This window comes from Telmatherina bonti (genome assembly GCF_933228915.1).
Source record: "Telmatherina bonti genome assembly, chromosome: 23".
Taxonomy (NCBI): Eukaryota; Metazoa; Chordata; class Actinopteri; order Atheriniformes; family Telmatherinidae; genus Telmatherina; species Telmatherina bonti.
Genome location: NC_136632.1, coordinates 13,505,437 through 13,649,615, shown reverse-complemented (window position 1 = coordinate 13,649,615; position 144,179 = coordinate 13,505,437). Strand labels below are relative to the sequence as shown.

Below are 144,179 nucleotides of genomic sequence, written 5' to 3'. Positions count from 1 at the left end.
AAATAAATATAGGAGTAAAGTAGAGCGTTTTTTACCAGTTCTAGCATTTTGGCACTTTTACAATAGTTTTCATCCATCCAGCATCACATTTATTTTTTAAACAGTTTATATAGTTTAGAAAGATAATGAGGAAGTAATGATTAATTGTTCATTAGTATGAGTTTAACTTTACTTAAGGGGCCACAAAGATGAATGACTGGTGAGATAATGACCAAGTACTGCAGAAATACTGTGCTCAAGATTTGTCTTTAAAGACACATTACCGAACTTTCTCGAGACTTGTTTGATGATAGTGACATCTATTATGTGCATTTCTGGAGCTGCCGCTGCCCGGTACAGCTTTTTCATCAGCTTTTTAATTCATCTGCTTGACACTGCAGCAGAGTTTCATTTCACACACTCCTAATCCTCCTAATCCAGGTCCTCAGGACCCCCCGCCCTGAATGTTTTATAGGTAACTCGACACCTGGATGAAATAAAGGACTCATTAACAGGCTGCAAAGAACTTGATAAGAAAGTTCAGTATTCCGACTTCGGTGTTTTGGAGGAAAAAAACATGTAGAGGGCAGGGGACCCCCAAGGACCTGGATTGGGAAACACTACACTAGAAATCAGATATACTAGCTGCTTCGAATGTTGATTCGAATGCTGATTCAGCAAAGAAATGCTCAAATAATAAAAGAGAAAAGGGGACAAAACAAGAGTCATTGTAAGACTGTCTTTTGTTGGCTGGAGAAAGCTCTCATTAGGATGCAGGACAGATGTTGAATTAGCCATCGATAGGTGTGCATCAATGAAGAAAATAGCAAAAGTTCTGAAGTGTATCTTTAAACAAACAATGAACTGAGTTGTTACGGATTTATTTTTGGGGGTTTTTTTGTTGCTGGTTAAAGAGGTAAGATACTCATGATTAAGGAATCATACAATAATAACATGTTATTATTAATAAGCAAGTACTCCCTGATTGGGTCTTCAACCATTTTCTCACTGACTGACCATTGAGTGTTTATTAGATGGTTTTTCCAATTCCACTGGAATGGGAAGGTTAGATAATCATTTTCCTCTCAATCATTCCATAGTAGTTGCTGAGGAACAAAGCAAATTTTGTGCCCGGTAATGTAAAATGTTACACTTTCGGTTTCATTCAGTGTAAAAATACAGCATGCAAATTATAACATTTGCATTGTAAGATGAGCAACAACTGTGATTGTGTTTTGCACTGTGAATAAATGTGTTCTACCCTTTGCAAATTGAAAAAAACCATATGCAATACATTTTAAAAATGAATGATTGCATTTCCTTTATTCTCTCTTTTTAGTACTTGCATCTGTGCCACACTGTGGATTGAGCTGAGCCTCTGTTCACTCATGCATCATGTCAAATTGCAGCCATAAACAATCTATTATGTGACCTATTTATCTGAGCCAATTTTGCTGGCTCACTCAGCCCAATTACTTTGCTGGTGGAACCTAGTTTGTACTGCTTCACATTCTTTTATGATTAAATCGATACCTCCACAGAAAGCCAATCCATGTGCTGGCACTCAGCAGCACTCCTTATGGCACCTTAAACATGTTACATAACTTGAAGACTTTGCAAAGCGAGGATGTATCAGTGCATCAGCTGCTATTCTCAATGGGAATGAAGAGAAATTCATTTTGTGTTCTGCTCTATTTTTTCCATACAGTTTAATGACATACGTTGAAGAGATATATTGCAATGGCTGCAAGACTGAACAGAATTTTATGAGTCGTAATAATAGTTATAATATGCACTTTTCTGAGCATAGCCTTTTAGACTACAGAATACTTCAAGATGTCAGTTCCATTAACTTATGAAGTTGTTCTAGTGCATTTTTTGCAAACGAGCTGTCAGCTGCTGTCAGTCAGGAGAAATTAACGAGAGTGCTGATTGAACTGCTAGTAATTACCGAGTGCAGCTGGAGCAGTGCTGTGTCAAGCCTGGGAGGTATTTCAAGCTTACGTCTGTCCTTTCTCCCAACAGGCAGGTCAAGAAATTCTTTACAGACAGTGGGAAAAAAAACAGTTCTAGTCAAAGTTAGTCACTACAGACAATATCTGTATGCAACAAGAATACTTTTACTTGCAGTAGTTCAAGACAGCATATCATTACATAACAGTGGAGCCACTGATGCAAATTCTGTATGCAATGTATCTGTCAGTGTCCTCGTCCAAAACACAGAAGTGCAACATGATTGCCTCCTATTACAATTACGATTGTGTGTGTGTGTGTGTGTGTGTGTGTGTGTGTGTGTGTGTGTGTGTGTGTGCATAGAAAGGGGAGGGTGAATGCTTGTAATGATGCATTGCTAATAACAGTGTGATATGGCTGTTATGCAGTTTATTGATCCCTAAACGTGGGAAATGGTCCATTTTTTGCCTAAATGTAAGCAACAGGATGCACATTGGCATATTTTTAATGCAAGACTTGCAGACCATGTTATTGATTATGTTGTCTTATAATACAGTGAATAGTCTCTGGAAAACAGTGTCAGATCAGAACATTTTATGTGGTGTGGCAAAGGAGGGCTAACAGACTTGGTACTGTTGTAGTCAAAATGATTCAACCCACACTGCATATTAAGTTTATTGACTAAATGTGCAAGCTAGCAGCTGTTTGCAATGAGCAAACCAAACAAAAAAACATTTAAATTGTTCATGAGCGGTTTCTCCAAATTCAACAGAAAATGCCCCTTTTGATGACCATTGCGGGCTCAAAATATTTAGAAGCTCCATAAGAGCACATGCAAATCAGATGTCATCTCAAGCACACCTGATACAACTAATCAAGGTTTGCATTAGTTACATCAGATGTGCTTGAGATGGAACTCCTGAAATACCTAGATTGTTGGCCGTAACCTTGGATTGCATATTAGAGATGGTTAAGTCAAGAGAATTGTCCAAAACATTCAGAGGAGAGATCATTACTTTGCGTACACAACAAAAAGGACAAAAAAAGATAGCCAAGACATTGAATGCTTCTAGAGTTCTGGTTGGAAGCATGTTTTGAAAGTTTTGAGTTCAAGGAAAAGTGGCTACACTACATGAGCATGGCAGAATGACGAAGTTATCAATGGTTGCTACTAGATTCCTGAGGAGGCAGGTGATCAGAAACCCTCAACTGCAGCAAGACTTGATGGCAACAAGTACAGAGGTTTCCTTTTTCACAGTAAGGTGCACACTACACGCATAAGGGACGCACGCATGCCTCCAAGACACACACCAGTACTGACACAAAAGCACAAGACAAGTCATCTCCAGTTTGCAACATTCTACATGAATAAGCCAAATAGGTTTTGGGGTGCTGTTCTAAATAACGATGACACAAAACTGGAACTTTTCAGGCCTATGGATCAGTGGTATGTCTGGAGGAGGAAGAATGAAGAACATGTTGAAAGGAACACCTTGCCTACAGTGAGGTGGATCGGTGATGCTCCCAGGCTGATTTGCTTCCTCTGGCACTGAAAACCTAAAGAATGTTGAAGGCCAGGTTGACTCAATCAAGTATCAGGAAATGCTGAGAGAAAACGTAATATTGTCTCTGAGGAAGCTGAAGCACTGGAACTTCCAACGGGACGATAATCCCAACATACCTCATCACAGTTGCAGGACTTGAACCCCATTGAAAATCTTTGGCTGCATTTGGTGGAATGAAAAGGGCAGTTCCAGCATGCATACCAAGAATGTTAGTGACCTGGAGACCCTTTCACATGAAAAAAAAGGATGTAGATTCCATAGGAAGCTGAAAGAAGCTGGTATCTGACTACGCATCATGTTTATAGCAGGTCATAAAACCAAAAGGGTTGTCATGAAGGAGTTGAATCATTTTGACCGTGCATTAATCACTGAAATGGCATTTTCTGTTGAATTTGGAGAAACCACCTATAACATATTAGTTGTGTTGAGTTGTTTTACATGGTTCCTGCTTGATTTGTTTATTGCAAACAACTTAGTTTGTACATTTTTCCAAGGAATCTAATTTGCAGTGGGGATTGAATAATTTTGACTGCTAAATTTACATCAAGAGTGTCCAGCTCTGGTGGTTGAGGAATACAGTCCTGTAGGTTTTAGATATCTCCACGCTCCAACACACCTGATTCAGATTGAAGGGCTCTATTCAACAGCTTTTCAAGTTTTGTCCAAACATGGTAACAGGTTACCATCAGGTGTGCTGCAGCAGAAAACATCCAAATGCTTCAGGACAGAAGTCTACAGGTATCAAATTAGGACACATCTGGTTTACATGGAGAGTTTTTGATCTGACTAAACCCTCAATTGGCATCAAATGCATCACATAAGCACCTCAGTTTATCCAATCGGCTTGAATTTTCACGCTTTCTGGGATTTATGTTTTTTCAGCTCATCCATGAGTCATGTGGGGGTTAGGTGACATGATGAGTTTTTGGGAAAGATTTGAAAAATGGCGACAGCAACACACTTCATCCTTCTTCCCCCAGTGTTGGCATCGCTGCTGTATGAATTTTCGGTGGTGGTTACACCGTGGTGGTTGTTGGTTGGATTTGCTGCCATGTTTCTCTCCATCTGCCCCAGGGCAGCTGTGACTACACACGTGGCGTACCATCAGAGTATAAATGCGGAGTGTGAATAATGGATTCACTGTTGAGCGCTTCGGGTGCCATTATCATCGCTTTTTTTATGTTATGGTATTGTATGGCATTAATGACTTTAGCACATGTTGGAATATAAAATTTAAAAAAGGGATGAAAGAAGGGCATATAGGAAAAAAATGACTGACGTTGGTTTCTGACTCTCAAAAGAATATTCATTTTCTAACACATAATCATTAAACTGGGGCAATCATGATATTTTCCTTTTCCAACCAAAGAAATAGTTATTTGAATGTTAACAATGTGAACACTCACAGACATCCAAGTCTTAAGTATTGTAAAACTGACTCACCTAATCCCTGATCCCAAACTGAGATTGTCCAATCGTATCACAGCAGCAGTAACTTTGCCCAGCAGGATTTTATCATCTCTCCACATGTTGAAGTGTTTTGTATGGAGTTCTAATAAGAATGACCACATGTCCTTGCAGTACACATGTATTAAAGCATGCATGTACAGTCACTTTTTGAGCTGACAGGTCATTTGAAAATTTAAAATGGCACATTTAAAGTATAAGAAAATAAACTTGTACCACAAAAATAAGCTTACTTTTCCAGTTTCAAGCAGCTAAAGAACTAACAGTAGACGAACCCATTAACTGCCTTTGAAAACAGCTGAATTAATGAAACCAGGCTGGTTTATTTGCTTTTTCTAGAAAAAAAAAGCACACACACTCAAAATGAGCTTTCAAAGATACTCCTGAAAGTACAACTAATGACTAAATAACATTCTATTTCCTGAGTTATGTGGACGGGAGTTGGGTGAAACCCTAATAATAGATACAAGATAGCATGTCTGAAAATTTTAGCCTGGACATCACGAAACTGTGAAAGGGAAAAAAATTTAAAAAAAAGAAAATGTGAAAGACACATTTGCAAGAATCCCAAAGCTTTCTTGTGAAAAATATAAATAAAGACACATCAATAGCTCGAGGCTACTGCTCCAGTTCAGTTAAAATCTTGCGTTACATAATTCTTTCATTATCCATTCTGCCTCACATGGGACATGCCAGGGTCATGCAGCTGTCTGTGGATGCATTTTGTGTTGAACTCGTGTGTGCTTAAGTACGTGTGTGTGCTTCTCTGACCAGCAAGGCTTCATAAGCTTTCCTAAGACATTGCTAACGTCAGAAGCAATGTCGCGGATTTGACAAGATAATCCCTACAACCTCACTATAACAGCAGAAGTGTCTTAGGAGTCTTCTTTGAACACAAAATAAAGATATCCTGTTCTTTTCCTTGTGTGCTGCTGTTAATTAATTTACCTCTGCCACTGCCGTGACTTCATTTGTATGGTTTCCCCATCGTCGCTTGGAAGAAATATTTTACAAAGCAAAGACATAATGCCTTGTCCTTTTCTTCCGCTGGTTTATTTGTAAGCACTTTTGCTTCAATCTATAAAAACATAATTTCACACGCATGGCTTACATAGATTTTTGCAGAGACTCTGCATTGATTGGAAATGCAATTTGCCAACCCCTGAAATTCTTCAGGGCAATTTCCATATACTTCTCACCCAAATGACGAACAACGAAGAGAGTGTGGGGTGCAATGAAATCTTCTCACGATGAGCAAGAGAAAGCAATGTCGAAAGGAAAAGGTGCCGCTTCTACACTTTAATGTATGCACAGCTGCTTTTGCAGCAGTGTTTGTACCGACTTTAAAATCAAATAATACAGAGCCACTGCAATTTGATATTGGAAAGCGCTGATCAGGAGTGAAGGTATACCTTATTAAATAATGTCAGGCTTCAGTGAATTATGCAAGCAGACCCAAGCTTATCACATAAGCCATTATCGAGCCTGAATAGCTGGAGTCCTTTGATGGCAAGTGTTTGCGTTGCTCAAAATGCTTTCATGGAGTGACATTTTCCCTCCAAGAGTCATCCATTTTCTGCAGAACAATAACACTGTCATGCATTTCTTTTTTCTTTTTTTTTCCTCTCATGTCTGGGAATTTGCTCATGTGCCAGGCGAAACGAACACAAAGAACATTCATAGCCAACAGCTGTTGACCCTTCATCCGACCTGGGAGACCTGTGTGTACCTCTGGCAATCGCAGGAATCAGCACGCACTCACGTACACATATAAGCATCCATGATTCTCACTTTATATCTGGGTGGGGAGAGATATCAACTTGACTGAACGTTACCGAGACCCAGAAGACTGAATGCACTCAGGCATGGACACACACACACACACACACACACACACACATATAGCTTGTTGAGTAGGACGCAACCTTGAAAAAGCTCTGTTCTCAGGGGAATTTCCCTGGATGGCCTGTTTGCAAAAGCAGAACAACAGCTCATTCACTCCATCTTTTCATCTGTCCTTCTATCATCCTATCCATCTAGGGAAGGAAAAAGTAGAACCTGGATTCATGAACCTGACTTCAACAGACAGATGTCTTCCTGGATCATTTATATGAAGTGCTAAGTCTAAATTTCCAGCCACAGGAAAAAAAAAAAAAAAGTACAGTAACTGTAATGACAGTTACTGTACTTTTTTTTTTTTTTTTTTTTTACTGTACAAAAGCATGGTCAGTCATTTATACCTGTATGTAGTAGGATCCAAAGTTCCATATCTATCCAGGCTCAAACCAGCTCATACAAATACCAAGATTACATCAAAGTTTTACTGAGAACGACAGAAAAACCGTGGCTATCATCATTGGCCAAAACCTAAGCTGCACTGAGCAAAACAACTCATCAGCCGTCCACTGTTATGTTCAAAGTATGCAGGTAAAAAGGAATTTCTTCAAGTTTTAACTATACACACAGCTGTGTATCATTTGTGTGATTTGTATTTAAGGGATGCATGATATATTTTTAAATTTAGGCCTGCCTGTTTATGTCGCATGGATTTTCATGACATGCTCATTTAATTTTTTTTAAAGATTTTATTGTGTGCTCTGATAAAAAGAAAGGGATTTCCATGAAAAATTAATTTTGGATTGTAAATTTCTTTATTTTTCTAATTTTTAGATTGTAGACACAGGCTCACTTAATGTTTTATACCATAGCAGAAAAACCAGTGGGGGGAGTAAATGTTTCTAAGACGAAGCAGATGCCCATCGTCATCAATATCATCTCTCAATTCATATTCCCAAGCTCCTTTGCAAAAAGGTTCGTCTGAGAAAGTCATGTAAGGTTATCTCCACCAAAGTACAATCCCAGTCATAATGAGGCTCAAGAACTGAGCAGAAAAATCAGGCTTAGAATATTAAACTCTGCCCTCAGTTGGCAACGGATCAGACCTCATGTCTATTGCAGTATTAAATGATGTCTTGCTTTAGCTTGTCTGACAATCCTTATATCTCGAAGACGTTGAGCTGAGATAAAAAGGGCTGCTGATTCGACACCTAAGCAGTAGCCATGTTAAAGCTTTAACATATAGTCATGATGCATACAGTGCTATTTGTTAAGAATTTAAAACAATAGTTTTGAATTTTCCTATATTAGCTTTGGCATGCCACCTTTTCTTCCAGTGCCTCTCAGATCTAGCAACACATTCATGGACGCTTCAGTTGTGTTGGCACATGGAACAAAGAGCAGAGCCTCACCTGAGCTGCGATGGCCTCATCTTATTCTCCTCTCTGTTGCTGGCTAGGTTCTGTCCTTGGCTCAACCTGCCCCCAAAACGAGTATACATTTGCATGCATTAGCGCTCTCCTGTGGTGTGCCTGCTTCCAACTGTGCTGTCGAGTCTGATTAATGATCTGAGTGTGCCACTTCTCCCAGCAGCTGAGAGGGCCGCCTGCCTGTGCTCACATCAGACATCAAAATATAGGCAAAAACAAAAAAAAGGGGTGATTTTATTTACCACAAAGAAAAAAAAAAACTTGGTATGTTGGTGGCAGAAACATGAAGATTGAGAGAACAGTACATCTCCCACAGCTCAAAGACACGCATGTTAGGTTAATTGGTTACTCTAAATTGTTCCTAAATTGTCCCCCGGAGTGTGAATGGGCCTGCAGCGGACTGGTGACACGTCCAGGGTGTACCCTGCCTGTCGCCCAATGATTGCTGGGATAGGCCCCAGCTTCCCCACAATGCTGAATTAGACAAAGTGATATAGAAAATTAATGAATACAAAAGATGAATATATGAATCTAATTCATCACCCATTGGAAAATTTCATTATCTCTTAAAAGGACACTAAAATAACTGTAAAGGATATTAAGATAATTTGCAATACATCAGTTACAGCTTCAGAAATTTAAGAGGCTATTAAAAGTCTTAAATCAACCAAATCTCCTGGTTCAGATAGCCTAACCTCTGAATTTTATGTTGTTCTCAGCAGAACTCACTCCACCTTTTTTTTTAATGGGTTTCCAATGAAAGCACAAACAACAAAAATCTTCCCTCATCACTTTCCCGAAGTTTTGACCCATCTCTTTACTTAAAAATGATCAAATTTCAGCAAAATCTTTCCCAAAAAAAAACTTTAAGTTTAAGAGATGGTGTTAACATTCTTATTTTCCAAGCTAACTTGAATGTACATGGCAGTAAATGTGCAACAGAAACCCATTTATATTCTGTTCACGGCTTTCGTCTGTAGTAATCTGAACTCTTTAAAACTTTGCACAAATTCTAAAGCTCTGAAATTCAAGGCATTTTGTGTGTGACAAAGTGTGCTCTTACACTTTGTCCTCAACCATGTTGATTGTTCTTGTACATCTTGCAAACTTTTAATGGCAAATAACTTTACTTTTACCTGTCACATGTTCAGTCACAGAGTCCCCCACCAGTGTTCTTTTTCTTCACTCTCATGTCGAGTCCTTCATATTTATCAGAGAGTCTGAAAATACCACCAGTATGTCATGGAGATGATCTGCACAATGCTGCACATTCAGGAGCACATTGCTGTGCTTTCTGTATTAACAAGATTAAAACAATGAATGAACACTTTTTGTATGAATGAACACACTCTGACTTGGATAAGCTTTTCAGGAGCAACTTGATTTAAAAAAAAAAAAAAAAAAATCACACACCTTTTTAATGTACATAGAGCTGTGATCCAATGCAATGTAACAGCTTATCTAACATCACACTTTTAGCAAAAGGACATGAAAGACCTATTTTTTTCTTTTTAAATGCCATTCATTTTTATTTGTTTGTTTATTTGGAGTTTCCTGCATCCTGTTACATACATGCATACATGAGCTATTATCCTGTAAAAGTGGAAGGCATTACAATGTTAATTGTAATGCAGTAGAACAGCTGAGCATATTCCACATTAAAAAGAGGTTTGTACAATAAAAACACATTGGATATAAAATCTCCCTGATCTGTCTTGGTACACAGAATGGCTGCAGCTGAAATGAGGGGGTGGCATCTGTGCACTGCATAGCTGTGCAATAACACTGTGTAACTGACTAAAGTGTCATTTAAAGGCAGATGTTATGTGACAGCCCAATAAAATGCATAAATTACCTTTTAGCATTGAAAACTTTCCTTGACACATACATTGTACAGTTCTCCAATATTACTGTTCATAATATTATTAAAGGGAGGGATATGTATTCATGTGAAGAGTATAATAAATAAAATGTGCATGTCTGTGTGCCCTCATGCATGTATGTTTGCATGGGTGAATCTTGACAAATTGACCAACTACTGTGGTCATTTGGAACAGCTGTGCATGTTGCAGTGTTTACTAACCATTTGACATTTATTCCAAAGCAGTGAAGACAAAAACCGGAGAGAAAACACAGAGCGGGAGGGAGCTCAGAAGGACTGACGGCAAGGAAGATTGGGGGTAGCCGTGGAAACCCTCCATGCTTCTACTCAAGCGTGAACTGTCATTGGTGGAGGAATCATCGTGTTCCTGCGAAGGAATGCAACACCTGGTGCATGGAAGGCACCTCTCATGTTTTTTTTTCCCTTCTTTCTCTCCTTCTCTCCCTCTCTCTCTCTTTCTCCTTTTCTCTCTGAGTCAAGCTGTCTCCCACAAGCAATGCAGAGGCTTGCATGTTCAAACGGAATCCCCCCCTCCCCTTGTTTTTTTTTTTTTTTTTTTCAGAAAATGAGGGCAGGATAAAAAAAGAGAACAAGAGAGGGAGGGCAGGAGACTGATGTGAAAACACAAGTCATATGAATACATTTAATATTTGACTCTGCCTGACCAGTCTGCTTCTGGGTTCTTTTGGCCAACTGTGGAAGTGAATGTATGTTTTCATTAGCATCACCAACAGAGTGGTCACATCTCATTTCCCTTGTGCCTATCTACAGTGTTCTCAGTCTTCAAAGCTCGCAGTCACACTCCCCAATCTCTCAGTGTTACAGATGCTGCCTCACAGGCTTGGACTGAATTGAACTTTTAGGGCTGACAGTGGAGATCTGTGTATTTTTATGCATGCGCTTGAATCTGGGGTAGCGACACAATGTACAAGTAGGACATTGCCTTCTTGTGTATGTGTGAAAAATATGTTTTCACAACATGAAGCATACTGTTGCATCCCACTTGAGGTGGTAAATGTTACAAAGTGTTGCCATGGAAATGGGCATAGGTACAGCAGCATACATTGGACAAAAACTGGTGTGTTACCATGGCAAATGCTTCATTCAGGCAAGCTTTTCAGTGATACTGTTGATGTCTTACTTTACTATATACTTATTCACTATGCAGAATCTGCAAAATATTAATGTAAATGATCAAGTACAAGTGATCCTTTCTGTCCATTTACTACGGTGGTATAAACCTGCTAATCTTCTGTGTTAGTTAGAATCAAAGGCATATAAATCAAAGGATAATTGGAAAGACATGTCACACAAGATTGTGTATTGTATCATTATCTGCTAATCAGGTAAGTTGAAATAGAAAAAAAAAAAGCCTTTGTAGCACATTGAATCAAAGACAATCTAAGGTCTGGAAAAGCTTTGAGACTCAACTTGCCAATCATCAAAGAAGACTGCAGGCTGTGTCAGATTTGCAACCACCTGCAGTTCCTCACCCAAGAAATGAATGTAGATGGGTTTGTGCCTGAATGTGTGTGCATCAGAGACAACAAGACTCCCCCTTCCCCAATGAAAGAGAAATAAAGAAGGATTTAAGGTAAGAAAGATAGGGAAGTGTTTGAAATCAAAGCATCTCTTCTCTAATGATTCAATGTAAAAGGGGTTGCCATGGCAACACAGCAGTCCGACTGTAAGCTGCTTTCACTCTTCGCCCCCTCTTGCTCTTCTCTCCGTCAAGGCACCCGCCGACAAGGCACCCGCCGATTCGGTGCGATTATGATATGTTCTCTCTGATGGAGTGTTGGCAAGCAGCCTCCAAAGCTTCCCATTCACTTCTCCAAGTTTGTCTTCATTCTGATGCAGCTTTTAATGTACTGCTCCCTTGTTGTATGCATCACAGAGGCCATCTTTTTTCTTCTGAAGTCAGTTATTTACCTAACCGGATGTCTGATGAGGTAGAAGGAAGAGTTTATGGATGGTTATGAGGAGCTGAAGTGTGACTGGGGCTGAGTTGCGTGTCTGTTTGTATTGTTTGCATGTCGGGAAGGGAGATGGAGTGTGTAGTGGCAGGAAAGAAAAGGAAGGGATGTCAGAGACAGAGAGGGGAGGAGAAGCAGTTATTCACATAAGCTGACAGCAGCAGGCTGAGGTGCTGCTTCCTTTCTCCTGCCACTCAAACTAAAATCAATTGCTCTAAAAAGCAACGAGGAAAACTGGACTTATAGGAAGCCTCTTTTTAACCACACTGCAGTGTGCACAAAAATAGACACAAATGCCAGTCTGTTTCACATTACACCCTTACCCTTTTCTGTTTTTTTAATTGTACAGTTATACACTAAGGCTTACCGTTAAGGCTGCCACATATACCCATTTACTAACATAAGCCCACAGCTACTGAACCATAACGTGGCATCTCCTTTCTGCTTGTTAGCTGAAAAAGAAAAGACGACAAGAAGCCACAGTGGTGTGAAAAAGGAGTCCTGAACCTAATACAAGACCAACATGCAGAAAGAGCAACATCTATGTGTAAAGTAACTTCCATCTCCACGCGATGCTCCTTAACGCTGGGGAAAGAAGTCGTCTTTAGTAGAATAAACATTTTACAAATTTTGTTTCCTTACATCAAGTTTTGTTTACAAGTTGGCATTGCTGGATGGCATTTGGAACATGCGTTACTTTGGTTACTGGAGAGTTACTCTGGGAAAAAATTCTGCCCATAATAGACACAAGTAGAAATCTTTCTTGTTGCAGTAGAAGTGAGGAGTCACATTAGAACTCATACAAAACGTGACAGAAATAAAAGTAAAAGACACAATAGTACATCCACATTATAATATCTGTACTAATACAGTGTCAGGTTTGGCTGCAAGCTCAGCTGTCAATCAAAGGCTGCGGTGAAAGGTTTTTTTTTATTTGCATTTATATTCATTCATATTCATTCTGATCATTTCTGTTAAATTATATGAATCATTTAATTGAAACGTGTGTAACTAATTTGGCTTTTTATTGACAAAGATCAAGTATTACTTTCACAAATATGAATTTTAGCATTTTCCAATCACAACTGCACCCAAATAAAAGTGTTTGCATAACTCTCCCTGAGCGTGGTGGAGGGGTTTGTGCGTCCCGAAGATCCTAGCAGCTATGTTGTCGGGGGCTTTATGCCCCTGGTAGGGTCACCCATGGCAAACAGGTGTCTAGGGGAGGGACCAGACCAAGCACGGCTCATAGACCCCTATGACGATGACAAACCTGGGCATAAATGTTCCCTTGCCCGGACGCGGGTTACCGGGACCCCCCTCTGGAGCCAGGCCTGGAGGCGGGGTACGAGAGCGAGCGTCTGGTGGCCGGGCCTTCGCCCATGGGGCCCGGTCGGGCTCAGCCCGAAAGGGTTACATGGGCCCCACCTCCCGTGGGCTCACCATCTGCGGGAGGAGCCGTAGGGGTCGGGTGCAATGTGAGCTGGGCGGCAGCAAGGGGCGGGGACCCTGGCGGTCCGATCCCCGGCTGCAGAAGCTGGCTCTAGGGACGTGGAACGTCACCTCTCTGGTGGGGAAGGAGCCTGAGCTTGTGCGCGAGGTTGAGCGGTTCCGACTAGATATAGTTGGACTCACCTCGACACATGGCCTGGGCTCTGGAACCAGTACCCTCGAGAGGGGCTGGACCTTCTTCCACTCTGGAGTTGCTCATGGTGGGAGGCGCCGAGCAGGTGTGGGCATTCTCATCAGCCCCCAGCTTGGTGCCTGCACGTTGGGGTTTACCCCGGTGGATGAAAGGGTAGTTTCCCTCCGCCTCCGGGTGGGGGGACGGGTCCTGACTGTTGTCTGTGCTTATGCGCCGAACAGCAGTTCAGAGTACCCACCCTTTCTGGGGTCCTTGGAGGGAGTGCTGGAGGGTGCTCCTCTGGGGACTCCATTGTTCTGCTGGGGGACTTCAATGCTCACGTGGGCAATGACAGTGAGACCTGGAGGGGAGTGATTGGGAGGCATGGTCCCCCCCCTCTGAACCCAAATGGTGTTTTGTTGTTGGACTTCTGTGCTTGTCATGGATTGTCTATAACGAACACCATGTTCCAGCATAAGAGTGTCCATATGTACACCTGGCATCAGGATTCCCTGGGCCGCAGTTCAATGATCGACTTTGTAGTCATATCGTCGGACCTGCGGCCACATGCCTTGGACACTCGGGTGAAGAGGGGGGCGGAGCTGTCAACTGATCACCACCTGGTGGTGAGTTGGCTCAGATGGTGGGGGAGGAAGCCGGTCAGAGCTGGCAGGCCCAAACGTGTTGTGAGGGTCTGCTGGGAACGTCTGGCTGAGTCCCCTGTCAGAGCGAGCTTCAACTCCCACCTTCAGCAGAGCTTCGAACATGTCCCGGGTGAGGCGGGGGACATTGAGTCCGAATGGGCTGTGTTCTGTGCCTCTATTGCTGAGGCGGCCAGCCGGAGCTGTGGCTGCAAGGTCGTTGGTGCCTGTCGTGGCGGTAATCCCAGGACTCGTTGGTGGACACCAGCAGTGAGGGATGCCGTCAAGCTGAAGAAGGAGTCCTATCGGGCCTTCTTGGCCTGTGGGACTCTGGAAGCAGCTGATGGGTACCGACGGGCTAAGCGGCATGCGGCTTCGGCCGTTGCCGAGGCAAAAACTCGGGCATGGGAGGAGTTCGGCGAGGCCATGGAGAAAGACTTCCGGACGGCTTCGAGGAGATTCTGGTCCACCATCCGGCGGCTCAGGGGGGGGGAAGCAGTGCTCCATCAATACTGTGTACAGTGGAGATGGGGAGCTGCTGACCTCAACTCGGGACGTTGTGGGTCGGTGGAGGGAATACTTCGAAGACCTCCTCAATCCTACCAACACGGCTTCCCATGAGGGAGCAGAGCTGGTGGACTCAGGGGTGGACTCTCCTATCTCTGGGGCTGAAGTCGCTGAGGTGGTCAAAAAGCTCCTTGGCGGCAAGGCCCCGGGGGTGGATGAGATCCGCCCGGAGTTCCTTAAGGCTCTGGATGCTGTGGGGCTGTCCTGGCTGACACGCCTCTGCAGCATCGCGTGGACATCGGGGGCAGTACCGCTGGATTGGCAGACTGGGGTGGTGGTCCCCCTTTTTAAGAAGGGGGACCGGAGGGTGTGTTCCAATTACAGGGGAATCACACTCCTCAGCCTCCCTGGTAAGGTCTATTCAGGGGTCCTGGAGAGGAGGGTCAGCCGGATAGTCGAATCCTGGATTGAGGAGGAGCAGTGTGGTTTTCGTCCTGGTCGCGGAACAGTGGACCAGCTCTATACCCTCTCTGGGGTCCTGGGGGGGGCATGGGAGTTTGCCCAACCAGTCTACATGTGCTTTGTGGACCTGGAGAAGGCATTCGACCGTGTCCCCCGGGGGCTCCTGTGGGGGGTACTCCGGGAGTATGGGGTACCGGACCCCCTTGTACGAGCTGTCCGGTCCCTGTACGACAGGTGTCAGAGCTTGGTCCGCATTGCCAGTAGTAAGTCGGATTCGTTTCCGGTGAGAGTTGGACTCCGCCAAGGCTGCCCTTTATCACCGATTCTGTTCATAATTTATATGGACAGAATTTCTAGGCGCAGCCGAGGGGTTGAGGGGATCCGACTTGGTGGCCTCAGGATTGGGTCCCTGCTTTTTGCGGATGACGTGGTGCTGTTGGCTTCATCTGGTCGTGATCTCCAGCTCTCGCTTGAGCGATTCGCTGCCGAGTGTGAAGCGGCCGGGATGGGAATCAGCACCTCCAAATCTGAGACCATGGTCCTCAGCCGGAATAGGGTGGATTGCCCTCTCCGGGTCGGGAGTCAGGTCCTGCCTCAAGTGGAGGAGTTTAAATATCTCGGGGTCTTGTTCACGAGTGAGGGAAGGATGGAGCGTGAGATCGACAGACGGATCGGTGCGGCGTCTGCAGTAATGCGGGCTCTGCGCCGGTCTGTCGTGGTGAAGAAGGAGCTGAGCCAGAAGGCGAAGCTCTCGATTTACCAGTCGATCTACGTTCCTACCCTCACCTATGGTCATGAGCTGTGGGTCGTGACCGAAAGAACGAGATCTCGTATACAGGCGGCTGAAATGAGTTTCCTCCGCAGGGTGGCCGGGCTCTCCCTTAGAGATAGGGTGAGGAGCTTAGTCATCCGGGAGGGGCTCAGAGTAGAGCCGCTGCTCCTTCGCATCGAGAGGAACCAGTTGAGGTGGCTCGGGCATCTGGTCAGGATGCCTCCTGGACGCCTCCCTGGTGAGGTGTTCCAGGCACGTCCCTCTGGGAGGAGACCCCGGGGAAGACCCAGGACACGCTGGAGGGATTACATCTCTCGGCTGGCCTGGGAACACCTCGGGATCCCCCCCGCAGAGTTGGCAAATGTGGCTGGGGAGAGGGAAGTCTGGGCTTCCCTGCTTAGGCTGCTGCCCCCGCGACCCGACCCCGGATAAGCGGCAGAAGATGGATGGATGGATGGATGGCATAACTTAGAATGAGTTATTTACAAAAACACAGGTGGAGGCACACCTAACAGAATGTTATATTGCTATCTTTGAATTGGGTTGCCAAGAGGGGTTAAACCTCTGTCAGAGATCTTGCCCATGATCAATAAGACATTTACTGACGTAACCTGGAGCATTTAAGGTTGTGAGATTGGTTCCAGGAGATTCCAGAAACAATATCAAAACGCTTAATCGAGAAGTAGAGAGCAGTCCCAAGAACCAGCTAAAATACAGTGAAGAACACTCAGCATCGACAAATGACCTAGCTTTGAGAGTGACTGTTTATGTCAGAGACGAGGAGCTTACGAGGTTTTATGCTGTCTGTCATTAAGTACATTCATCCCCTTGTCCTGTTCCACTGGTCTCAAATATTCAAATGATTTTTCATGATGACAAACATTTGTGAGTACAAACAACTTTCACTCTCCAGGGAATTTAATTTCATCTCAGATTGTTCCTGGGTAAGATATTTTGTAATTATATCCCACTTTGTGAGAGACACAGAGGGAGACAATTTTATAGTGAGGTTACCAGAGTTTGGCCTCAAGCAATTTAATGGAAGATTTTAAAAAACAGCTTAAATGGCTTTCATCGCAGGTGTTTTCATCCACTCTAATTGTGGACTGTGTGCAATCACTTTCACAAGGTTGAAACAGAAACTTCAACACAAACTATGATGACTTCTTAAAAGACTAGCGACAGAGAAATTGCCTTTTGAGGAATACAGTTCCGTGGAGAAACAGTAACTTTATTTTTTTTTTTATGTCACCCTGTAACATATTCCTGCAGAGTAAATGTAATTGGTACAATCTGTCTCCATGCACTCACTGATGAGGTAAGATATTCCCCTACAAAAATGTCCTCTTGTATTGCCTCTGGTGTTAAATACATTGTTACCTGCGCCCAAGCTATACACTCAGTATGTGGCAGTGTGTGTGTGTGTGTGTGTGTGTGTGTGTGTGTGTGTGTGCGCATCAAGCAAAACTGAACAATGTGAGTATGTGTGTGTTGTGTGACTGATCTCCCATTGGGAGTCCTGTGGAGAGAGCATTAATCAGACACAGGGGACCTGGGTTCAGACTTAGTATTCCACAAGATGTTCATGCTTGTGAATGTGTGTGATTCAGGGTTGGAGGTAATGTTCAAATGACTTTACTTGATATTAAAAGTATAAAACAGCAAAGGTTAGTGATAATAGGTAGATATTAAATGAATCAACTCCAAACAGCAATATAAAGAAGATAAAATGTATTGAAATTTTAGCTCTTTCCCATTTCATGCTTTGTTTCTATTATTTTATTATACTTCCAGCTGTTCCTCTGAGCGATTTAGACCTGAGCATGAGTTGTGTGTTCCCTCATCACACACTTTGAATGCATGAGGAAGAAGACAATGATGCGCTCTGAATGTGCATTCATTCACTCACTTTCTAGTTATTTAGCATTTGCGATATAGTGGACTGCAGTGGGCGGAGCTAAACCGCTCCACGTGCATTTTCAATTGTTTAGAAGTTGTGATTTATGTGTAGCTTTTTTCACCATTGTGTAAACAAATGGTCAAGTGTTCACAACGTATTACTGTCTTTTGCAAGCAAATATTTAAAAAGCAAGCTAAATTTGCAACCTCAGAATTTATTTATATTTCATTTATTTATTTTTTATTTATTTATTTTTTTTTTTTATTTATGTATTTATTTGTTTATTTATTTATTTTAATCACTATTTGAATTTATTTATTTTTATTGTATTCCCAGCATATCAAAATCAACAGTCTATTAAAGTAGTGTGAAAACTGAATTGTAATATGAGTATGCTACCTTACTCACAACAGTTTGAAGCATGATGATGTTAAACAGGTTTTATTCAACTCTTTAAACCATGACGGTAAAAAAAAAAATAATAAAAAAAACATGTTTGTTGCTGGTGTTTATCTGAAGTCTTTGTTTAGTCATTTAACAAAATACAAAAAAAAAGACAAAATATTTTTTATATTTATCATTTATCACTGTGTGATAAGTCAAAATGACTGTTGTTTAGTCTTCTGGCTCCAGGAACCTGCCACTGGGCAGAAGGCAAGAATCAGATTGTGTACAGCTAAGAATTGAACAGTTTTCACCAGAAAGTGATGCAAAGAAACTGTATGCATCACATATTACACAAATGGCATTATCAGCCTAAAGGTTTATTGGCATTGTCGAGCATGCCAAGCCAAGCGTGGCCAACTTTATTCATAAAACCCTTTTAAAAAGTAGGTACTGACCAAAGCACTCAGCAGTAAATATACATCAAACAAAGCATGATATGGTTCAAACATTTGATCAATGTCAATATATTTAAGTAAGGAGGACACAGATTTGCTGTCATGTCTAATATACTTGATGATTTTAAAGGATTTGATTCACATCAATCATAATTTCCATAATTCCAATGAAGTTATAAAGCTGTGCATATCATATGCGAGTGTGGAAGGGTTAAGAATGCACTACAAAACAGATTCAACATAGTCTGAGCAACACTTTCACAAGGTTATTAGACAACAACTTAAATGTTCCTATTACATCAGCAAGTATATATAAGTCAAACACGCTCCCTATACCCTTACACAAAATATAAAGACTTACAAACACCCGAAGAAGGATGATTTATGATAACAGAGTTGTTGAAATCGATTGGATTCAGGGTCACTTCATGCACAGCAACAAGGTGCTCGCCTTATCACTCTATTGGTCTTCTATTCCTTTTTCTTTTTATTAATCTCACTTCAATTGTTCACTGTCACGTATTTTCTTTCTAATTTTCTTTTTCTCTGTTATGCTGCTTTTGTGTCTTTAGCGATTATAACCAATTTTCCCTCTCTTGTTTGCACATGGCTTGCTGCTCATCATGTTTATACATTCTTGTCTTCCGTATCTCGCCTGCCCTCCGTATCCTCTTTTGTAATCCTTAGCACTCTGCTCCATCTCTGTCTTACTAATCCATAGTGTATTGTTAACCGCATATCATATCTTACGTGAAGTCAGGGATGTCCAGAATTGGTACTGCTGGTTTTGAATGTAACTCTGCTCCATCATACCTGGTTAACATGATATAGATGCAAGAACCAATGTAATTCTGCAAAATGATTTATTTAAGTCAGGTGTGTTGGAGCAGGAATACATTGAAAACCTCCAGTATGGTTGCCCTGTAGGACTGGAGCTGGACACCGTTGCATTAGGTATTATAGACTTTTCATGGCATGTCATGGGGGGGCATATCAGTTATATAGTTGAACAAAAGCTCTGAAATGAAGAAAAAACATCGAGAGAAACAAAGGTGACGAGTAAATGTCAATATTTCTGGCAAACATAATTTCAGGAAAAACAACTTGTCTGATCTGTTTCTTGTACTGATATGTTGTATTTTCCATTTTCCAGTCATGATTTCCACCAGTAGGATTTGGTTTTACATCACTTCCATATTCACTTTAGTCTCCAGTAACAATGTTGATTTTTTTTTTACGATCTTTGCTTAAACAGCACTGTGTGCTCTCTTTGGAAGGCTTCCAGAAAGTTGGCCAATCAGATGAGAGTGTTGACCTGGATTTGCGATGGTGGGCAGGTCCATGTCCAGAACCAAGGGAGTTGGATGGAAGGGTAAATATGTTTGACCATGTGAATGTGGGGGTCTGTGTGTGTGTGTGTGTGTGTGTGTGTGTGTGTGTTGGTGTGGTAGGGTGAGGGGGGTGGGAGGAGGTAGGGGTGTGTGTTTGGGGTGTGTGTGAGGGGTGTGGGTGGGGGGCTTAGGGGTGTATGTATTGGAGAATGTGGGGGTGCACTCCCCTATTTCTGGGGCTTTGCCTGGGGGGTTCAGGTGGGGGGAAAATTGCTGTCCTACAGGCCTGGATCTGGGCTGGCTTGGCTGAGTGGAGGTGCTGGGTCGGCTGCATTTGCAGAGTAGTGGTGGGACACTGGAATTGGTGATGGCCTTAAATGGGCCCCGGGAGCTTCTCACAAGAGGCATGTGGGAAGGAGAGATGAGGGCATGCGGTAGAGAGTGGAATAAGTTCAGAATTGAAGATGAGAGAGTGTGGGGGGAGGGAGGAGGGGAAATTGGAGTGAAAGAATTTAGGTAGGGGGTGAGTGTATGCGGTTGGGTGGGGTTGTGTATGTGGGGGGTTGGTTGGTGTGTGGGGGGGTGTGATAGGATGGGTGTGTGTATGATGGAGTGTGCTTGTGTATTGTGTATAAGGAGGACTGAATGTAGATGGAGGGGTGTGTGTGTTAGTGTAGAGTGGAGTGTGTGAATGGGGATGGGCTGGGGGGTGTGGAATGGTGTGTGTGTGTGTGTAAATAAAGGGGGGAGTATGTAAGTGGGGCGGGGTAGGGGGGTGTTTGATGGGGCGTGTGTGGGTATGTAGAAGTGGAGGAATGCGGTGGGAGGTGTGAGCACGTAAATGGGGCAGTGTATGAGTGGATATGCAAAGGTTGGTTGGGGTACATGTGTGTGGGGAGGGGTGGATGATTTTAAGGTGGGGTGGGGATGTGTGTCAATAAAGAAAAGAGGGTGTGAATGGGGGGTGAGTACAGGGGCACGTATTGAGGTGTGTAGAGAGGGAGCTTGTGAGGAGAGTTGTGTTATGGGGTATGTATCTGTGCGATGGGCCCTCTGCCTGTGGTGGGTGGGGGGTTGGTTTTGGACTCTTGGCGCCTTGAGGCCTGCGCTCTGTCTGCCCTGGGTGGCCAGTCCCCCTGACTGCGGGGGACTTTGGCTAGGGCCCCCTTCCGCCACCTTCTGGGCGGAGGCATGGCTGGCTCCAGCGTGGGGCAGTTGGGGTCTGTGCTCAGGGGTGGCAGCCGGTTTCCCGGGTCTTGAGGTTCTCGTGGCCTGCCTCTTCCTTTGTGTGGGTGGGGTCACATTGGCATGATCACTCTTCTCTGAACACGTTCCACTCTGTATGTTCTGCATATGACACAGTCACTGAGTCATCTGCAGGTTTATTCACTGACAGCAGCTAGTTTTCTTTCTAAGTTTGTGATTTAACTTGTTAGTTTCTGATGCTCCCGACAGTTGATGGCTTTGTCCTCCTGCAGAGGGACAATGAATCTATGGTTGGCTTGTATGTGTATATGTGTGTATGGATGTGTATATATAGGCGAGTGCGTATGTGTGTATATGCGTATGTATATGCACATTCATGTATGTTTTTCTCTTTATCGCTCTCTCTTTTTCTCTCTCTCTATGAGGTGTTCTCTCTGATTTTTTTTTTTTTTTTTTTTCGGTTCTCTCTCTGGCCCCTTTTCTAACGCCTCCGGTCTGGTCCAGCAGTACAAATTCTGTAATACGAACAATTATGCAAAATAATTAGAAAGATAAAATAAAAATTAAAAATATCAAGGGGATCATTATTTCTATAGAGCTCCCCTTGGCAAAGTAAATTTTCTCAGCAGAACACAGCATCCAGACCATTATTCTGCTTGCTTAAATGCTGGACAAGACATCATAAACAAAAAAAGATGAGATTGTTGATTGTTGATTTAAGTGTGGTATTTTATCTTTTTCACTCGTCACAAAGCACCAAGTAAATAAAAGTTACCTACTCTAGTTTACTGATGTCCACACAGCCACAAGACATATGAAACCAGCATTTTGGGCGTCAAAGAATGCTTTGTCAACCACGTCTCAAAGATGCCACTGCTTCCTTCCTGTGTTTACAACCCGTACACATCTTTCCTAAATCAATAACACCATTGTCCAATCCCTTCTGTAACCAATTTTAGCAAAGCAACACAACAGCTACAACAATGGTGGATTGCAGAGTTGCCAAATCTGTAAAACAACCAAAATCCCTCCTGTTTAGCTTGACTCTCTATCATCTGTCCCTCTATAAACGTTCATTTTTACCTTTAACCTCCGAAATCCTATGGTTTATTGTTAAAAAAAAGAGTTGGACCCATACAAATTGTGAAATAGATAGATAGATAGATAGATAGATAGATAGGTAGATAGATAGATAGATAGATAGATAGATAGATAGATAGATAGATAGACTGTACACCTACTTCTTCAAATAGCAGCAACTGGGGTGAAAAGGGAAATGTAGCATGTATGTAAGTCATCAGTAACATTTAGAAGTGCGGTGTGTACAGGATGTTAAATTGATGGAAGCTGCACAAGACAAGATCAGCTGCCAATTATACAGGAAAATTCTCATGGTGCAGACAGTATTTATTAGAATAGGTCAAGACCTCACAAAGTGCTGTGAGAAGGCCCTTAAATGATACTTTACTCAGTTACACAGTGTCATTGCACAGCTACGCAGTGCATAAATGCCACCCACTCATTCTAGCTGCAGCCATTCTGTATACAAAGCCAGAACAGAGAGATTTGATGTTCAGTGTATTTTTATGGTACAGAGATCTTTTCACTGTAAAATATGCTCATATCATATACATGATGTATATCTGACATACTCTACTGCATAACATTTGATACTGTGTACTGTACTTTAAGAAGATGATACCTATGCAATATGCATATTTATGAGTATGCAAATGAATGTAGCAAACCTCAAAAAAACAAATATCAAAAGTGGCTTGAAAAGGTAAAAATTGAGCTTTGCCATTCCCTTTTTTCCTTCAAGATGAGCTGCTACACAGCACAGGCTCAGAGCTGCATGTATGTAAAAAAGATATGTTATAGTCTTTTTTTAAACAAAGTTGCTTGTGGCAAGCTTATCCAGGTCAGTGTGTGTCCGTTCATACAAAAGTGTTCATTCTGAAATCCATTCATTGTTTTAATGTTAATGCAGAATGCAAAGGAATGCATGTGCTGTTTTCAGACACTTCTATCAATGTGAAGGACTTGTATACTTGAGACAAAATAAAAACAAGGCACCGACATCCAAAGACAGCCAAAAGCCGACCACTCTGACCACATTGGCAGATCCTGCAGTGGCAGTTGCAGTGGTTTGCCCCTGTAGGCTGGCTGTGGACTTTCACCACAGTACCACCCTCTAATGCAGGGGTGTCCAAGTCCTGTCCTCATAAATAACTATCTTTCAGCACCTAGATGCCAGCCTTCTCCTACACACCTGAATCAGATGAGTGGCTTGCTACCTGGCCTCTGCAAAGCTGACTGACATGCAGATGAGGGAAATCAGCTGATTGATTCAGGTTTGCTGGAAGAGAGATGTATGAAAGTTGCATGATAGTAGATCTTGAGGACTGGACTTAGGTACCCCTGCCCTAATGCATATGCAAATACCCAGTTACTCCCACAATACCTTGTGCAGTTTATAAACAATGTATTACGCGTATTTGTTCCCAAGGTTATACTTAAATTAGTTAAAAGTTTGGAACAAGTTTTCCATTGGATTTAAAAAGATTTTGATGAATAGAAGTGTCCCTACAGTTGACAGAACAATATACTAGTAATGTTATTCCAGGACATTATTCCTTTTTCGATTCGCATTTTCTTGTCTCTGTGTTGGTGCCATTGCTGCTTATTTAGGGTCCGAGCTATACGAAGTATAGATTGGGCCCTATTGTGGATTAAATGTTTATTATTTTTATATTTGGTATGCTTAGGGAAAGTAAAGTTCCGCTTTATTTTCAAGTGAAATAAAACCTAAAAACCATCTGGTTGCATACGTTGCATGTCGCATCCATGTATGTTTCCTCATTTTTACATTCTATTTGGTACTTCCTCCTCTTTGTTATTAAATCTTACATTCCTGGCTCCTTCATGCTTAAGCTAATTCCACCTTTTAGCATAAAGCCTAAAGATAGACAGGATGCCTTGTCTGTCAGTTGAATTACCCAAAATACCTACTCCAAATCATTGATTCTACAGGGGTGAAAGTCACACTTTTGTGTAAACATAAAGTACTTCAATAATTAAGTTATAGTCCTGGAGATGAGTATAATAAGTTTGTTTGAATTAAATAATCTGTATCAGCAATGTGAGAGAGTATGAGAGTGACTTAACTTTTCAAGTTTAAACAGGTTCTGGTTTGGTGTTTTCTCCAAAGGTTGTTGTTTCTTTGTATTTTATGCTTACTTGATCTTCCAACTTAATAACAGAGATTTGTGGAAATATGAACATGTTTTTTTTTGTTAGCTTGGGTTGGGCAGTGACCACAAGAGCACCAGCAGGAAGGTCATCCTAAGTTTCTGCCTCTTCTTCCTTCTGTCTTGTGTTTTGAGTGACATCCATTAACTCCTTAAAATTAAGGTGTATTATGTATATGTATATATATATATATATATATATATATATATATATATACACACACACATTATATGTGTGTGTGTGTGTGTGTGTGTGTGTGTGTGTGTATTTGATTTGAGTTTGATTTCTGTCTTTTGAGTTGGTATATCAATGCTGTGATTCAATTCTGCAAGAAATGCTTTTTCTAGTTGCGGATATGAAAAAGTAAAGTGTGTAGAATAAAATCTGTCAAAACAGACAAAAAACAAAAGTTGAAATGAACAAAAAGATCAAAGTTGACCTAAAGGAGTAAAAATTCCACCCTGCTCTTTGTATGACCTTTCACTTAAAAAGAATAGCAAAAAGTGAGAAAGCTCTCAGATGAAATCCATTTTTGTGAGCCTGGCAGCCAACAATATGTTTCTCCTTGATATGGTGCAATCCTAACTGCATGTATATAACCATGTAGGAGAGTGCACATGCACTTTCACACATGCATCCAAGTACACATTTTCTACGTTGTTCTGTGACATTTCGCACACCCATGCTCCCACCCACACACTCAGCGGCATCAATGTGGGCGTGAACACATGGAAATGAAGCTTCTCAAATACATGCACAGACGCACAAAACACTCACAATCTTACAGTAGGCTGGTGCAAAAGCATGACACAGTTTACCTTGGCTGCAGACTCACTGAATCACAGACAAATCTGTCCCTGCTGTCCAAAAGCCTTGGCCTCAAAATTCCTCTCTTCTTTAAGGGACAGGCAGCAACATCAGTAAACTGTGGTTCTTCCAGTTATCTTGTCATACAGCAAATAGTGACCTTATATAATATGGACTGTGACCTGGGAAATAGAAAAATGCTTTCATTTCTTGGTTGATTTTTGTTTTGCTTTTTTTTTGTTTTTGAGATCATGAAATATTAACTCTAATCAATTAATAATGTTGTCTTGATTTCACAGGTTTTGTATCAAGAATATGAGGAGTTACACCTGCTTTCAAGAGATGAAACAACAAGCAAGACAGCTTTGACAGCTCTTTCACATCTTGTTGATGTTTCAGAAGCATGAAGACTTTTGTAATTATGAGCTTAGTCTGGGTTATTTAACCCTTTTTTTCAGACCAACATCACATATGGAATGGAAAGGATCCAAATAAACAAAGTGAGAAAGAGAGTTGTTCTGACATTTAGGTCAGGCCAATGCTCTAAATGGCATTGACAATAGATTTACTGAGGGCTTTCATTAAGCCAACTACTTGTCTTCTGACTACCACATACTCAGAGTGCCCAGTCATCACTAAAGCTTTTCTTAACCCTTTTGCACTGTATGTTTCACCATCTTTATCCAATCACATAAATTATATAAATAGCTCTTTCACACGTTTAGTTTAATTTAATTAAACCCGCCATAAATTGACTTGACAGAAATTAATTAAATGTTAAAGTTTTGTTGTTCGGAGAATGACAATTCAGAATTGACATCTTGGCTTTTTAGCTTCCCTGATTTTCATTTGAAGAGTTCCCTTTGACACTTTGCCTCAGCAAAATGTCAAACTGTCAAACTTTAGGAAAAATAATACAACAGTCAGCGAAAGCCCAGCTAATTATGAAGTTATTCGATAAAGATGTGGCACAAAATCCTCATCAGTGTTGTATGGAGCTTGCTAAGCTTTTTAAAGGGGGCATGCAGAACTGAATGCTTATAGATATTTTTCTTAGAGTGTAAAAAGTAATCAAAAAGCACAGTTTGTCCATCAGTTTATTGTTATTGTCATTATTATCATGTTTATTATCCAGTAGGATTCCTGTAGTTTGTACTGGATTAAATAGCAACAATGGATTTTGTATCTTTATCTGGATAAAAAAAAAAAAAAAATATATATATATATATATATATATATATATATATATATATATATATATATATATATATATATATATATATATATATATATATATATATACTGAACTACTTTACTTGGATGACATTCCACAAACAGAAAAGTGCAACTTTGAGAACTGACTTCTTATTCTTTAATTCCATTGACAAAGAGTAAACAGTTACTTATCACAATACATGTTCAAAGTTCAGCCGTTAAACCTTGTCTATCATAATTGCCAAATTATGAACATTACTTTCAAAGGTAGTCCATCACAAATCACAGAAGAAAAACAAGAGGAGGTTGTGTGATCAGAGGTTTCTGTTGTTCTTTTGGATTTTTTTTTTTTCACCTCCATATATTTTTGCCTGCCTATTCATCTGTTTCTTAGCAACTTTATGCAAAAATTACTTGGTCTAATTTAGATTGATTTCATTCCATTATGGAAGTGATAAAATTCAACCCACCAGTTGCTGTCTAATTCAGCCTCTGTACTTAAGACCCAGTCTGCAGATTGCATCTACAGCCATGTTGTTATCCTGCCTGTAGCAGCAAGTACTGAAGTATCAGTTTTATATATTAATAATATCTGCTTTTTTTTGTGACATTCCTTTTTCAGAAGAACTTAATTTCCTGACAAAAACATCTTCTCCAAGCATGTGTTTGCGCTGCTGCATTCCTACAACTTTAGACTCAGGTTTTGTGGGTTTTTGTTGTTGTTGGTTACCGCTGATTCTTGGTTTCCCAAACAAACATTATTTCTTCCACCAGGCTGCTGTCTGCTACTTCCTGTTAGGGCTTCATCCAGCCCTAACAGGTGGACATCAATCTAATGATATACTGTCTTACAAATATGTCATCACCATTAATTAATTTGTAAGCACTGAAAATATTTTCAGAAAAACAAAAAACCCATAACATCTAAAGAAATTAAATAAAGAATAATAAAGTTCATATCCATGTTCTTGGTGTCTGAGGCTATCTAGAAATTGGACTGCCAGTAGATATGTGGTCTGTTATGCCTTGGTAAACGGCAAAAAAATAAACTTAAATTGTGAAATTAATCCTTTTCTAAAGGGTCAGTCAGTCATAAATTGACAAGCATAAACTTTTTTGTTTATTTGTTTACTTTTCAGAAAAACATGGATATCTGGCGCTTCAAATCGACAACAAAGAACATTTAGTGGCTGGTCGCTTGCTGGCAGAGAACAAAGAACTGGTTTTTCTGCCAAGTTCAGGAGGGAATGCCATGGGGACATTTTCTCAGGAATACACGTCTCTTTGTATGAGTGGATGAGTTGCAGTGAGGCACAAGTCACTATGATTCATTCTGTACTGCAAAAAAATGTTAATCTGAACAAACCACTTCACCCGACACTTGTGGCATTTTCCAACAAAACCAGGTCATTTAACTAAACTAAGAAAATAAACATCACCCCAACAGCATGAGGAATCCACTGTTGCTTTTCCAGAGTTTCATGTAGAACATTCACAGCATCAACCATAATATTTCTTCATCATCTGTGGGGTTCATTTTGTAACATATGGGAATCCTCACACAAATAGCATTTAATGTTGTCTAATTCCTTTTCATCCTATTTAGTAGTTCTCCCAAACTGTTCACCCTGTGCCATCACGTCGTCTATTTCCTTCTAAATTTCTTTTCATTACTCCATATTAAGAGCATAAACTGTGACTAATAGGAGGCTGATGCTAATACAGCAGTCCTTTTGTGTGATATATCTGCACCTCCACTTTTTCTGCTCATCTTCCTTCTCCATCTTTCCTCAGTCCACCTCGTCGTGATAACAAAAAAAAAACAAAATCACAGATGACAAACCAGGCTGTCATACTTTGTGTTACAAATGTGAGCAAATGAAGAATGACTTTTGTATCAGATACACTGTTTGGTATAGTATAACTGACATGTAAAATATGAGATATATGACTTTAAATGCTAAAGAGAGACATTTGAAATCTATTTCATAACAAATTCCACAATAGTTCTTCATGTACTGTATCTTAAAACCTTAAAATGAAAATGATGCATTTAGAATTTCCTAAATCCACTCATAAAAAAAATGTACAGTAACTGCAGCAGCTAAGTATTCATTAATTTTGATGACTTGCCTTTAACTTATTAACTTATCAATTATAAAACAAATTTATAGGCATCCCCTGTTAAGTGTTTTTTTTTTTTTTTTTTTCATGTTAAGTGTCCAGTTTGGACATGTATGATAAAAAAATAAAACTCAATAAAAAATAAAAAAAACTTTATAATATCTTACAACATGACTTTATGTGAAATGTAAAAAAAAAAAAAAAAAAAAGACATAAAAAAAAAATTTAAAACTATGACTCAGCTGTTGTAGATGTGTTTTTAATCATAACATCTAAGTACCGTTTGACAAAATACAGCACATTATTTTCCCGTCTAGATAAAATCTATTGTTAATTACAGATATGACTGGAAGCTCTGGGATTGTTGAAAGACAGTCACAACAGTAGCATGTTCCAGTGAGGCACGCGGCATTAATCAGGATAAAGATGGTTCCACAGTTTTAACCAATATGACACACTCTGGTGCTCCAGGGCCAGGTTAGACATTTCCCTGCTTCAACACACAGAACCTAACAACAAGTTGTATGAATGATTAAATTTGAATCAGGTATTTTGGTGCAGTGAGGACCACAGTTTGAGATTGCTGGTTTAGAACAGATAAAACGTGACCCTCTCTACTTGCTATTCCCACAATTTCAATAGCAATGATTATGTACATGCCTGCGCTCTATTATTTTTAGCATCTGAACAATTCTAGCTATGGATGCTTAACTGGGAGAGCCATGGATCAAACCACTGACCTGCCAAATTGTGGATGGACCATTTTTTGTTCATGAGTCACGACTGCCATGCAAAATCATTAAGAAGGAGCCTACAGTCTTATGCCAGCTGTCTCAGATGAATTAGTCAGTGTACAGAAATCACAAATGAATAGAGAGTGACTGCGTCCCCCACATGCATCAACTTTTAAAGACCAAGTAGCAATGGCAGAAAGCCTGGCTGTCTTAGTGATGCAAGAGCCTGCAGACATCTGGGAATGTCGACATGCTGAGAATAGACAGAGAAAGAGGCAAGGCTGAGGAAAGGGGTGGCAGGGACAGTCTATCGTTAGCCTCAGCATGAGCACTTAAGTCATATTTTGACTAAATTGTGATATCAGTCCACCTCTACTCTTCTGTTTTTGTTGACTGACTCAGGTTTATTGTCTATAAAACCTTAAAATATGAGATTTTGGTTTTAAACTAACAATATGAATTCAGTGATAAACTGAGAGAAAGCGGGGAGGGGGCTAGGATCTTAGGCGTTTGATACTGGTAAGACTGAAGGCTGAGGAAGCAGTGCACGAGAGGGCTGCAATGATGGACTGGAGAAAACAATAAATAAAAAAGTTGTTCTCAAAACAGAGGAGTGTGCAGACGATGCGGTCTGTCAGGTCTCCAATCTGTCGGTAGAGTGCCTCTGGTCCCCTCAGGCCGCTCAACACAGCACTGCCTTATTTTGTTCTTTCACTCACACTTCCTGTCCTCATACACCCTCTTGTCCCCGCCAGTGCACTTCACTGCAAAGTGATTTTGCCAATGGGAGACAATAGATTTGTTGTTTTGTTGCTCACGAGATTGTTTAAATTCTGCATCCAACAACTTGCGTTACAATCATGCTCATCATGAGCTCAGATGGGTCTTTAAGGATGTTGTGCAATTATTATATAGTATACATTTGTGTAATTTGTCTGTTTCTTTCAGTTTCAACTAAAATATCTTGGTTGCAAACTGAAAATATGATCTGTGAGATGTGGAGCTACACTGACATCTCCTGGAGAAACTGCAGCATTGCATCTGGTTGTTCAGAAAATCACTGCTCTATTTTTGTTTTGTTTTATTTTTTTCCTCCACTGCACATTTTGATTAAAAGTTTCCAACCATATTATGACAAGATGGATTCGTTTCTTTTCGTAAAATTTTAAATAACTTTGTGATGTTAGAGAATAAGTTAAATTGTTAAGACATGCTAAGTTATTTGGTTTACTTTTGTGTTTGGTTCCTGCTTTGTGTTTTGTTTGGGTTTTTTTTTTATACAAAGGATTTCCTGACAGCTAAATGGGAAAAAAAAAAGTGTGGTTGTAACGTCTTAATTCAGCTGTGTTAACTGAGGCTGCACTCAGAAGGAGTGTGGCATTTCCTACCTCACATGATATTGCATTCCTTATGATTATAGGTTGCCTCCTTGCTCTCTGATCCTCACATTCACACGTACACAGGAATTAATATAAACTCACACACACACACACACACACTAGACTTACTATGTTTATGGGATCACCTCCCCATTGATCCAAAGCATTTCTCAACCTATTAACCTACACTTAACCACCATAACTTTACTCCTAACCTCTATTTTGATTTGATCGTAACCAAATTCCCAAAACCAAGTATTAATTCCTACAAAAAAACCCCAGCGCTGCAGTCCTCACAAAACTGTGAGACCTCATAAGCATACTGGTTACCGAGACCCCACAAATATAATCCTGTATGCACTGTGTAATCTGAGAGGACGAAGGCAATGATGACACATGATGACAAGCTCTCATTTTAGTCCTGTATCACAAGGTTCAGGGTGTGATCCAGAGAGTCAGTTATCCACGTCTACCTCAGGGGCCCTCAGTAATCTTATGTAATAAGATTAATTAAAGGTTATCCTAGTTTGTTTTTCTCCATTTAAAAAAAAAATAAAGAGTCCAAATCAAGTTTTAACATGTGGATGCAAACAAAAAATAAATTAACTGGTGTTAATAATATGTAAGGATTTACCAACCAAAGCGACAGAATTACGCAGTGACAATGAACTCTTTTCTCCTCCTGCCATCTTCATTTGTATGAGTGCAGCATTCTCTTTCTGCCGCAAGCGGCATTGATTAATCTATAACCCTTACACGTCGTGATTTTGTCAGTAATACAGCAAGTAGCCTCACACCTCTGCGTAACCCAAGTTCGTTAAGATTCCTCCCAGGTTTCTCGGTTTCTTCTCATCACTGCAATGTTTTTTTGTCCACGCACACTGTAATGAATCTGCCAGCTTTGTACTGTGCCTCCTCAGAGCAGCGCCCCATGAATAGCAAGCCCTCCACTGTGCCAACACTGGCTTTTTGCCAGTTAGCTAAAAGTGCCAGCATCAAACCAGAGCCAGCTTACAAAAGGTCAACATACCCCAGACAGGATCAAGTAACTTCTACTGAACTGCAGTGTCACTCAAAATACTAACCAACAGCCTTACCAGAGCTCAAAGCTCTGTGGTGGTTCATTGCCTAAATGAAAACTACCACAATGTCTGCATAGTTGAGAAGTGCACGCATTGTAAAACACATTTCAAAGTGGTAAAAAGTTACAGTGTATTTATTAGCATCATGCATCATATGTACCATTCTTTAGGTTAGGCTACTGATTTGTGCACTTGTACATGCAAGACTCATACTCCTGTCCTTAGTTCATTCAGTAAGAGATAGAGTAGCATTGTGCAGGTTCTTCATGTTCCGCCAAAACTTTCCTGAATTGTTAAGGCATGGGGACAGCTTGTTCCAGCACAACCCACAGACCTTTGATAAGACTGAGGTCAAGGGACATCATAGATCTGGTTGACATTTTGATTATTTTGTCTTGTTTCTTAGTCTTACAAATGCAAAGGGATGCATCGTCCTGCAAGAGGGAGGCTGCAACCATTCAGGAATGTCATCACATTCACTTAAATGGCAGGACTCAAAGCGTTCCATCATTGTAATAAGGTGATCAAAGCTATTTGTCTCGACGGTGCTTGGAGATGGAGGCAAAAAAAAGGAGTACGTTATTGACTTAAAGAAATGCCTTCAAAAGACTTCAAGCTACAAGCTTGTCAAGAGTTAATAGACTTGACAGTATAACAGATAATGGAACAAATTTAGCTAAATTACACAGAATTTAAGAAAAGAATGATGATCAATTTGCATAATAAAACTTCATGTTCATGTAAAAGCAAAAAAATTTTTTTTTAAAAACGCCACTCTAAATTCTATGATCATGAATTTCTTTTATTAAAGAAAATCAAGAGAAGTCATCTGTTCCATTTGGTACATTGTGAAGTGGTTTTGGGCCCATAAAACACAGCAAATATACACACGAGACATCAGTGTTTCCTCAGAAATCATGTTAACTCACACATTCAACAGCAAGTGAATATTATTTGAAGGAATTTGAAATTAAATAAATGTAAAGTCCAAATTTTTATTCCCCTAATCCTCCATAATTCATTATTTTCCAACTTGCAGGTCAGGTACACCATCAACTATTAAAGGACCCACATAAGACCCTCCCTAGTTGAACTGGACAGATATTATTGTGTAAATTTAGCTTCACAGGTCACAAGCTAAGCAGAAATAGCTTGGTGATTATTGCACTGGTTCACATACTCAGTCAAATATAAAAACATATAACCACACACACTTCCAGAACAGTGCACACCACTTTGTCTAATTAGTTTAGTTATTCAAGCTTCCTGGGATCCCACCAGGTTGCACACAAAAAAAAAGAAATTTAATACTGATAATCTTTGAAAATGCCACACAATACAACTTCAGCAACGTTTCTCCAAATTTGAGCCTATCCCACCATCGTTTTGTCCGTCATCACATGGTCTGCCTTCCACTTTAACATCCACGCGCACAAGGAGATCATGTAGAGAGCACAGAATGTTGGGGAATCATAGAGGAAAACTGTGACAAAGAATCCACAAACCAAGAAGGTGCAGATTAAAAGTCTGGTGATGCGGGCGATGCCGTGTAATACAGCCCACCACAAAAGAGCTTCAGACTCTTTTGCTTTCTCTGAGGAGGAGCTCAGATGTTTGTGTGGAAGGCGGATCGATTGATGAACACTCTCTTTGTGAGTGGCTACATGGTCTTCCACTTGACCACTCGTCTCCTGGTGGGTGACCGATCTTTCTTTAATTTGACACAAGTTTTTCTGATCTTTTGGAAATCTGAGCGCTTGGCCTGATTCAGAAGATGACTGCCCACTATGAGCTGCTGAAGTGGCGGTGATATTTTGTCTGAGACGAGCACTTGGATCCAGATCAACATGTAATTCAGAAAGAATGGAAGCTTGCTCTGTTGAGGCGAGTGGTTGACATCTGTCTTTTGGAGAGCCCTCGTTGCTTTCAATCCCAAAAGTTTGCTCTGGGCCTTGACAGAGACTTAAGTTTGAACCTGTTTCTGATTCTGTCAGGGAAAATACACCTAAATCAAAAGTGTCACTCAAGTCTTTCTCCGATATTAGATGGCAGTCTTGTGTAGCGCCTGCCAGCCCGTTCCTCGTTTCATCTGCGGCATTTGTGTGTCTTCCGGAAGGCTGCACTCCTCTAACGAAAACCTCTTCCCAAATCCTCCTAACCAAATCGTCTCCAAATTTTCTTGCGAACTTCTGCTCCAATCTCGGCTCTGTCATTTCAAGTGACACCGTATTTTCCGCTCTAATAGGGTTTTTCGCTCTTTCTGATCGTTTTCTGTATTCCACGCACAGAGTGCTCTCAACTTCTGCTGACAGCTCTCTTTCTTTCATTGCATTCTCCTTCTCCCCGTTGGGGGTTTCCACATTACCCATCGACTCCCTCATTGCCTCTATTTTCAACTCTCCAATACTCACCCTCTCATCTACCTGACTCATATCTCCCTCTGTTCTTTCTGACGTCTCAGGTGGGTGTTCTGTTGAAGTGTCTCTCTTTGTGACATTCTCCTCTCCCATATCTTCTTCTCGGCTCATGTCGCTACTTACATCCTCTCTTTGACCCCTCAAGTCTTGCTGCGAGTGAGTTTGTTGCTGTTTGACCTCCTTAAAAAGGTTTGAATTGTATTTATCTGCTGAACAAGGTGTGACTTCCATTGCGAACACTGTAAGTCTTGTATGTGGTGAAGGGTTTATTTCCTGTGGTTCCATTGCGTTTTTACGGCAAGACAATCTCTTTCCCTTTCCAGTCTGATTTAACACTTTCTCATCTCTCTCATATTTCGGTTCAGAGCTTTGCTCTGTATGTGTCGATACTAAGTCATCCCCTTTCTGAGCGCAAAGCTCTTTTCCGACTGTGTCGCACAGTTCCAAATCTAATGATGGCCTTCCCATCTGTCCAGATGAAGCCAGTTGTAAACTGTCATCATTGTATTGCTCAGCTGGTGCTTTTATTCCATCGCTTGAGCCACTTGTCATCTTTTTTAATGCGTCCGTTTTTGGGTTACTTGAAGCTACCTTTTCATTCTCTTCAGCTGCATCTGTTCTGTTTTGCTCCAAACCTTTCCCACAAGTTTGATTTGGATCAAATCCACCTGCGTGTTCAAGTCTTACTTCACTTCCACCAGTCTTACTCAGCTGTAATGGATTCTTACGGTTTTGGGTCAGCCGGAATTTTTCACACTGTGATTCATCTGCATACCTTGGGGATATTTCGCACTCTTCACTCTGTGGCCTATATACCTCCTCTCCTGTGGACGCTTTCTTTTCCATATAGTTCATCGCGATCCCCTCCTCCACTTCTTGTCTGGAGTTAGAAAAGACACACATGTCCCTATCCTTTAACTCCTGCCTGATTGTCTCCCTAAATGCCAGCATGTCATCTATTGCATTGTGTGTGGTACATGTAACCTCCCTCTTCCCGATGGAAGAAAGACCCTCATCCTGCCTTGCTCCCTGTGAGATTTTATCAGCAGCGCTGGCATTCTGAGACTCTGGCATTGCTGTCATGTCTGTTGTCTCAGACTCCCCTGAGCTTGTTACCAAGTCAGCAGTGTGCAATATGAAAGGCTTGCCTCCTTCTATTCCTTCTGCTCTTCCTATTATTCCCTCACTTTCTCGCTCCCAGACTGCCTGCTTGTGAAACTCGGCAGGACTATCAACAGTGTCCTCGGACACAGGCGGTGCCCTCTTGAGGCTAAATTCCTGTGGAGTGTCTGTTACAGAGTTTGTCTGTGACCTTTGGAAAGCATCTTGTGCCGATGGGTTGTCATCTGTGGGGCTGCTGACACATGCCTCCGCCGCCTGATGATCTTCAGTGTTCAAGGCACCGGTAGCTGACGATGTTTCGCAAGCATCTGACAGCAGCTGACATGCAGCTAAGATGTGCGAATGTGAGGTGGTAGGTGTATCTTTGCCCACCTGAAGTTCTAGAAAGTCTTGACTTCTCGCTGCACATTGAATTTGGGGCAGCTTATCATTTGAAGGAGACACAGATGCCGCTGTCTGCAGCCATTCTGACTCTGGAACATTAGAGTGGTCCTTACAGCTGGGCCCATTAAGAAAAACCTGCCATGCATCGCTCACAGAGGTTTCTTTATTGTTGGCATCTGTTCTTTTCCGAAAAGTCTCCCACATATCATTAACACAAGGTATGTTTTCTTTCGACGCTTTTGACAAAGTCCTTTTAGTGCTTCCAGTCAAGATGTCACCCACACTGGCGGTGCCCCATTGCAGCGATGTATCGTTGTTCCAGTCCAGTGGAAGGAGAGGAATCTGATGGTAGGTGAGTACCGGCGGACTCTTGCTCAGTTGAGTCTTTTGGCATTTATAGAGAAAGCTGGCAGAGTCACCCCATGGAACTGGCGTGTGCTGAGGAACCTTCTGGCCACAGACTGAGTCAGGTGAATATGCCTTTGGAAGTTGCTGCCTCTTTTGGGAGAGGTAGTTCTGTATGTGTGCCAAACGAGTTGCTGTGCGTCTGATTTTTACACTTTCCACCTGTCAAGAAGGCCAGAAGTCAAAGGTAAGGGCAAGTGTTTGCTTCACTATAACTAGAGGCTAACTGCACAATGCGTTGTTAATCTTCTAATGTCATCAGGTTCGTGGAATTTTTGTGTCGGTATTCATTTATGCGTAACATGACTGTCATGATGCAATGCATTGCAACACTGCTGTGAAACCCCAGTTATGTTCACATCATAAATTTTGCTGCGTGTGCACAAGCAGGTTGCATTTATTCTTAGTGGTTTGCACATGAGTGATTTGAGATCTCTTCTCAAGTGTCAGGCTAGCTGGCCTTCTTCCTGAGTCTTGCTCAGCACTGCACATTATATGCCATGTATTTCTGCTTTAGCTTCCTTTCCACGTCTTTGCAGAAATAACAGGCTTTATGTACTCTCACAACAAACAGGGGAGTTTTATGGCCACACAACATGCAAGCAGCATTTTTTTTTAAGTCAAAACATCAATCTCACCCAAGGCTTGTGTTCTTCACAACGAAGCAGCAATTTCATCTCTGTGTTATCCACCATCTCTCTGCCAGCTCCTTCTATTTTGTGCACTTCTATGTCTAAAACAGTTTAAAAGAAAACAACAAAAGTAAAATGGATAAGAGTGGCTAAACACGTGTAGTACAGTTATGCACCCACATAAATGTCAAGTACTGTAAACACACCTGCAGAAACTGCATTTGTGTTAAGAGTGTCCTTGGTCTTTTCCTCTGTAGTTGCATTCCTGCAGTTCAAAATAACAATACACAATTACAGAATCTCACACAGAGTAAATTTACCTTACCTTTATTATTTATCTTCTTTAAATTCTGTTGCATTGAGTTTGTTTTATATTTTTTCTGAAAGTTATGCATATATTTTTCTTTAAATTACACACACACATATATATATATATATATATATATATATATATATATATATATATATATATATATTTAAAAAATTGTTATTGCTCAATTAAGTCTAAATATTTCTGCATACAGCATGTAATAACCATATGAATGATTAATGTTTAGTCAACTGCAATTCAAGTTTCCCCATAACAGTTCTGGGATTAAGCAGTAAATGTGCATCAGAACTGGGTCTAGTCCACATGTGCCTGCACGAAAGCCTTTGGAAGAAGTTTAATCTTGCAAATACTCATATATTAATGAGAAACCAACACTCATATTTAAGGATTTCTGTCTCTTCTTGCGACAGTGAGCTATCATAGAACCCTGCGCAGACATCTGACCATAAAAGGGCAATATGTGTCCAGCAGACAAACCGTCTTTATTGAGTAGTTACATGACAGCTTCTTATAAACACACAAAGGTCCAACTAGCAGGTTTTATTGCATTCAAATTCACCTCATGAGAAGAGCAGCACACTGTACATAGACCACTCACACTGTGTCAAATTACAGCTTGAGGCCTCTCCTGTTTCTGTTTGATTTTTTTTTTTTTTTTTTACCAGGAGCTCAAGAAAAGAAAGAATTAATGGATCTAAGACTCTGTTTTATAGTAATATTGATCACAGTGTTCTGCTGTTGGCTCACAGGCATGATGTGACTTTTGTCAGCACAGGCATGTTTGAAAAGGGGTTTGGCATCACATTGTCTCACCTGTTGGTTCTGAGGCAGCTCCTCTTGCTCTTATAGCTGCTGTTTTCCTCTTGAGTTGGAGGAACATGCTCCTTCACGTGTCCCTTTTGGTGGCAGAACAACACATAGTTCATTTCCTTGTTATTAGCCCAGAATGTGCCCACGGTAGTTTCATAACGGAGACAGAACTCCACTCTGGTGCCTTCTTTTTCAAAGGGAGGAATTAGAGTATACCTGAAGGTAAACCTATCTGTTTTTCTATCACTCGATCCGGGCACGTATTCGGCCAAAAGATCAAAGTAACTTCTCCATCGATCCATGGTTATCCGAGCATAGACACTTTTGGTGTAGCAGAGGTTGACCACCCTGATGGTGCCACGTATGGTGGTGGTTCCAGGTAGAAGCTCAATGCTCTCCAGCTCTACCATCTGTGTCTGCAGCCTCTGGTCCAGCTCCTCTGGGGATATGGGGGATGTAAACAGGCAAGACAGATAAAACTCCTCTGATGAATGGGTCGCTGGCCTTTCATTGGTCCAGCTGATCTCAGACTCTGTCACTTCAGCGTTGTCAAACTCTTTAACTGACACCAAGTCCAGGCCAAAGGCATCTGCAAATGAGACCTTCCTGCGAACAACTGGTGGGGGTTCTGGTTCTGAATCCTCATCATCTCCATCGTCTGTGGTGGAGCCCATAGGAGAAGAGGCCTCCATTCCTCCCTCATCCTGTTCCCCACTTTTTTCCTCTTCCTCCTCCTCAATCATCACCCCTGCCTCTTCTGCAGGCTGGATGTACAAAGCCTCCATAATGTGTGATGGTGTGGGAGGCAGCTGTTTGCCTGTCGTGCTGCCTGTCTGGCTTGGAGGGTGGCACAGACCAAAGTGCCCCTAGCCTGGCTGCACTGATACTGTAGAGGGGAGAGCAGGAAGAGGACGTGACTTGACAGATGGAGTTCGGTTACAGCTGATCACTGAATTTGAGCCACGGCTATTAATAGGACACAACTAGACCAAGCCTGACTGGTTATCCTTTCCGTTATCCTCTCACAATATTTGAGCCAACTGACTATTAAATAAATGAATAAAAAAAAAACAACAAAACACACACTTCGCTGGCAAATGTTTTGCCTGTTAATCATCCAAATCACACCACACATCAATACAAGGCCACATGCTTTATATTCCACGTTGACATCCTCTGTCACTGAGACAGCAAGTTGTCTGTCCTGCTGAAGTGTCCCCTCCTAAGAGTTAATCGACCTCCCCACTGCTGGGTAGCTGACACTGACCACTGACCCTCAAGTCAAGAGGAGGAAATGAGAGAACGACCATCAATTATATATTAAATCATTTTAGTTTCTTTGCCGTTTGTGAGGCTTCTGTCATGCTGCTCTGCAGAGGTTTTAGGATCACCACCAGAAGAGGAAGGTTTGCTTCATCTTGGAAAAGAAAATTATTTTCTTTCTCTTAACATACTAAACTTTGTATTTCTGCCCTTTAGTATGTGTGAGCGTGTGTGAATGTGTTTAAACAAAACCGCCTTGAACAGGAAGTTTAATTTAGGTCTACCCTGATAAGCAGTGTAACTATAACCCCCCCAAATTTAGCAGATCTTGTAAATTGACTTTAGAGTTAGTTATATAATCCTTCACAGGTAGGCGAGCGAGGCTTTGTCCTCAAAGAACCCTTTGTCCTTCATTTTAAAACCAAAGTACTTCTCTTTGGGGTTTTTAATTGCAGTTTGGCCTCCAAGTCACATAGTAACTGGTGTTGCAATGGCATCTTTTAATCATGAAACACAAAAGTTTGTGAATGAAAAAGAAATACTAGACCAGTGCTGTGATGTATAAATAAATACCTGAAATCTTGTGTGTCTACAGTACATCAGTAGATGGCACCATGTGATCAAAATAGAGCTAATGCTAGCTTTGTCAATAACCAGGTTTCATTCATGTATAATTTTGAATAACATTTTTGTCACAGTGACTTCCAAATGTTGAAATAAAGTCTGAGAGACTTTTTAAAAACTGAAAATAAATATGTAAACAGGAAAAACTTTACAAATATTTTCTTAAAGGCTTGTCTCCAGTTCCTTGAGCAAAGTTTTCAAAGATAACCAGTAGGTGGCAGCATAACCCCACCACAACTTCACAGTAGTTGTTTTTTTTTCCCTTTCCTGATAATGTATCTTTCCAGGTGCAGTTTTTCCCTGTTTGTTTGGCAGATTTAAAAAAAAAAGAAAAAAGAAAAAGAAAAGAAAAAGAAAAACACCATTAAAATTTTCCAATGCAAATAAAAACAGAAAATATGCCTAAGAAATTATAATTAATTTGGGATTGTCAGAATTTATTATGAGCATATTCTTCACTCTAATACAGACTCATGCTAAAAATAATTATAAATTAATAATCCAACATAAAATAAATTAATTCACATATTTTTCAAGTAGGTGGAACCAGTTGGATGACATTATGCATGTACTGTTTCAATATATACGTAATATTATCACTGTTAAGGAAGATTCTGTTTCTGTACATCACATTATTAATATTAACACAGACAACATGAATATGCTAAACATATCATCTTTATTGCACTTCTTTAAAACAATGTATTTTACATATATATTTAATAAAACTTTGGACATTTGTGAGAGACCATATCTTTAATGCTTTGGGGAAAAAAAGAGTTACAGTTGTAAATAATATAAATATAATGAACATTTAAAAATGTTGATAGAATTCTGAATCGGACCAGATCACTTAACTCTTTCTCACATTAAAAGAAGAAAAGAAAAAGATTAGATTAACCTCTCTACCTTCTAATCTGGTCATTTATTTCTTGACTGTTAAAGTCGCAGGGATTTTTCTCTCTTTTTTTTCACAGGAAAAGACAGACGACACACAGTAAAGTAAATCATTTTAATTGCTGTTCAATAAATACTTTGTCTCGGATTTACTGTATGACAGATAAACAGACCAACGTCACACTTACATGATCGTATGTGTAATAATAATAATAATGATTTGTTCAAATAATTATCTACTCTTTTATTTCAAACGAGAGCTATTTATTCACAAGTCATTGTTGGTGACTAAGTCGTTGTCTCATTTTTAATATATTTACACTAAAAGCTGCACATATGTATCAATTAAATATCAAAGTTAATGCATGCTTCATTGCAAGCTTTAAATTAAGTGAGATGCTCCTAAAATAATCTTGTTAAAATATAATTACGCAGTTAAACGCACTTTTTTTTTTCTTTCGGAGGTGCTGAAGTAAAATTTGATTTGATTTGAATTTGTGCGACCACTAAATTTAGGCACAACTTCGGAGTGATCATATTTTCTGTTTCTAAATGATACACCACATTATTTGTAAAGTCAGTTTTCGGAAGAGCAATAGACAGAAGAAGTGACAAATCTTCCACTTTCTCATGCAGAATTATCTGAATCAGTGGTTGCAACAGGGAGCTGTTGCAGTAAGTTGATGGTCTTGTTGAAATATAAAATTTCCGGAAGACACATTCATTTCCCACTTTTTCCTTTCTCTCCCACAAGCCTAATATGAGAAGATTTTGCGTGAAAAGCCACTAAATGAGGACTTTCTGCAAGTTTCTGAGATGCAGCAAAGCGCATGGTTTGGATATCTTCTGCTCGGATGGACCGTTCCGTTATTCCAAGTTGTCAGGCTCATTCCCCGGCAAGCAGCGCTGCTCCATCGCTGAGCTTTCCTGGAAGCTCCCAAGCTCATGACTTTTAAGTCAAACCGCGAAACGTTTGAAAAACAGAAACAAACTTTTGTTTTGTTTTTTTGTTTTACTTCTTTTTTTAAAAAAATTATTTACATAGCAGGTGGCCCTGACGTCACATGGGGTCGCAGTACGCCCAAAAATAATATACACACCTCCGCACACAAGCAAGTGCCTCCCCCGGGGGGGGGGGGGGGGGGGGGGGGGGGTTTCTAGTCCCAAATATACTTGCTTGCTGGGATACAGCTTGATGTGTGTTTGAATCGTAACGAGGAAAAAAAAAAAAGAAAAAAACAAGGCGCTTCTTCCTCGCATTGCGCGTCATTCAAACAGGACTCAGTGTACTGCTTTTCTCTCTGTTGCATTAGTAATAACAGCGGCGTTGACGAGAGACAGCAGGAGAGTGTGTGTGTCTCCGGCAGCGGTGCCCAGCGGAGGAATATTGAGCTTTTTATTTACTCTGCAGCTTGTTGTTCATTTTCTCAACGTTATGGTGAACTTGGACAGTCACGTGCGAAGATCTCCGCAAGTGTAGAGGACGACGACTTCTCACCTGGTGTGTCCCTTTGACTTCACCGTGAGTGGGGGAAAAAATATACCTGCCATTTTTTTGTGGTAAGTTTTTCCTGCCCAGGAGCTTATTTCTCTCCGCACCCGTTGACTTCTTTACCTTTCTGTCCCGCCGCACGTGAGTTTAGGAAGTGGACAGCCGGTCACAAGTTTCCCCACTGTTGTTACTTTGCTGCGTGACTTGCGACGTTTGCTTGTTATTTCCAAGACTTTTATGTGCTTTTTAATTACTGAGCATCTGTTGACAGGTTGTCCCCCCCACCCACCACCGCCCCCTCGGCTCTTTATCGTTAGGACCCTCAGAAAGTGCTTTTTTTCCCCCCAGTCTTAACGCCGAAATGCCAACAAATCGTTTTACTGTTTTAACCATAAATTACCAAATGAAATAAAAGCCACGAGACAATTTACACACATGCAGTGGCATTATCCACATACGTTTTATTTGTACATTAATTCAAAGAGCGTAATGTTCGATTTAAAAGCAGTTTTATTGAATTTATAGCTGTTTCAAAACTTTTGTTCAGCATTTATGTGAATTTTTTTAAGACAGCAGAAATGAAGGAAAAACAAGTAAAAAAGTGTTTTAATTTACAACCTGCTTTATGTGTATTGGATTTTAAATTAGCATTCCATACTTTATATATATATATATATATATATATACATATATATATATATATATATATATATATATATATATATATATGTGTGTGTGTGTGTGTGTGTGTGTAATTTTCCTGAAATTAATTTAATGCTGCTGCCTTGTTATCACTTATGACACAAAAAAGCAATTTCTATAATTGATAAATTAAACTTTAGCTGTACTCTAAAACAAAAACTAAAATGATAATACAATTTATGCATAAATTGTAATTTTTATGAATATCAGTGCTTTATATGCAGGACTGATAAATGCATTATCAATACATATGACTGCCAGGAGTCAACAGCTTACCGTGGTTGCACGCTCCATTTTTATATTCCATCTTTTTTCGCTGTCCCGTGACAAACATGGGTGCTGGTAGCATATTACGTTTCATCATGATGAACCTGCAATTAAAGCTCATTTATCTCAGGTCTAAAAGCTCCTTCCGAGATGCTCTGTTACACTCTGTGTCTTGTCATACCTTAATCACTATGGCCCAAAAAATCAATAGATGTATCTCTTTTTTTTTCCCTCCCCCTTGTAAAGAAATTCTAACGAGGCATTGGGAGTTGCAGAACTCTCCAGGCCTGTCTTCTGATCAGCTTTCACCCCAGGATTAGCTGGAGCCACCCTCCTTGTTCAAGCTGCAGGGTGCACAGGTGTTCCTTCCTCAGTTATGCAGGTGTGGGCCAAGTCCTTCCCCCCTCACTCAGCAGCTCTCACTCTTCAAAGGCCAGGCGGCAATAAATGCCCCTTGTGAAAATGTCAGCGACAGTGCACAATCAGTCTCTTTGTTGAAATGCCCCCATAATCATTTCTTACAGCACATTTTAAAATACTCCATGCACTCTTGTATATTTGTTGGGATGTGGCATGTATGAGTGTGAAGGGGTACTAGATTTTGTAAAACAGGATGTGTTTTCCTCCCTAAGGCAAACTGGAGAGAGACCTGCCATTAGTCTCCCTCCAAGAGTGACCGTTGTTGGGAGCAGTGCACTTATTACCCCGGCTCTCCCCTCTCTGCGTCCATTTTTTGATTGCTGCATTCATCATCGGGTGGTCGTGCTCTACATTATGGTAATAGGAAAATGAATGTCCTCCACAGGATTAATGTGTATACCCTGTCATATGTTTCAATCATTTATCAAAATTAAGATTCAGCTTTCAGCCCGGTGAACACTGGTTGCTGCAGGATTTTACCTTCAGATATGGAAATAGTTGCTTGCAGCCGAGGTGAAGCAGAGTGCTTTATCTGTGAATCTATGAAAACTCTGTGCGTTTCCTGTGCATGCATCACCTATTCATATTGACAGCAGTCAAACCATTCAGTTGCAATTTCAGACAGTTGCACAGATTGCATCAATCGTGCTTTGAGACGGTTCATTTTGTAAGCAATAAAACACTTACTTATGGATTAGCTTTTGAATTGCACCGTCACCCATCCCCCAACACTTCTGTAATTACTCAGTCCGTTGGCTCAAGCCCCTTGAGGTGTTGCTACATTTGGAGGGATGGGGGGGTGAAACAATCAAGAGAGAAGTAAACTGGCATCGCTGTCCTAAACATGTCCTGTAGCCCATCTACATAAGCTACCCGGTGTGTTGTCATCTCTGGCTAACTTTTTCTGAACTTAAAGGCCGATTTCATGTTATATGTTCATGTTTTCTCCGTTAACTTGATATAAACGTTTCCATGACAACCAAGTTAAAGTGACCTGAAGTGATCAAGCCTAATATATATTCTTTTGTCCTTATCTCCTATCTCCTTCTACCCCCTCCCCCTTGCTGCATGATTCCCTCCCCCAATAAGAATGGAATTTGTGTTGACAGTTTTGGCCTTTAATGGCACTTTTGTGCCGCGCAAAGGTATTTGTTTACCAGGATCATATGCTGCAAGCTGTCAGCCTCAGAGAGATTGACTTCTAAAGATAAAAGAGTGCATTACATGCTTAAGAGGCCACCCTTCTACACTGTAATTATCCACATCACGGTAATGATGTTTTGTGTGCCCCAGTAACTAAGAGTCTTGAGACAGCTCAGACTTTTTTAGTTACGCTCTGGGTCACTTCTTAAGCCCAACTAGACACTTTTGGCGAAGAGAAACACTGTGACTCCTTGGCTGGAGAAAGCTACACAGGGTAGGGTCAGGGGATGTGGATTATAAAGGAGACTGCAGGATCTGAGAAAAGTCAGTAGCTTAGTCGTTTACAGTTTGTTTTTTCTCGGCTCGATCTTTTACCGAGTCCTTTTTTTCTGGATGTGATGTTTGCTTTGTCAAGTTGGAAAGACTAAATGGTTAGATATTTACTTAAACGAAAGCGGCGAAGAACCAAAATATGCTCCATGGATTTTTTATTTTTTTTTGCAGATTTTAAAGGCCAAAAACGAATTAAATCTCCCCGACAATGAAGGGTAGTTTTTGGCTGGTGTGTATAATCTCACAGTGTGTTTGACTGTGAAATGGAAAGAGACATAAATGCAAAGTTAGAAAACAGACTTTGGGTTTGTGTAAACAATGTTTCCTAAATGTATGTAAAAATAATTCAGACTCTCCATAAAGCTCTCCTGGCACTGTAGCCTTGACCGTGACATCACCTCAGATGTAATTCTCTCTGTTTCAACTCACACTCAGAGCTGCCATACGAGGGACGCATCTCTCTGTTTATCCAGTAAACTATGTATTCGTTCGAATCACAGCGAACCGACATTTTTTCCTCTCCCTTTTTTGTTGAGTTAACAATTGCAACATGGTGTGAAGGCATTACAGCTTTTATTGAAGCCACGGTCAGGACAGTGTCCTCATGTGGAAAAAAATGTGTTGGTTTTGGGGTCTTGCCCTGAATAAAAGACAGAGGGTCAGTCATGGTAAAAGGCAAGGTCAGCATTGCTCATGCTGCATTCAGCCACCAGCCTGTCACTTGTAAACAGTCAAACATCATGTGAGGCATCACTGATGCTAAGAGTGGTAGCTAACACTTTTAACACTGTTTAAATGGCCTTTGTTAAAACATCTTTTGTATCCTTTATTTTAAATAAGTAGTGTGATATCTGTGCTGCGCATTCAACAGAGCAAACACTGAGACTGGAAGACAGAATCAGATGTTATTGTTTGTATTATGAATAATAGCTCACAATTAAAAGCTAGAGTAATGGATAATAATAAAATAATTAATGTAAGTTGTAAATCATAGCTTTAATATCTTTGTTTCAGTCATAGACTGGCTCATATTGACGAGCTGCATCCTGCTCAGAAAGAAAGAGTTACTATGTTCTCTTTGCTGTACATCTCCAAGGACCTTTTCTCTTTACCCAGACAAAGAGAAGGAGGGAAAAATGTTTATTTCTAACATGTTGTTGGTGGAAAAAAACATCGGGGGGGGGGATTGTGACAATAACAATTTTTGACAGGCACATTAGGCTGCAGAAAGAGCATCCAGCTCGGGGCTGAGGGCATATGGTGCTGCCTTCTGCTGGCATAGCTTTAGACCAAGTTACAACACTCACACAGGGTCACGACTGTCTCAGGTTTGTTCCTTCTGTCTCATCTAAATAAAAACAGTAAGAATAATGCAAGTGTGGGGGTTGGGCGGGGATGGGCAGTGATCTGGAGGCTGGGGTTGTCGCACACTAGCTGTGTCTTTTAGAAACGGACTATATGATTGCTCAAAGTCATGCCCCATTTGTGTCAGGACATAATATGGTCAAAATATGAAGAGGAGACATTTGACATTTTCAGAATTGCATCTGGATAACTTTGGATTTACTCACACTCATACTGTTTGCACCTCTGTGTTTTATTTCCTGGTTTGCAGTATAAACATGAATAAAATGAATGGAAGTTATTAAGTAAAAGAAAATATGGTGGAGTGATTTTATCTTCTTTCATCATCTAAAAACCCATCATATGCTTCTTGATGGCAATCCCTAATCCCACTCTAAACAGCAGCCATTTTTTTCAAACGACCGACTCTCTTCGGTTTTCTTCTTTGTAATGTGGATTGGATGGACTTAGATGATGTTTAGGATGACGCAGGGCTTTGGTTTGAAGGCTGCAGATCGGTGGGAGGGTAATTACAGCCTACTGTGCGGCTTCCTGGATTTTCCCTGGATCACAGCTACAGGCCGGCTTGAAGTGCAGCTTTGAGAATGAAATAAAATAGCCACAACATATGGACCCAACAAAACAATGGTTTGTTTTTTTTTCATATTTGATGAGTAGTTTTTAATTTAGATTGTCACTTCTGGCAAGCAGCAAGGCAGATGGTGCAGACTCGAGTGCCCATCAGAGCCTAAATACCTCTAGGCAGCTGTTGGTCATAAACTTTTTTTCCAGCATTTTTTTTTTTTCTGCAGTTTCTGTCTTTAACACGGCTTGGGTCAAGAGGAGTCAAACCTGTTACAACACCTGTTCCTGCATATGCAAATCTGTTGTTTTGTCATTTCATTAGGCAAGGCAAAAAGACAAGAGTCCCTTGTGGTTGCAAATGCGGCTGGCACTGGGCCCATTTGGCATGCTACTCAGCAAAAAGATGCTTGAGGCGGAGTTAGGGGTGGGACGAGAAGTTGGGATTCTTTAGAAAAGCGACTCAACCATTGGGTGCTTTCACATCGCAGCACAATTTGGATGGGTTCCCAAAAATCGAGTGAAAGATGTTGTGCCATTGAATGGGTGGTAACTCCCTCTCATTATATGTCTTTATCTTTCCTGGATCTGTAGGTGAATGACGGGGGACAAGCTTAAAGTCCAGTAACTGGCACACGCGTGCCTGCCACACGCCTCTTACCACACTCCCCCACTTTCACCCACCCACCCACTCCATGTCCTCTCCTCTGTTGCCCTCCTCTCCCTCCCCCCATCATCATCCCTTCATCATCTGGCGCCCTCCCGCAGCGCTCGCCTCTTAACCACATGTGCCAGCGCGGGGCCTGCTCTTGCTCGGGGCTAATTGTTCACTGGTAAACTGCACACTCGTTGGTGGGGGTCTCCCCTTCAACCAGACGTAGGGGCTGCGAAGCATCGAGGTGGTAGCAGCGGCAGTGATGGTGATGTTGGGGTTACAGATCACGATCTCTTCACGCAGTTTATTTTCCCCATATAAGTCTGGAGATTGTCTGTTGTAATCCGTCCTGCATGCTGAATGCAACAAATATACCATGAAATTAAAGGTTATTGCAGGAGCGTAATGCCTAAGACTAGCAGAGTTATGTGTAGTCCTGGGAAGAATGAGAAGGATGGCAGAGTATGTACCCCCCCATCCCTCTATTTCTGATCAAAGACATGGATAGATGCTGTTTGATTTCTTTTATTAACAGGATATTTCATTTGCTGACTTTGTTTCCTAGTTTTCCACTAAAACTAACCTGTGAACCATTTAATCTATTTCAAGTTGTTCTAATCATAAACTATGGAAGTTTTTATTAAGAGCTTTTTTCATTGACATAAAAAATGGATGGATGGATGGATGGAAAGACCCAGGAGTAGTCCCAATGTTGGGTTAATCTCATCTGATAACTCAGGCCTTCCACCTCCTCCTGTCTCTCATTTCTTTCTTCCCCCTCTTTGTCTTGCTCCTTCTCTTCTCTCCTCTGTCATGGCTTGGTGGGTTTGGCTCGCAGGTCTGCTCCTCTCTCACCACACACAAGGCATTAAAGCCAGGGCCCACAAGCCCCCTCTGATATGGGAGAGTTCATTAGAGATGTGCCTTTGATGGGCAGCCTTTTCATGTGACTACCGGTTTTTCAAATACCTTGATGTAGAAGCTTAAGAAGGCATTGTGCAGTAAGCCCCCCTTTTGATGCGACTTATTTAGATCTGCATAGTAAATCAGGGGGGAGTAAATAACCAGCCAGCAGATGGAAGCAAGAAGATAAGGCAGCAGCGAACAATCGCATTTGTATTTTGTTATGATGTTGACAGCAGCTAAAATTCACTAATCTAGAGCCACTGATCTGCATTTCAAAGAAATCTCATTTAGCAGCAGGCAGGATAAAGTTCCTCTCATTGTGTCTATTTTATTGCATTCTTCGCTAATTTATCTGCCCACAGATTTAACGTGCAGGGCTTGGTGGTAGGAGCTGGCATCCGTGCGTTGCATAGGGGGTCTTAAATACTGTGAAAGCGGTTACGTCTAGACTGTGAGCAGAGGGTAATTACACGTCTGACCATGAATAGAATGAGTTTGAAGACTCATCTTTCTTCGGTCGGGCCTGAATTGCTCGACTAATGCTGATAAGGAGCATTTGGTCCCCACAGAAATATTGCCAGTGACTTCCCATAACACCCCCCGTTTCCAAGACCAAGGATGGTATTTACTTTTAAGATAAAGTTATTGTGTACAGTAATCTGACTTGTTAGCATAATGTTTTCTTTCATGGCAGGACCTCCTTTTTCTGCAGTGTGGAGGTATTTCTGGTGAGGGTCTTAAATAGTTTATCTTGACTCAGTGTGTGGACGCTTTATGTAAATATCAGCCTATAGCATTATTAGACCTTCATGAATACTTGAAAGCATTTGCCATATATTCATAAGTTGATAGAATTTACTGATGATTTTACATTTGGCATTAAATCATGTATGGTATTTGTAAATCCTTGCGAATTGAATGGCGTCACAAAAACTAATAGCATGCCAAATGCTTTTCTGGTGAATAAAATATGACGTCTGCACAGCTCAAAGAAGGTGAAGTCTGCATAAGGGCAAATAATTTACAAAAAGTGGTATTACCTTGTATATTTAAAGGTTAGCCCACAGAAATAGCCTATTTTAATGATAATAAAAAGAAAAAAATGTGTGTTTATGAATTTTTTTTGCCCCCACCACCACCACCACCTCCTCAAACCTTGTTACCTTGCTCTTGGTAACTGTTGCAATCTGTGCAACATTCTCCTCAAACTCACAACAGTGAAAAATTATAGCAGTTGGCATGTTTTGTTTTCAGCTGTGCTTTTTGAGCTGAGGGCTTTTTGTACAGTTCAGAGAGCACATTCCTCGGGATTCAGCAGCCGCTGGTTGCCTGTAGGGGTCATTGGAATTCTGATAGGATAAGAGGGAGAAAAAACACACACACACACACACACACATCTCTGAGAGGAACATCCAGGCCATTTCATGCCCCTCATGCCCCCAGTAGCAGAAGTTAGCCTCCACCATGCTCCTAGAAGCACAGTTTGTATTATTTTATTTTTTTTAAAGTGATGCCTGTGCAGTAAAAATGTCTAAAGCCATCAGTAGCTGCAGTTGGGGTGTTCCACTCTTGCTGGAGTTGTGTGATTAACACAAAAAATCATCAATACTAATGGTCTTTAGCATGTGTGCAGCGACGCAGATGGCTGAATGGGGGTACATGAGAAATCAATTGTCAGGTTAACGGTGTGATTTACTCCGCGTTGAGAGCTTGAGCCTTCCAGGCACTGCACCTTTTAACTCACAATGAGCAGTTTTTGTGTATGTGTGTTTGAGGGGGAGGGGGTGGGGGCGGTGTTGTGCTTGTACTTAAATGTACATTGCCTGTCAGTGCATGCACTTATATACACACACACACGCTCTCAGGCTTCACAGCAAAATCCAGGTGCACTTTGTTGTTTCAGTTTCAAAGTTTATTGCTTTCACCTACACACCACACAGAAAATAGTTATGCAATGCGCCGTCTAGCCCACACTTGTCTAAAACAGCAGAGAATGCACCAAAAGGACAAAAATCATTGTGCGATAAAGTGTATTTAAACTAAGTGTATACTTTTTTTTTTTCTCTTACCTCAGCGAGCTGACATCGCTGGACTTCTACCCCCACTCTGTGACAAAACACAACAACTGCAAGTTCTCTCCCTTAGGGTAAGTAACTGAACATGGTTCCTTCATGTCCATCTGTCAAAGAGTTCTTAAAGATTAGAGGAACATCTAGCTGTGTGTTTTCAGCAGGTAGTATCAAGAAGTGTACCCCCTTGTGATAAAAGAATAGTTTATTAACTCACCGGCTCTGGTTGGCGGTGTTACAGTATTGTTAGTCTTTTGTGTTTGGGTGATTGCAGACCCTGGTGGGGGTCATAGGGTTCCCATTCCTTCTCAAATGTAACAAATCTTCATCTTGTCCACCTTGATAGAATTCCCTCTCCACTGGGCAACCTCTCAGTTGTGCCTGTTTGGTTTTCACACCCCAAGGATTTTCAATCTACTCTCACTTAGATGTTATGGTATGCACTGAGGCTGGCAAATGTGGTCAAGCTCAAAATTCATGTTTTGTATTTAGTTTGTTGATGTCTTGATTAAGATTTGTTGCAAAAGTGACAAGGATAAAGGGATAAGGGGACTTAACTTTATCCTTGGCAGCTTGCATGTATGACTGCAGCCTGATGATATATTTTTTTCTTCATCATTTACTATGCAACTTAAATTTCAAGTCAAAAATCTATTTTCATACTTTGCTTTTTAGGATGAAATATGCACACTTTGTATCTATAGAAGAAAGCAGAAGACACGTAGTGTGAAGTGCAAAGTGGTAAGTGAAAGCATTTTTAATTTTTTTTTTGCATGACTTTGTGTTGTCTCTGAGTCTAATGTGTCCCTTGTAATGAGCCATATCAGTCCTACCTGTTTATGGGATTTGGCTTTGGTAAATCAGAGTCCTGGGTGCTGAAATCAAATGCAACAGAGCAAAGTACAAGCAAAGTGGAGTTTGTGCTTAATCCCATGTAAATATTGATTTGGAAAATCTTGACTTTGTTAGAAATGCAGAAAAAAGGGGGAAAAAAAGCTTTAAATAATCTACCATCTCACACAGTAGAAGAAAGAAGTAATAAAAATGGAGTATTAAAAGATGTAGGTAAATTTAATTTAATGTAAATTTCACTAATTCATTTTATTAAGGGACATCATTGAAATTCTTGAATAATTTGCAACAAAAAACTTAAAAATGTTAAATTTATGGGTCTTGTAAACAGTACAACCTCTAAACGTTCAAGGTCAATTATGATTAAATTGCCTAACTGATCCAGCAGTCATGGACATAATTGAAGATGGCACAGTTTTTCCAAAGTTAATAATTTAAAATGGTGTTTGTCACCAGTTTATTAAAGAGTTTTGAGTCATGTGAAATGAGCTAGCAGCTATTCTTATTTCTACAACATGACCTGTTATGATCATTCTGTTAATTGCGTTTTGAAACATCCCATTCATAGTGTAGGAATTCAGGAACCTAAAAACTTGTTTCCAAGACTTATAGAACGTGAGAAGAAAGTTGAGTGTAAGAACTGATGATGCTGCTGACGATTCAAGCTTTTGGTCATCGGAATAATGTATGTGTGTAAACATACATGGGATGATTTGTTACATTTCACTGATCAGTCAGTACAGCGGCAACACTTTTTTCAGCAATGACGGTATTTATTAAAAAATAAGCCTGGATACCCCCCCCACTGGTGCACCACCCTTGTAATCTTACAGATCTAAGACAAGCACAAAGATGCTGAGAATTTGCTAAGCTTTAATACAGTAAATACTATATAACTCAACCTACTCAACAGTTCTTCTACCTTTTCCAGAGTGAAAAAGAGTCCAGATTTTGTATTTTTCCTCTTAAAAGAGATTTGAATATTAGTTTTTAATTTGTCTAGTACTCAGTTAAGTCTTCAGATGAAGTCTGACTGCATATCTGCTGGCCTAAAGAAGTCCTTGTAATAATTACAAAAAAGTTTAATTGCCCCAGTTGTGCAATTATATATATATATATATATATATATATATATATATATATATATATATATATATATGTAATATATGTGTGTGTGTGTGAATAAACTACAGCAATTAGGCATTTCTTCAGGTGCTTAAAAGAAGCTGTGCTTTGCCTGAAGAGCTTTCTGCTTATATTTCCTGTGTTTGAAATTGATTTCTTTACATAGATCAGAGAACTCTTGTCATTCCATTTTCAATCCCCAAATGGTTTCTCTGAGCTTGTGAACAGTCGTCCCTGTGAGTGGGCAAACAGGGAAAACCTCCATGGGTCTTTACCCTGGGCACCAGAAGCAGTCAAGGGAGTAGAGGCAAAAAAAAAATCAAAGGGATTTGGATCATTCCCTATTGGTAGCTTTCATTGTGTCGCTGATTTTGGATTGGAGGTGAAAACTGCACGATGAGATGTGGGGGTGGATGCAGATCAGGAAAAGCACCCCCCCCTCACCCTCCACCCTTCTCTTTTTTTTTTAATCTTTATCCACCATTAACCCCTGTGCCCCAGTGTGTGGCTGAGATCAGGGCCTTTGGTCAATCCCCCATTCACTGCCACCCAGAATATTTTAAAGTTAAGCCCCGTCGCTTAACAAAAAAAGTCTTACTCATCAAAGGTTTACTTTCCCTGCTTTTCCTCTCTGTCCCAAAGATCTGCTGCCGTTCTTCACATGTCCTTCTCGTTCTATGGTCCACTGTTTTGTCCACACTCTCAGGAAAAAAAGATGGGAAAAGTTGAAAAAAGTTTTGAAGTTCCAAAGTCTTCATTTTCAGCTTAATGAAGTTTGGTTTGGGTTCTCATAATCTTGTGCTGTGAGCAAACTGAGCAAAGTGATTGGACTGATGAGGACATACTTATTTCTACTGTGGAAGTTTTTCTTTCTATACCTTATATCTATAGTCCCCCCCAAACCCCCTTGGGCTTTGCTGATGAGAGTGACCCATGATAGAGTTGACCCACTTTGAAAATTTAACCATAACAAGACTGATTTCAATCCAGGTCTCCTACACAGTATAAACATTTCAGATTTTTTTCTCTTTTTTTTCCATGCCTTGTCCTGGCAACCGTCAGCTATTTGACTTTCACGTATCTGAAAGAAATATGATTGAAGGTCTGCTTAGAAAAACAAGCAAAGATGTGCTGGGTGTATCAGTAGGTTGGTCAGGAGTAAAGAAAAGAAATTGCATGGAGAGTGTTTTTCTAGAGTGCACAGTTGCCATGAGAATAAGGCAGAGATGGGGCTCAAAATGAGTATTGCCATCATTACTTAAGAGAAGATAAAGAGTCTCATTGAGTCTATTGATCCTCATGGCAGCCTCCTGGTTTTTTCTCTGTTTCACTCTTATCTTTCATCCAGCTGTTTTTGTAGAGCCGAATCTTCATTCTATTTTAAGGAAGATTTTTTTTAACAGAGGCATATAGGAATCAATTTGCCCCTCAGCATAGGTGGCCTCAGCACAATTCGGAGGCTTGCCAATGGTCCTGTATGTGTAACTCATATTAGGGATGACTGATTCTCTGAAAATGAGTGATTGCAAACACACTGCATGCACTAGCTTAATTTAAAAAATAAAAAAGGAGCAGGGTTCTAGTGTTTCACGTGTTATTCTTTCCCTTCAATTTAATTGGAGAAATGTTGGGTGCGGAAGCTGGGCTCGATGGCATCTCTCCAAGAGCCTGAGATTATTGTGAAACCTAACCTGAGGCAGTCATGACATCAGAGAGGCCTGACATTAGGTTGAACTCCTTCTTTCAGGTGGGAAGAATTACGAGTGGCTTACCTCGCAGGTGATCGTGTCCAGTGAATCAGTCGCACACAGTCGCGCATTCTTCTCCCAAGGTCTAAACGCTGATTGTCTTGACAGATTGAACTTGTGTGTTATCACCAAACTGTCACGGAGCCTCATTTTTCAGCCTGCACGCACAGTCCAAAGTTTATGTTAGCCCTTCACAGTACAGTGTTTTATAGGGATATCGTCATCATGACACAAACTAAATATACAGTAATTTAACCATCTGATGAATTCTGTTTATCTCGGGGTCTGGACACTGCATTAGTGTACAGATATACTTTGAGTTGCCAAGAAGTTGATGCAGAATTGTCAGGATTTAGGACATGTCTAAAATGCATGCATCTCATGCTATATGCTAGCCCCAGAAATGGGAGAAATGCATCTTTCTTTTGGTGCTATGCAGACAATGTGGCAATGATCTTTAGGTAAGACTTGGCATAATTTATACAGAACAAAGGTTTATGTGAATGTAAAGCATTCAAATAAGCAAATAAGCCCACCTTTTATATGTTCATGTTAAATATTAAGTGAATCAAAAGTATATGTCTTAAATACTTTAATCAAAAAAAAAAAAAATCAACATTTTTTATCATGATTGGAGTTCTCTTGTGATAATGTACATTTTTTCAACCTTTGCTCTCTCGTAAGTAAAAGTTTCAAATCAAACCATGCAGTCCCAGCTTCTTAATAAAAGCTTTTTCTCCGGAGGCAACATGCCAAGTCCTTTGTTCATAATGATCATTTGATCGCAGCTTGAAAAGGGATACCGGTGGCTGCGAAATCCTACAACATCTAGGAATCTGACTTCCTCACCACAAACCGCAAGCCTAGACAGTGCGAGGGTTGCTACCTGCTTGGAGGCAAAATGGGCAGAAGGTATTCATGTGTGTGCAAAACATTCTCTCCCAGCATGCTCGATTTGGGTCATAGAGCTGACAGACAGTGGAATGTGAATGTGTGTATGTTGACAAACTCCACTGCACTCTGAATGGGGTTTGTGATTACACCTCATCATGCGTGTTGCATCGGTCCTGTCCCTGGCCCCCGATTCCCCTTCCCCTCCTTTCTCTCTGCCCTTCGCTTCCCTTTCACTCACTCCCTTTCCCCATCTCTCCCTGGTGCCTCTTGGGCAATCATGTGGTCACACTACCTGACTCTTTGCTGCTCAAGAGTGCAGTTGACAAAAACAGCCCGAGGCCCGTCATGTGGAAAAGATTCAGTCGGCATACAGCATACATCCCACCCCCTCACTCTACAACTCCTTACTTTCTCTCACTAACTAACTGAAGCACCAAGGTGTTTCCGTTTTCTGCTCACCTGTGAAGGGAAAGGCCATTGCTCTTCTCCTGTCTGAGCACGTGAAAGTGAATAGTTGTGTGTTTGCAACTTTGTGGCCACAGTGCGTGGAGGCTGCTTTAAACATGCGAGTATGGGTGCTACTCACCGTCTCCCTCCCACACTCTGTGCAGGCAGTTTCTCTTTGTCAGTTGAGTTGCACTCCTCGTGTCATGTAACATAAAGCTGGCGGTCAGTGAGAGCTCTCAGCTGTCAGTCAGCTTGGTGGTCCTGGCCTGTCGGGCTGCTCACCTGTGTTTATTGGACAAGACCTGCTCCACATTATCCAGGGAGAACATCTTGTCTCCCTGCCTTTTCTTTTTCTTCTCTTCTCACCTTTGCTTTTTTTTCACTTTGTTTTTGTCTCTTTTTATCATCCCCTATGTCTGTCTTGCCCCTTCTCCTCTTATCTTAAAACAATATCACTTTTTATTAGCATCTCTCTAATTTTTTTTAAATCCAACACCACCTTTCCCCCACAGTTTTCTCCCTTATGTCCTAAACAGTTTATTTTTTCTGGCTTTCTGTCATTTTTTTTCTCCCTTTCTTCTATTCTTTTGTTTCCCCTCTCCCTCCTTCCTAGCTGTACATTTTTATTTTGGATTATTTTGGGACCTCTTTTTCAGACTTTTGGTTTAGCGCTGCACTCTCTCTTTGGCGACAGTGTTCATCTTTTTTCTGCACCTGGCTGAGCACACGCACGGGGTTTCATGCACAGCCGCCCGATGGCTGATTGAAACTTGTGTCTCAAAGTTGCTAATGTTCACTGAAGCATTATATTGTAGATAAAGTAAATAAACTGGGCTACCATGGGAGGAATCTCTGGGATAGACTGCTGCAACCTAACGCATGACACACACACACCTGTGCACATATATATGGCCTTACAGAGGCTTTCTCTCTTTCACTTACGCACACATCAAGACACACACATGCATCAAGTAAATGGCTGAAAACATGTCAGTGATGTTCGAGATGTGAGGAGAGCTGAGGTAGGGAGATCTTTTCTATGGCTCAGGAATTTCACAAGTTTAATGTTTTTTGAGGAGCTCTCTTGAAAAGTAACAGCTGGACTCAAAGATCTCCAGTCAAGTGGCCGCTTATATAAGCGGAATCTAATAAAATGTTCATACATATATATATTGTAATACAAAGGGCGTTTTCTCTTCAACCAGAAGTCATCTTCAGCTTCTTTCATTCACATTTGCTTTTTTCTGAACTTTGTAAGTGCGCTTTTCTTTTCAGAAGAAGTTTAGTCAAACTTTGCAGTTCCATTCAAATAAGTTTTTGGAAAGACTTATTAGTATGACTACTTAGCATGCTGGTTAAATCGAAGGGTGGAGTCTTTGTGGCTATAATGTTTAAAACCAATGTCAGCAAAATGATCCCTCAGGTAAATGTACAAGTGAGGCAGTGGAGTCACAGATTAAAGAACCCTGCCTTCATATTTCCATCTGGTATTATATAGAACTCCCTTGTATTCACTGTCGCTCCATTCTGTGCCGTAAAGTGGTATTGGTGACATGGTAATACATTTGCTTTGTGCCCAATGATAAATACTCTACCAGGTCTTACTCACTCCGTTGCCTTCGAATATGTCCGAACAGCGACTGTATTGTCAAAGGCACAGGGGTCATTCAAATCTCAGTCTCCCTTCCTTTTGCCTTTTGTCAAATATTTCTGCGCGGGTGATAGTTTTCTCATTTATTTAGTGAATAGTCCACGAGCAAAGAAGAAAGAGAGTTATGCATTATGGAAATGATGGAATGGGTTATAATCTCCCACATATTCATCATGGCAGACATTGGACCCTTGTGATACCGTCCTCCATTTGGGCATTGTTCCTGCTCTCTTTGCATACTGCTCCTTCAAATGGGCAAATCAGGCTTTAATCCTGTCTCTTTTGGAATGACAATGTTTACCAGCTATCATTCAATATGGAGCCAGAGGTACCACACACTTCTCTCTGTGTATATGAATGAGCTGGAGCCAACTGCAGAACGAAATGTTAGCCCTTTGAAGAGAAAGTGTTTGGACATTTTTGAGTGAGATTTGAAACCTCAGAAACGTTAACCTTTTACCCCTGACCCATGAAATAGTTGACAGAAAATTCAGCTTTTTTTAATATAAAGTCTTTAAATGTTCCTTAAAGAAAATGTAAATAAAGATGAGCAAAATATTTTGCATACAGTTCCAGTCAAAAGTTTGGACACACTTTCCCTAAACCCATTTGGACAGTGTTTTTAAAGTGTTGCAAGATCTGTTTATTCTTACGTAGTATGTCAGAATTATTGAAGTCCAAAAGGTATCCACCAGAGGTAAGAAGACAAATATCAGATTGTATAGGTTTTTTACATTTTTACCATAAAGAGATGCAATAGGTCTCAGAAACATAATGTAGTATCATACATTAGCTATTAAGTGGTTAACATTGTTTCTATGCTTTCTGTATCTATTGCTTAAAAAACCAACAAAAAACCCAATGCAAAGTACAATTGTGTCTATCTTCAATATTGACATGATTATGGTGGATGATTATTGCCTACAAAAGGGGGATTAAAGTTGGAAATGTTGCACAATATTGGAAAAAAAGACATTGCAGTTTTTTTTTTCTATTCCTATGATACATATTACGATATGACAAAATACAGATGACTTGAATAGCAGTTTAAGCTATGTTTCACTCCGGACATCTTGTAACCTGCACTGTCCTTACCTCTTTTTGTGAATGTTACAAGTATGGTTTTTGTCTGTATTTGAGTTTTATTCTTGTTATCTTTTATTATTTTCTTTTAGTGTGCTATGTCCTGAGGACAGTTTTCCTTCTATCATGTCCAAACTGAATTATATTATAGCACATTATTGGCATTGGCAATAAACAAACTTGTGTGTCAGATACTCTTGAAATTGATAAGAAAGTCAAGTTCCTACATTGCAGGACCTGTTATGTGACTATTACTCACATATACATTGTGATGGCAATGCTCAAGTGATGTATTGTGTAGCTCTAGTATAATGCAAGTTGGGTGTTGTATTATTATGTGTTTGATACACTTCTGAGTGGATCAAATGCATTCTTGCAAGAATGGCAGGGGTTTATCCATAAATACCCTTTGTGTCACTTGTCAGTGTTTGTTTTCACAGTTCACAGCCCCCATTTTTTTTTAACCAATGTGTTACTAATAAGAAACACATTGGGATAATGATGAGATTTGCAAATGGACACAAATAAGAATTAGTGGTAAACTAAGGTGTTATTAGCTCTATTTTCTTTACTCCCCATTTCCTTCCACCTGCCATGGTATTTTGCTGAAGTCTTGACAGTATTACAGATTCATGCCATAGCTGCGAACAATCATTACTGTGTTTTCACCATTGTGTCAGCAACCATTTTCTATCATCACCAACAACTCACAGCTATACCTCTGGCATGTGTCTCCTACGTTGGCATTGAGGAAGAAATGAAAAACAATCGCTTCGACCTGCGGCGACCCCTCCTGATGCACAGTCAGTTAAATGGTTTGTAAGACGTTTAATTACCAAATGGTATAATCATTATTCATCTCATCATTAGATGTATGATATTAAGTGAATCGCCTCCCCTGGGTCCCTGTGTTTCACAGATCAATAGATTTAGATGATGCTTGAAGGGACTGGGGGGCTGGGTGGGCAGCTAAATCACTTCGGAGGCCCTTCATATGAACACACGCATTGTCCCTGTGATGAACAGTGGTGACATCCACCCACGTATTTGTGCAATTAGCTTCTATATAGGTTTAATTATGCTAATTTCTGTGTCTGCACACCAGAGCGGCAGTATGTGACTTTTTAAAAGGGATTTACAGCTTCTGGGTTTATTTTGATGGTGAAAGGACATGAAACAATGGACAAGGTTATGGCACCACACACTCCTCATCCGCGCACTGCTTGCGTTTGCACTTTGGGACACTTTGTTGGTATGACGTATTGTTTGAAGGCAATGTGGAGATTGCTAATACAGCATGTACACCTCTGAGGCCCAGAAGCCTGCAGCTTGATATCGCCTGTATTCCCAGTGTGAATATGGCTGAGTGGTGATTGGGGAGTTGCTGCACCAGAAGCTGCTATTAACTGCAGCAAGCACTACTAGCTTGAGTTAATTGTCCATTATCTACTATTATCTAAGCAACCCACCCTCCACCCCCACCCTCCTCTCTTTCTCTTTTATTCTTTGTCACTCATGTCTGTAGCCTTCACTGCCAGTTTCACACAGTTATTATGATGTAGCCACTTCTTTTTTTTCAGCTTTTGCAGCCTTAAATCAATGCTGCAGTCAAGTCAACTTAAGACTTACTATTAGCAAATAGTAACAGATTTCTAAACATGAAGTCAGCAAGGCATCGTGTTTATTTCTCATCTTATCTTTTCCACTGGAGAGGGAAGTGCTTACGTGGTTGATATCCCCATCCAGAGAAGAGATTTCAATAATACGTCATTGGAAAAGTTTAGAATATATTTGAATGTCAACTAAAGAAAAAAAGAAATAATTGACAAGAAATAATATATATTTTGGACTAATAAATATTGTTCATCACAGTTAACCGAATGAGATCAACATCTTTGGTTTTAGCTTGATAAACTTTTTAGGTGTTTGAGGAATCCTCAGAAATTTCACTTGATGGCACTGTTTTCCTTTTTGCTCCTGCTGAAGCAACAGGGCATGTTTTATGCATGCCGGGCACAATGTGAAAAGCCTGGTTGTGCCACAGATCCGTGCATCTTTCTTTCTCTTCTTGTCCCTGAGCTCCACAGAGCAGGAAGAAATACTGACAATAAAATCATGCACTGCACTATTTAAAAAAAAAATAATCATGGCCTAGATAAAATGATCAAAATGCAAGTGCACATTGCAGCTCTGAAGTTTATTAACTTTTAAATAATTTGGAGTTTCTAATCATTGTTTTGTTTGATGTTTTATTGATTTTACCAAAGGGAAAAAGTTTAGTTTTAGTTTACTCAATAAAGTGAGTTAAATTTACTTTTTGTGTGTGAAATTGATTTGTTTAATGAATAAGACAAAATATACACACTATAGTGGAGTGCATACCATCTGTTTCTTTCAGTATGCACCTTTTTTTCTCAGTAGGCTCTTAATAAGCCTCTAACAGACTTACTAAAACACATGTTGAAGGTCTTTCCATTTTTTGGTCATGCTATAGTTCTGGGTAAATTGAAAGAAACAAATGACCACCATTTATCCATTAGTCTTTCTATGTTGTAAGAGAGAGATGGATCAAACTGACTTTAAATAGGAGTTGGATGGATGGATAGAAGACAGATGATTGGTTGGGGGCTGGGGAGATGTCAAGATCATGTTAAGTTAAAAAAAAATGCTTCAGCATTGGTAAGTGTAAGAGTGGTGGTCCATGCCTCGTGAGTACCCTGCAAGGAAGCCATACATCATAATAAAAAATAACTGGAGCTTGTATTTCAGCATCGTGCTCATCATAAATAAAGGTGCGCCACATATAATTGATGCTTGTGCATGAGGAACTCGACTGGAGATGAGAAATGGAAATCTGTGTACTGGTAAATAGATAATCACACAAAAGTAATTGAGGTTTTCAAACCCCAATCTAGTCTGCCAGCATGAGCTCGTTTGCATGTTAATCACGTCAGTGATTTCCCTTCATCACAGGGAAGTCCATGCACACTTCCATAACCAGCTTTTAATTGCATTTAAAATGTCACAGAGGTGGAACACATGTAATTTAGCCAGAACTGTGTCCAAATTAATGGGTACTACTGAGACGCTCCATTGGACGGGCTTGGAAATGAGAGAGGCTGTCCATTGTTTGGGTCTTTATTAGAGATACCTCAGTCCTCTCGTCTCTTCATGATAACATCTCTACAGCACCTTTTGAAGTGCATATCAAGGCTTCAGAATGAAATCTGACAAGCATTTTGTGAACAACTTAACTCTACAATAGATGCCAACTTCTTGCAAAATAAGCCAAATGGATGGACATTAAAAAGCTGGAAAAAAGAAACATCAAAGGAAGAGACCACAAAGTCAAAGTGTTTGGTTTTAAATGGAGAAAGGGATAAAGGAATAGTTTATTTTCTTTCATCACCGGGTGTTCTTTGGCATATAAATTACCGAGATGATGTTTCCATAACACAGCTTAGGGCACTCCAGAGAGTGGAAACCTGCAAAACAGACCTATTTAATTTTTCATAGAGCAGGACCATCAGGAGCAATAAGCCAATATTCCTCTTCCCCTTTTCCAGATGCCTTCTGCACCACTATATCTTACCAAAACCCAACCCAAGCTTTTTCTTTTTCGGGAAAAAAATAAATAAATAAATAAAAAACGTTCTGCCGAGACCTACATGAAAGGAAGGAACTGTTGAAATGTTAATTTTACCATCTGCTGTTGAGGTCTGCTACCTTTTTTTTGTGTGTGTGTGTGTGTTTTCTTTTTTCACTGCCTTCTTTAATTCCCAGTAGTTCTGTTCTGTTTCATGAATGTGCTGCTATTTTGGCCGTTTGAAGTCACAGGGTCTCTGTGAGCATGGCTTTGGCTGGCTGGAAAATACAATGCCACATGGTAGGCTGTGGAGACTGTCACGTTAGTTTCCTGTTTAGAGGCCTGTCCCTCCTGGTAACCCTGTTTCTTATACCAGTCCCAAGGTTCCAGTTACACATCTATGCCCACCTCCGGAACACAGTGCGTCAGGAAGGGGAAAGAGCAAGGGCAAGCCCAAGTCAGCAAGACAGCGCGTGCTCGCCTTTGGGGACCTATTTAGTCTGTTGATCTTAATGGTGAGGATTTTAATCACTTATTTACAAGACCCAAAGCACTGTTATCTAATAAAGTTTCTTTTCACTCTCAGAACATTATTATTGCTCGTTTTTCCTATAAGGTCAACAAACCTCAGTGAATCCGAGATCTAATTGAAATTCTTGGTAGCTGTACTTTCCCGTCTTTATTTGTCTGGCCTTCCCATCACAGAAGTTGACACTTTTAAAAGCAAAAGTATATTGCCAAGTTTGCTGTGAAGATTTTGCCAAATGGATAGATTCCATTGTGAGATTTGATAGTTGGCAATTAGGGTGAGACATCCTGTGTGCAGAGTTGCTTAGCATTTTCCTTGGCTGGGACCAGATTGTTTAGTCTGCTCTCATTGTGAGCTGTTTCTGAGCATTTGACGGTTGTTTGCAGAGCACTGGGGGAAAATGTGAGAGGGGCCAGTGCCTTTCTCTATTTATTTATTTTCCTCGTCCTTGGAGCAGGAATCTGATTTGTGTTCGTGTTTCTCTATTCTCTCTGAGCGTTTTTTAAGTGTGGCTGCTGAAATCTAGACTCTGTATGACCTCACTGCACGGCCTGTGTTTCATTAATGACCAGCCCTGTGGTTTGGGGAGAGGAATATTTTTCATATGACACCGCCTTGCATTAGCGCGGAGCGGCAGCTGCACAACCACAAAACCATCCAATTTTGTGGCTTTGAAAGGTGTGAAAAGTTCAGCTCCCTATAGCAAGTCTTGCATTTATAATTATGCTCAGTGTATGCAAGAGCGCGTGCATATGTGTCAAGGTGCGGAACTACCGAACGCTTGTAAAAAAAAAATAAAATAAATATAAATATAAAAAATGTACTAATGAAACATTTGTCTTTCATACTCATTGGCAGCTTGTAAAGTAAATAATGGAGATATATTTCAGAGTGAGAGGTTTACACACTTAAAGACTTGACATGCAATGCCTCTGAGAAGCCACTTAACATAACAAGAAATAACAGAAATTTAGAAAGGAGTAGGTAGCATTTTGACAGATTGATCCATCTATAGTAAATATTTTATTTCAACCTGGTTTTATTCTGTTTTTACCCTTTGTCCCCAATACAAGTAAAGCTTTTAAAGACTTCTTTTTTTTTTCCAAGTGCCACATCTGGCATAAGAAGTATTTCTTTGCAGATTGATTGATTTCCCAGGCTTTGTTGGAAGAGACTCATGCAAGCCACACAGCAATTGACTAAGAAGCACGCATCAATTCACAGACACACGTAGCAAGCCTCAGTACCCCCTCCCCTTTAAGAAAGCTCAGACACTAGACTACTGTAACTCCATTTGGTACATACCAGGATATTGTATATCGAAAAAGAAACCTCAGATTAGTTCCATCCCAAAACAAAGAGCACTTGTGCTACTACACTCCTCCACCCCTGTTAAAGTGACTGTAACACAACAAGTATAATTTAAATCTAAACATAAGATAGCATGAATATACTCTTTAGCCATTTTTGCGCACTATTCGCCTATATATATTTCAGCTTGCAGGCAGGAGGTGGAACAGGGAGAGATTGAGGTTAGTCACCTAGTCTCAGGGAAAGTGAACAAAGCAGAAGATTACCTAATAGTCCTGCTATGTATTTGAAGTGGAGCCTGCTGTTTGTTTGGAGATGGATGTGCTGGGAAATGTTTCACAAGCAGCTGATGGGTACTTTCAAGCTGTCAGAAATGCCCCCATTTGCCATTTGCCTTCTCAAACAGACTACAGAAGACTTGAACACGGGTAAAGGACAAAACAAAAAGAAAGTTATTGTTTTCTTAGTTCACAAAGTATTAAAAAAAAAAAAAAAAGAGTTGCCTCCAAGTATAATTGGGTGCCCTCGTGTAAATTGGATCTCATCGATGATGATGATAGGATGACAGGTGTAAACCACAGATGCATGCTTCACTCACTATTTTTATTGTCTGAAGTAATGAGATCTCAGCTGAATCTGCTCTCCTGTAAAGTATGTTTGTAAACATCAGTATTGTAGTTTGTCAGTAAGAGATTATGATCTATGTTACATTCATGCCAGAAAATGATACATAGCTGCATCAAAAACACCATGAAACATGGTGTAAACTGCTTAATTACATGCCAAGACTAGAGAAAACAAACTGAAGCAGGGGCATCTGTGTACAAGTAGAAGAAATTGTTTTAATTTGTTGCATCATTTTCTGAAATTAACAATTAAAATAAGCGCAGTAAAATGAAGATTTGGAAATGTTCAATCATTTGTGTTTATATGGAGTGGGATAGTGCTTGTATTATATTGAGGTTTTTAAGGCTGTTTTGTGGGAATTGACAACCAGATACAATATTCCCCAAATGTATGCTGTAAAGGAAGATAAACCGAATAATTTTATTTTTTCATACCCCAAACTCTTCTTCCTTCCTCCTTTGATATTTTTTAACAAACAGTTAGAAGCTTTGATTCTTAAAATCCTCTGCCAGTCGTTTCTGTTTTGCTAAATTGTACATCAAGTCCTATTTTCAAAGTCATCAGCGATTGCTTTTTTGCCACTCAGAGCACTGAACATGGACAGCTTTTAAAGGTAGTGAGTAGGTCTGATAAGTGGCTCATTCCTTGTACTAAAGCATTTTTACTGAAGGTTTAATAGCTACTGTATAATGAATTATAATGTATTCTCTCCAATTGCAAATTTCCTCTAATATAGCCCCTCTGCTGTAGTGAAAAAGTCCATCTGAATATAATTGTGACCAGTTTTTTAAGAGTACAAATCAATCGCATGATTTTAAGTAGTTAGAGTCATACTTTTGTTGTAAATTTCCCCCAGTGCCAAATAGGATGTTGCTTGTATAACTTGAATTGCAAACCAATTTCGAAGTAGTGACATTTTTCATCCCGAAAATGATTTGCTGTGTTTGCAGCACATCATGGTCAGTTCTAAGTAGCTGCGTGTGTTACAGTAGGATAAAATGCAAGTGTTCAGCTGCACATTTCTGCCTAGTTTGAACTCATTGAAAAGCAATAGGCTTATGAATCTTGCTGTTCCAATTTAATGGAACATACCTTTCAATGACAGTGTGCTGGCAGCACATCATCAAAGTGAAACTTCCAAAGTTCCGCTTAACTTGTTGCTGAAATAGTTTCTCGTTTTCAAGAAAATTGCAGTGCGCCAAGTCTCAAGAAGTGTATCAGGGAATCATCCCCTGAAGGAGAAATTGCCACTTGCATACTTGTCTTTGACCAAAGTGAAGCCCTCACCCACTCCAGGGGAACATGCGCTGTTTAGGAAGATATAAAGGAGTAATTTTATTACTCGGTACATCTCCCCTCAGAAGCCATTTCATTTCTCCTTTCAGCCTCCACAGAAGCCTTTATTTGATCTCATATTCCAGAGTATGACTGCCTCAAACCAGTTGGACTCCGTTTATTTTCATTTGGAAAACACATTTAGTGTTGAAGGAATGGCAAAAGATTTAAGTGAAGAGCAGGGGTCCTGGTGTAGAAGGGACTGAGGCAAGTTTCTCTACATGTCAGTGTCCTCCTGCAGGGATTGTTGGCAGTCAAACTTTGTTTTAATCTCTTTTTTTCTGGGACCTCTTATAGCATGGTGGAGAAAAAAAAATCTTTCAGGCATAACCTCTACTCTTGTTGTCCTTGTAAATAGCTGTTAGGTTTGCATCTATACTGCGAAACCGATCCAACCGGATACTCTTTACTCGGTGCTTTGAAACTGCAGATCATTGAAAAAGTGTGCCATTTATTAGGCAGCTCACTTAGGCAGCCCAGATGTAGCTGGTCACTTGAGAGGGAGACTTCCTCATAAAGTCTGAGCCTTTACAGCGGGCACAACCGTGGAGTCAAAATTAACCCGCAGCCTTCCTTCGTCTCTACATATTTGGTTATTTACTAAATCCTGACCCAGTGCAGCTGTCTGCAAAGCCTGCACCTTATCCAGAGTCCCACATTTCCTTAAAGTCTCACTCCCACTCTCATTTATCAGTGTTTCTGTCTGCCTCTCAGCCTGCGCCTGCAGCACCTATATCCTCTCCAGCCTGTGTCTGGTGACAGCACAATGAAAACATTTTTGTGGAAAGTGTCGTTTCAGTGCTCTGGAAGTCCCACTCACCTAAATAGTTCCTCCTCTATGTCTTGTCTGTCTTGCTCCTTTTTTTCTCTCTCTCTCTTTATTTTCTGTGGGAGCAGTTGGGGAGGTATCACAGCCTCACTGGGCTCAGTTCCACACATTCAATTACCTCCAGATGTAATTCCTATCCCCCCACCCTTCACCCTCAAATTAGTGGCTAGTAAAAATTAGGTTTGAATTAGCAGCGGTGTGGAGAATATGAGAGTTGAATTTTCCATATAATGAGTTTATTATTCTTTGCTAGAATGCCATTTTCCTGAATTAATTTTATCAAGTTTGTTTTGTTTTTTTCTCAGTGTAATTAGCATCTATTTGAATGGTGTTTTAGTCATGAATGGATGGCAACTATGTCAGCTGGGCGAGGTAATAAGAGGACTGCAAGATCCAGCAGTAGAAAAACCAAAGTTCCACATCTCAACCATTTTTGGAGACTATTCCCCAAACTTTCATTATTGTCTAATTCACGGTCAGTGTTAAATGTTTCATGCAGTGTGAAAGTATTTTTCATTGCTACTTGTAAATGCATCAATAGGATTCCTTGGATGTTAGGTAGTGGTTGTTGCATAGCATATACAGGTGTTGTGCTCCTTTGACTGCCAGTGGAGCTTGTCTTGCTGCCATTCAACTGTGTAGCTGTGGTTCTGGGAATGATAATCTCTTTGGCAGAGCCGGAGCTGTGGGATCCTCAGACACTACAGATCACTGTCATAAATGGGTTTCAGATTCATGCCTTACAGGAAATCTGAATGAATGAAACGACTATTGAATCTCACATTTTTTCAGCTGCCTTTTCATCTTGATGACATCTTAGAAGCCAGGAGCATAAAAAAAAAAAAAAAAAAAGAAGGAAAAAAAAACAACAACCAAGCAGCATGTACTTTTCTCTAAGTAGGAATTTAATTAAACCTCTGCTTTCTTTACCATTTGATAATATCTACTCCGGTGAAAAAAGAGAAGTTGTCCATGTTCAGCTCTTTCATGTAATTCCAATCAGCGATATAACAGGTAAACTGCTGTGAGCTGCACTTGCTTGTTTAAATTTATCCATCTCAGCTGAGCCTTTGATTTCAGCAACTCGTTTAATTCAAATACTTGTTTGAAGAAAAGATTTTTTTTTTTTTTTTTTAGAAGCGGTAGTGTTGGGGTGGGCATTGGAGGCAGCCGTGGTGGTGGAGGAAAATAAGAGGAGGCACAGGAGTGCCAATTTAACCTGGAGTGTCTGTCGCTGGTCTACCAGCTCCTTCGTTTCAAGAGGCTGGGCCAGCTTGAACTGCCTGACTTCTGTCATTTCGATCTCTTTTATTTTTCTGCTGTAATGTATACTTTAATTCCTGCCCGCCTGCCGTCTGTATATTGCAGGCGCGTCGGCAGAAGCAGCTGGTGGGGAGGCGCAGGTATCATTAAGCCTTGGAGAGGCACCAGCGGAACGCTGCTGAGTGCTATACGTGGCTCCTCACAGCGCGTGTTGATATTTCTGGGCACAGTGAATGTACAGCCTAGTTTATTTTCAATAGGAACCCGAGGCCTGGCTTGGCCGGAGTGTCTCCCCCCAACCCCCCTCCACCCCCAACCCCCAGCTGCTTGCTCGGGCTGTTGATATTGAGTCAAGCAAACACTCTCTCAGGGATGTCCTGTTGGGAACTCAGCCAAAGTCGCAAATGGAAGTCACATGTGGAGACTCCCAGAGGAAGACAGCGAGGCCTGAATTCACACCCTCATCTACAATAATCAAATGTACACGTTTTATTAAAGGCTTTATTAAAGATTATACACAAGATAGAAAATATTTCATGACTTGTTGATTTAAAAATGCTTTATTTGTATGAATTTAAAAAAGACTTGAAAGAACACACAGAACAAATTATTATACAGAATTTGCTATTGTGTTAGTATTAATATTTAGTATTGCAGTAATCAAGGATTCCTCTGCCTTCATTAACTGCCCTTGTGGTTTTATTTTTTTTTTAAGTAGCAAAATACATATGCAAATATATTTGGACACTGTCATTATCACCCACTTAATAGGCATTTCATTAGGGATTTCTGAATGCACTGTGCAAGGCAAGTTGCCATGGATACCTTGGTGCTTAAGTACAGTATATTAAATTGGTGCTGTCTTCCAACCACTTATATAATCACCGGTCCGTAATGGTCTCTGCCTTTGTGGCCATAAGCAACATATTGTGTGATCAACATTGGCCAGGACTTGAAAAAGAGCCCTACCCAGTCATTATGCCTTATTTGGTTTATTATTATGTGTAGGCTAGACCTGACCAGGAATTGTGCTTGCAGAACATTTAGGTGACAACTACTGAATGGTGCTGATGTGCGTTCCTTTTATTGCTCATTGGTTATCACGGTTGCAAGGGGTAGTAATGACGTCACGTCATCCTGTGAGGGTATAATATGAGAACAGAGGAGGAAGGTAAGGAAAGGTAATTTTCTAATGAAAAGTGTATTTCATTGATGCTCTTGGTGCCTAAGTTCAAGAAAATAAATCCTTATCAAATCCTCATAAGTATTTTCTCACAATACACATTTACCTAATTCCACTTTCTAATTTATAATGGGTCCTACAAGTTTCCTAAATGCACTAAATGTTTCCCTTTTTAAATGTAGTTTATTCAGCATAATGCTTATAAAGAGTAGGTCATGTAGCTGATAAACCTCCTAGCAGTGCATTTACTCTGATGTGGCATGGTGGTGCTTACGTATGGTGATTTCCCTCATCGTTGCTAAAAAGGAAATAAATAAGTAGTCGTCGTGTGTTTGTTCATAAGCAACAAATATATTGTGATGGGAAGAGAAGGGAAGCAACATTCATGTTGTTGTCACGGCACTGCACTGCATCTCATATCCACCGCTCCCCCTCTGCTGCTTTTGCTCTTGCCAGGGTTTGTAACCAGCTGCTGCCACTCTCACCCCTCCCCACTGTACCCACTACACATGTCTGTCTCTCTCTCCCCCATTTTCCGCTCCCACCATTCTGTTGCCACCTCATCAAGACGCTGGTGGGCCTGCTTGCCTCCGTTGACCTTGGCAGCACAAGGCACTGGAAGAAGAAACTTGGGGAATAAACACCTGAAGGGAGAAGACACTCAGATGTTGAGAAACGGGCGTAGCATTCTCTCTAAGCGAAGCAAATGTTTCGAGGACGAGGGGCCTCTTGTTTGTCTTTTCTAGTGAATAGTTTATTAAAAAGGGGCTGAAGGAGCAATTTCACCCTAAAGCTTTTAGCACTGAAAGAGAAATGGTACAAATTATCAGCATAACGCGGATGCTTTGTGCAATTAACAGCAGTTTTTTAATGTTGCCTCCTTTTGACTCTGTCGCTTTTTTTCCCTTTTCTGCTTTCTTTCGCACTTTTGTCATCTTCATCTCTCTTTTTTTATGTTTAACCAGCCTTTAACTCCTATCGTCTGTCTCTCTGCCATGATTGTTTAGTGTTTACCCCCCTCCCTTCCACCCCACCCACTCGCTGCACTGCTCAGACAGTTGACACTAATGAAAATGCTACATCTTTTGGCCTGTGTTGTCTCCTAATAATGATATCATACGGCTGAAATATGCTTGTGCAGAGCCGGGGAGATAATGTGCTATTCAGAGTCTGTTAAATCATACCAGCGCACTGCTCAGAGCTGTGAGTTCAAGTGGTCTTTACCTCACGTTAGGGGCTACGTCTTCTCCTAAATAAATCTGTCACAGTTGCCCTGGGTGCCTCCTCTTAAAACACACAAGTTCTTGTTCTCCTTATAAGCTTATGCAGTGGCTGCCAGCGCATATGGGTATCTATTAACTGTGAATTTAATTTGTTTGTAACTGTTTCTGTGTATATGATACCATTATGTAGGCAAATAAAGAAATGATCCCTCCTGTATTAGATCTCTCAGGCCCATGTGGCACGGCAAGCTGGTGGCAGATGGACTAGCCCTCCGCATCTGCTGCGTGCAGACTGGGGGCTTTGTACTCCTCTCTCATGGGGAAGACCAAGGCTTTCTTCTTGTCAGTAGATTCCTGTCTGTTGGAGCGACTAAGAAAAACATCTGTGGCATGCAAGAGAGAGGGGGAGAGAACGGGAGAGATGAGAGAATAAGAAATTGACAAAAGTATCCACAAACACCATCAGCGCTAAATGTTGCATCTCATTGCCTGTTGTGCATTGTTTACAGTAGGACAAATGTTTCAGTGCATCACACGTAACACATCTGAGCTTAGATGGGTTAAATCCAGCTTTTTTTTTTTAGCAGGTGGTTATAGTCAACAGTCTTTCTATCTCTAACTGGATTCTGACCGAAGTCATTTGGAGAGATTTTTATGTTGTTTTTTTTTAAGTTATGCTTTATATATATTTGCATAGATGTCGAGTGACAGTGAGAAAAACTTTTTTAATGTTCTGTTCTTTTTTTGTCATAAAAAATCTTTTTTAGTTCAGCATCTTGACAGTCTCAAAGTGTCACCTTTGCATTTATTTAAAAAACAAAAAAAAATCCTGCCAGTACTCTGCGTGTGGCGATCTCCCCATGCAGTTTTCACCCTTTGTAGTCTTCTTTGCCTCTCAGATTCCTCCAGAAAACCCCCTCCCTATTTCTTTGCCAACTCTCGCCACCCTCCGCCCCCTCTCCACAGCTCCCCACGACCAGCCCCCCTACCCCCCGATCAAGCCACTGGTTTTTGTGTACTATTGGTCCTCAGGCGTCAAAACAATCCAGCGGGGCTGCCTGACTTGTTTTAATTAGGCAGCGCTGAAACGGCAACTGTCTCTCAGACGTGACCAGGCAGAGGTGCTCTCCCCTTGCACTACTGTAAATACCGCTGTAAATACTTCTCTGCTGATGTCTTTGACAGTAACCGCCAGCTAGTTACTCTCTACCCTCTTTTTTTTTTTTTTTTTTTTACTTTTCATCTTCTGTTTTCTGCCAGTAGTCTTTTCCCCGGTCTCTTCATTTTTGTTTTTGACACAGAGTAGGTTAATGCTGTCAGGTTTCTGAGAATACTTCTTCAAATGCTTCTTACCGAGGAATGTGGATTTCTCACTGACCATTCAAAAGGTAGGTCATTTTGTCTCTTTTGCAGTCACGGGCTACTTATGGCTGTTTAGATGCAACGTTGTGGAAATGCAGCTGTGCTTTGTAACTTGGGTAATGCATGGATGTGATCTGGCTAATTGTTTTTAAGTGCCCTTTACACTCACTGCTGGAGCACGGCATAAGATACCGACTGCCGTTCAGCCCCTCACTAATCCTATTCAGACTCTTTATGTCTCTGCGCGCACACACGCACACAGACTTTGACATGCACACAATCAGAGCTGAAAAAGAAAAGCACTGAACTGCACGAGTATAAAGCCAGACACACATACCTTTGCGGCGAATGCACCTCTCTTAGCAGCGTCCTTTAGCCCTGCTTCTGTCTCTGTTTCCCTCTCGTCTCAGCGCGCCGACTACATAGAGCAAAGTAGGGAGCCAGTCCGGCAGGTTGTGTGTATGTGCGCGGGTGTGTGTGTGTGTGTGTGTGTGTGTGCGTGTGTGTGTGTGTGTGTGTGTGTGTGTGTGCGCACTTGTATGCATGAGAGAGAGAGAGGAACAGAGAGAGTTTTTAGCGAAGCAGATGTGTGATTAGAGCAGCGGAGCTCCCCGGTAAGCACGCAGGCGAGGTGCAAGCGGAGAGCCGGTGAGCATCCTATAACGAGTCACAGCAGTCCCCGTGTGAAGATCCTCACACACTCTAACATACACACACTCGCTCAATCTCACAAAGGACCCACCCACACGCTGAGAGGAACTTCACACACACTTGCACATTTGCACCCAAATGTACAGATTTAATAAACATTTCTTTATCCAAACCCATCAAAGAGTAACTAAGATGAGAAATAACATTTTTTTTACAACTAATTTCAGGAAGTTATAAAAGTAAAAATTCAACTGATAATTGCTGTCTTATGTCCATTTTAATAACACAGAGATTAAAAGGAGTTGGGTCTTTTTCGGTAAATGTGAGATTTCATCCGTGGCAGGTAAAAGAAATGATGCTTTAATTACGTCCAATGTGCAGAGAGAAATAGGGCCTCTGTCTCTGTCATAAATTTCCATTTTGTACACTACCCCCCACCTTTCACACACACTCCCTCTGCTGTCCCCTTTGCTTTTTTTTTTTTTTTTTCCTCCTTTCCCCTAACCCAAGCCTTCTCTTTCGGGCCTGCGTGTCCAACCTGCACAGGGGGCCCCAGTCAGTAATTGCCCTGGTGACAACTGGAAATGATAGAATAATTGTCAGGAGAGGTGTCTGGGCTTTCTTTCTTTCTTTCTCTATTTTTTCTTTCTTTTTTTTCCCTTTTTTTTAATGGGGCAAGGGTGATTTAAGTATGCATGAATGGCACAGTGGTGGTGAGGTGGTGAGAGCAGAGAGAGAGAGAGACAGAGAGAACAGGGGGAACTGGGGCGGGGGCTGGGATGCGGGTGGCGAGGAGTGGGGGGGGGGGGGGGGGCGGCTTGTTTATGATGCCATCCCCCATAAACACGGCTGAAGTGATGACACAGATAGTGTTGCCTCTTCACACAGTGACACCAGTCGACTTGTGGCCGTTGCTGTTAGACACCCTCGCCGGTGGCAGAGGCGAGTTCTCTGCTCTCTGGTCAAGATCTCTGGCACTCCTCACCTTCAGGTAAAAAAAAAAAAAAAAAAAAAGTCAGACACACTTCGTCCATCCCTCCATCAATCCATCCATCCATGCATTCATCGACCCATCAATCTTCTGTCACCCATAGTCGACTCCAGGCTCTTGGCTGTGTTTAATGGTTGTGTTTTATTGCCGGGCTGTGTCTCCTGCTTACCCCGTTGGTCGTCCCACTGTGTAACCGTTCAGCCTTGGTCTGCGGGCTCTGTTAATCTGCTGCTTAATTAGTGCTGATGAATGGCTCAGCATGTGTGACTGTGTGCACGCGTGCGTGCGTCCAAGCAAGTGTGTGCACTGACGTGGCTTTGTGATCGTGCATCTGCATGAGTGTGAACTTAGTGTGTGTTTTTTTTTTTTCTCTCTGCTCATGTACTTCCCGATCTGAGCTTCTCAGATGTTGCTCAGCTAATCATTGATCATTAAAATCAAGAGGACATAGAAACACAACTATGATTAAAGTAAATAAAAGGGCACAGTCACTGTTTAACCTCTTATGTTGTAACAATCAAATATTTATCAGCTGCAGAAATGTGCTTTTTGACTGTAAAAGCTTTTTACTGTAAGTTTGACTTATTTGTTTTTCGCCTACTTTTTAGACTAAAAAATTTTGATTAAAAATATCAAATACTCTTTGGAGCTGATGTTTAGTTTAAAAAGGCGAGAGGTCAGAAGACTGATAATTGGTGAAGCAGTAATTATCTTTATCAAAGGCGTGTGGGATCATTTGTTTACTTAAATATTGATGAGGGTGAGCAAGGCATGGTATTGGCCTATTGTGGGCATATTATTAACATTTCATAGGGCTTTGTGCAGGAATGCGAAAGGGACTCCTCTTCATAATTTAATACCCTAATGCATAATGAGCTATGTGATTAGCTCACATGGAGAATTGGCCAAACTCCATTTTGAAGGCAGATAATTTACATTGTTCTCCAGAGTCTGGCATATAATAGGTTCTTTAGGGCAATAAAATTAAATGCTACACATTTTATTTTTGAGCTTACAAATCCCTCTGGCAGTATTCAGTTTGAAGTCTTCTTTTCTCGCATTTGTATCATTTTGTTAAAAAAAAAAAAAAAAAAAAAAAAAAGGAGAGAGAAAAATATTTGGGGCTGAGGATGAATTTTAAAATGGTCTAACTAAAACACATGTTTACCTACATGTTTTATTTAGATTGCACACTGGCCAATTAACACTGTTCATTAACAGAGCTGCGTTATTTGTTTTGAAAGTTTAACCAACCACTTTGTTATGCTAATTGTGATGTAATTTAATTTGAGTTCCCGTAATGATGATGCCGCCATTATCCACATAAATGATGCAGTTAAGCAGCACGGCCTCATTTGCATGTGCTTGAAGGGAGAGAGGCTGAAAGGAGTCGGCTCCCGTATCACTTTAATTTTCCACCTCTGTTCACTCCTGCCCTACGGGTCCTCCTGGACTGTCGGTGACTATTGATGATCAGCAGGTTTTATCTGGATTTTTTTTTTTAAATGACCTAATAAGTGGCCTTTATTTGTCTGCTAAAGGAATCCCAGAACCTCAACATATAGGAAGAGATTGTTGATATTTGAGGTAAAAAGAAAAATCCAAATGACAATTTATTCACTCATCTGCTAAAAGAGTGAAAGATTCACGTGAGACACACACACACACACACACACATACACATACACCCCTATACACACACACGCGCACACACACACACACACACACACACACACACACACACAGACACACTTGTTCTCTAACATTAAATCTCTTTTTGATGTTTGAGATGCTGGTGGTGTGTAAGGGGTGCTTCTTAAATTTATTTCCAAATGAAAGTGTGTCTTTGTTGGTATTGCAAATGTATTATTAACATTATTATCATTATTATTATTATTATTATTATTAGTAGTAGTAGTAGTAGTATTATTAGTCTTGACTTGTACTTTTTTAGGATGTGGTATTGATGCCGTCATTATTATAGTGCTTTTTTAACAGATAGATGCAGTTAACCAATAACACTGAACTGAGTCTTTCTTCCAAATAATTTCAGAAGTCCGAACATTGTCTTGAAAACGTGTGACTAAGTCGAGGTTAAAGACAGCTCATTATGTGTTTTGTCGTGGGTTAGGCTTTTGTCATTTTCCCAGGAAAGATTTTTTTTTTCTCCTCACCATAACCCCCTCCTGCTTTTATGCTTCTAATTGGTTACATAAATCTTGTCTGGTATGAATGAGGAATGTTGCGGTGTTGTCAACTGCAATCTTCACCCTTATTTACCAATTCATTAAGATCTATCGATGCAGGACTGCTGAGAGGGAATGACAACATAAATCAGAGCTGGAGACATAATGGCCCTAATCAACCAGAAATAACTGGAAACGTCACAATGAGCTATGTCTCTGTAGCTGCGCCGGCCGCGGCTGGCTCCCGTGCCTGTCCGCTGGATCTGCCCCGCTGTGGAAAGGACCGCAGAGTCAGACCATCCAACTGTCATTAGCTCCTCTGATTTTTCTTCTGCTCTCTTCAACCCCACCTGTGTAAAGAATTTGTCCATTAGTTTGTTTTTGTTATCCATCTCTTGCTCCGTGTCAAAGCAGCTCAATCCTGATCACTCACGGAATCAGACCTCTTTTCTGAGTGGAAGACGTCCACGCATGAGGTCTATAAATACAGTTAGGTCGGAAGTACCCTGAATTCACAGCACACCTCCTCTTCTCCTGATAAAGATGATTGGATGAGACAATGAGGCCTCCCCTCTTTATAGGTCAATTAGCCCTGATTAGGTGGGCCGAGTTAATTAACAGAATTGGCAAATATGCAAATGAAAGCCGACTGATCGGCTTTCGTCACTGTCTTGCTCACCCACAGCGACGGGGCTGTCTACTGCCTCAGCAGAATGAGGCGTCTGATGGGCAAATGTAAATTATATGGGACGAGCCTAAATACTGGAGAAAACTAGTTTTTCTCCTCCTCTTTTTCTCTGTCTGTCAGCTTTTTGCAGCGACACAGTAATATATTTAAAAATGTATACACGTGATAAATTACATTTCTTTTTAATTTCATATTCAGAGTTTTGGTTTTCAGAACCTGCTTTTGTTCCTAACTCCAGAGTATTTTGCGGTTGTCAGTTTTCAGAGTTTGCTATATTCACATAACATTAATTTACACTAACGTAGTATCATGCACACTATTCACGATGATCTCTTGTATTTGATTCTAAAGAGACATTGTGCCGACTGTACAATAGAACATGCATTTCATACTCTTTCCACTGGCTTTCTTTGTCATTTTACCCCCTTTCTGTTCTCCTCGTACACTGATTCCGACACACACTCACACATCTATTCAGAGACACTTGCACACTGTGGCAAATAGTCTGTCTTTTATCTTATTCTACCTCATCTCCTTATTGTAAATAGAAGCGAATTAAGTTTTGAACATTCTTGACTGAATGTCTCCTATCACAGAACTACAATTTATTGTCAGCTCAAATGAAGAATTGAAATATGACTGAGGTTTTGTCAATGTAGGGCTCATTGGACAGGAGATAACCACATTTGATTCTGTTGCTTTGAATAATGTTAATCCGGCAAAAAAAAAAAAAAAAAAAAAACGCAAAGTCCATTATTCATATTCATCTCTTTCATTTGGCCCCACTCCTGATTTCGTAAATATGATTTCTTCAGCCCCCTTTTCTTCCCAAAGCAATCTTTATTCACCGGTGAAGTACTTTTGAAATTCCTCTATCTGTGAGCAGAAACCATTACCATACACAGGTTTATAAGAAGCAGTCATTAATGCTCTTTTATGGTGGTCCTTTAGTGCCAAAAAGGAAGCTTTTAATTCTGAGGCACGGCAGCTTGGCTTGCCTTATTTAATCCCGGAGACTGGGTTTTGTCGAACGTCGCTTTCCAAGTGGTCGTTTTTCCATTTCCAACTCTAAACTCCCCTGCATGAAGCAGTGGGCTGCAATGAATTGCTTGTGGTGTCCTTGTGCTGTGACAGCTCACAGAAAGCTCACAAGGAAAAAAACTAAATTAAATCTGTTCACACCAAAGTACAAACAAATAATCATAATCAAAGATTTTTTGTTGGCATGAAGATATGCAAGACATCTGATTAAGTTATTAAACTTTTTTTTTTCCAAAGGATTATTAGATTTTGGGGGTTAAATTTATCACTCCAAATGCCATGCTTTCTTTCAGCACATACATTTTGATTTATTAAGCAATCTTAACTACTGAATATGTGAGCTCTTGCCCTTGCAGTTACTTCTTTATTTGGTATGCATTGTAACTTATAGCAATGATGAATTAATTTCAGTCAAGCACAGAATCTGTGATTATTTTAAATGGTAACCATATTTCCACCTGATCAGAGAGCTGTGAGAAGTCAGCAGACTGTGAAATGTAATTTCTATTATTATATTTTTATTTTGATTTCACAAAGCCAAAGGATTTCCAGCCAGCCACCTGAAATGTGAAATGATAATGAATGGACGTCTGGGATCACAGGTTTATGCCCCCCCCCCCCTTTTTTTTTTTTTTTGTTCTATCGTAATTTTTTTTTTTTTTTTTTTTTTTTTTTTTTTTTGCAACTCATGCATAGAAAATGAATGAATCAGTGTTTTATACAGAGACACAGTGTAAACATCATCTCACTGGAAATGAATAACCCAGAGCTGAGGACAGCATCAGGCCAGTAGCGTGTTAACAGTGGATGTGTGAGTGTATGCGTTTAAATTCCTCTGTGTTCCTGAAACATTGTTGGAGCACAGCAGACAGCTGTGTATTCCCTGTAGATGGATGGCCAGTGTCATAGTGTGTGTTTACTGCACATGATAGAGCGGGAGACAGGCCAGGTAATGAGGCTACATTAAGGGCTTTTAGAGCTCGCAAACAAAGATGGAGGGCTGCTTCTTTCCCCTTTAATGATAGGTGTGTGTATGTGTGTGTGCAAGAGTGTATGAGTGTATGAAGCAATGAAAGGCTCAATTTTCCTTATACCTTTTGTTGTGTCACTTCTCAGGGGAAAAGGGAAAAATTTTCATGGAGTCTGGGCCAAATGCCTCACCAGGACACTTTTTTTCTCTGACTGATAGAAAACAGATAGATTTGCAGGATTCAAGAGTAAATATTTGTTGTATAGTTACACAAGTACAAGAGATAGTAGCTTGTGGAAGTGTGATTTTTTTTTTCTGAATCTCTTCTTTAATAGAAATGTGGAAGCCGTCAGAAATCTTTGACATAAGAAATTTAGTGTCTCCAACTTCCACTATCTTTACACTACCTAAACGTTAAGTCACCCTCCCTGCACTAAGTAACGCACCTACAGAATTACCAGCATGTTAACAGGTAAAAACAACCTCCCTTTCTACTTCCGATCATGATAATAGCAGTGTTGGTTCTCCCATATTGGAAGATTATGGCTGGAAGAAACACAGCACAGCGACAATTTATGTGCACAAAGCACACGTGTGGGCAAGCCGGCAGCCTCACTCATGCTGCATTAAACTTGGCTGCACCACCACAGATCAGGAGAAAGAGCCCCATCAGATATTGTAGCTGTAGGTGGCATTGCTTTTTCCAACCCAGTTGGTTCAGCACTGGCTGATCTGGGGGTCAGGGCCATTTACCCTGGGGGAAAGGGCACAGGAGGGACCTGTGGTGGGCACGTGTAGTCACAGACACATCCAGACACAAATGTAGATACATACTTCATACATCACACCCTCAGGTGCTGAGTATTGTCACTGTCTGTCTCTCTTGAGTATTGTGAAAGTGTGTGTCTCTCTGGCTGTGACAGTTCCATCACCCCCACAGCCAGAGCTGCAGCTTGGTCGCCCGCTCGTCTCTGCAGCTTGGCTGTGTTTCTAATTGACATTCTAATTGGCAGATTTGAATGCCGCCTTTAGATGGCTAATTAATTTATCTCACCGCTGTCATTAAGGTTAAAGCACCATCTGATCTCTGCGAATACACTTTGCATATATCTGCATTATCATCATGTTGCAGCTTGACATATTGCACAGATTTTATTTTGTGTAGGGGGGTGGATTATAGCACCGAGATTAAGCTGTGCAGTGGCCTTTTATTAGTAGTGTGTTTAATTCAAAATATTCTTAATTTTTTCATAATTTCATGCCTTTTTTTTTTTTTTTTTTTTACATAAAATTAATTATTTATTCATAAGTAATCACACATAAGTACATACCAAAAATTTCCATGAGTTCGTTAATATCATAGAAGCAATTTTCCACTGATCTCTGCGGTGGTTTACATTGCATTCATATGTTATTAAAAACCCTTATTTCCTTGTCTAATGTCACTTCAAGTTTTCTGAACATCCATGGCTGGTCTAAGACAGAAAGTAGAGAAAAGAGAGATCCGAGCTCCATTAGAATGTTCATAAAATCGTAGTAAAGGCAATCAGACAGTCTTTCTCTGAATATTTTAAACATTGGGCATGTAAAATTTATGCCTAATTTGAATACTTATTAGCCGGCTGATCTCGGCTGCAGCCTTGAGTTTCTTATGCTGAGATTCATCACCGGATTGGATGTCACATTGTGCCAGTCTCCCCCCTCCCTCCCCTTCCAACCTCACCGCCGCCACTTTCCTCCCACCCATACCCTCTCTTTCTCTTACTCTTTCTCTCTCTTATTCTTTCCCACTGTCTTTCTCCGTCAGCCAACACTCCCCCCGCCTTTTCTTTCCTTTCCCTGTCTTTCTCTTTCCTCTGTCTTTTCTCACTGTGTCTTTCTCCATCAGTAGTGAGCGGCGCAGTGTTAAACAGGGGCCTGTTTGTTCACAAGCACGCCTTGTCCAGGCCTCTTCCCTATTTACTTGTGTCCTGGGCAGCTGTTGCCCTGCTCTGTGTAATAGCTCAGCCCTGTTTGTTCTCCCTGCCTAGATCCTGTTTATCCTGGCTGTGGACATCCTTTAAGGTCTATCCTGTATCTGCCCCTCATCAAACGCTCGCACACACACACACACACACACACACACACACACACACACACACACACACACACACACACACACACACACACACACACAAATACAGTGACAGACACACTATTATAAAAATTATATTTACAGCACAAAGAATACACACTCCACCCATACAGGCTGGGCACAAATGCACATGAAAACAGATTCAAATACAATTGTCGTTCGCACCGCTGTTGTTGCAGATGTGTACTTTCACCAATGCTAGAATATAATATTATCAAAAATATTATCTGAAATTATTTCATGTTTTTTTTTTAGTTAGTCCTCCGTAGGTATTTTATTTCTCATTGTATTAATTGTTATAACTTTTTAAAATATTAGTTTTAAGCATTACGACTATTTCTCATCTGTAATGATGGTGCGCAATCTGAGTTTGCGCTGAGTGTCTTTTATTTGGACCGATGCTGATGCTGGTGGGGCTCCTCCTTAGCCCAGCATAGGTACTGAGTATAAATGTAGGGGATAATGATAAAACATTTATTACGAGGAAGAGAGGAGGTTATATGCATAATTTATGCAGTTTTTAGCACAATCATTACTGATATTCGTGATAGAAATTTAGCCTTTTTCCCCTTTTTATTCTCAGCCTGACTAGCTTTTCATAACAAAGATTATAGATTTAGGTCTGTTTTTTTTAGTGTTTGTTTACAAGTAAATTCAGGTTTTAGCTTAAAAATTATTCCAGAAAGTTTGATTTATTCCTAAACCTTGGTTTAATCACAACTTCATTTTTTTATGTAAAAAAACAAAAAACAAAAAACTATAATATTTGATTAAAAGAGGATGAAAAAATACATGATCATACCTCCTCTGGAAGCCTGCAAGGCAGTTTTTTTTTTTTTTTTTAGCCACAGCAAGAATGACAAACCCATTACAGTTATCATCACCAGCCCTGCACCATGTGATTTGATGCCCCCACCCCCTTCAACAAATTTTAATTTTACATGATTAGCCTTGCATCATTAGGCAACTTCTTTTAGATGCAGAAACAGACTGAAATTTGACAATTTTGACACATTTATTATTTTCTTTCCTTTTTTCAATATTGTCCAATTCTGCTTTTTCTGCATTTTATATCTGACGAAGTACAAAGAATTAAACACAACCCTGTGTTAGGAGCACATATTTTTCCTTCTTTCTTTTCCCTTCAAAGTTATCAATTATGCAAATAATATCAAAAACAGTTTTTATAAACACGTACTTGTAATTAGATACCTCAAAGTTTTTATAGATATAAAGATTTGCAATGTTTTGTTACCTTTCCCCATTTCAAAAAGCATCAGGACATGCATCTCTTTGTATTGCTTCATTTACACAATGAATGCATAATTGCTCCTCCTGCATCCCCCCTCTTCTTTAAATGCTTTAATTTGCAGAGGGGCACTGAGGACTTGATAATGAAAGCGTGCAAAGAAAAAAAAAATGAGGGAAAAAGGGGGGATTGTAACAAGAAGAGCCCTAACTGGTGCCTCTTAATCACTTCTAGGTTTTAAATCATGATGATGCAAGAGTCGGCCACAGAGACAATAAGCAACAGTTCAATGAGTCAAAATGGAATGAGCACCCTAAGCAGCAGCCAATTAGAGGCTGGCAGTAGAGATGGGAGATCAAGCGCTGGTGACACAAGCAGCGAAGTAAGCACAGTCGAGCTGCTGCATCTGCAACAACAGCAGGTAAGTTGTGTTTCTCCCCCGTCTCGTCTCTGCCGCTCCACCTCACTCTCACTCTGTTTTGCTCTCCCTCTCTGCTCTGCTGTGCTCTCTGCTCAGGCGGTGCTGGGGTGGTTCTACATAGGCAGAAGGCACATTGTTTTGTGTGCTTTTTGAGTGTGTGGAAAACAACTCTGTTTATATAACAGGCTGTTTGTGTTGTTTGCTCATCAGCTTGTTGTGCTGTCAGCATGCTTTGCTTGTAGCTGCAGACGATGGAAGTCTTTACTGTAGTTTTTTTTTTTTTTTCCCTGCATTTCAGTGTATTACAGCGTTGGCATTTCAGTTTCTGTGTGTTTAGAGGTTGATGTAACCATGTGAGGCCGTGTGAGAAAAGCTGTGCATGGATGTCTGTGACGAAGTGATGACAGAGGAAAAGTAGGACAGAGTGAAAGAAGAAGCTGGGGCATCGTACAGTCCAGTGTGGGCAGTGTAAGTGTGTGTGTGTCATGACAGGATTGTATCCACCAGAGGGCCTCCTAACTTGGCACTAGTTTCAGGCTCACACATGCAGACCCACCAGCAGCAGAGAAACCTTTGACTGGGACACTTTTAAAAACTAACTTGCACCAACTTTCTCTGTTTTACTTTTCTTCCTCTAGATATCATTGAGATGTCATTTTGTGTTACCTGTCTGTTTTACTTATTTTGTTCGTCTTTTTCTGAGTTGATCATTTGAACTATTTTAGCTGAATTTTACTGATTTGGAAGCAGATCACAAATGTTTGATCCTTTTTGAGGTGTTGTTTTGTTTTGTTTTTTTCCCTTTCAAACCTACGTTTCATTGTATTCATCTCAGTCAGGGCACGTTTGTGTTGAATGAACTGCAGGGAGGCGTGAGAGGTGGCGGTTGGGGGGCATAAGTTGTGAAAGTCAGTCACCAACAGAGTAAAGGAGTCAAGTGTCTCTCATGTCTTTTCACGGTAAATGATGCCTTTGACAGTTTGCCAAAAGAGCAGTGGGGTATTGGGTCAGAGGGCCATGCTTCGGGGTGGATGGGGGGACAACGCTGCAGCTTCGTAATGATGCGTGCTGTCCTTTTGGCCTGATGAGAATTTTCATAGAGGCATATATTTGTGTGAATGTGTGTGTATATGATGAGGCAGCTGAAGCCCCGTGGTCAGATCAGTCAGTCCCACACAATAGATGCGAAGGTGTCTGCATCTGTGTGTATCTCTGTGGTTGCAAAATGAAGCATATCCTAAAGTCTCCCCCTCCCCATCCCTCCCTTTTCCCCATCCTTCCGCCCATCATCCATTCACAGCAGAACCTCCGTTATCCTGTCAGCGGCTGGAGTAACATCGTAGCCCTTTGGCTTCACCCCCAATTCATCACCATCCTGCAAGTCTCTCCGCATACACACATCTGATTGGGGTCAATTCTGTTCTGCTCTCACTCATCACTCTTTTAAATTTAGAAATGTTGGGTCCCGAGTTTCCCCCTCTCTGTGCCAATATAGTCAGATAGAGTGAAAGAGAGATGGAAAAAGATGGGAGAAAGATAAAAAGATCCGGATTAACGATTTCAGTCGGTCGCCTTGAAGCTGACTCACATCCCACACCACACCTTTTGAGTTTTTTAAAAAAGGATTTTCATATAATTTTACTATAAATGTGGATCATACATTTTTATGTCTGTGTAAGAGTTGATAAAATAATTGAATTAATGTTGGAATTGCTAGGAATTGTCCAAATCTAATTTAGAGATTTAATATAAGTTACTTTAAATGGTATTAAAACTGAGAAGGGAAAAGTGCTTCTGGAAATGTTAAGTGAGTAAATGAAACAAAAAGTTTCCCTGTCAAAGAAAAAAAAAAGGCCATAGAAGAGAGAAAAGGCGACGTAAGCATATAGTGTCTAGTTAAGTCTCTGAGATGGACATACAGCTAAGAGTTGTGGCGTGGAGTGGGTGGGGTTGAATGAGGCGGTATGACATCGTGCGTCTTGTAAAGAGGCCAGCCTGAGCCTTCTCCCAACCTCGAGACAGACACATTGAAATGAGCAGTCCAGCTAACAGGTCTCTGGAGGCTTTTTAAAGCAAGGGGGCCTGTGCTGCTAACTTCACACACACTTCCTATGTCGCAATCACCCTCAAATGTCCTCAGTGATGAAACACAGTTCAAGGAGGAAGGATAAGTTGTTGTGTTTTTTTTTTTTTTTTTTTTTTTTAATGTTTATTAGCTCAAAGCAGGGCTTACAGATGTGTTCACCTGAAGAAGACCATTGCGATGCTGGCAGGTGTGTGTAAGATAAGGACATTTTCTGGTCAAATGTACTTCCGCCTATCTACACTTGCACTTTTTGTATGTAAATCCTGCCCACATTTGCTCTGAGTCCATTTTCAAGTAAGGCTGTTGGGTTTAATTTTCCAGCCATATTTGGAATGACATTGAGTGGTCCGCTGGGTATAGAAGCTCCAGTCTCTCATCACGCTGCTGGGGGGATGATTAATAATAAGCACTGATGAATTCTCCACTGTCCCTATGGGTTGTGCCATTACCTAGCAGCTCCAAAATACCACCTGCAGCTATAATTAGAAAGCAGCATCTTAAGGTCTCATCACCTTAGATTTGGCCAAAGGCTTATGGAACTCTGATCAAGCCTGGGTTACAAATATTGTTTTGCATATTCAAATATTTATGGTTGAGATTTTCTTCAAACCACAGCTGTGACACTGGTTTTTATTTGGTTGATTATAATGTATATCATGTACTATTTAGGATGTATATGCTTAATTTTTTTATGCAGATCATTTGAATGATAACCATTGTGACAATTAAATTTCCAGCCTCTAATTTCTGTCAGGCTTTCATCACCACATTCCCAAGGTTGTCTAAATAGACCTAATTTGATTTGAGATCACAGATTAGATACCCACTGTATCTGATTGCAATTTGCCAGCTGCAGACATGTATCAGAGCAAATGATGAATGTTACACAGCCCTAATTACTATGCAAAATCATCACTACAAAAGCTCTCTTGTGAAATAAAAAAAAAAAGGGAGGGGGAAAAAAACTTCTAAAAAATGTGCTGAGCTCATGTTACCAATCAATTTGTCACTGGCCTTAGTCAGTATTATGTTTTAATACTTTTTGCAATTGCATTGATCTTTGGATCTATACCATAATGTCCCATAATGAGCCTGCTAGTTGATTACAGTGGTCTGTGGACTTAATCCTGCCAGGGTTATCAGTTGGATTGATGAGCCAATACTCAGGACTACTGCCAGTTCTAAATGGGCTTCCTACCATAGGAAGTATATTGATATTCAGAGCAAGATGGAAGTCCCTGCTAATATATTATGTTCAAGTCAGACCTTTGAATAGCTGCGGGGAAAACCTTATGCCAATGCAACTTTCTACTTTGTCTGCAGGCTTGGCCATTAAGTATAAACATGATTAAGAGATTACAACCTTTAGACTAGATATTAATGTAATCATTTTAACTATATATAATACACAAAGAGAACAGCTATGGCATGCTCTTATGTAAGTTAGATAACAACATCATATTTTTTGTTATTGTTGTTTGAATAAAAGGTTGAGGCTGAAATGACTTCTGCTGTGACTTATTTCTGGAGAGCAAACAAGATCAAAATCAAATAATGTGACCTTGTAGTCAGGGAGATGAGTCTTATTATAATGGTAGGGGAAAATACTGAATGTGTGCCGAAAGTTTAGACAGACAGACACACACAGACATACACGTATAAAATTAATGTTATTTGCATTCAGCACTGAAAGAGAAAAAGTCTGTTGGTAAACTGGTTAGATATGCATTTTTTCTGTTTTCTTGAGGCACATGATGCAGCAAAATGCAAACTACCCATCCTTATTTAAATAACTGCAACATTTTGACATAAATTACAATAAGTGCACCGAGGTGCCATCTTACTTCCAGGCTACCCCTGTCGCTACACGAGAGGTAGGCAGTGGTCCAACTTTAGAGTGACAGCAATTAACCTGCCTTCCTAGCTGTTTAGCTGCAGGAAATAGAAGGGATGAGAAATTTGACAGCAAGTGATGGGTAGTATTTAGGGTTTAGGGGCAAATGAAATTCTCCCCAAAATGAAAGTCATTAGCAAGAAAGTTACCCCACAGACAAAGGGCAAAATGACAGTGTCTGTGCGTGTCTATGCATGTGCACACTCATCTGACATACATATCCCCCTCTTATAACATCTCAAGTTTGTTGTTTAGTGTAGACACATTTTTCACCCACCATCACTTTTCACAAACAAGCCTCAAGCTTCTACCTCTGTCTGCCCTTCACCTGCCTCTCTGTCTGTCTCTTTGTGCCATTTTTGAGAAGCCACACATACATGCACACACACACACACACACACACACACCTACAATGCAAATCTGTGCTTTGCCCTTGAGCATAATTTAAAGGCCTAATCACCCAGACTGTCCCTTTGGATGGAGCAGAGAAGGAGAGTGGGAGGATGGTGTCTCTCATTTGCACCCTTACACAAAGAAGCTCATTAGGTTTATCTTTCAGGCCTGAGATTGCCCCACTCAACTGTGTAAATAACACACTGGCCCTGGCCTGATGCATCAATCACCTCTCAGGACAGGAGAAAGACCTCCACTGAAATATGAACGATTTCATAAAGGAGCCTTTTGTTAACCATCATCGTCTGTGCTAAGATAAGGTTTTTCTGTAAGAGTAGGAGGAGCATTAGGAAAGCAGAGTGTACTGTATGTCTTTGTCAAATTATTTCCCCCTTTCAGCGAGAAGACAGCTCTTCTCAGGCAATCCTTGTGTCTGACTTATTTACAATGAAAGCCATCCTTCTTTTTATTTCAAGCCTGGCTATCAGCAGACAGTCCCCACAGAAGAGTACATACAGGCCTGTGACATATAGGCCTGTAGTTCCTTCTTTTGAGATGACACTAAAGATATAGGATGTGAATGACAGCATAGCTACTGTTTGCTCACCCTTCCCCAGACAAAACACAGCATTATTCTATTATCTATCTAGACACTACTCTTTCCTCCTGCTCTCCCTCTGCCCCCCCAACTTCCCCTCCCATTTTTTCAGCTCCTTGAAACCTGGGCTGTCCATCTATGTTTAAGACACATTACATGTGGCCTTCTGGAATTTACAGTGGTGCTCTCCCAGTAACTCCATTTCGCACGGGCGTCCCTTGAGAGCATGGCGAAATGTCAAGCTGCAAGGCTTGAAAGAGACACGAAGAGAAAAGGACAGTAAGAGGGTGGGAGAGGGAGCAATGGGAGAATTGTGAGGAGAGGATGAGAGATGAAGTGAAATCTGCTGGAAATGAACACTTATGGGCATTTTATCCCAAGGCAGTTGGGAGCTATGGAGAGGGGAGAACAGTATACTTTACAAGTCAAAGGCAGCACAGATAGAAACAATGATATATTTTATGTATTCAGCCTTGTGTGAAAGAGTGTCTTCTTTCCCAGTAAGAAATCCATTACAGTGGTTTTAGAACCACATCTAAATAATGTTTTCAAGTGTTTTTGGGGTTATGGGTGTATTTAAATTGACCTGTTTGACTTGACATTTTCCTCTTTTTCTACTCTTTTGTTCTATGTAAGGCACTGGCCGAGTGATAAATGACCATGCCAGGGTTAACCACCTCTGTGTAAATAGGAGGCAGCCATTGAGTTGCACACACTGTGGCCAGTAGTACCACGGTCTCGAGCTAACCTAGTACAGGCCAGGATCAATGGCCACTTCACAACTCATTTCCTTTTACGCCTCCCTAACTGCCCTGGTCCAGCTCTGGGAAATAAATGGCACTGGATCCATAAGTCCACTCACATAGGCACAAACACATGCACAGGCATGCCTACACACACAGACACACACCGTGTTTTCTCAGAGCAGGCTGAGCAATTGCTTCAGCTCAATACCCCTCACAATAATTTATTTGCAAACTGACTTGGGGATGAATGGTGCATCATCTTTAGCGGCCTCACAATCGAAAACAGGCATTCTGTCATTGTTTGTTGCCACTCCCCTGTCATCGGCTTAAACAGTCATTAATAAAGCAGGGTGGAGTGTTACTGTCACACTCAACCTGAATATATACATGTAAATGCCTGTTTTCTTTTAATGTGGACTTAACTGGAGGGATGAAAAAACTTGTGCTTTCTGATCCATACAAGGTAATGCATTGCTGCCTGCTTTCTCTAACCCTAACCCCCCCCCTTCAAAAAAAAAAAAAAAAAAAACGGCAAGTGGCTTATAGTCATTTGATAGGCCACGACACCACTATCCATTTAACAGAGCTTAAAAATCCTACATATGCATATGCCGGGGTGTCTTAAGCTGACAACCAAAAGACAGGATTTGCTAGAAGGCAGCTTTGGAGTGTTGTGAATTTAACAAGCATGTCTAGTATTACAGTTCCTCTCTGCTTTAGTCATGAATAGTAACAAATCAGACTCTGAAACGCATGCCCGATGGTTTGTTGTGTATACCCTCTTCTACCCTCTTCCCCTTCTCTAACTAATATTAAAATGACTTCAAATCTGGTTAAGAAGATGACTAGCAAGGAGAAGTAGCATCTTTACTGTCACTGATTCTCATCCTCTGATGTGCCCTAAATCTCTACTACCAGATTCCAGGTATCATCACAATTTTTTTTTTTTTTTTTTTTTTGCACTTGTTAACACTCTGTGCTGCTCTGATTACCTTCATCCCTGACCCAATTTTGAATATATAAATGGCTCTAGCCTTCTGCCAAGTTGTTTGTAGTTGTAATATTACCAGCCTGCAAAGGAAGATGCTCTTTACGCATTGCCTCCAAACACTGTATACATATGTAAGAGAGCCAGCTGGGCTCTCAGCCCTCTCCTCTTTGCAGCTTTTCATACAAATGCAGTAAATAAGCTCAGGCCTTGGGGAATTGAACGCTTCAAACAGACAAACTGACTGACATGTCACTTAGCGCTGGCTTTGGCTCTCCTCACTGCAGGCTTTAGGGTTGAACCTGCTGGGTTTTAGTGTTTCAGTCAAGCTCTTATCTTTACTGGTGGACTGCCATCTCCATCATTTACAACTTTAGGATAATGTCTGACATTATTGTGAATATATATATATATATATATATATATATATATATATATATATATATATATATATATATATATATATGTATATAATATAGTCAGAAGAGGTCATTTTACAACAAAATCCACTTCCAGTTGAGTCATGTTAGAATGTAAACTGAACATTTGTTTTGCTCAGATACAGTGAATAAGATGTACTCTGGCCTGAGGTTAATGATGGAAGTCACGCTAGCCATCCATTGTAACGGAGATAGGCAAGCCTGCCTCTTTCTGGTCTGTGTTCCCACTCAAACAGCCAGCCATTCCTCATCAAGACTTAACCACTGCTTATTTACCCGCACTGGAGACTTAACTTACGCGAATTGATCAGTGATAGCAGTGGAAAGCTGCTTGTTCCACCCTGATAAAAATGACGCCAATGAGCATATGCAGAATATGCTTTGTGAGCTGGGCGCAGCACTTCAAGCTTGAGTAGACACTAAGCTGATATTGGTTTCACGCTTGAACCCATAGTGCAAAATCTTCCAATGGAAACCAAGAGATTTGATTGTTTCTGCATATGCATTTATCAGAAGTTTACATGATAAATATACATTAGTCTGGTGGCTTGGCCATGCGTGGTATTGTTTCTGTGATACTATTCTTCATGCATTCCTTTTCACCTGTTTGGACTTTTTCATCCAATTCACTGCGGAGCTGATAATCCTAATTTGCACAAAACTTCAAATGGATTTGTCGGAGTTTTTGCATCGTTAGTCTTCCCAAGAATGTCTGTCAGAAACTGCAAGGAAACTGTACTTTGTTGGCACACATTTTAAATGAGAGAATTCCTCGTTTTTTCTGTGGCTGTTTTTTTTTTTCTGGGACTTTGTAACATTGCATAATTTAGATTTAGAAGTTGAGGTCTCAAAATGTATAAACTGAACCCCATCTTCCTTTTGGCTTATTCTCTACTTAATTTTATAATGCACCCTAAATTATACATCATTTATCTTTCATGCAAATTTCAACTGTAGTTTTTGTTTTGATAACCAGTATAATTGCTGTGTCCTTGTATGGAAGGCTATGAAGGAAGTGATCATGCTTTTGGCACATTTATCAAAGCTCAAGAAGAAAAAAAGATGTAGAAAAGAGACCCTTTTCTCACATAGCTGGACTAAGTGTGCGACAGAGTGATAAATTTTCTTGTTAAGAGAAATTACATCCACTAACTTGAGCTACTTCAGCATGAAATTGAAAAAGAAGCATTTCTTGCAAATTTCCATTCTTGATGCAATGAAAGATGTAGATTAGCCCTTTTGCAAAAGGGTGGGTGCAGGAATGAAACTCAAGAACTAGGATTCTGCTCACGCTTGCTTGTTCTTAGAAGCGTGATATAGGATGCTGTTGGAGAAGTCTTTGTTTATGGACGTGAGGTTCAGTCAGGCTGGTTGAAGATTAAGGAAAAGCTTGTATAACATCTGTCTCTTTTGTGTGTGGGCTGTACATTTTACTGCTGTATTTTTTTTAACCTTACCCTGGTGACTGTGCTCCATTTCTCACAAGGCCATCTCAAACAGGTGAGCGTGTGGTGTTGGTCGGGGCAAGGACACTGATTGGCAGAGGCTGAGTATAAGGCTGGACAATAGACAACTGTATGTTTTCCTGTTCAGTTAAAGGTCAAACATGCATCACTGTAATATTCACAAGGTAAGCACCAAAGTGTAACGCATTATGGATGGGCAAAAAGGGAGGAGGAGGAGCATGGAAAAGAGAGATGTTATCTTAGCAGAGATGAAGACCATCCATTGCCCTTCCACCAGTGGATATAGTGATGTTTTTTGACTTGGTCTTTGGGGTATGGAGGCACTACTTGAAAGATACATCACACATTGTTCATTGTGGGTACTACGGGCAATAGCAAGTAGACACATAAACTTGTTTAAATGAGATAATTATTAAAACACTTATAAAAGTTATTTGCTTCATTGACAGGACATAAAACAGGATTGAGTTGTCTTCCACCACCTGATAAAATAAAAAAAAAAAAGAAAGAAGGATTGATTAGGAAATTGAGCTATTGATTAGTATTACATTAAGTAAAGATGCCAACAGAAGAAATATCTTAAAAACAAACACACTGGAAAATATGCTGCTTCTGTGACTGAGATGAGTTCATTTCTGACTTTGGTTGGAGTTCTCCGTCTCTCTCTCACTCTCTCTCTCTCTCTCTCTCTCTCTCTCTCTCTCTCTTTCTCTCTCTCTCACTCTCTTTCTCTCTCTCTCTCTCTCTCTCTCGCTCTCTTTCTCTCTCTCGCTCTCATCGACCACATAAAGAGGGTAACACTTAGACTCAACACTTAACCTGAGCTCTGCAGGATGAGACAGAAAGACACTCATACTATTGACCCACAGCAGCAGAGCCCCCTAGACAGGGTCAGATACAGAAGTACTCAATCAGCACACAGAGTTGGGTTGCTCATGTCAGCACACACCCAAAACAGTTTTCACAAGATTTTCAGTGACATCAGTTTATTTGATTGACATTTTTTGTTAGGAAACTGCTGTAGTTGCTCTTGCTGTTGTGCAAGGTTAGAGCACAATATGCTCTGCCTCCTTTTTGGTGATTTAAGATAAATGGACTTAAATGCAGTTTCCATCTCTAGATGCAACATCTGAGGCTCACACAGTTTTATATGTATCACTATGACCCTAATATCTGCTTGTGCATATGTCTCTGATAGCCAGCACATGTATGCACATGTTTGTGCCAACATACAGTATTCATTTTTAAGCAACATCTGTTGGGGATTTTTTTTCCCCAAAATTATTATTTTTGTGACAGCTGCTAGTTGTCTGGTGTCATAATCAGACTGCAAGTCACCCCTGGCTTCTTTCCTTGGAGTGGGAGCCTAAGCCTAGTCAACAAAGACAGGCATGAGCTCCATGAAAGACGCCTTTATTCTGTGTCTGATCCTTTGACAAGAATGATGAGAAGATGCCGGCAGTAGTTCTCAGAATAGCTCAGCAGACAGCTTTTTCTTTTTTCATGTATCTGGCATGTTTCAGATTAATGTGCATGCTACCTGTAAGCAATTAAGACCCCCCCACCCCAAATCTCTACTTTTCTTCCATTTGGCTCATCCACGCATACATGTTTCTGCCCTGACTAATATTTCATGTCAGCAGTTTATCCAGCTGTGTGACCTCCAATTGCCTGTAACAGAGGATTAGAGAGGTCATGTTCACCTATAGAGAAACCTTCATGAGACAGTGGGAGTATGTGTGTATATATCTAAAAGTGAAACATAACTTTTCAGCTCATACCAGCTTTGTTTTTACAAAGAGAATACTTAAACAGTTGTCTGAAGCAAACATTTAACCCCTTTTTATTCTACCTACACAAATATTCTCCCCGGCTTCTTTTATTCTCCTTCTGCCTATTTTCTTCCACCCTGTCTCTAAGTGGTAGTATATCCTGGAGGTCTGCAGTCGTAAGGTTCTGGAGGACTTCTTATCCAATCCTACAGAAAGGTTTTTGCACAATGGCCCAGTTGTCATCTTAACTGAGTGAAACAGCACAGGTCAAAGGAAAGGCTGAGGACAAGCAGAGGAGGTAAATTATGAGAGTAAATTAAGGGTTTTTGCCAATTGTTTGCTTATTTGCTTTGATATATCGTGAAGATTTCACAAAATCTTCTGTGCTGATCACCTTGGAAACTGGTGGAGAGTTACATCATGGACCAATGAAGGGTGCAGATCTGGATACTTTCATTGGAAGTGCAAAAATAGTAAACTTGAAGGTTTACACAGCAGGTTTACGATTTAGACTAATTTCTGAATAGGTTAAGAATCATTATGTCTTTTCAAACATTAAAAATGATTGGAAATTCTTTTTTTTTTAAGCAGTTTCGACTTCATCAGTTTAGCAATAGAAAGCTGAATAAAACACACTTTTTCTTAGCTTTAACTCTTATTTGCACACAATATCCATGGTGACAAGAGCAGGAGATTGGATGTTAGTCACCATTTGTGGTTGCAGTGAAAGACAGCAGGTCATGCTTTCTGTTATTACTGGCTCAGTCTGTCATTGTCTCATATGACACATACATATTGATGCGGATGCACTCTTCAACTTTCCGACAGAGACACACAGTTCTTATCTGTTATCTGCAAAACAGACCAACATTTTGAGTTTGTTGGGGGGGGGGGGGTGAATGAGGTTATACAATGGAGTTCGACACCTCTGAGTCCCTCTTACCATCAGCACTCTTCTCTCTTATTCAAGCTTTCTTCCTGGGGTAGGAGCGAGCAAATTCATCTCGTCAGTCCTCCAGGGACGGTGTAGCTATGCAGCTGTGTTTACTGTGGTAGAAAGTTAATATAAATTTTCATCAGTGGGAGAAGTTTACACATATGATTCTATTTGTCCTTCATTATTAGCACCTGAGTCTTTGGCTGGGTAGGCATAATTGTCTACAGACTCAGGCCAAATAGATGCAAGGGAAAGGCAAATAAGCACACCCCAAAATAATTTGATGCTTGTGTGTTACAATCCGTCACCCTAGGAATTCTTAATCTAGAAAATCAATAAACAAGAGGTGAGATAGGTGGGAGAGAGTGAGGGGGAAGAAAAGATGAGAGGAAGAAATGAATAATGTGATATGAGTGCATAGAGAAGATGAGGGAGGGAAACAGAGAGGAGAGGGTGAAAAGGAATTCAAACAGAATAAGTGAGCAAAATAAGTGATCAGTGTGCAAGTTTTTGTTGTCACTTATCAACACAACAAATAAGCAAATGTCAGGAATTACTTATTTTATGCATGAAGAAGTCCGAATGTCGAGACAGGAACGTGAAGCAGCTGGAAATACACAGATAGAGGTGGCAGAGTGGGACACAGAAGCCCATTGTTCTCCTGGATGTTTTTTACCTCTGTCTTGAGGCCCAAGCAGATTCTCCACGGACCGTTGATTTATCGAGCCATACATTAAAGTGCTCATTACTCCTGCATACTTTCCAAATTCCCCTTTTCTCCCTACTCCATGTCTTGTTTGCGTGTCACAGAGGTGCTCTCTGAGAAATAACCCTCAGATTTCATTTGGAACTTTTCATGATTTTATTGGGGTTACACACTTGCCTCACATTTATCAGGTCGACTCCATACAAATTTGGCAAATCGAAGGGGAACTGAAACCTGCTTTCTCAACTTTTACAATAAGTTTTCAAAGTTTTCTCTGTTCAGTATCAAATATCCTTGCTACTTATTGTGCGTGAGCGACTGCAGTCCACAGAAGTCATTACTTTTTATTTTCCTTCCAAGTTCTCAACCAGGCAGACTAGACTAAACCAAGGTGTGTATTGTGTGCTGTCTGGGCTCTGCGGAGGTGTTCAGGGAACTGAGTCGAGGCAGCAAAGAACCATCACTAGTTCTGACCTTTATGAAAAGATAGGAGTCTTTCCGCTCTCATGGCTGAGGTACTTCAGGCACACTTTTCTGGTTTTCACAAACACAGACTCTCCTCTTTTGTATTCAGACAGGACACCTTATCCCGCTCCTCTTTTCATTTGTTGATTCTCTCCAGCCAGCCCATTCAGATCTGTATCTATCCATCCATCTGCCCTGAATCCACTTACATAAGAAGATCGGGTCTAAATATTTTGGTGAGGAGTGTCAGTGCGTATCTTCCTCTCTAAAGGGCCAGCAGCCTCAGTCCAATCAACCATGTTTGTTTGTTCAGCTTAAACTCCTTTTGCCTCATTTTCCATGGCATGCAACTCCCTCCAGCTTGATAAAGAGTTCGCATCCCCTCCTTCTGAGTCTTTTTCCTGGAAGCAAAGATGGATAAGCCTGGTGATGCAGTGTTGTGTGTGTATATGTGTTTATGCCTGAAGTGTGTGCGTGAATGTGAGAATTGTCAAAGCTGTCAGCTTGACTGGAGTCGTTCTGGCCGACAGCCTGGTGTTGAACAGCAGCCTTTTAGTCTCTACAATAAACACACGCATGCATACACATAAAACATCTGTTCAGCACACCATAGAAAGACTGTTAGCATGATGCAGCGCCATTTCTTACAGATGAATAAGCCACTCGCCAGCTTTACAGCAAACATGGAACATAGAAACTTCCCATATAGATGTACCTGTTGAGGGCACCTTGTTACATACTTGTCATCATTCCAATATTATCTATATCCCTTCATAAAAACAACTCCCAATGTGATATAAGTCAGGAAGCGATCTGCACTGTCCAAACACAATGTCACAGACTCTCAAATAAATCCAATTCCAATGTCATGGCTGAATATTGTGAAGCGTCCATGTGGATTTGAAAGAGCGACATTCTTTGTGGATGGCTTATTTCATTCCCACTCCGTACCAGTGCCACCACCAGCAATAAGCAATCTGGAGATTTGTAATGGCTTGGCCCCTGTATTGAAGGGCCTGCTAATTTGTTTCATGCTTGTTTAAGATCTTTGCATGCTCCTTACAAAGGTGCATTGTGATAGGTGTTACTTATTGCTGTGTTCTGTGTAGTCTGTATAGTCTGGGGGATTTTTTTTTTTTTTTTTTTTTTTTTTGGGGGGGGGGGGGGTTCCAGTTTCCTCTCTCCTCCTCTGTCTGTCAGCCTCTCCTCACTCTCTCCTTTTCACGCTCTCTGGTGATCTCTGCATGCCTATTAATGTTGGAGAGGAATGCCTGTGTAAACATTCTTGTTTCTCAGTCCGTTTCGCATAATAGTTGCCTGTATCGCCTTTCTCCTGACCTCACTATCTGAAACCAATTACACCAGATCCATTTGGGCTGAATCTTATTTTCATAAGGATCTCTGTGTCGCGGTCTTGGTCTCTCTGTGTTATTTTCCCTCCTCTTATTTTTTTTTTCCTCTTTTCCAGCCTCAGTGATGGATATCAACATCAAATATGCCTCTGAGTGCCTTGTTATTTATATAGTGGGGCCTAGCTCTTTTTCTCTTTTGCTCTGTCTGCCTTGCTCTCTCATTCTGAAGAATGTGTTACATTGTGCCGTTTATACAATGTGTGCATTAATAGACTAGGGATGTCATTTTTTCGTGCATAGCAACCCAGGTTAAATAGACAGTGCGTCTGCACTTGTCTGTGTTTTTGTTCGCTCCGGCAACTCTTCGGCAAACTTTTTGATGACTTTCCTTGGCATTTGCAGCTTTTTGTGCTTTCAGATGGGCGTGAGCTCCCCATCTTTTGTGGAGTGAGAAGTGGGAAGCACAAGTTGGTGCTTTTTATTGTAATGGCTTGCCTACTCAGAACTGATAAATGTGAGTGGACAGAACTTTTCTTCCTCCCTTCCTTTCCACACTCTTGACAGACTCCTGAAAAATGGCTAACCCTGCTTCCACCGAAGAGGTGACAGACAGTTTCAGACGTGTGGAAAAGTTTGTCCGGCGTTGATAAGATCTGTGTTATGTTTGGAGAAATGCTCAGGCTGAGTAGACTTCTTTTCTAATAAGCTGGTTGCAGTTGATCTGTCATCACCCTTCTGCGTCACCTCTCACATGTACACTTCCCTTGATATTTACTTGGCACAGATATTGGAAGTGCAGTTAAAACCTTTCTTTGTACTCTTATCCATGTGTAATATATCGAGCAGCTCTCTTGACTTTGGGTATAACACAGTAAGTCATTATCGATTCACACACGGATAAACATCCCCCCCTCCCCCAGACTGCTACCTTGAGCCACACTCATCAAGCATCCTTCCCTCTAACTACTGTGTGCAGGACTCAATAAGCCTTATAATTACTTTGATTCACCAATCATGGTGAGATTAATTGAGGCCTGTGTTTTAATTAGTAAAATGATTGGTTGCATTCAAGGAATTTGTTTTGTCTTTTATATTCACATGGAAGCAAACACGATGTGTGGTTTGGTAGCCACGTTGTCCACCAGCAACAGAACTTAATGCTGCTGTGTGCAGCTGCGCACTGCAGGTGTTGATGTGTACTTCAGTGTGTGATCTGAATAAGGACTCAGCTTACAGATGTCACCAAACACACACTCTCTCACTCTCTCTCTCTCTCACACACACACACACACACACACACTCACACACTCACACACATACATATATATATATATATATATATATATATATAAAGCATTGGCGACTGGCCTCCTCTTACTGAGGAGACGAATCGATGCTGTTAGGACCCAGTGCCAGTGTAATGTGTTTGTTTACTTTAGATCAGAAGCCCTGGCTCCTCCTGAGCAGCCAGACAGCCCCCCCTGCCCCAGCACCACCCCCACCTCTCCAGGCACCCCCCACCCCCCAGTTCTGTCTTTTCATAATTGATCGGGCAGGGTGGGGGTGGTGGGGGTACGTTCCCTGAAGGCTTAAGACATGGCAACTTTTTCTCTCCTCCTCCTCGTTTTTTTTTCCTGCCTTCCTCTGTCTGTCTCCTGTCTTCTCCTCTTGTTTGCACAGGATCTCAATGTACTAGTTCAAACATTGTTCCCACCAGCTTGCAGAGCTGCGCCATATGCACGCACTGTCAAGGCAGCTGTTGTCATGGATACCGGCAAGCACCAGAATGAAATGAGCACCACTGATTCCTGAGGAAGTGTCACTCTTCACCTGATATATTTTTTTTCTTATTCTTGCCCCTCCTACTTGTCCTGTCCTTTTCTATCAAAAGCAATACATGTGAAGTTTTTCTTTTCTTTTTTTTTCATTCATTCATTTCATTTTAATTTATTTACATTTTTTCGCAGGCCAAAAAAGTTCAGTGTATTCAGTTGTGTGGAGCAGCTGTGCCTGACTTTCTCTCATCTTGTTATGGGAGCTGCGAGCTCGACTGCCATCATACCTGTGCTCGTTTGTCACTACAAATACAATTATTTCACATCCTAGACTTTTTGATTCTTATCATATTGTTGTTTGGCAAACACATCAAAGTCCACTGATGACAAATTTTACAATTTACCAGGACCCTTTTTTGTCCATGTCATGTGTAAACAACTGTGAGCTAATTTGATTAGACCAGGAAAGCGTTCTCCTTCTCCACCGATCTTTTCATCTCTATCCATCACCCATCCTTTGCACATGAGCACCCTTAATGCATAGTGTAAAACCTGTGCTGCTAGTTAATTCATTCTAAATGTAATCTGATGTTGATTTTGTCAACTTTAATTACAGCTCCCAGGGACACTTCACATCATGCTGCCTCTACTTCAAATTGATATTATGAATATGCAAATGTGGCGGTAATTTGCAGAGAGAAGTGGATATTTCAGTTGAGCACACACTAGACAGGTCAATTTTACTCTGCCTTTTTTTTTTTTTTTTTTTTTCTTCCTCTCCCCACCGCCCCCTCCATTCTCTTCTTCAGGGGTGCTCTAGACAAACGGTATTTATCCTTGATCACAGCTCTGTGAATTGTTACTAAAACACATCTTCAGCATAGTGTTACCCACATCAGAATGAACCGTTTGATACCTGACAGGGTTCTCAGTCAGCGCTGACTGTTTCTGTGCGTGAAAATGAGAATTATTTTCGCTGTCAGCTTCAGGGAATCTAATAGTTTATTTTCTCTATCTCTTCCCTCCTCCCCATCTCTCTTTTTTGTCTTTTTTTCACACTGTCTTTTGTGTTGTGCTCTCTTCTTTCCAGGCACTACAAGCAGCGAGGCAATTACTCTTGCAGCAGCCAGGCAGTGGCCTGAAATCTCCAAAGAGCCAGGACAAGCAGCGTCCACTGCAGGTAAAGCAGCTCCCTTTCTAATCTCTTAAATCCATCCATAATACATGCTCCTTTGAAAAGAAGATTTCCTCTGCTCCACAAAGTTTGTTTGATTTGCAAACGCAATCCTCGGACCTGTCATTGGAATCTTAAAGCCGACCAAGCCGGTCTCCAAGAAGCTAAGCGTCACGTAGACTCAACAAAAACACAACACAGAGAAATCTCACAGAGCAAACTTTCAGCCAAAGGCTGTTTGCCCACTTCTAAGCATGCACCTTATGGTTTTATATGATGCATATTGTCTGTCAAACTGGACAATTAGACTAGAAGTGTATCTAAAGGTTATGACCAATGAAGGTCGCCTTTTAAATGTATGCTCTTACACACAAGATCCATGGTCTTGTTGACACAGAAAATCCAGAGGTTAGTTAATATTTGGAAGACGTCAGCCTGACTAGTGGGTTACATAGACAGCTAATTTTAACTGCCTGTCATTTCCACCCTTCAACTCTAATTTACCTTATTGATTTGTAGAGCTGTCTATTTTTGTTGTCAGTGATTCGGAGAAGGTCACACATGTGCACACACACCAACAGTTTCGCACTTTCTCACATACACATTCCCTGCACTTTTCTTTTTGGCGTTAACCTTCTTTTTTTTTTTTATTCTACTCATTTACATCAACAAGATGGGTAGTTGGTTTTTCCTCCTTCAAATTATGTAAGGCCCCTTGACATCTGCTCTGTGTTTTTATTACAAGTAGTATCTTTTTTTTTTTTTTTAATGAAATTTATTTTTAGCTGTTTGAAATTGAAGTGTGGGAGTTTGTGCCCTCCACTCAGCTAATAAGTACTATCAAGGAGCAATGGTTTACCTCATTAGAAGCTCCGTGCATTTCATTAATGACAGGGAAATTGGCGTTAACCTCACCCGTTGATATTTTCACAGACTAACAATGGCGACACCTTCAATTGGAGTCACACCCCAGTGTAACAAATTACGTATTGGGGAAGAAATAAGGTTGCAAAAGACTTTTGTCATGCTTTTCTGTTTAAATAATTCAGCTCAAACTCATCTAGAGTGTTAATTTTAATAGAAAGGTCACTCACCATGGTATCTGTATTGTACATACTTTGAAAAAGCTTTTAATCTCTGGAGTTTGATTTTTTTTTTTTTGACAGCAGTGATGAAAAAATTATCAATTAATCACAAGCTCTATAGCTTAATATTGTAGTTCCTCCGTTTGAGGATCTGAATGCTAAAGTGGACTATGTTAAACAAATGGGATGCTGATCTATAAATGCCTGCATAGTCACCGAGTATAATAAATGGCCTGAATAGCAGTACTGACTGAGAACTGTGTGGGTGCATGACAAGTGTCTGCCCATAGCCAAGCCTCTGCCTCTAATAACCCCAACAGACTGTAAATATTGGATATTTACATTTGCTTACTCCATCCTTTCCTGGTTGACAGTTTGAACCAATATGTATCACATGGCGTACCGTCCTCCCTTCATTTGTTGTTCCAGCTTTTATTAACATCCTCACCTCTCTGTTCCAAAAAGTCACCGTCCACAGTGTTAAAAACACAACTGGACTCACTTTTTTGTGGTTGTAGACTGTTTTTACAGTGGGAGGATACGGTCGTGCACCCTTGAATCCACTCATTTCGAGTGACATTTTAACTGTAATACTCCATTGTGGAAATATCACAACTATTCTTAATTAAAATGCTTCTTTTTATTTGTTTTTTTTTTCTTCTTTTTGTTCTCGTCTTGAGGGAGTTTACCCAATAAAGCTGTGTTATTTACCTGGATTATGAGGCCGCAATGGGTGCTACAGTGCAATATTTTATTAGCATCACAGCCAGATAAGAGTCAACGGCAATCAAGCTACATGGTTTCCACCCGAGGAATCACGCGGATTGATCCCCTTGTATGATTAGTGCAGCAGAAAGTGGAAAAAGGATTAATATAACCATGACATCCTGCTTATGGCAGAGATGCTGATAAATCCTGTGCCAGTCTTCTCTCCTCTTGTTCTCTGTCTTTGAAATTTAGAAGCGAGAAATGATCCATAGATCATGACATGTAAATTATTTACTACACAAGCATCTAAGTGTCTCAGCTTGCAGTTTTAATTACTCGTATTAGCGGCTAAAGGCTCTCGCCTGACTAATTCTATCCGCTTGCTCTCATGAGTTGATGATCCGGAGGCAGAGAGCTCTAGCACTTACATGCACACATGTTAAAAATACAAAAAAAAAAACAACAGTCCCACAAACACACACACAAGCTGCTTCTCCACTTTTGCGTAATGTGACAGGTCTATTATTACACAGTAAGCCCACGGGAGCACTCAATAAACACCTATTTCTTCCTGTAAATCCCCCTGTCTCCGCCATGCTGCTTACACGGCTCTCCCTAGGCGCACAACACCCTCTTTTCTCTGCTCCTCTCTCCACTCGCGCTCCTCTCCTCTATGGCAATATCCCCTCTCTGAAAGGCATTTATACACTGACATTTGGAATACAAATAAAGAAATGCGGACAAGTAGAGGCGGAGAGGATTACAGAGGCCTACGAATCTGACAGTTGTTTCGCTCCCACTCACACGTACATAATGCATTTTCACCCAGCCTCCTATCACACACAAACACATGCACTGCAACAGTTAAAAGTTTTGCTTTGCGAGAGGTGACTTTGTGCAAGTTTCTGCTCATCATAAGGAATTGAAGAAGAGCTGGACTTGTTGACTGTGTTGACTCGCAGGCAGAAAGTTAAAAGATGCAAATGCACCCTCTTGTTTTGCTCAGCTCCTACTGTGACAAAACCTCCAGCTCTGTATTGAGGGTGCAAATAAACAGCCAAAATAATTTCCTTCTCCCTTTTCTATGGAGGTGCTTTAGAGGGGTGCATGGCAGTGTGAATGAGCCCTCTGACATTTCCTGCAAGTTGTCAATACAAAGTAAAAGGCTTGAGGGTTTGACCTCAAGATGTTGGATAACTTTTTACAAGTCTAATGGCCACTGTTTCATCTCAGTTTTAGCTCCAAGTGTTAAAGAAAATATTTAAGGTTTTACAATTGGTTTATGGATTGTGCGAGGTTTAGTCGTGTTTTCTGTACATTTGCAGCTTCTGCTGGGGCTAGTCAGGCTGACTGTGGGCACTGGGCCATCTGAGAAGTGTCACATTTTTAAAGGTCAAGTCTGTGAGCCAATATAATCTCAATAGCAGCACTCATCTGCTTATTGGCTCTCATCCGGAATACACACACGCATACATAGATGCAGAGAAAAGTACTTCAACACTAGGTTTAAGTTCAGGTTAGCTGACTCCAGTGTGCGTGGCTAAAGGATGCTGCTTCACATTTACATTTATGAATACATCTCACTGCTACATCCCCTCTGGTTGGATCTGAAAATAGAGAAAAATTATCACAGAGAAGGATAAAAAAGAGTAGGGAAAATATTATATTATTCATGAGGAAAACTTCTGTTGATTCTGAGAGAGAGAGGAAAAAACCGTCAGCACATTTTTAGTCAAATACCCTTGGTAACTGCTTTTTGTTACCAGAAAACAAGATTTTTTTTCTTCTTTTTCATGTACTGTCTCCCTCCCCTACCTTGTCTTTTTTCCTTGCTTTTACAACACCTACAGGACAAGATTGCTAAATTGCGAGGACAGAGTAGGTTCATCATTGTGATGCAAAAGAAGTTGAAATGCAACCCCAAGGCGAAGTAGCTGAGTTTCAGGGATCAAGAGAAAGTAAGAGGGAGGGATTAAAAAAAAAAAAAAAAAAAAAAAAAAAAAAAAAAAAGTAGCTCAGACCTTTGATGTAGCAGCAACAAATTTACCTTGTGACAGAAGATACATGGGTGCAATAAACGAGTTATACCAGCCCTTACACATGCAATCAGATGATTCTGGCCAGGGTGTTAATTGGATCCTAACCGGCAGATCTGATACGCCTAGGCCCCGGTGGTGAGGGGGAAAGCCTTTCCAAGTGATGAACTATAATTCACTGAGCTGCTTGAAGCACTTGTAATTTACTGTGTGTCACTGATGAAGAGGCTGATCCAGTGGAGGCCATATTACCTGCAACATCAGAAGAAAATGCCTCTCCCCCCCACCCACCCACCCAACTCTCTCCTCTCTCTGCACTTTTTAATTCCCCTCCTTTCACTCTTTCTGTCGCTCCCATTTACTCTTGAACCGTGTGCACCTGCAGGGAAGCATCAGTCGGGAGTGAATTGTGCCAGTTAAGCGATAAGGCCCTGACAGCATGCACTGATAATGACACAAACAATGTGCACAAGTTATGTTGCACAGCCAAGTCGGTGCACACTACATTCAAGAGGCTTAATCGGGAAGTTTCTTCATGTAGAGATAAATCAATATGGAAATTGTGCCGTGCCCGTCCCAGTCTCCTCAAGCTTTTTTTTTATTAGATGCTTTTACATGATGGGTCTTTATGTTATGATGAATTGCACTTACCATGGACTGCAGCCAAACTGCTATAGAAATTGATTTCGGAAAACATTGAGTAATCTACTTAGCTTTAGTTCTGACAATCCGGAGTATTGATCCCTGTAAGCTGAACATGCATTTGTGGGATGCTTACATGTATGCAGGTGTGACTTGACAGAGTCAAGACACATGCAGTACTTGCTAACTACTTGCTTGGACTTGAGTCAGACTAGTGAGTCCAGCTCACCCTGTTGCCTCTGTGATCTTCTAGTGGACCATCAAAGCCATCAATAATGGTGTGGCCACATTTGGCAGTAATTGGCTATGAAATGAGGAGTGTAACTTAATTGAGTAAAGAGGTCAGAAGTCCACAAGCTACGATGGGGGGCCTGAGTTTCAGTCCAGTGCCCCCAGGGATGCTTAGGAAATTGAGATAAAATAGGGATGGGGCGTGGCAGGGTTTCTCCCTTCTTGATTTCTTAATCTTTTTTTTTTTTTTCTGTCTGCAAAATGAAGCCAGTGGCATAATTAGCAGTTCCTCTCTTGCCAAGGATCCACAGTAATTGGCAATGAGGAGCCTCTGCATTTATCTTTGCAGTGTCTGTACCACAGCTCCGTCCCATGTCCACCGCTACAGGAACATCTGTTGTTGATAACCACCCCACAATATTTATGGCAGTCATCTAATCACCAGTTAACCTTCTTGCTTATCACTTGTAAGTGATTTGAATAAAAGGAATCCCTCTCTGCTAGACCACTTGTTTAAGTTAAAATTCCTATACACTTATTACCTACCTTACCATATTTTATTGCAGTGGGCGTAACTGTATGAAGTTTATTTGTCCATTCATCAGGCTCAGCTGCTTTGTCAGCCAGCTAGAGAGCAAATAGTGGAGTTGTAGTGTTTTACATCTAATGCCAGAATTCCCAGTTAAGTCAAATATAATGAGAGACTTGGATCCCAGATTTGGCGGGGAGAAATACCTGGGTTTGACCTTTTGCAAAGGATTGGAGAGGGTAAGATAAGAGTGGTGTAATGATCTGCTTGTTCTAGTGAAGGCTCCACTGGTGTTTTTACATCATGAGCCAATTTAAAGGTCCTTTGTTTTGCTCTCCAACTTTGAGGGCAAACTAGGTAACTTTAAAGTTCATGTCAGTGTAGCTCATTGTTCTTTTTAGGCAAGATAAATAAAGACATTTTGTGCTCAATCTTAAATATGCTTCATTTAAAAATTATTGTAAAGAAGGGATTGCATTCAAATGTTTTTTTTTATTTTTTTTTACAGACTGCTTTTATTCCATGCAAATTTACACTGTAATAACCTTTTCAGTTATTAAGGTCCCCAGTGTCTACATCAGCCGCAGCTAATTTCAAACAATTTATCAAATCCCATTAATACTTTTTTTGTGCACCAGCACTGGAAATACATCCGTTCCTTTTTGGATAACAGAGAAACAGAGGCACAGCCCAATTGGATATCACAGCTCCTCTTTTGCGATAGAGAGTCTATTCACGGTACGTGCATGTTTACGCCACTGCCATCGTCTACTAAATGCTCATTAATTTTATCCCTTTGCGGTGAAATCATTTCAAGGAGAGGCAATTCAGCCTCCTGTTTCTTTCAATTCACCGCTCATGTCAATCAAACCCTCCTGCAGTATCCTGCAGAATGGAGGTGTTATATTCCTGCAATTATCATGTCATATACTCGAAAATGTAAATGAACGTGTGTGTAAAATTAAATTTATGGGTTGTCAGTGAAGAATAAGAACCAGGAGAGCAATTACTTATCTGCTTTCATCTTGGAGCCTCTGATACGTCAAGCAGAAAAGCATGCAGTTAAATGCTGGAATTAGCATTGTGCTACACTCCACAATGGATGTGGGCCAGTGCCTTCTCTGCCTTTTTCTCCCCTCTTTTTCATCCTCTGCCTTTTCTCTTTTTCTCTACCTACCTCTTATTTTTTTTGTTAGGAGCAGTGGTGAAATGAAGGTGATTATCACCCATTATGCCTTTTTTAAAAGCTAATGAAAGTATAAAAAAAGAAATCCTGTATTTCATAACTTCAGTGTTTGCGGTCTGTTTACTTTAGTCGTTCTTGGTTTAAGTCTTGTTTGTTTCTTCTGAAGTATTGCTGAAATTCATTTACAAGTACCTGGCTTTGTACACCTATGTCTCCCCACTCACGCAGTGGAGAAACTGTTTAGAACGTGATATGCAATTCATGTTGAATTTTTATTTAACATATGCATGTGCACATCAACAGAAGAATCCATTTTAACAACCAAAACCTCTTTGAAACAGCATCCAATTAATATTCTTAATGAGAGCATCTCCTGTGTTGTTTCTCTGCTGCACTCGTCCAGTTGTAATGGCATCCAACACAAAACCAGGAGTGACTGCAGGGATAATTACTTACCGAGCAAATGTACCTTTAAGGGTTAATAACATTGAAGGTGTAAGCACAGCATTTGCATAATTACACTCGGACTGTTTAATTTACAACTTTTGACGGCTTTTGTTCAGCGTCTTGCTTATTGTGAATGCAGTTTCTCTTGTGCTCTTGCAAGGAGGAGTCCAGAAGAAAAAAAAAAGATATACCACAACATCCTCCTCTCCCCCTCCTTCTCCTCCATCCCTTCCACCTTAGATGGAGTCCCTTCTCTCTAAGACCCTAATGAACAATGGAGGCAGGATTTGTTTGAATATGAATATGAATGTGCAGCGGGGCCGGCTGGAAGTTGACCTTCAGCTGTGATTTTCAGTTCATCAGGATTAGTCAAGGCGGGCGATCAGGAGCCACTAATGCATAATGACTTCTAAAATGAAAAATGTGTAGTGACCATGCAAATGTCTCAGCTAATCAAAGAGGGGGGAGAACCTGGGGTGGGGGTGGGCGTTGAGGAGAGGAGAGCTAAACAAGGACGTGTCAAGGCCTGACAGAGAGAGGAAGAGAGAGAAGGAGGGAGGAAGGAGAGACATGCATGGAAAGTAATCAAGCCAGCTTGATTAGCTGGCGATGAGGACAGGGATGTCTTATTGGCCCCTTGACACACCATATAGGCGAGCTACTGTCATGGCAGCTCTGTGCCAAACACTGTTGCAATTAGAATCAGTGGATGTGCTTCTACATGACAATGTTTTAACTGAGGTATATTGCATGAGGAAGGGTGTTTAAAATGATGCAGCATCAAGTCCTGGAAATGCTACATTAATTTTATTATTTGCTGTATTAATTTTATTATTGTACCAGAAACAAGGGAACTAATACCCATCTAAGCTGATTAAATTACATTTTAAAGGTCATATATATGGAGACATGAACTGTGCCACTTCTGAGTCTAGTCAACAAGAATGAAGTGTTGAGGATATTGTCTGTAGGAAATGGAAAGTAAATCTCACTTGTGCTATTTTTTTTAAAAGAAAACAAGTAAGTGTGTTTTTCAGTTCAAGCTGTTCAATTTTTCAGCAGCTTTGTGCAGCTGAAACTATACCATTAATCTGTTAGTTTACACTCCACCGTTATAAAAGTGTGCAATCAAAGACAGCAGAGAAACAAGTCATTCTTTCCTATTGATTTGCTGCCTCGGAAGATTTTAGAAAAATACAGGATGTGTATTTTTGGTTTTTCTTTTTTTTTGTTTTATGAAGTTCTGCTGCTGCGTGAAAGTTCACATTTTAATCATCATCCTAAAGGACAAATTGTTAAAAGTGTTGTATCCGTGACATGCTGGCCTAGCGGGTCTTTGTGTGAAAAGGAATTCTTTAAAAAATCCACTTCACTAAGACAGGATCTTAATTCTGCATGTCCTGTTTCATTTAATAATTCCCCAAGGTGAAGCCCAAACTCTCAGCCAGGGCCCACTGCATCACGCTGATTGTGCCTGCTGTGTGTCCACTTCATCAGAGTAGTTTTAATCAACTTTCGACTTGTGCATTTTCACACTGTTTCACAATCGCGACACTGATAGGCACGCTAAAGTGGGGGAGTTCAAGGGTCCTGCTAATTAAGGTCTATGTCTATTTAAATCCCCTGCTTTTCCCAGTGGGGTGAAGGCAAGAAAATAAGATGAGCAGCACAAAGGCACAGCACCCATCTGTCCTTCAGCATCTCCTCCAGGCTGCCAAACGTCACGGCCATGAGAGGCCTGTTCTCCCTACCTCTCAAACCTCCAATTACCACACTCCCAGTAGATCCACACCATTGTGCCTACTACATTTTCTTAATGCTGTTTTTCGAACTTTCTTCTGTTTTCCTTGTCTCTCCATCCATTTCCCGCCCGCTCTCTCTTCTCTCATTGTTTACCCTTCTCGCCTTCAATTTTCACATTTATTGCGTCTTGTTTGCATTGTCCCTGTCTGCGCCGCTCTTTTTTTTTTTTCTTTTCCTCATGACTCTCAATCCATCATTTCATTACTCATCATCCATGTCCAGGTTCCAGTGTCAGTGGCCATGATGAGTCCCCAGGTGATCACGCCGCAACAGATGCAGCAGATTCTCCAGCAGCAGGTGCTTTCCCCCCAGCAGCTCCAGGCCCTCCTCCAGCAGCAGCAGGCTGTAATGCTGCAGCAGGTATACACACACACACACACACACACACACCTGAATGTATGCCACACTTATACAGCATCATCCTTTGTATCCTCCAGAAACAGACGTAGGAACGAAGTTTAAATGCACAGACACTTCTAACTACAAACAGACTGGGCTTCTATATCCTTTTTTATGCTTATTTTAGTATTCAGACATTTTCATTTAGCATAACTGCCAGATATGTGTTTCCAGTGCAGAGAAAACTGCACACATTAACCCCCACACAGCCCTGAGTCATTCCTGTGCCCATCTGTTGCAGCCACCCATCCCTCATGCCAACTCACCACTATGTCCTTGACACGCTTACCAAGATGAAACTGAAATTGACGTACTTGTTCATGTCACCTCTAATTAACTGTCTCTGGTGTGTTGCTAGTTCAATTCCCTAACATGCATCCATCAGGGACTGAGAGAGTAGGGCACACTTGGGCTGAACACCATCAGCTGAGTGATCGCTGATGAATGATGTAATATTTGGATTCAACTTGAGAAGCGCTCGTCACAGCCTCATGTCAGAGTTGAAATGCATTTTTCATTCTTAGATTTGATTAAGAAAAGAGAATAGTTTAATTAAAAGTGTCAGTCATTCTGATTATGCCTCTTCATTAAGTGCTCTCCAGCTTGAGATTTGCTTTCAGTGCAATCTTATGCCATTACCCAGACTTTCTTCCCAGCCAGTAAAAGTAATTATCTTCCATGTGTTGTGGCTTAACCATTTTGGTTGACATGATTTTTGCTACAGTACTATGTGGTTAACTTGGTTAGTCTACAATGTAGCTAAGTTTATCTTCAGGATTTGTCATGCAGAACATCTGTCCCAAATCTTAAATCATCAGGGATCACAGTTTAAACTGGCTATAAGCCAGCATACAGCAAGCTTGTATTATTGATTTATGTGAATGTGGCAGGAGCTCCAAACATTTTTCAATTGCTTCCAGGGCTGCCTTTTATTTTTTACATCCCTGTCTATTAAATCATGTAGAGCAATTCACATAGACTGTGAATTTGAGCAGGTGTGCTGCATGGACTTATCTTTCAGGAAAATGAAAAAAGAAAGCGAGCTTGAAAGTTTAAATAGCCACTTCTCTCTTCAGTTTGTGAACTTGATCCTAAGCGAGTTTATTCTGTTTATTCTAGTCACTCCACAGAAAGCCTGTGTACTCTAATTGCCAAATCCATAGTTAATATAATGGATTGTTCTCTCTCTAATGGAGAGCCAAGTAAAAGTTCATGTGAGAAAAATTGTAAAATATGGCAAAGAAATACGTGCCAAAACCACAGAATATGCATCACTTGTGCTTTACAAACTTAAACGTGAGTTAAAGCAGTGCAAACAAGGTTAAAAGTAAATGTTTACTTAACTGTTTGATCAGTTCTACTAATCTGACTCATGTCATTTTTCCTCTAAAAAGATACGACATGACATCCCAGAGTACATCTGCGTTGCTCATGGTTTGTTGTTAGGTCATTTGGAACAATATGTATTTGCTCTTTCTTATCTTTGCCTCTGTGTTTATGTCTGCAGCAACACCTGCAGGAGTTTTATAAGAAGCAGCAGGAGCAGCTTCATCTGCAGCTCCTCCAGCAGCAGCACCCTGGCAAGCAGGCTAAAGAGGTAAGTCCATCACCATGCATTATTTGCACAAACGGTCGATTTAAATGACAAAGAGGAAATAAAAAGGTAAACTTGATTAGGAAGAGTTCTACAATAATTCCCCACTGATTGTTTTTGTTAGAGAAATATAACATCACACAGTTACAGCGACAACAGTCATGGTGCACACTTGTAAATGTCCCTGCTACTTTCAGGGACTGACTCCATTAATGAACTGTCTCAAGTGGTGTTTCAACACACTCTGGACTTAACTCACTGATTTATAGAGAGGAGACCAGAGACAAAGGGTCCTGCATCCATTCCTGTTAATGAACTGTTTTTGTATGCGTTCAAACACTCACAAACACATGCTCAACCACTAAAGTTACAATTTACGCCGCTCATAAATCACAGTGACAGGCAGCTGGTCGACAGACATGACTGTCTCCTTCCTCTTGGCTATCAAAATTGAAGAGACAGGCATGACAGCGTCAAGCTTGTGTGTGCAACTGTGTTGATGCTGAACCTTATGAGCAAGTCAAGGGCCACATCTAGACAACACTGGAAATTGTTAAATTGATTTTTTTTTTTTTTTATAGAAAAGATATTTTGCACATAAACACCCCCAATTCATGTTTATTTATTTATTTTTGATTTTTTTTTTCTTTGTGATGCACCTCTCATTGTCTCCTCAAGCAGCCCATTATGCTGCCCCAACAGGAAGTGCAACTGACCTCCCGGCGGCTTTGTTTCTGTTTGGATTTGTGAATCGAGTTTTCCAGGGGCCTTGCCATCAAATATGGAATAGAAATTGCTCCCTTATTTCTCTTGAGGCACGATGGAGGGTTGTGGGGGGGGGGGGGACTTGTCTCCCTCCAACAAGCCATTATGCAGCCTGTTTTCCAGGGAGCGCATCACACGTTTTACCCCCCACCCTCCCACTACTCCTTCCCTCCACCTCAATACTTTTCCAGGTGCACCATGACAAAAGCACACTATACACAGATGCATGTTGATGGAGAGTAGAGAAGTAGAAAATATGAATATTGCAAATGAAATCAATACATGTGCATCAAGAAAAAAAGGAATATGTTTCATTAGATATGATAATGTAGCTCATTATAAAGTCTCAATCATTTAAACTGTGTGATTTTAGCTCCTTAAACATCCCTATGAGTTGTTCTGCTGTTGTAACTGAGTTTAATGTTTTCTGTTTTGTTGTTGTTTTTATTGTTGTTTTGTACAAGGTTTTATGCAATTGGCTGTCTGGCCCAGTGATAAATAACTCAGTGAGGCAGCAAAGGGAGCTGGGAGGGAGGGGGACATGGGGCGACACAGTGCATGATCGTGCATATGTGTGTGTGTTTGTGTTTGTTACTGTGTATTCACATGCACATGGAGCTGTAAATCTCTCATTCTGCGAGTTCCCTCTGGTCACATAAGCTGTAACAGACCATCAGTGAAGGCGAGACAATTAACTATCAGGGGTGTGGGTAGGGGGATTATACCAGCGGCTTAGTATCATACACAATCACAAGCCACATACACTGACAGGCTCGAGAGCTGGTCTGTCAGTATTGCTTTGTGTCTGTTTGTGTGTGTGCTAACACACAAGGAGACGAGAAGGCAACACCGGTGTGGAACAGCCCAAAAAACAGGAGGAAAGACAGAGAGAGTGCAGGGAGAGGTAGAGCTCACAAAGAGAGAGGAAGAAGCAGAGAGGTCACACAGAGGCGAGCGAGTACAGACTCTCCATCCGCTCACACACACTCGACAGAGCCCGTCTTCTTTCTTCTCTCCTGCTCTCAGCTGTTAATTCCACTGTAATTTTCTCTCCCTCCTCTCCTCTTCGCTCCTCTCCTGCTCCTCTGTGCCTCCTCCTTCTCGCTATAGCAACAGCAGCAACAGCAACAGCAGCAGCAGCAGCAGCAGCTGGCCGCCCAGCAGCTCGTCTTCCAGCAGCAGCTCCTGCAGATGCAGCAGCTTCAGCAGCAGCAGCACCTGCTCAACATGCAGCGGCAGGGCCTGCTCTCACTCCCTGGGCCCGCTCCAGGCCAGGCCGCCCTGCCTGGACAGACCCTGCCCCCGCCAGGTAAGCAGAGGAAGGGAACAGATGAGGGCGTGGGATGGAGTTGTTGATCTGGAGCACATGACTTGCAGCAGCTGTGGCCTCATACTTTCTGTGATTCCTTTGCAGGTGTCCAGATTTCCCTTAGTTTTCATTTCTTGCTTTCATATTTCCATCAAGCATCTTTAAACCTGCTTGTCTTCCTCTGCTGTCTTTCTATCTGTCCTGTCTTTGTTTTCTCATTGGTATGCGCCTGTGTTCCTGTTGCGTTATCTTTTAAGTATATCGGTTTGTCTTCTTCCCCTCATCAGTATTCCCATCCACCATCCACCATCCAATTTGTCCTTAACTCTTCAGAAGAATGTTTTGTTTAGTTTTCCTTTCTTTTTTCCCCTTTTGTCTTTCTGCTTTCTAATTATTACTTTTCTTTGTCTACCTCTGTTTCTTTCCTCCGCTCTGCTCTGTGTTTGTTTGCCGTTTTCTCATCTGTTGTTCCTATTCCCCACCTCCTCTTTTCAGTGGTGGTTGTTGTTGTTTACTGCCTTGACTGAACCAGGGAAAAGCAAAAGAGACGAATAAAAGGACAAACAGAGAGGAAGAGGGAAGAACAGACTCCATTTTCTCCTCCAGAGCCGAGTAAACAACCGTGTTTGTTGTTTACCAGCAAAATGGCAGAGGCAGGAGACAAGAGGCAGGAAGATGTTTGATGAAAATCACAGGAGTGAATGTTTCCTAATTAGTCTCCCAGTCACATAGTCTTTTATTTAAGATGAAAAATTATATCCGTTTCTCACACTGAAAACAAACGTCAAAGTGAGTTGATTTCAGGCAGTAAAGTCAAGCTTTAAGTTTGAAGTCTTGCATTGACTGTGTCCCACTGGTTGAAAGGCATTTTAGTCAGCAGTATGGGACTTGTCTGGATGTTGAATGAAGTTTAGGGCTGAGACTTAAGTTCTGTAAAGCATGAGCAGCCTCAGGATTACTGTCTATTAAATCGCCATCTCTTTTGTTTTTTGTCTCCTTTCTGACATCTTTAGGTGGTTTGAGCCCTGCAGAGCTCCAGCAGTTGTGGAAAGATGTGACTGGAGGCGGCGGCGGCAGTCATGCCATGGAGGACAACAGCATCAAACACAGCAACAGTGGCACCGGCACTGGGGCTAGCGTGGGTGGTGGTGGTGGCTTAGACCTCTCCACCAATAACTCCTCTTCAACTACCTCCTCCTCCAATCCCGCCAAAGCATCGCCGCCCATCTCTCACCACTCCATCACCAACGGACAGTCACCCGCCCTCAACCACAGAAGAGAGCGGGAGAGGGAAAGGGAGCGAGAAAGGTAATAAAAAAAAAAACAGTGAAGCGTCAACAGTCCACCTTCTTGATACAGCAGTGAGAAAATAAATCAGAGAAAAAAGCACAACAGTGCGTTTCCCAACCACCACACAAGCTTGTTGCACTGCGCTTCGTTGTAGAAACACATCAGAACCCCAGGGAAACATGGCGTGTTGTTTATTTATTCAATAGTTTATTAGTCACTTGGTAATATTCAACAAAAAATAAAATACTTGTTTTCCCATGGGACACACTTAGTTTGTGCACACGTATCATAAGCAGGAAGAGGCAGCAAGGCATGTGGGCGTACTTACAACAAGCCTCTTTGGCAGACAAGACAAGGTAACCCCCTTGTACATTAAGTATTTAGTGCTTTCTCTATTCTTTCTCTTTTGAAAATTACCTTCCTTGTGTGCTTGTCATGTAAACAGAATACATGATGCCTTGAGTGGCATTTCCAGGATGTTTATCCTTGTGACGCCATCTTTTATAAATGCACCCTGCACCGAAACACTGACTGTTCACATATCTCCCTTTCTGGTCTATGCATTATTCAAAGGCTTTTCTTGGGCGATATTATAATAAGGACTTAGGGTGGAGATGTGTGTGTCTGTGTGGCTGTTTGGTAGAGACTCACACTGGATGTGGAAGTGCTGTGTAATTGGTTTAAAGTAGATGCTATCTCTCCAGTGCCACTAAAAGGAGGCTTGAAAAAGATATCTTTAGATGGAAGGCAGAACGTGACAGAATGAATGAGAGGAGAAAGAAGAAAAGTAAAACAAGACTTTTTATCCACCTCTGTCCCAGGAGGGGTTGTTGTGTCTCATAATGATCGAACAAGGAGTGCTGCTTACTTACATGCCACAGTTCAATGTAGGGAAAACCCCTCTGCAGCTCTGCCATACCCACATGTTGTCATCGACCACACACATGCAAGCACAGACATAACCTATAAGCAGGCACCCACACACACGTTGAGGCAAGCACTGTACACAGCCTGCTCTCATTCACGTTTTCACACACAGATACACACACACACCAGTGCCAAGCCTAAAGGTTAAACTGTCATCTTTAATAGGATGGGCTGTCTAGGCAGGGTCATAACTTATTTGGGTGCCATTTGAGAAACGCCAGAACACCCCTGCTCCCCTCATCCTCAAAGAACATAAGTTACACAGAGTATTAATCTCCTGATGAAAATTATATGGCTGTCTGGATTTTTAATGTTTACTTGAAAGCCCCCACACCCCCCTCCCCTCCTGATAATGGCTTTCCAAGATGGGATGGTGACTGCAGCGTAGACAAAGCTTCAACTTATCCTGGGTTTCCATTTAGGATGAAATTCCTTTCTTTACAATTAGTGCACACTGTTTAGGAGTTAATGTAGTTTGCGAGTAGACTTGATGAAGATTCCTGCTGACTTTTTTTTTCTTTTCATATTTTACTTTTACTGTTTAAATCTTCTGTGTTCTTTTTCCCTCTTTTTTTTTTGATCTTGCTGTAGTTCACTACACGAAGAAAGTGGAGGAACCCACCCCCTGTATGGTCATGGTGTGTGCAAGTGGCCCGGATGTGAGAACATCTGTGAGGACTTTGGACAGTTTTTGAAGTAAGAACATGCTTCATGTCTGAGATGCACCTCACCTCTCACTGTTAACACATTGAGGTAATACAGTTTTTTTTTTTTTTCCTTGTAAAATCACCATGAGTTATCCCCTCCATTCTGCACACCAACTCCTCTCTCCTTGGCCTGACAAAGAAGACATTGCTGCCTTTCACAGAGCACATTTTGACCTTCCAGACAGCTGGTTGACGGGGTTCTGCTCTCGCCAAACACGATTCAAACCAACTCTGATCCATAACAAATTTCCATCCGAGCATGGAGGGGCCTGATAGGTTTGTGAAAAAGCGTCAAAAGCTAATGGCAACTCGCACGGCCGCACACTTACCTCAACAACAAAAGCCCCTATTCACCGTTGTCATGGTGCAGGCGCCAGAGCAAATGAACTCTTCATGCTCCATCAACAATTTAGTTAATTAGCTCATTTGTAATTGGCCGGCTTTGTTGCCAGGATGTTAGTGGGGGGACATCAAAGGAAGAAGGTGTTTGCAGCACTGCTGATTGCAGGTTATCACATTGCCACTCACCGAGAGTCTCTCTCCCTCCCTCTTTCCCTGGCTCCCTGCTCTCACACAGAGAAGAAAAGAAAGGGAAAGCTTTAATTTGAATATTCTAATTAGATTTGTAATTAACTGTGAAATAACGATCTGGTGAGTGTTTTTCATGGGCTGTAAATGTCCATGTGAATTCGCAAAAACTCTTGAAATCAGGACATTGTTCCGGCTTATTTTCTGCATTTCTCTACAGTATTGACTGTAATAAGGTGCAGAAACACACTGATACAAGAAATTAGTGCACCCATGAAGAGCTACTGTATGATTTAGGTCAGGTTTCTGCTAATTCCTCAGCGTCTTGTGAATTAAAGCTAAAAGGAGTATCCACGGATTAAATTGACACTAATAAACTGATGTTTACCAGTCTTTGAAAGACACTGCCAGTCCGTATATTAAGCTCAGTTTTTACATGCTGTCAGGGCATATAACATACTTAAAAGAGCCATAATTGACGGCCGTGGATTTAAATGGATCTGACTTGAATATATACCAGAACTACAGCCTGACAAGTGTTTGCTTATTCCCCATGGAAAATGTGACATAGACCTGTCACTGTCAATATCAGAGCTGCATAGTGGCCACAGCACATCCATAGGCATCATCTGCTGCAGGATTTTTTAGGAAGTTATGCTCATAAAAAGCCGGTTGGCAGTACGTTGTCCAACCTGGATCAGAGTTTGTCTTGCAGCTTTGTAACAGATGTGATTCAGCAACCCTGCATTGGATTAGCGAGTTTTGTGATACCATGTCCTATCACCTTAGCACACTTACTTAAAGAAAGCATCAGTCTGTTTCTTCACACTATACGCTCTGTTCATACACAAGCACACGCAAGCCTGTGTGCTCTAAGGATACAGTGTGTAGGTAGCTTATGTGGTTACTCAGGTGAGGGCCAGAGATACAATGTATAAAGCGATGTGTGTGTCTGTAAATCCGGTAAGCTGGTAAATCTCTGCCAAAGGATGCAAACGGAAAGAGCGAGGAAGACAGATGGAGAGAAAACAGGTAGATTTCCAACTTGAAAGCAAGTGCACAGGTTGGCAGACGGTTTTGTAAGAGCACTTTTCAGAACATTTACTGCTACAGAACAGTGTCTTGGTTCAGCCCCTCCACCACCTCCACCTTCACACACACTGTAACCCAGCCAGCACATGAAAACAGACACCAACAAAGAAGGCAGGCTCGTCATTAGAACAAAGATGGCTGCTCGGTGGCGTGCCTCGGAGCACTGATTGTAGGTGTCAGAGGGAGTTCTTTTATGTTTCCAGAGATGCCAGGCAACTACACACACGCTGTCGCGCACACACACGCGGGCACAGTTTAATCGGGGTTACATAAAGTGGGTGTCAGATTTAGATGACAGTTTAGATGTTGGTAGTTTGGGAGGGAGGTATGCGTGTTTGGGATGGGGAGGGTGGCAAGTCAAGCTGGCATCTCGCAGCTCACTGCAGGAGCTCGGCTCAGCAGCAGTGACACGTTTAGTCATCTATTGTTTTGTTACATGAAGAAACTTGTCAGGATCAGCATTTAATAGCTATTCAGCCTGCTTTAAAGTGTTCTCACCTGGAAAAGGTAGCCGCAAGGTGGCTGGCAACCTGAATTAGCTCTGTGATGTTGAAAATGAAATAATATCACCACTACTGCTTCTTGAGCGGTGGGTGTTGTGGTTTGTGGGTGTATTTGCATTAGACAACAAAGAGAGGAGAGACACATTAATGCTTTTAGGTTATGCGCAGGAGTAGTATTTGTGTGTAGCCTGTAGTGAGAATAAAAAATTGCAATTAATCTGTGAACACTGAGCTACTTGTATGTATCTGGTTTTTTTTTTAATATAGCTGCAGGAAGCTGTATACAGTATCTTCATCTTGCTTGACACAGATTTACTCCACCTGCTGATTATATCACGGTTGAAAAAAAACATGTATATCCTATTTGATATCTTTCTCCCTCAAATGCACCTCGCCTGTTTGGCTTTTCACCTTGTACACCCCTTTTTAAATGAATGTCATCCTACTTCAATATAATATAGATTGTCTTTTTATAAACATACACTCGCCATCCCCCTACCATACATACACACTTTCTGACACCACTCTGCTCTCCTTATTACTGGCAGCAAGGCAGGCTCCATGTTAAAATGGCAAGCTCAGCCGCTAACCTGAACGCTGGTGTCTGTAACCGGCTGCTAATTAAACCCAGAAGGCAGCGGCCAAATGTCTTTGTCTCTATATAATGTACACATATGCACACTGTGGAGGCAGACTTGCATTAAGGCACCTCCCAAAGCCCCTTGATAGAAAAGCTCTTCCTCCTCCAGTCCTCCACATATCTGCTGCACTGTGACATAACCTTTAAAAGCCAGGGCATGACCACCAATTGGATTTGTGATGGATAATATGTGTAAATATGCTTACATATTTTCCTGTTTATCAGTGTGCATATCTGTGCAGTACAAGTGTAGATACATGTGTTGTGGTTGTGTACAGTGTGTGTGACTTGGTGATGTGGTGTTTGTGCACACAAGTAGACAGTTGAGGGGCCTAACTTTCTCTGCTGGGCCTTCATAGCCCCTGATAATACACATAGACAATTAGCAGAAGTGTATCATCCATATATGCTGGCTTGAGTAGATTTATTATGGGGCCCTTAGTGGACGTTGATGGCCTATACATATTCATGCAGGCAGCTTTTGGGAAAAACCTTGGAGATCTTTTGTTCCCTTCTCTTCAAGTAGAACAACAGGATCCAATAGAAAAAGAAATCTGAGAGTAGAAAAACATCTGTGCCCCCCCCACCCCCTCTGTTTATCACTTTCTTTGTTGTTTTTGTTTGCTGTTACTTGCTTTGATTTCTCTGCTACATCTTTCCTCTGTTGTTCCCAGCTAGGCTTCATTACATGGTTCATTCTCTGAAGGACAGAAATCAATGTTTCTCACAATGTGCCATAACGATAAACATAAACAATAGCTAGCCATGTCTAATACTGAGACAAATATTGTTCACCTCTGAGTTTAAGTGGTTATGCCTGGAAGCTACAATTAGGCCATTCTTACTCCTTCTTTTACACCTTAAGATTACATAGATTTGGCTGTAATTCAGAAAACAAAGTGTTGAAAATGTTCATCTTGCACATAAAAAAAAACAAAATCATTCACAAGTCGACAAAGATGGAATGAAAGTAAAATGAAGTAAGAAGATTCTTAGTCATTAAACTGTAAAAAAAAAAAAACAAAGAAAACAAAAAAATAGTTTTCTACCCATATTTAAGTGAATAAGAGTCTTTCATTATCGTTTTCTTTCTGCCGTGTGTCTCTGCTGTGTGTCTCACTCCTCCATTTCTGTCTTTGTTTGGCATTATTAATGCTCAACAGAACATGCTGCCATTTGAATATTTCATAAATGCACGTAGTAATCTGCCTGTAATCGCCTTGCTAACTGGCCAGCAGTGAAATTGAATGAAGGAAGCTCAAAATGTCTTGAGGACTGTCGCGGGCCCCTCACACACAACCACATGGCACATTGATAAAATGTAAGAGAAACAAGCTGCTTGTCGATGAGAAGTAAGCTTAATAAAGATTTCCACGTCTTTCCTCCATTTTTTTTTCTTTTCTTTTTGTGTAATGAGGTATCTTCAGGGACAGCAAGCAGCCCACTCTGTGCTTTTGAAGCAGCTGTAATTCATGACACACGCCATACATCAAGTGCATAAGATAGCATTATGGGCAGTGAAATGAAAAGGGTATTTGCAACATTAGTTCCCTCATCCTGCAAGGGACGTGATTAAATGATTAATGAAATGCCCCCTTTTGCATGCGCATTTTGAAACAGCAATTAGGCACAAGGCTGAAAAAAAAAATCCACCACTTCGTCCCTCCCCTTTCTGCTGCTATCCCTCATCCATCCCTCTCACCACCCCTCCTTTAGTGCCACCTCATTCTTGATTTGTAATGAAAAATTTCTGAGCATTAAACCTGAAATGGTTACAAAAGCATAAGCGGGGGACAAGATGAAATGGCTTTAAAATGTGCACGGTCTAATTGAAAAGTACAGACCGATGGCGATTACAAATGCTCTGTTCTGCATTTGATTGGCAGGCCAAGAGACGTCGTCTCAATGACTCGCCTTGTTTTGCACATTGCAGATAAACAAGAAATGTAAGGAGAGTGGGTAGGAACATTTGGTAGGAGTGTGTATATATTTGTGTGATCCATTATTGTTAGTGCAAGTTCGCGATAATGTAAGCAAGTGTGTGTTATTCGATAAAGTGAAAGCTAGAAAGGAAGAGATTTTGTACTCCCTCTAATGCACTGGAGGCTGCAATGTAAATGATCATTCTAGGGTCTGCAAGCTAACCTATAATTATGGAGATAAAGTGGCAGCTCTGGCATTTCATAAGCATGCTTCCTCAAAGCTTGCTTTGTGAGTTTGTCACCAATGATCATTTAGATACAGGCTCATTATGCAGCATCACAACTGTTTATGAACCATTTTGCTACATTTTTTCATTCTTTTTGCTTCTTCATTTTCATTTTGCACATCTACCCGTGTGTGCTTTTGTGTCTTATAGACAAAATCCAATCAAGACCAACACCACCCCTTAAAAAAAAAAAAAAAAAAAACCTTATTGACTGTTATGGCCGTCTGGCTGCCTTTTTCTTCTAATGAGGCGAACACACCAGATATGTTTAATATGTCTGCTGGTGGATAATGCACCTTGAAGTGAGGAGCTGCTTTTGTGTGTCAAATGTTGCTGGTGTTAAATTGTGTGTATTGTTTTCAGTAAATTAAGGCGACAAAGCCATTCTGCTGGGCCAGCATCTTTTATTCTCAGAAGAAAGCAGCGCTCAGTGTGGCACTGAAGTTAGCCATCTAAACGGGCGCAGGCCTATTGTCATGTTAAACATGGCACCGTACACTGTCATGTTACTTCTAATTACTTCATTTCAGGATGGAACAATGGTTGCTAACTGGATCCTATAGATAATTGTCCCAGTATAGAAATATTATCATAAAAACAAAACAGCAGTGAAGTTGATACCGTAATTATCATCTTCTACAATTTGGATCATGAAAATGAAAATAATTCAGTTTTCCTTTTTTTCACGTGACATATTTGAGGGATTGTAAAGTCGGCATGTAATATCTTCTACTGTCTGTGTTTCCCTTCAGGCACTTGAACAGTGAACATGCTCTGGATGACCGGAGCACAGCCCAGTGTAGAGTCCAGATGCAAGTTGTTCAGCAGCTTGAAATACAGGTAAGCTTCCTTTTTGATACTGAAGAGAAAACCTACTGAAGCTCTGTTAATTTACTTTTTTCCATCACATCTTACTGTAAGTCACAAATCCCCCAGTCAAAACTTTATTTTTTGAAACTTGTGGAAGTGGAGGCCATATTCTGGTCTGCTAAACACTCCCAGACAAGCAGGACCTGCTGAATTCAACAAAGCCACCAAACAAAGGAATCCTCAGGCCTTACAACGAAAGCCATTATGGCTGTTTTAATTGAATTAAGCCTCTGCTTTATTTTCTCTGCTTTCTTTTTTTCCCCCTCTTCTTCTTTCCAATTAATAACGCGCGCATCTCTGCCAGTCTGCTGTGTTAATTAACTGCACTTTGCACCTGAAGAAAGCTCAAAAGGAGGGAACTATTTTCAGTAGGTGGAGCGTGACCTTATTAAGAAGTCATGCTGGCTAGATAATGAGAGCGCTGATTGAGCGACATTATTACTCAGCACTGCCGACAAGCGCTGCTCTTCCTTTAGAAACAAATAGACGTGTGCAGTTTTAAACTGGACCTAAATGTGGCAGCAGCTGGAAATATTTGGTTTAAACCAGGCATCCGCTCGTGGTTACTAGGAGTGAAATGCTCAAAGCTTCACAGTTTTACACACTGAACTATTGTCAGGTCATGTAAACAGTTTGAATTAAAGTGACAGAAATAAATGAATGAATTAAAATGGAAAAAGAAAGAAACAAAGAAGTTGGTATAATTTGATTTCATTTTGTTTTGTTTTCCATTGCACCGGCTAAATTTGAAAGCTTGATCTGTACAGTGTGACCAATTACAGTGCCGTCTGTCCTGTCTCCTATCTTCTGCTCCTCTTCTTTCATTCCTTAACCCCATCATCCTTCCTTTTTTTTTCATATTTCTACAAGAGCCGTCAGTAGTAATGAGGCCCAGCTCTGTGCATGTGCACACGTGTGTGTGCACACCTGCTTGCTTTCCTACGTGTGTTTATTTGATCTTTGTGTGCGTGCATGTCTTAAGGGCGTGGGGGGGGGGTGTTAATCCCTTCACACAGTCCGGTCCCTGTCACTCCAAGTGAATTAGATTGATGATAGGCACCGGCTGGGGCCAGTAACTGGACCGTGGAGGCGGGGCCGCCTGGCACCCTGTTTGGAAGACCCTTTCACCTCTCAGCAGCTGCTGGCTGCGCTCCATCCCCCTAACAGTGTCCACAGGACTTTGAGCAGACACTCAGGACCACCTAATTTATGGCCCAACTAGCTTGTTACTGTCAAAGTCTCGCTGACCTAAATTCTGCTATTGACAAAAAGATGAAATGCTATTTGTTTTGCCTGACCTGTCTGCACCTTCTCCCCCTTTTGGAACACTCTGCTTACATTAGTAGTATTCTTTCTTTCTCTTTCTTTCTATCTTTCTTTCTTCCTTCCTGCCTTCCTTTCCTCTAACCCACCCTAATGTACTCTCCTTTGCTCGTCTCTTTACAGCTTTCTAAAGAACGTGAGCGTCTTCAGGCGATGATGACCCACTTGCACATGCGGCCCTCAGAACCCAAGTCATCTCCCAAACCAGTGAGTGCATATTGCTGCGCTCGCCGTAAACACGTCTGGCCACACAGAAAATGAACGGTTCAATCACAGCCGCAGTTGCACGAGTGAGCGACAGAAGATGAAAGGCTGGAATAGGATTTGTAATACAGAGTTACATCTGCTTCTTATCGGTTATTGTGTGCCGCGAGAGGACAATAGAGTTTGGAAGTGTATTAGATGGTAGAGCGGGTGAGTCCTCTGCTGAAGCGGCGGGGTCATTTCTTTATGATAGACATAATAGCCAAAACAACCTGTTGGCTGCCGATGGCTGTTTGGCTCAGTAGTCACAGCAGTGCTCACAAGTGGAATGAGCGAGGAGAAGATATGTCATTTTAACAAACAGCTGAAAATAACAGCTGAGTGGGGGAGACGAAGTAATGTTAACATAAATACACACGAAGGCTAAATTGGATACAAAAAAAAGACCAAATTGTGAAAAGGGTTTTTTTTTTAAAAGGAGAAATGATATCATTCTGGATTTTTTTCTCTTGTCTTCAACTTTTAGATTGAATGATCATAAATGCATTTATTCCCAACAGTATTTGAATTTGGTATTACGATTATACATTTCTCCAAACATACCCCCCCACCACCAAACTTTAGATGTTTTGAAATATTAGACAGCAAAACATTGTTAGCCTCTTTCTGCTGCTGAGTAAGTGACTGCTTTCAATAGAATAATTTTCCTCATCACCTCTCATCATAGAATGTAGATAATCACAAGATAGCATAATTATCCTATAATTCCATCAGGAATCAAACTCCCTTTTTATTATTCAATCTCTTTCTCCCACTCTAGTTTTTTTTTTTTTTTTTTTTTTTTTTAATCTTCAAAACTCCAGCAGCTTGGCTCCATCTCGTCCAATAAAGAATTTGCAGCCTATAATCCATGCCTGAATATGAATGAATGATGCTAATGAAGTATTGCATTACATAAAGCACACATGAAAGAGCAGCTAATTGCATTTGATGGTGGGGGCAATTCAGACAGAATTCCTAAACGAACGGTTAAATCCTCAGTTTTAAGGCTTTCCTGCTTTTTAAAGGGAGGTAAGATGAAGATTTGTCGGGGAAATGACATGCATGTGTGCACGACTTCTCAGCAGAAGTGAATAGATACAACAAAAGCGAGATAGTTGGTGGATTCTCAAATCGCAGCAAGAATTACAGGGAATTATGTTTTAGACCATCTGTACATATGCAAGACAGCGTCAGTCCTTGAAAGACGAACAGTCTCGTTTGCTACTGTACACACAGAGATGCACTTCTGCCAGCTACTGAAACGGTGTATTTACAGGACTATACCAGCTCATTACAGCTTAGTGGGTATATAATTATCATCTGAAAACCCCTTCATCTGCCAGAGTCTCTCAAACTTGACATTTAATCGTATTTATCAACACATGCCACAAATGACTGGCGATACCTTTTCCACAGCCTTACCCTTCTATCTCCCTGCGCCTTCGGCCCCTGACTGTCTTCCATCTTTCAAGTCGCTTTTAATTCCAACTCTCGCTACGGATGCATTCCACTTGTAGACTTACAATTAAGGCAATTTGGCTTGAATATGTAACGATGTCATTACCATTCCACCTAAATTAGCGCTGAGACTCAAAGGTCAGTTAGAAATTTTCCAGTCGGTTAGAGCCTCTCACATGAGATTTCGGAGCCAAATGTGAAAGTGGTGGCGAGGCTGGAAGACCAGCAAAGTATAGTTGGCACTTGAGCCAGGAGTAAGTAATACTCCGTCGTCTCTCATGTTAAATGAGTGGAGATAAAGATCCAGAAAAGTGCATGTCTTCGGCTGAAATGACCATTGGCCTGTCAATGCAGATTTCTTAAACTTGTCTTTCTAGCCATTCTCTGAGAAAGAACATGAACGGTATATGCTTCCTCATGTACTGAAAGTCACATTGAATTAAGGGCAACAAGTCTGCTGTAACTGTAATCTCTCCTGTGGTAAGATGTCCAGTTGTATTGATGATTTTAAAGTTATGTCATCAGAAGTGCCTATTTTAAAGAAAAAGTCATTCATTCTGGGCTAAAAACACAAGTGTGACTTTTAGGGCCATGTACAAGAACTCACTTTGTACCTGTAATTTGCAATGAACTTACTGGTTCAGCTACCAGTAAGTTGTGGTAAGTTCAATCCTGATGAGAAAAGCAACTTTTTGAATAAAACTTCAAAAAAGGGACCCAGAATTCTTGCTTTAAATAGGAATGGCCAAAGCCAAGTTTGTAAAACCATGACATGAAAAGTTGAGCTTTTAGTAAATCTTTGTGTGTACCATAATGTTTATTAACATTTTTCCAACCCACGATGAAATGTCTCCGAGTTGATAACATCATATAAAACCGAATCATGTGGCATTAGGCTCTGGAAGGAGAAACATTCATATCACGCCCGCTTTTAATAGATCCACTCTGATTCAGTGTAACTGTGCAGACGTCCAGCATTGCACAATTCTTGTTCCCTAAATCATTTACAGAATAATGAAGGCAAAGATGGCAATCAATTTAAAATAAAATAAAAAATGCTGTTGACTTGTACTTATTCATTCATAGCTGCACATCCCTACATTGAGATCAACACTGTTAATCTTAAAACATGGCTGAGTGTCATTTTTCGAAGATTTTCTGTGTTACAAAAGGTCAGTTTGATGGACTTTAATTCCATCACAAAGACGTAGAATTATTGCACAAATAGGATTCTGGTTTGGTTTGATTTTCCGGGGGGGGGGGGGGCTCATTTCCTAAATGTATAATGATGATGAGTGTTTGTACTGGGATGGATAGAAAGTAAAGGACAGTGGAAGGGAATGGTAGAGGGAGGGTGTGATAAATAGAGAGATAAGGAGAGATGGTGCTGGGATAACGCAGATGCTGATGGGTGGATAATCTTAAACAGCATGCTCTAATTAGAATTCTTATGATACAATTTGGTGCTTGTAATTAGTGGAGATGGGCTGGCTCCTCTCCACGAGCCTTGTTAGTGGAAACACAGCTGTGTTAGAGAGGGGTGCAGACACTGTCAGAGAAACCACAAAATAACGCCTCCCTTCTCCTCCGCCTTCTCTCCCGACACTCTTCCACACGACTCTTTCCCGCTCCATGAATCATCTTTTGATTTCTTCCTCTGCAGCTCAATTTGGTGTCCAGCGTCACCATGTCGAAGAACTTGCCCTCAGCATCGCCCCCCAACTTACCTCAGACTCCCACCACGCCCACAGCACCTATCACACCCATGGCTGGCATGCCTCAGGTGCCATCAGTACTTGGAGGAGCAAACGTCCCCAGCATGGGAGCCATGCGCAGACGCCACTCGGACAAATACTCCATGCCTTTGTCATCAGGTGGGAAAAACTACTCAGTGCCGTGCACAACACACACACTTTATTTTCAAGCAAACCAAAATCATGCTGATCCTATTTGCAGTAAAAATTCTCATTTTTATTTGCTTGAATTAAACATTAAATTGTAATCTACACAACTTCAATTGTTTTGGTATGAATATAAATCCTTATTTGGCTGAAAATCTTGAATAAAACTCAGACTCTGCTTCATTTAAATCAAGTTTGTATTTAAATTTAATGAATATAAAAAAAAGAATGAAGCAATACTCTTAACTCTGAGCACTAGACCATTAATAGTCCTCAGCCTTGAATTAAATTCTCACATATAACAGATCAGCATAGTGTGGCGTAAACACATACACACCATTCCAGAGGCTTGTTGCTCTTACCAGTGTGTGAAGTCTGGCAGATTTCTAAAAGCAAGCCTGTGTTTAATCACTCTTTATGTAAACAGACAAGAACTTCCTCTGTGCATAAATATTGCATGGATGTTAATTAAGTTCAAATAATGGTGAAAAAATACAATATTTATTACATTAAGACATCCCGTGTATGAAGCTTTGCATTTTAAACGGCCTGTCTTTGATGTTTATATTTACTCTCTGTGTTTAGTGTGAAGAAGCATAAATTATTCAACTTCACTTTAAATACATGGAACTCATTTTATAGATGTATAAGTGTTTAAGTTCTCTCACGAGAGAGATTAATTAAAAATGCATTTTGTTAGACATGGAAAATGCTGATTTGATGTGTCTCCCCCCCCCCCTCTCCACCTTTTCAATCTGCCCCACCCTTTTTGTCTCTTCCCCTCCCCCCCTCCTCCCCCTTTACTATTTTAATTTGATGAGACCTTGTGTAAATTCACTACCTAAAGGAATAAAATTCACCAATTATTTCAGGTGGTGACACAGTATTTATTTTTCCAGAGATTGCCCCAAACTACGAGTTTTATAAGAACGCAGATGTCAGACCGCCATTTACTTATGCAACCCTCATAAGACAGGTGAGTGGGAAATAGATTAACTTTGCATGATTAGATTAAAATTAATTGCCGCATGAATCATGGCAGTTTTCCCTCTCTCGCCACTCTCAGCCTACTGGCATGTGTGCGTCAGTTACCTGGTCTCGTTAGTAAACCATTATTTGGTGTCATCTCATTTCAGGCTATCATGGACTCTGCTGACATGCAGTTAACACTTAATGAAATCTACAGCTGGTTCACTCGCACGTTCGCCTACTTCAGACGCAACGCTGCAACTTGGAAGGTAACCTCGCTGAGCCATCCCTTCCCCAGTGTCCTGCTCTGCTGTACAGACTAGTCCTTCCTCTTCCTTGAATCCAACACAAAACCTCATGAAAGCATGTATTTACTCGGCACAAAGCAATTAGCACCCCTCTCTCGTCACTCCTAACCGTTTTCTTCAGTTGAGTTCATTTTTTTTTCTCTTATTTATTTTCCACAGTGGCAGCTTTTCTGTTAAGAAATGACAGCTGAAAGAATTATTCTCCCTCAAATATCTTTTTCTAATTTGGCGCAATTACGAGCAGGGGCTCGGCGTGGAGAGGAGTGGGCTCTGATGCACTAATTATACAGCAGCTACTCCATCATCAGCACCTTTTGTTAAGAGATACACCCCTCCTCCTATTCTAGAAAACACCTTCTCTTGCATATCATTGGTTAATTGCAAGGATGAATGGCTGTTTGGTTATTAAACCACTCTCAGCTTTGTGGAGGGGTAGGCTAACGATGCACGGGTAAAAACTCAATTCTACACACAAATATGCAAACTGTGTCTTAGAGCAGAGTTAGGGTGTTGCGTTTAACAAAAGCTGTGGGAAGAAGTGAGAATGAGCCTGTCATAGAGGGAGCAAACCATATTTACCGATGCAAAAGGGCCCATTTGTATTTCTGTCCTCTAACTATATTGTCCTGTCTGCCTGTACAAAGACGGTGTGTCTGCCTGCTGATAAAGAAAGCCTCGCCGAGCGTTAGAGACTTCTGTGTTTTTATCCCATGGCCCCAGCACATCACTCGCTTTCTGCCTTTAGCCTTTGTGGCTGCATAGAGGACTGGAGGGAAAACTCCAGCGGCCCCTCATCTGCATGCAAGACATGTCGCAGCACTAGATTTAGCAAAGTGAATTAATTTGGATTTGGGATGCAAATGAGCACATGGGTGTGTGATCACCAATTCAGGAGGGCCCGCAAAAAGATCTGTGCCCTTTTCCAGTTTGTTAAGTACATTACACACCATGTTTTGCTGCGTAATAATGTTGTGACAACCTGTGTTGTCAGTGGTTTTGCAGATGTTTGTTCGGTCACAAAACATCCCAGCAGCCTCCATCGGTGCCGTTTTCAATGGTTTCTCTCTTGTTTTGCCGCATAAGTTCCTTTGTTCCTGGCAATGATGTCACAGTGACTTTAGAAATATCCTGTCTTCTTGTCTCCCACCCTGCACAATAACCGAGGTGATCTATTTACATCTACATCTCCACAATTCCCTTTGTAAGCATTAGTGGGATGATCAGCGATGGGCTTGTCACTTGATTAACGGAGAGAATGCGTTAAATAAAAAAAAAGAAGAGAAAGAAATGAAAGGTAGTTTAATATCTCAGCTTGGTCTCATCAGCTCAAAAGAGGGATCTGCCCCCCCCCCCCCCCCCCCCCCCCCCACTTTTCCTTTCTCTCATCCAGAAGCTTATTAGTTCTAACTATATAGCATGCATAATAAAACTGCTCATTTGCTCATTAATATTAAAATTATCATATTCAGAGCCATGGGCATTAAGATCAATCAAATCCTGGGATTTTCAGGTCAGATGCGAGATCTGCTTATGAGGGTTTTTTTTTTTTTTCCTGAGTCCCATTCTGTTAAAGAAAGAGCTGTACACACCAAGCTAAGGGAAATGATAAATACGAGAGATGGGGATATTAAAGCCAAGGTTATTATTTGTAGAGTCTGATGCATGTTTTAATTATGATCATATGGTCATATTAATAAGATTTTTTTTCTCTGTCTTAAGGATTTTATTATCTTGTAATTAATGAAAACACCTTTCTGGTTTTAATAATGAACATCCTGTTTTTAATCTAAAGGCTGCTTTGGTAATAAATTTAAATGATAAGTGTGTCATGTAAGCACATGTTCAACACCAGATGTCACACCACATGGAGGATATTTGGACATATAGATGTCAGATGCAGCTCAGTGTAATTCTAACTCACACACCCTCTCTTTCTTATACACCCAATGGCCACACAGGGGCCTCCTGATGAGTCTTTTTTTTTTTTCCAATACTGTCATCTTTAAAGCGATGTGTCCATTAAGAGCTACGCTTTTCTGGAGCAGGAAGGGTTACTGACATCACCATTATCAAGGCCGGCATTACTGCTTCTGTCACCACCATAAGCCATTCGCTATGCTGATTACCTCCTTTTAGCCTACTTACTCTGATTGATATGTACTGTGTGCAGGACTTGTAAGAGCATTCGCTCTCGCTCAATTTTTACTAATTAAATCAATGGTGCATGAATGTTAAGAATTTCTTCAAAATGTGGGGGAAAAAAATCAGGCCTTCTTTTTTTTCCCCTATGATGGATAATGAATGAATATGATTTGTTTTACCTCATCCATTTGACCTGTGTGTGGTGTCTCTCTGCAGAACGCTGTGCGCCACAACCTCAGCCTGCACAAGTGCTTTGTGCGCGTGGAGAACGTGAAGGGAGCGGTGTGGACAGTAGATGAGGTGGAGTACCAGAAACGCAGGTCGCAGAAGATCACAGGGTAGGAAAAAGTTTATATTTTCCCTGACTAACATCAGAGTGAATTCAATGATGTCCGCACAAAGGTTTATTTTAATCTAATTTCTTTGTTGTTTTTTTTCCCCCCTTTTATTGTATTTAGAAGTCCATCTCTTGTGAAGAACCTGCCCTCCAGTCTTGGTTATGGAACTGCACTAAATGCTAGCTTACAGGTATGAACCAGAAACTTGAGTGTATGAATAAAAGCTCTCATTACAACATATTAGTTCAGATCCCTGTTGAAGTTTTACTGAATCTCCCCATCACACCTTTTCTCAACTCATCCGTCCTTCCTGTCCACCCCCAGACTCAGAAGGCCACCATGTGGTCAAACCAAGAAGCAACTGCCCCTCTTTCTTTCTCTATTTTTTTCTCTTTTTTTGTGCTGTGGCAGCCACCCTAGATTGATTGCGGCATGTGCAAATGCAAGGGCATTTGCATTAATATTTATCTAAGCTGTCATAAATGATTTGGCTTCATAGTGTACGCCGCCGAGGTGCTCATGGCAAAAACTTTAAAATTTTAATCACTGTATATAACTTTAATGTGCAGCAGGCGAAAGTGTCAGGAGTTTTTATTATTGTGAGGTAAAGTTTTGGGGGACTTTTTTTTTTTTTTTTTTTAATACGTAGTTATTTCATACAAGGGCATACGACTGGCAGTTAGCGGGAAGTAGTCTGTTCAGTGTCACTGAGGTGAAAGGCTGCTTTAAACACAATAAGATGAAGAATATGGTTTTCATAATTACCATGTTAAATCATATTATTCATTCAAGCTCTTTTTCACTCTTTACACTACCTCTAAACCTCCAAACAACTCAATTGCTTTAAAAAAAAAACTGTTCATGTCTTTACACCCAACTGTAACAAATCTGTGTCTCTTTCCCCCTCCCTCTTTACCTTCCTCCCACCTGTAACTGCACTTTTCAGTATGGGATTATCATTATTCTTCCTCTTTGTCCCTCTCCTTGCAGGCTGCCCTGGCAGAGACCTCCCTGCCATTGCTGGGCACCCCGGGGCTCATGAACAGCGCCGCAGGTCCAATGGGAGGCAACTGCCATGGTTTCCTTGGCGGAGACCCATCTGGACTGATCGGAGGAAGTCCACCCAGACTCTTAGGTGGTAGTCCACCTGGCTTGCTGGGTGGCAGCCCCCCAGGTATGATGGGCGGAAGTCCCCCAACCTTGTTGCAGTCCGCCCACGAGGAGCTCAATGGCTCTCTCGACCACCTGGACACCAACGGACACAGCAGCCCCGGATACTCCCCTCCGGTACACATGTAAGTTCCTGCAGGTAGAAGAAATATACATGCACTTAATCCAACCCACATCCTGCATGCAATGCAGCTGTGCACAAGCATGTAGGGTTCATAAAGAGGCGCTTCGAAAAAATTAACCATGAATGGATCTGTTTAAAAGCAGCAAGTGGTTGCATAAAGCCAAACCTTGCTGACTTCTCAGCAACAGCAGCTGCTGAATGGTGTCCACTGATAAGCAATCCATTGCTGCTTTTGTGATATTTGTGAGTTTAAGTGTCTGGCATTTAACACACTTTATCTTTATGTTTGGTTTGTACTGGCCAGAGGGCAAACCTCAGCTTCTAGCCAGCATCATTGTATCATAATCACAGTTTTCTTTTTTTATGTATCTGCGGTGGTAATTTCATTTTCTTTGTGGATCTACCTGAAGTGAGCACGATGTTTTGGGCATCAACTCTCATCTATAAATAGTCTTTTCTTAAACATTAGCCTTTGATTACACCGCTGTGTACATTTAAGAGGTACATTGCACTGCTTTATACAATGCAGGACTGTTCCTATTAATATTTAGTAAGTGCAGCATTAATTACTTTAAACATCTCCTTCTTCCACATCTCAGTTTTAATGTTGCTGAGAGGAGCTGCATTTAAAGTTTGATCTGATGTGAATTGAAGGGATGAAGGCAGCATGGAAGCATACACGCAAGCCACTGAGAATGTAACGCTCCTCATCTACTGTCCATCAGAGCTCATGTAGCAAAGTCAGTCAACATGAATTCACCACTTCTGAACTGGACAAAGAATGCAAGGATGCACTTTTGTCTCCAAGAGTGTATTTATGGGGGCCTTTGGTTAATCCCATGAAGTGTCTATACATTAATATATTTAGACGGGTTTACCTCTTCCTGAAATGGAGTGTAAAGTGGAGTAAATCTGCCGAGCTCTAGACAGAATCCCAGTGTTACGGCTCCCTCAGGTCATTTAATTTTCAGTAACAGGACAGCATTGCCGTTTGCGTCTTTTCTTTCCTTCTCCTCTCTATGGCCACTCCACCATGACGAGTGGCTATGGAGGATGAGATGCATCCATCCTTCCTTCTCCCCCTCCCTCCTACCCTCTCTCCCTTCTTCTTCCCTGCCAGCCTTAACGTAGCCACGACAAGCTCAAAATGGAAGAAATGTGTTTTTCACGACTGGCTTTTTCAGTATATGTTTAAATAATAAAGAAGCTTGTAGCACTAAACTAAATAGTACATCACCTCGAAGGTCATTCTCAGGAGAGGAGTCCTCAGCATAACCAAGTCAATTCAACAGTTCGATAAAGCTCTCCTTTCCCTAAATGTCTAAAGGTTAATGATATCTGCTTAACCGCAGACCAGCTTGCCCTGGGCCATTCTGGGTTTGCATGCACTGGGGTGTGTATGTGTGAGTATGCATGTGTAATACACTCATGTACACCCTAAGGGGTATGCTTAAAAGAAGCAGTAGCAGTAACACTCAGGAAGACCGAAACTCACAATTAGACTTCCCAACTTGAGCAAATTGGCTCGAGTAAAATATTTTTCCTGGATGTAATTCACCCAACTTCATCACACGCTCCGAAAAAATAAAAAGAAAGTCCGTTTGATAGCACTTTAATTTACAAGCCAAGTCTTGTACTGTCACTTTTAATTGTTAGGTGACCACCCCCTATTTGGTGTTAGTTAATGAATCATAGTGTGATGTCCTAAATGTCCTCATTCCCCTCCCTCCTTCACAACACTTCTACTGTCCCCCCAACCTACTATTAAGACCCCCTGGACTAATGACCTTATTTGCATCCCTGCCATACCTCCACATGATAGCTGCCCCTAATCTCCCATTGATGCGAGAGCAGGCATCTCCACAACATGCACACGCAGGAGCAGAGCATCACGTATTTATTACAGCGCAAAGACCAGCGTTTACTCCTGAGTGACTCAGTAATGGCAGCTAGCCATTAAGTACTAAATGGCTCATCCACATATCTTAATAAAGTGTCAGAATGCTCAAGCCCATGAATACGGTGCTGCATATTTTTCTTCTAAGCCACACAAACAACTAATGAGCTGCATATTAAAAGCACGTGAGAACGTGGGGGTTCACGTTCAGGTCTGACAGGTGATCAATGGGTTGGACTCATTATCATTTTGAAGTAATGGCAACTAAAAGATGATCAGGATTTTTTTTTCACAAAAACAAGCCTCAGTATGCAGAATGAGGCATGCATTCATGTGTAATCCAACAGTAGTAATCAGAGTTGGCAGCTACTAAAGTACAATATGTGCTGTTCCTGGTGATACTTGACAAGAAGTTCCCCTTTTCAACAAATTTAGTGGCTTTTTTTTATGTGATTTGTCATTAGAAGTGAAAGCTGTGGCATAAAGATATTTTTTGCAGTCTCTTGCATGTGTTTATTGCTGCATATAGCCATGTTGTTGTGGCTTCATATCTGTGGCCCCTTGTTTCTCACTGGTTTCACAAATCTGAGGGACAGAAACAGAAATATTCATTTCTCCATTTGCAGCCTGCTAAGATCAGCCTCCTCTTCTCATCCTACCACATCAGAATATTAATTTACAGTATTTGGCTCTGAATATTAAAGTCATCTGTACCTTTTAAAAATTATTTTCAAATTCAACCCCCCCCCCCATCCTTTCCTCTTCCAGTGATGAGGGGCGGCCCAGGAGAGGCGCATCCTAACGTACCACCACTTGATAAGTCTCCCTCTCCTCTCTCAAAGTCTGTGGGGACTTTCTGATGCATCTGATGTGTCAGAAATAATTAGGTTTTGTCAGATTTATCATCGTGGCACAAACCCCTCTCCCCGACTAGGTCTCCAGATCATGTAATGCCTTGTTTGTGTGTGACAGCATTATTATTCTTGTTAGCCGCCCAACATTTTTTTTTTCCTCCCACTCCTCTGTTGTTCTGAAGTAAAAGGCGTCCTGTGAGCAGCACCACTGCTGTTTCCTGCCCAGCACTTATTGACGCTGGCTAAAGATATTCATCCATTTTGAGTTAAAAACATGTATCATGGTGTCCGAGCGAACTGCCGGGGCTGAAGTTGATTAATGGCAGAACCTAGCTGCCGGTTTTTCCTCTTGAGGAGCGACATGCACACCCCCTGCATATTAACGAGTGGCTGCACTTTCTATTAACTAGATAAAAAAGCCTCTCCTCTGCCTTTGCTCCAGGGGGCTCAGGGATGAGAAATTCTCCATTATTTATCATGTGGCCTGTTTTTTTTTTCCTCTTTTTTTTTCTCCCCCTTTTTTCCTTTTTCATGTATTTCAACCTGGTGTCATCAGTAAACTTTTAAATGCCAAACATGTCTGGAACATTGCAGCTTATCGGCCTTACAGGGTCTGTGTTTTTCATGCAATTTTCATGCACTTACTTACAGTAGACGTGAGGCATCATGTCGAATTAGTGTCTCGCAAACAACATGGTTGTTACTTTCACTAGATAATGCATGACATGCTTGTTTTTTGATACAACAGAATATGCTTTTGTTAGCTGTTCAGCTCTTTGCACTGCAATGAAAGGACTTACTGGCTTAAGCCTTTGCAACTATGATTTGCATCACTTCAATTTACATGTAGTCTCTGTATGATCAGAATTTTTGTTTTCAGTCATAAAAAGTACACAAACCTGATGCCTTTTTTTGCCAATATTATTGCCTCACAGGCCACCTGTCCATGTAAAGGAGGAGCCACTTAATATGGACGACGACGACTGTCCAATGTCACTCGTGACGACAGCTAATCACAGTCCAGAGCTGGAGGATGACCGAGAGCTGGAGGAAGGGAACCTATCAGAAGACCTGGAGTGACTAGGATACAGTTTTTGGTCAACGTATCCCTTCACCCAATCGCACTGTTTCTCTCACGCAGACCTACAAGACTAGAAACCACTCCGCAGTCCAAGCAACCACAGCTGACTCTATTTGTCTCTCTCACCACTGGGACTATTTATTGAGCATGTATCCGGATAGAGACCGATCCAAAGGAACTCTCTGTTGCAGCCCTTTGGGATCCCCAAACATGACAGACATGAGATGTCTGTTTAAAAAAAAAAAAAAAAACTCAAGAGACCTATTTCCTTAGGGGTGGCGTGGCCACATACAGTACAAGGATGATGGACTGTGGATGGGGGGAAAGACATGAGACAAAGAAGCAAATCATGTTCCGTTGAAAGCTAGCGGCCTCATATACTGCCAAAAAGGAAGACATCTTATGTTTGTGAATAATCCAACCCACCACAATAGTTGTTAATGTCTAGAGACAATTGCTGGTTCAATTCAAGTTGTTGCTCTGTTATCATTTGCACAGGAGTAGTCTCAGAAATTTGTGTCACTGCCTGTATGTTGCTAATATAATGAAAACCAGTACATTCATTTTAGCTTTTTGGTTTTTTTTGTTTTTTTTTTACCATTGTTTATTTCCAAATATGATTATTTGACACCACCAACTGTAAATGCCATTCCCTAAATCATAATAGTAAAAGGAACCGTGGTTATAAGACTGTTGTTGCAGCTGTCCAGGAAAAAAAGGAAGAAAAAAAAAAGAAAAAGTTGGCTTCCAGTCTGTTATTTGTATGTGATTAAAGATGGGGGGGAGGGGGCGGGGGAATGGAAATGAAGTTGGACAAACAGAAACGGTTCGCTTAAAGCACCATTTACAAAACAAATGCATTTCTGCATCATTTCCCACTTGGTGTTCTCTTTACCTCCACGTTCTAAAGCTTTGTCTACCTGCAAACAGTCACAGGCAGCAGCTAGAAACCAAAGCCAACACTAGCAATGGCCAATAGCTTATAGACAGAAGCCACCAAACTCCTCTTGGTTCGCCTTCTGTGACTTTAAACTCGTACAAAGAGAAGCTTTCATTCCGCAAACTACCTTGAAATAACCTCTGGGATTGTTTCATTTAGCCCTATACAAAGACGAAAGAGAGCGAGCGGAAATAAATGCTGATTCTTTTTCCTTTTCTTTTTTTTTTTTCTTCTCATATGTAATTTGAGAATTCATGAAGCGTCCAGTTTGGAGATTTCCTGCCAGACGTACTGCAGGTGAAAGGTGACGTGATGTTTGAACTGCAGACATTTTGTGACGGTGATTTAACCAGTAGAGAGCAGCTAACCGCAAAGGTGGATCATGACCAAAATGAAACATTTGTGTATTCAATGGAAGTGCAGAAACATTGTGACGTTGCGCTTTTTTTTTTTTTTAATCAAATTTAAGCACATTTTTTTGTGTTCCACTTCAAGTGTCATTGTTTTCCTTTCATTTATGTGTTTTGTTTTGTTTTGTTTTTTCCTAACCTGGTGAATATGTATTGTTTTAAGTGGGTCTGTCGATATGCTGTCGCGTCTTACTTCCGTGGGGGTTCTGTTCTGAGCCGCGTCCAAACCGAAACTGAAAACATTTCTAACCAAACATGAAAAATATCTAGTGAAGCCAAATAAGTCATAATTTCAAGTTAATATGAAATGATGTGGTTACCGTGGAAAAGCAAATATTGAGAGCCATTTCAGAAGAAGATTCTAAAGGTGAATAGTCACCTTTTCTAGGGGAGATTTGCTTTAACTTCATCAGATACTCATTGTGTGTGTCTTGGCTTCAGAACTATATAGGTACAGCTTGTGTTGACACTGATGTACTCTGTATAGGTAGCCAGCGTTTTATAACACTTGGTATTTACAGTCTACTGACTTAAAAAGAAAAAAAAAAGATCGTGGAAAATACGTGCCATCATTTTCCTCCCAGCCTGTCATCTAGAAAACTGTTGTTGCTTTAATGGTCATTTCTGTTTTCAGTAAACCAAAGTTACACAAAATTCTGCCTCCTCTTGTATGGGATTAAAAAAGAAAGTCCTAAAAAGAACCACACACACACACACAGACATGCACACACAACACCATGTCCGAGTCTAACTTTGTTCTTATTTTGGCAGAAAAAAGAAAAACTTGCTGTCAAAGAACCAACGTGGCTTTTTGTGTCCTGCTGTAACGAGCAACGCGCCTGCCCGTTCTGACCAAAATGGAAACACACTGTGCATATAAGTTGCTTTTGAGTGTGACGCCGAGCCCAGGAAACCAGGAAACATGCAACATCCTCACACACACACACACACACACACACACACACACACATAACACTTGCCAGTTCCACATCAAGAGGGTGACTGGGCCCAGGAACAAAGCTTGTCCCTTCAATTCCGAGCGAGCTGGAGTCAGCAAAACAACTTGAAGACGACGTTCTTAATAATCTTATCACACCAAATAAAAAGGACGTTGCATCTTTGAGACAAGAGAAAAGAAAAAAGGAAAAAAAAAGGGTTCTCCCACTTACCCAAAAAGGCTTTCTAAAAGCTTCTACCTCTGCACAACAAATTCAGAACAATTATGACAGATTGCACGAGTTATGAGAATGCCACAAGAGTTGCTACACTTTCCTACGCTTGTCTCATAGGACGTGGCTCAAACCAACGTTTACATTCCCTGCGTCAAGATACGGAAGATTTGCATTGTAATAGGTTGTCGGCAAACATTTGTAGAATGATAATGTATAGATTACCTCTAAGGGAATATTGTGTTTTTAAAAATGCATGTCTAAAAAAAAAATCATTTGGTGGACTGGAAACAAGAACTAATAAAAAGAATATAATAAAACTCATCAGGATGATGGCCTACATGTACAATGCATAACAGTGCATTACCTCAGATATACCGTTTTGGGAGGGATAAAACCTGTCAGCCACAGAATGCATATTACCTGTAGATTTGCATGGGTTTTGTATAAATTAAGTAAAAAAAAAAAAAAAAAGAAAAAAAAAAGTCTAAAATAGTTGCTTGCACATAATACCAGAAAGACCTCCAGAACTGCGATCTGCTCCTCCACTAGATTTTAGGATTGTCTGGATTTTCTGGGTTGATTTTGTCTGTATTTTGATAATTGTGCATACTTATGTAAAAAGAAAAAAAATTGTCGGTGGACCCATAAATTTACCAGACTTTTTTCTAAGAGGAAAAAAAAAAAATCTGTGTTTCTTTTCTGACTTACCTGAATTTTTACTGTTTCTCTCTCATTGCTCGCTAAGAATAGCAAACCTGCTTTTTCTGCATCTGCTTTGCGTAGCTGTAAGGCTTAACCTAATGTGTGTATTTATTGCTTGTACCTCTGTGCATACTTTATGAAGCATTATGTCTGGCAGTTGAGTCATGTATCCTTTCTACTGCTATCCTTCTCTAATAATTGAGAATATGATCCCCCTATGTATACAGTAAATTGGGACTGTAGCAAACATGTTTATGTAATTGGTGAAAACTTTTTTCTTTTTTTTTTCCAGTTTTTTTTTTCTTTTGTTTTTTTTATCAAGATTCAACTACTTCTTTTGATACTTCTCATTACTGTGTACTGTGTCCATACGTTTAAAGGTTCTCTGACATTAGAAGGTCATGGTTGAGAATTGTAACAGACATTATTTTCTGTATTCATGGCATTTCACTGCTGAATAAAATAAAGGACCAAAACTTGGAATTTGAAAAAGCAACTGTCTACGTCTAGCATCAGAGAGTAAATTATTTTCCCTCCGTCACACATATATCTTTAATCCTACAAAGGCACAGCCATGAAAATCTAGTTGGCATTACACTTTTAACGTTTCAGGAGCTTCTACTTCAGAGATGTGAAGGAAGAAGGATAAGGAGTGGTAGGAAGAAAAAAAAAAAAAATTAAAATTTAATGTATATGTAACAAGGCTTTTTTCCAGCTTCCAGCACCTAGAGTCTTGTTTATAGGAGCGGGACAAGGCGCTGTATTGCCCACCCCTCTGGACCTGTAATGGGTTTAGCCTGTGTGTGATTCAAGCCTGCTGCTTTCATGTACCACAAGCATGTCCCAATATACACAGAAAACACTGCTGTGTACCTTTTTTGAAAGGCTTTTGTTAGTGCCTAACCCAACTAGGCTTCATTTCTGGGTTACACACTGCAAAAGTGGTTCTGGCACACACCATATTATTAAGTCTGTTGTCATGCTCATGTAAAAAAAAAAAAAAAAAAGGGGGCAGTCTGCTTTACCATCAAGGTTCTGCATCACATACAGGAAACAAAGATGTGAAATTGCATCAGACGCCTTCCTTTTCCATCTTTCTTCAAGACAGCAGTTTCCTCTTGGCACTTCAAAAGAGAGGAAAAAAAAAAACATGCTTTTTAGCCTTTAAATTGATGGATGTTGACTGGCTATGACAAGCAACGTGGCTAAATCAACTCCAGCAGGCCTACCACACCTTGTCGGTCATGGAGCAAGCCACACACTGACACCCTCATTGAGATTCAAACTGAATCTACCATGACCAATAGGTTGCCCATTAGCTCGTCTGTATGCCGAGAGCCTTCTACACGTTCCAAAGGGTGCTCAGAGGGACACCGTGGGAGCCTTTGAATCATATCTGCTGGTCAGTTAATCGTAACGCTGATGCATGTTCTTTCGCCTTGCCATATGATGTCCCATGAGAGGTCAGAAAACAACAGCATTTTTTTCAGAAAGGCATACATACGCACTTCTCTTTCATCCCCCCCCCTCCCTCCTTCCAAATGACAGTCCCAGGCATCAGCTATGGCAGGCTCCTGTTATCTCCTCAGCAATGGCGTTCCAGAGCATTAGCTAGCTCGCAAAGCACTCGTCTTCCATGCTATTTATGCACTTGGAAGTGTTTGTGAATTCAAGTGAGGGATTGCATACAGAGCGCAACAAGGGCCGCTGTGTACTACACAACATCAGAGGGAGCTCCGACAAAGTGTGAGAGCGCCTGCTATAGACCCCTCTTTCAAAGGCCATGAAATAATAATGGGTTGTGGTTAGAGAGGTATCCGTGAGTCACACTGGCTGCTTTTCATAAAGTGGAGTTATTTACAGTGCGATGAATAAAAGAAAGGGTAGCTGGTGGTGCAAGTCTTTTCCACATGAATGGTGGGGAGGGAAAAAGTCCTTCTAATATACAATGGCGGTGGCGGCGTACTACATGATGACATGATGGGAACGATATGAACAGGAGTTAATTTCCAAAGGGAAAAAGAAATTGGAAGATTTATGGTATTATTCACTTTCTTATTGTGGAGAGCTGGATGAGATTGAAACCAGTTTCATGTCAGTAAACACGCAGCTTGTAAAGCTACGGCCAGAAGCTTAGCGCTAATGGCTGATGGAGATAGTAAGCTCCAGCTTCCAGAAGTAAAGCCTATTACAGAGAAAATGTTTTCCAAAACTTCATATAATTACACTTTTTAAATCTTCTGGTAAATGAGCGCACCAGTTGTTGCAGTTTTGCAAAATTCTTGGGAAAAAAAAATCTTGGACCGCTGCCGGTCCAGTTAAGGACACACACCATCTATGGAGCCACAGTGTTGTTAGTCAAGCAGGATACAGACTGCACAACTGACCTGCTGAAATGACCACTTACCTTCTGGGGAATGTCGCCTTGATTGTAGCAAATGTCATTACAAGTTCTTTGTTTATGCTTTTGCATCAATAGTATCTTTATACACATGCAAGTTATCCGTGTCTTTGACTCTGATAGACTCTATTACGGCTTGGATGGTTTTTATAATTTTAGCTTGTTGAGTCTGACATCCATTTGTTTCTCACGAGGGAACTGAAAGATTGGCTCATCTGACCACAGAATATGTGTCCATTGTCTTAATGTGTATCTGACTGATGAGTTCATGCCCCAAAGACTTTTACCATGTCTGTTCTTGACAGAGATTGTGGCTTTTTCCTTGTATTAAAGCAGTTTTACTGTCTTGAAAAGTAGATCTTAAGATTGAATTAATTTGAACTGGACTAAACTTTATTGATTTGTTGAAGAATATCATTAAATTAGATTAAATGTCTTGGTGTTTTAAGTACCATAAGCCTTTTTTTTTTTTTTTTTTTTCTAATTTTGTTGTAGAGACACAATGAGTTTTTCTCCTGACCCCCTGAATATTTTCAGATATATACTGTAATCTTATTTTTCAAGCTAATTGAAAGTCTTCCACACATGGTGGAACCACGGCCAGTTTGGAAACACCAGGCATTTGGAGTGTACTCCTTTTATGCTCAATCTTGACACCCTTACCTAATACCATTAAATCTGTAGACACTATTATTTGTATGGTATAATACTTGTTTTCCCTCTTCCAGCTTAGACACTGACAACCATTTTATGTGTCATTAAAACACAAAGAAAGAGACAAATTACAAATTTAGATTTTAGAAAACTTTCCACTAGTATTATAATATAAGTTTTATTATTATACAATGTTGTTTCATAGAGTCTTAGCACAGTCTGCTTTGTTTATAAAAGCATTTACATATGTAGATATAGTTAATAACCAGTGACAGACAAGAGGAAACCACCTATCACAGCAGAATGCCCAACTTAATAATCTGGTCTAGTACAAATCTTTAATCAAATCAAATCAAACTTTATTTGTATAGCACTTTTCGTGCTTAAAAACAATACAAAGTGCTTTACATTATGAAACAATTTACATCAAAATAGATAAAACACTAACACACATACACCCATAATGATGACTCCAGTTACTGCCTTAGAATTAGTCATTTTTGTGTTCAATGTGTCCTCTAGACAAATATAGGACAGAGTTCCCTTGTTCATTTATACACCCAGAATCAGTCTTTCCAAACTCTTCTGTATGTAAAAGATACCTGAAAACTATAAACAATGACTCTGATCTGGAAACCAACCTTGGAAATTACAGTCATAAAAACATGTCTGGCCTCTGAATGCTTTAGGAGAGTTAGAACTGACCCAGATACAGTAGAACAGATAATATGTATTTACAGAACACTAAACTTTAGTTCATTATAGCCTGGTAGAGTCATACCAGTAAAGACTTACTATCAGTCTAATACTCACATGCACATGAGTTTATTAGAGAAACCTGCATATTGATATGACAGATATTTGCACAATCTCCATACAATAGCAACTGAGCTTGCACACTGCTGATCTGAATTAGACACTGCATGCTGGGATCATTTATTTCATTTCCAACACTGACCAATTAGGTCAATTTATGAGCCTTGCCCTTGTGGGATTGGGCGGTAAATATCTCTAGTCTCAGTTTATTGATTAAGAGAGCAAGCTCTGTCTCGGTCACTTTCTCTTTCTCCAAAGCCCTTCTGACCTGACGATGCGTGTCGGCTGCCTAGAAGACCCTCGCCCCCAGGCTGCAAAATTGCCTGCTAAATAGTCCGAGGCAATGGCAACGCTAATTGAGATCATCATTATTATAATTGCAAGCCCTGAAAAGCGCGTCTTAAATAATTTGCATTGCTCTCAAGTTGATATTGGACGCAGTGCGAAAATAATTGCATGGCTCGAAGGCATGACGCTTGGTTTGGCGGTGGGCGAGGGGACGCTTTGCGCCCCCGTACCCGCCCCACCCGGCTGCAGTAACCGCCCAGCCAGTGCAGAAATTGCATGCCATCACACGTTTGTGTCACATCTGAAGTTTTCTGGAGATTTTTGTGTTGTAAAAAGTAAAAAATATCTTTTCATCAGCAAGTTTTGGCCTTTAAACCAGACTTTAAACTACCTTCAAGGTTTTTTCTAATGGTGTTGGGGGGGTCAAACTGGCTTCTTTTTGGTCTAAATCTACCTGCTTTTTTTTTTTTTGCAAGGTGACTGAGTTTCTACTTGCACCCATGGACCCGCTGAGCCAGAAAAAAAAACCCAAACTGTGACATTAACCCGTTAAACTTCAGTCATCACTACATCAGAGGAGCCCTGTGGTAAATTTACTTTTGTGTGGAAGTGGTGTACAGACACTGGTGTAATGTATGCAAAAGAAATGTCTATTTCTCCAACTGAAACAAGGGATTAACCCAACAAAATGGTGAGAAACTGCTGATATTCATGAATTCCTGCCTGTGGCATTATCTGCCACATATGCACACACATCCTATCGGTTTCTTCCCCCCCCCGGTCTCACATGTACACACACAGTGAGTGTGTGAGATAGGAAGGAGGAAGGGTAACACAGAGGCTTGACAATAGTCCGAATGAAAACAATATAGTTGCGTGATGCCATTCATTATTTGTTTGTTTTATGATTTAATAACAACACCATGCTTCCAGGCTGCTGGCAAATCTTTTTGCTCTTGAGAAATGAGCACATCAAGCAAGAATGAAAAGGGCTCGGATCAGATTATCTAAATCCTCTTAGAAACAGCACACTTTCCGTTTATCGTGTTTCCCCGTTGTTTTACACATCACACTGCTTTAAGTTATTTCCCTCCTCCTCGTGCTTATGTTTTTTGATAAATAAAGCACTTAAAGGTGCAGGTGAATATAGAGGTTATACATCAGCTCATGATGATCACATCTGGCCCTAATCGCTGGTTCCTAATGCATCCACAATGGAATGATTTCAATTGTCTCCCAACACAGATTTCTAAAATTAAATCACGACAACGCATCTGGACGTCTTTGTTCCAAGTTTCAATATGTTTGTGTTCAGGCTGTAGTTTTATGTTTTAGAAACTTCTGAGGGAGAAGTTTGACTTTTGCCTTGTGGGAAAAAAAGAAAGAATTAAAAAAAAAAAAAAAGTGTGGGGTTGGGGGTAAACCTTGGGAGTTGATCTGGAGGTTGGTGGGGGGGTAAAGAAAAAAAATACCCAGCATTAGTGAGGAATGGTGGGTTAAATCACTTACTGAAGATTTTTAATGACATTTCAGTGTTCCTCGTATAATTACTCTTCATCTGAGATGGGCCATAATGCTGTTGGACAGTTGCGGTTCAGGCTCGCTAGCTCGCTTCATTAGCGTGTCATTCCTATTTCACATCAGAGGCTTTAATTGTAATGCTGAATATGCACAGCTCTCCACAGAAGCCTAATCAAAAAGGATCCACTTGTATTATTAATATCAGAAATCAGCCCGCTTGCTATTTTTTATAAATAAAAGAATACAGACGCATAAATCAGCTGTCATTTATTAGCATGGGCCTGGCATATCCGCTAGACATGCAAGTAACGCAACCCCACCCCATCTCCCGTTCTTTCCTGCATCACTCATCAAGATTTAAAAAGAAGAGAAGACAGAGAGGCAGAAGAAGAAGAAAAAAAAATCTGCATTAAATATACATACTAATTTCGCTGTGAAGTAATCAGATTACAGAGCAGGTGACACAGGGCACAAAGAAATGTGGGCAGCCGGCAATAACGCGAGGATGGAGAGGTTCGCGGGGGAGAAAAGATGGAAGGATGGGTGGGCAAGGAGAAAAGATGGGAGGATTACGGATTTACATTCAAAAGCAAATACCATGAGTGGAAGCCACTACGGCGGAGCAGAAACAGTGTCTTTTAAGTGAGTGCGGGGTGAAGAGTGAGAGCAGCTTTGCACAGGTTGTGCTGACCAACCATAAAAAAAGAAGAAGGAAAAAAAAAACCAAAAAAAAAACCAGCTGTGTTTTGATTCCTGCGGCAGTCAGAGTCAAAGTGTCGCGAACTGCTAATCCACATCGGTACGAGGCTTTGGTGCTGATGCTGATGGCACCATAAGAACTGCACCTGAGTACCTGATCTGTCTCTGAAAGAAATCCCACAGTTTTGGAAAATCAGGCTGCTTTTTGTGTGTGCAGATGTTGTTTTTTTTTTTGCAGGATTCTTCCAAAGTTGTGCAGTTTATATGCATCTATATTGATTTTTCATTGTCTTTGCTGCTAAATCAGGCAAAACTCCTGCTTGCTGCTGC

At 40.9% G+C, this 144,179-nt stretch overlaps 2 protein-coding genes across 2 annotated transcripts; one reads left to right on the top strand and one right to left on the bottom strand.

Annotated features, from left to right (window-relative positions):
* Positions 1-26,846: 26,846 nt before the first annotated feature.
* ppp1r3aa (protein phosphatase 1, regulatory subunit 3Aa) lies at positions 26,847-38,922 on the bottom strand. Its single transcript, XM_079262992.1, has 4 exons — positions 38,071-38,922; positions 37,133-37,191; positions 36,933-37,027; positions 26,847-36,456 (listed from the first exon to the last, which is right to left on the bottom strand). Exons 1-4 carry the CDS (start codon positions 38,850-38,852, stop codon positions 33,337-33,339), a joined length of 4,056 nt encoding a protein of 1,351 aa, XP_079119118.1. The 5' UTR covers positions 38,853-38,922; the 3' UTR covers positions 26,847-33,336.
* Positions 38,923-42,293: 3,371 nt separating this feature from the next.
* foxp2 (forkhead box P2) lies at positions 42,294-134,245 on the top strand (the record flags this gene model as incomplete). The annotated part of the gene is made up of 20 exons (XM_079263521.1): positions 42,294-42,411; positions 50,770-50,841; positions 51,440-51,505; positions 81,957-82,143; positions 98,852-98,941; positions 107,825-107,962; positions 109,509-109,598; positions 111,489-111,669; positions 112,683-112,977; positions 114,478-114,582; positions 120,318-120,405; positions 121,882-121,965; positions 125,126-125,336; positions 126,263-126,339; positions 126,500-126,601; positions 128,999-129,120; positions 129,241-129,310; positions 130,111-130,174; positions 130,295-130,415; positions 134,101-134,245. Exons 4-20 carry the CDS (start codon positions 81,967-81,969, stop codon positions 134,243-134,245), a joined length of 2,160 nt encoding a protein of 719 aa, XP_079119647.1. The 5' UTR covers positions 42,294-42,411; positions 50,770-50,841; positions 51,440-51,505; positions 81,957-81,966.
* Between the last annotated feature and the right edge of the window lie 9,934 nt (positions 134,246-144,179).

Coding starts and splice junctions, on each gene's coding strand:
- ppp1r3aa (XM_079262992.1), bottom strand. CDS start 38,852: ATGGAGGCTTTGTACATCCAGCCTGCAGAAGAGGCAGGGGTGATGATT. Junction 37,192..38,070: donor AGCTGCCTCAGAACCAACAG/GTGAGACAATGT, acceptor TTTGAACTGCAG/GAATGCAACTACAGAGGAAA. Junction 36,457..36,932: donor GTGAAGAACACAAGCCTTGG/GTGAGATTGATG, acceptor CCTTCTTGACAG/GTGGAAAGTGTAAAAATCAG.